The sequence below is a fragment of the Oncorhynchus keta genome, unplaced genomic scaffold (genome assembly GCF_023373465.1).
Source record: "Oncorhynchus keta strain PuntledgeMale-10-30-2019 unplaced genomic scaffold, Oket_V2 Un_contig_2724_pilon_pilon, whole genome shotgun sequence".
Classification (NCBI taxonomy): Eukaryota; Metazoa; Chordata; class Actinopteri; order Salmoniformes; family Salmonidae; genus Oncorhynchus; species Oncorhynchus keta.
The window spans coordinates 27,446-169,406 of NW_026285414.1; the positions used below are offsets into that span (position 1 = coordinate 27,446).

The 141,961-nt window shown below is 45.6% G+C and overlaps 3 protein-coding genes and 1 long non-coding RNA gene across 8 annotated transcripts; 3 read left to right on the top strand and 1 right to left on the bottom strand.

Annotated features, from left to right (window-relative positions):
• Nucleotides 1-16,525: 16,525 nt before the first annotated feature.
• LOC127922820 (reduced folate transporter-like) lies at nucleotides 16,526-24,107 on the top strand. Its single transcript, XM_052506688.1, is given in 8 exon segments — nucleotides 16,526-17,005; nucleotides 19,392-19,800; nucleotides 19,803-19,904; nucleotides 19,937-20,164; nucleotides 20,167-20,190; nucleotides 21,090-21,282; nucleotides 21,461-21,602; nucleotides 21,717-24,107. Coding segments are annotated over 8 exon segments (1,329 nt in total). The 5' UTR covers nucleotides 16,526-16,978; the 3' UTR covers nucleotides 21,921-24,107.
• A 4,607-nt stretch (nucleotides 24,108-28,714) lies between these two features.
• LOC127922822 (uncharacterized) lies at nucleotides 28,715-32,209 on the top strand. The gene is made up of 4 exons (XR_008112464.1): nucleotides 28,715-28,823; nucleotides 29,318-29,457; nucleotides 29,608-29,700; nucleotides 32,065-32,209. It is a non-coding gene; the product is annotated as an uncharacterized LOC127922822 (long non-coding RNA).
• LOC118378615 (collagen alpha-1(XVIII) chain-like) lies at nucleotides 28,825-120,903 on the bottom strand. Of its 5 annotated transcripts, none has more exons than XM_052506694.1 (42): nucleotides 120,610-120,903; nucleotides 47,533-48,080; nucleotides 45,600-45,680; nucleotides 45,404-45,457; nucleotides 45,191-45,266; nucleotides 44,498-44,554; nucleotides 43,786-43,937; nucleotides 43,604-43,621; nucleotides 43,291-43,497; nucleotides 41,557-41,583; nucleotides 41,302-41,364; nucleotides 41,118-41,201; nucleotides 40,959-41,012; nucleotides 40,719-40,853; nucleotides 40,523-40,579; nucleotides 38,763-38,807; nucleotides 37,702-37,824; nucleotides 37,453-37,524; nucleotides 37,337-37,363; nucleotides 37,139-37,237; nucleotides 36,984-37,019; nucleotides 36,461-36,544; nucleotides 36,336-36,365; nucleotides 36,203-36,238; nucleotides 35,785-35,844; nucleotides 35,613-35,690; nucleotides 35,459-35,494; nucleotides 34,109-34,162; nucleotides 33,801-33,869; nucleotides 33,567-33,632; nucleotides 33,395-33,422; nucleotides 33,231-33,284; nucleotides 33,096-33,130; nucleotides 32,858-32,980; nucleotides 32,564-32,723; nucleotides 32,369-32,433; nucleotides 32,099-32,227; nucleotides 31,958-31,990; nucleotides 31,247-31,825; nucleotides 30,923-31,120; nucleotides 30,689-30,804; nucleotides 28,825-30,502 (listed from the first exon to the last, which is right to left on the bottom strand). In XM_052506694.1, exons 1-42 carry the CDS (start codon nucleotides 120,719-120,721, stop codon nucleotides 30,289-30,291), a joined length of 4,374 nt encoding a protein of 1,457 aa, XP_052362654.1. In that variant the 5' UTR covers nucleotides 120,722-120,903; the 3' UTR covers nucleotides 28,825-30,288. The 5 variants fall into 5 exon arrangements, with proteins under 5 accessions (XP_052362654.1, XP_052362651.1, XP_052362650.1 ...); XM_052506691.1 differs by lacking the exon at nucleotides 120,610-120,903 and adding an exon at nucleotides 64,156-65,718 and having other exon boundaries at nucleotides 47,533-48,077; XM_052506690.1 differs by lacking the exon at nucleotides 120,610-120,903 and adding an exon at nucleotides 64,156-65,718.
• A 10,995-nt stretch (nucleotides 120,904-131,898) lies between these two features.
• On the top strand, nucleotides 131,899-137,797 carry LOC127922821 (myosin light chain kinase, smooth muscle-like; the record flags this gene model as incomplete). Its single annotated transcript, XM_052506689.1, has 2 exons — nucleotides 131,899-132,472; nucleotides 136,196-137,797. A coding segment is annotated over exon 2 (1,483 nt), but the record flags the coding sequence as incomplete, so codon positions are not given.
• Between the last annotated feature and the right edge of the window lie 4,164 nt (nucleotides 137,798-141,961).

Here is a 141,961-nt window from a genome sequence, read left to right on the forward strand (position 1 = left end):
CCTGAACAAAATATATAACGAAAAAACACAAAATACAATGACTATAGGCGTGACAGGGGTTTGTGGTAATAGCCAATATACCACGACTAAGACCAGCCCTTAACCGTGATATATTAGTTATATACCACACCCCCTTGGGTGTAATTGTTTAAATAACATATCCTATACAGTACAAGTTACACTAATCAAATCAAATGACCACATTGATGGAAAATCCATCCATGGTTAGAATTAGTGATGATATCAGACATGTGGGTTATACGGTTTAGTGCTATGTGATGACATCAGACATGAAGGTCAGGACAGAGACTATAACCAGCCAAAGTACCGCAGCACCATGGATACAGGACAGGGTTATAACCAGCCAGAGTACTGCATCACCATGGATACAGGACAGAGATTATGACCAGCCAAAGTACCGCACCACCATGGATACAGGACAGAGATTATAACCAGCCAGAGTACTGCAGCACCATGGATACAGGACAGAGATTATAACCAGCCAGAGTACTGCACCACCATGGATATAGGACAGAGATTATAACCAGCCAAAGTACCGCACCACCATCGATACAGAACAGGGATTATAACCAGCCAGAGTACTGCACCACCATGGATACAGGACAGAGATTATAACCAGCCAGAGTACTGCACCACCATGGATACAGGACAGAGATTATAACCAGCCAGAGTACTGCACCACCGTGGATACAGGACAGAGATTATAACCAGCCAGAGTACTGCAGCACCATGGATACAGGACAGAGATTATAACCAGCCAGAGTACTGCACCACCATGGATATAGGACAGAGATTATAACCAGCCAAAGTACCGCACCACCATCGATACAGAACAGGGATTATAACCAGCCAGAGTACTGCACCACCATGGATATAGGACAGAGATTATAACCAGCCAGAGTACTTCATCACCATGGATACAGGACAGAGATTATAACCAGCCAGAGTACTGCACCACCATGGATATAGGACAGAGATTATAACCAGCCAGAGTACTGCACCAACATGGATATAAAACAGAGATTATAACCAGCCAAAGTACCGCAGCACCATCGATAAAGAACAGGGGTTATAACCAGCCAGAGTACTGCGCCACCATGGATATAGGACAGAGATTATAACCAGCCAGAGTACTGCATCACCATGGATACAGGACAGAGATTATAACCAGCCAGAGTACTGCACCACCATGGATATAAAACAGAGATTATAACCAGCCAAAGTACTGCACCACCATGGATATAAAACAGAGATTATAACCAGCCAAAGTACCGCAGCACCATCGATAAAGAACAGGGGTTATAACCAGCCAGAGTACTGCGCCACCATGGATATAGGACAGAGATTATAACCAGCCAGAGTACTGCATCACCATGGATACAGGACAGAGATTATAACCAGCCAAAGTACCGCAGCACCATCGATACAGGACAGGATTATAACCAGCAAAGTACTGCATCACATGGATATAGGACAGAGATTATGACCAGGAGTACTGCACCACCAAAGGACAGAGATTATAACCAGCCAAAGTACCGCAGCACCATCGATACAGGACAGGGATTATAACCAGCCAAAGTACTGCATCACCATGGATATAGGACAGAGATTATGACCAGCCAGAGTACTGCGCCACCATGGATATACAGGACAGAGATTATAACCAGCCAGAGTACTGCACCACCATGGATATAGGACAGAGATTATAACCAGCCAAAGTACCGCAGCACCATCGATACAGGACAGAGATTATAACCAGCCAGAGTACTGCACCACCATGGATATAGGACAGAGATTACAAACACAGAGAACTGCACCACCATGGATTAGGATGAGATTATAAATCCAGCCAGAGTACTGCATCACAATGGATATAGGACAGAGATTATAACCAGCCAGAGTACTGCACCACCATGGATATAGGACAGAGATTATAAACAGCCAGAGTACTGCACCACCATGGATATAGGACAGAGATTATAACCAGACAGAATACTGCACCACCATGGATATAGGACAGAGATTATAAACAGCCAGAGTACTGAACCACCATGGACATAGGACAGAGATTATAAACAGCCAGAGTACTGCACCACCATGGATACAGGACAGAGATTATAACCAGCCAGAGTACTGCACCACCGTGGATACAGGACAGAGATTATAACCAGCCAGAGTACTGCAGCACCATGGATACAGGACAGAGATTATAACCAGCCAGAGTACTGCACCACCATGGATATAGGACAGAGATTATAACCAGCCAAAGTACCGCACCACCATCGATACAGAACAGGGATTATAACCAGCCAGAGTACTGCACCACCACATGGATATAGGACAGAGATTATAACCAGCAGTACTTCATCACCATGGATACAGGACAGAGATTATAACCAGCCAGAGTACTGCACCACCATGGATATAGGACAGAGAGCCAGAGTACTGCATCACCATGGATACAGGACAGAGATTATAACCAGCCAGAGTACTGCACCACCATGGATATAAAACAGAGATTATAACCAGCCAAAGTACCGCAGCACCATCGGATAAAGAACAGGGGTTATAACCAGCCAGAGTACTGCGCCACCATGGATATAGGACAGAGATTATAACCAGCCAGAGTACTGCATCACCATGGATACAGGACAGAGATTATAACCAGCCAGAGTACTGCACCACCATGGATATAAAACAGAGATTATAACCAGCCAAAGTACCGCAGCACCATCGATAAAGAACAGGGGTTATAACCAGCCAGAGTACTGCGCCACCATGGATATAGGACAGAGATTATAACCAGCCAGAGTACTGCATCACCATGGATACAGGACAGAGATTATAACCAGCCAAAGTACCGCAGCACCATCGATACAGGACAGGGATTATAACCAGCCAAAGTACTGCATCACCATGGATATAGGACAGAGATTATAGTACTGCACCACCATGGATACAGGACAGAGATTATAACCAGCCAAAGTACCGCAGCACCCGATACAGGACAGGGATTATAACCAGCCAAAGTACTGCATCACCATGGATATAGGACAGAGATTATGACCAGCCAGAGTACTGTACCACCATGGATACAGGACAGAGATTATAACCAGCCAGAGTACTGCACCACCATGGATATAGGACAGAGATTATAACCAGCCAAAGTACCGCAGCACCATCGATACAGGACAGAGATTATAACCAGCCAGAGTACTGCACCACCATGGATATAGGACAGAGATTACAAACAGCCAGAGAACTGCACCACCATGGATATAGGACAGAGATTATAACCAGCCAGAGTACTGCATCACAATGGATATAGGACAGAGATTATAACCAGCCAGAGTACTGCACCACCATGGATATAGGACAGAGATTATAAACAGCCAGAGTACTGCACCACCATGGATATAGGACAGAGATTATAACCAGACAGAATACTGCACCACCATGGATATAGGACAGAGATTATAAACAGCCAGAGTACTGAACCACCATGGACATAGGACAGAGATTATAAACAGCCAGAGTACTGCACCACCATGGATATAGGACAGAGAATATAACCAGCCAGAGTACTGCACCACCATGGACATAGGACAGAGATTATAAACAGCCAGAGTACTGCACCACCATGGATATAGGACAGAGATTATAACCAGCCAGAGTACTGCATCACCATGGAGGACAGAGATTATAACCAGCCAGAGTACTGCACCACCATGGATATAGGACAGAGATTATAAACAGCCAGAGTACTTCACCACCATGGATATAGGACAGAGATTATAACCAGCCAGAGTACTGCACCACCATGGATAAAGGACAGAGATTATAACCAGCCAGAGTACTGCACCACCATGGATACAGGACAGCATGACAGAGATTATAACCAGCCAGAGTACTGCACCACCATGGATAAAGGACAGAGATTATAAACCAGCCAGAGTACTGCACCACCATGGATATAGGACAGAGATTATAACCAGCCAGAGTACTGCACCACCATGGATACAGGACAGAGATTATAACCAGCCAGAGTACTGCACCACCATGGATACAGGACAGAGACTATAACCAGACAGATTACTGCCACCATGGATAAAGGACAGAGATTATAACCAGCCAGAGTACTGAACCACCACCATGGATACCAGTACTGACAGCATGACAGAGATTATAACCAGCCAGAGTACTGCACCACCATGGATAAAGGACAGAGATTATAACCAGCCAGAGTACTGCACCACCATGGATATAGGACAGAGATTATAACCAGCCAGAGTACTGCACCACCATGGATATAACAGAGAGCCAGAGACTTATAACCAGCCAGAGTACTGTGGAGTGCAGCTAGTGGAGGCACTAGTGGTAGTCTGTATTATCTGTCTCTTCCATTAAGGATGCAGAGGGCACAGTAGAGAGAGGGGACTTTGTCTCCCTTTGTGTTTAGATGGATAAAGCTACATGTACCATGCCTCTAGGGGTCTCTCTCTGTGTTCTATCTCTCCTTTCCCTCCTCTCTCTCTCTTTCTCCTCCTCTCTTTGACTGTCTTCTCGTAGGCTATCTGAAGCATACATCACTTGTTTTGAGATGATTAATGACTGTGCACATTTTGCTGGTAGTTGAGGGAGATCTGTGTGTGTGTATGTGTGCCTGTTTATACCTGCGCTGTTGATCCTGGGGTCAATAGAAACACTTTGTCTAATACTGCCGACACATAGTGATATAAATTGAACTTGACCCCGTCAAAGGCTGAACTGGCACCGGACATCTCACCCACATGTACAGAGGGAGGTGGCATGTTCTCAGCCGTGTGGTCTTCAATCTCATAGCTTGGTGACCGGGACGACTATATACAAACACTGTAGAATACATCACAGAAGGGCCCAAGTAAGAGGCTTCTAATCATACTGTACGTATCACCATTCACCACCCACAGTGAGCACTTAAAGCTTGGAGACTGGGACACATGTTTATCCCTGACAAGTAGGTTACAGACCACACACACAGGCACCAAATGCACAAGAAATGACACACAAATGCCTGCACTTGCACACTCCTGCACTGACTGGCTGTAAGCCAAAGCTGCCAGTTGTGGTGACAAAGGACACAAGATACCCAGGGTGGCCTTAGCCACTGTGTGTGTGTGTGTGTGTGTGTGTGTGTGTGTGTGTGTGTGTGTGTTTGTTTGTGTGTGTGTGTGTGTGTGTGTGTGTGTGCGTGCGTGCGTGCGTGCGTGCGTGCGTGCGTGCGTGCGTGCGTGTGTGTGTGTGTGTGTGTGTGTGTTGACAGTGGCACATCAAGCATTACAGAGGCTAGAGGCAAAAAGAAAAGTCACCAGACCCTCAGAGATGGCCCTTTGCACCCTGGCACTACACATTAAACTCTGCAGCAGCTTGGGTGGAGGCGGGTGTAGGCCTATGGACTGCACTGGGCGTCTTTAGTTAGCATAGACGTAATGTGCTTTTAATAGAAAATAAAATAAAGAGGCGAGGGTAGGGCAGGGCAGGGCAAGGAGGGAGGGCAGGGGAGGGGTAGGGAGGGACTTACCACAGACAAGCTGGACCACTGGGATCAGGACATGGGCAGTGGTGTGTTTGGAGGAGGGGAGCTAGGTGGCTGACAGACAAGTTCAGATCATCAGCTCCAGCGGGACCAGCATCAACCCATTTCTAGAGAGAGGAGGAAAACACAAGAACCATTAAGAATACACATTTCAAACTGTTACCATTTTTTTTTTATTACAGAAAATGTGAATATTCATGACTGAAACGCAGTACTGTAAAATAGAGCATACGGTAAATAAATAATTTCAGCCCACATGAAAAAATGCTTCAGTTTACAAAGAGAGTACTACAGTACTTACTATATAATTTTGTAGTAAACTGTAGTATACTGTAGAATACTATACCACACACTGAAGTATGCCTCGATCATGTGTAGTATTACTATATCATGTTGTAGTACATCGTAGAATACTATAGTAAATACTACAGTATACTATATTCAACAAAATCACTACAGTAAATACTACAGTAACTACAGTACCACATTTGCATACAGTATAACCTGCCCATTCCTCCCCATGTCTCAATTTGTGCCAACCATAAGTAAGAAGCCAACCAACATTTTTTTTCTTGAGGCCCCTCAACGGCCGATTTTATTCCTTGAGGCCCCTATAATTTTTGCACAACAAACCAAGTTAGACAGGCCCAATGGGCTGTAAGCTGGACCAGCCCATCTGGCATTTGCCAGAAATGCCAGATGGTCAGTCCGCCCCTGGCTAAAAGGCAGAACAAACACCATATGTGGACCTACACCATTAGTGTATGCATAAATGGCTTTCATCATTAGTAAACTCAACAAAAACTCAAATTAGTAGCATTCGCTTATGCTGCAAATAACAGCCTACTTATATTGTGTGTGTGTGTGTGTGTGTGTGTGTGTGTGTGTGTGTGTGTGTGTGTGTGTGTGTGTGTGTGTGTGTGTGTGTGTGTGTGTGTGTGTGTGTGTGTGTGTGTGTGTGTGTGTGTGTGTGTTGATTATCAGCCTAATGGGTAATGTCAGAAGATCATGCTGTTCTTACCAAAGAGGGGTCCAGGAAATCTCCTTGCTGTTCTCCTCCATGTCATGGGACCCTGTCTTATCCCACATTCCAGAATAACATGTAAAGATTCCACGTCTCCACTTCAAATCCACCCGGAGACTAGAGAAAGAGTCAAACATTTGCAGGCAGGGGTTAAATGTAGTTTGATTGAACATGGACTATCTCAATCAACCGCTTTCCATTATTATTTCTGATTTCCCCTATTGGACCCCCTGTTGCCGCTGAAACACTTTAGATAGAATTAACCACAATATAGATGATGAAGTTGTCTCCAGATCTTGATTAGAAAAGTCGGCTAGACAGTGGGAGGTCAGCGGATGTCATCAACATCAATGGCACATAACGCAATGATAACCTGCCACTCTGAGGGTGGTTTAGGCAAGTCGTGTGTGTTCAATGTGCTTGGCCTGCCAAAGGAAAGGAGTCATTTTTACCACTGTGGCTGCTGTTTCAACAGGATAACAGTGCCTCTGTTGGTCGCTGTGTTCAAATACAACTCACTGTTGGACTGAGGACAGAAATGCTCTGAATGCAATATGCTATTACATCAGAACGCTTCTTAGCAAAGCCTACCACGATGAATCAGACTGTTTCATATTTTATGACCTCTAAAAGGAAGTCCTGTGCTGTTCGTCTTCTGCCCCTTCTCACTTTCACCACCTTAAAGGGGCAATCTGCAGTTGCTAAAGTTGAAGTCGGAGGTTTACATACACTTCGGTTGGAGTCATTAAAAACTTGTTTTTCATCCACTCACCAACGTTTTTGTTAATGAACTGTAGTTTTGGCAAGTCGCTTAGGACATCTACTTTGTGCATGACACAACTAATCTTTCCAACAATTGTTTACAGACGGATTATTTAATTTATAATTCACTGTATCACAATTCCAGTGGGTCAGACGTTCACATACACTAAATTGACTGTGCCTTAAACAGCTTGGAAAAGTCCAGAAAATAATGTCATGGCATTAGAAGCTTCTGATAGGCTAATTGACATCATTTGAGTCAATTGAAGTGTACCTGTGGATGTATTTCAAGGACTACCTTCTAACTCAGTGCCTCTTTGCTTGACATCATGGGAAAATCAAAAGAAATCAGCCAAGAAAAAAATTGTAGACCTCACAATTCTGGTTCATCCTTGGGAGAAATTTCCAAACGACTGAAGGTACCACGTTCATCTGTACAAACAATAGTACACAAGTATAAACACCATGGGACCACGCAGCCGTCATACCGCTCAGGAAGGAGACGCATTCTGTCTCCTAAAGATGAACGTACTTTGGTGCAAAAGTGCAAATCAATCCCAGAACAACAGCAAAGGACCTTGTGAAGATGCTGGAGGAAACAGGTACAAAAGTATCTATATCTACAGTAAAACGAGTCCTATATCTACATAACCTGAAAGGTCGCTCAGCAAGGAAGAAGCCACTTCTCCAAAACCGCCATCAAAAAGCCAGACCAAGGTTTGCAACTACACATGGGGATCGTACTTTTTTGGAGAAATGTCCTCTGGTCTCATGAAACAAAAATAGATCTGTTTGGTCATAATGACCATCATTATGCTTGGAGGAAAAAGGGGGATGCTTGCAAGCAGAAGAACACCATCCCAACCGTGAAGCAAGGGGGTGGAAGCATCATGTTGTGGGGGTGCTTTGGAGCAGGAGGGACTGGTGCACTTCACAAAATAGATGGCATCATGAGGAAAGACAATTATGTGGATATATTGAAGCAACATCTCAAGCGTCAGTCAAGGAGTTAAGCTTGGTCGCAAATGGGTCTTCCAAATGGACAATGACCCCAAGCATACTTCCAAAGTTGTGGCAAAATGGCTTAAGGACAACAAAGTCATGGTATTGGAGTGGCCTTCACAAAACCCTGACCTCAATCCTATAGAAAATGAGTGGGCAGAACTGAAAAGCGTGTGCCAGCAAGGAGGCCTACAAACCTGACTCAGTTACACCAGCTCTGTCAGGAGGAATGGGCCAAATTCACCCAACTTATTGTGGGAAGCTAGTTGAAGGCTGCCTGACACGTTTGACCCAAGTTAAACTATTTAAAGGCAATGCTACCAAATACTAATTGAGTGTTCTGACCCACTGGGAATGTGATGAAAGAAATAAAAGCTGAAATAAATCATTCTCTCTACTATTATTCTGACATTTCATATTCTTAAAATAAAGTGGTGATCCTAACTGACCTTTTACTAGGATTAAATGTCAGAAATTGTGTGAAACTGAGTTTAAATGTATTTGGCTAAGGTGTATGTAAACTTCTGACTTCAACTGTACATTTTTGGACATATGGACGTATGATATGTACCCATTGATTCTTGAATAACATAACTTATAGATTCCTTATGAGCTTAGTTCAACTACCGTACTACATCAAAACCACAAAATATAAACTTCTTTTACTCCAATGTTTGTAAACATTGTACTTGTAAACAAACAGTGCATGCTTAAAACTATAATGTTGATATCTTGGTTGGTCGATCCTTGCATCTATATCTCTGTCTATGAATTTGAAAGTGGAAACATTATCATTATCAAATAATTATCATTATTTCAACTGTGGATTGCCCCTTTAAAGTAATCATCTACCTCTTTATTTCATCCCTCCATTTTCTCCCTCTTTCAACCTCTTGCTGAGAGAAATATCCCTGCTCTCTAATTGTACGTTGCTTTTACATCAACACCGTGAAGGCCACTAGTAAGAGTATATTAGTGATGATAATAACCATGTTGGTTTAAGTAATGAAATTATGGCTGTTAGTATGTGTAACTTTACCCTGTGAACCATACAGTCATAAGGGCTGCAGTATAACTTGACACTGTTTAACCTCCAGGGCTTTCTGACAACAACCGTCACAAGGGCTGCGGTATCAACCAAAATGCGATGCTTTGAAATGAGACTGAGTTCCATAAGACTAAATAGTGTGTATAACATGATTTCCATTTCAGTCTGAGGCGAATGCCCTGTTCCGGTCTACTCAACTAATTCTAGAATACAGGCAGAAATACAACAGCTCAAAGAGAGTACTGAGATGTCTGCCTTCGTCTCTGATCCTATTCTACATCTATAGGTGTGTATAGTTAATATGTACTGTCGCTAACCTGGAAGTGCAGATGGTTTGCACAAGGTTGTTTCAACAACAACTTTGCCGTGTGCGTGTCAACTGAGACGGCCAGACAATCCATTCTCTCCAGAAATGCTTGTGTACCAAACAGGGACAGACAATGCTTGCATAGACACATGACAAAACAGCATCACCGATTGGATGAAGACAAATTATATTTTACACATCCTCGTCCCCTGAGTATTCTGTGCTTCGTACTCATCTTTACCCCTCTCCCTTCCCAAAGAGGAGCGATCAGGGAGAGGGCTCGGCTTACTGTAAGAAGCTTCAGTGACAATCATCAGTTGCTCTTTCAACTCCGTGTGCTGCACCTGCAGACGATTAGGAGGAAATGTGTCTAAAGGAAACAGTGAGCCGTCTATAATCCTCCTGTCAACATCATAAAACTGACTAATGGTTGTCAAACCAGGTTATGGAGGGAAGGAGGGAGAGAGAGGGAGAGAGAGAGAGAGAGAGAGAGAGAGAGAGAGAGAGAGAGAGAGAGAGAGAGAGAGAGAGAGAGAGAGAGAGAGAAGAAAAAAAGAGAGAGATCGAGAGATGAGAAGAGAGAGAAAGAGAGAGAAGGACAAACAGAGAGAGATTGTTTTCTCCGAGACAGAAATATCTCTATTTCCCAGGCCATAACTCTCCTCTGTGTGGCCAGTGAACAGAGAGAGGACTCAGGTTTCTCTCTCAGGCCTGAGTATCACTTACACTACATCCTGTCATGAGTTATGGTGCAAATGGGTGCAGGAGGAATAGAATAGAATACAACCTGATGAGCCTATTGAACACAGAGGTGTGGTAATGAGAAGCTATCATCCCTAACGTCCAACAATGGGTAAGTAAAGTCCTTCCTTCCTTATTGTTGACAGGACAATACACATTTACACTAGAAGGTGCTAGCACGCACACACACAACCATTATTATTATATTATATTATATTATTATTATTATTATTATTATTATTATTATTATTATTATTATTATTATTATTATATTACACAACCACACACACAACCACTTACACGTCAGATCTGTCAAAATGTCCTCCAATTTCCATACGGCTGCGTTTTCTGTTCCATTTGGGGCCCTGAGTTCTATAAGCCATCATCATCAGTTTTCCTCCTTACACCTGATAAAAACAGCTCATGTCAGCTCCTTGTTGTAGAACCATATGGGAGTAAATGGAACTGCCAAAACCCTGAGGCATGTACACAGCAGGTATGTTTCAGAGCTGCAGTACTATGGAAGCATAGAGCAGATACTGAACATAGATTACAACATGATACGCCTCCACTGCAAACACCTGCACACTTTAGAGTTATTATGACATTTGAACTACTCTTACGATTTCAATGAAAGTCACATTATTGAGCTGCATTTCCCACACTCGTTAAAAACATGAATCCATCCTATTGAGAGGTTGACAATGGAACAATAAGACACAGTACTGCCTGAATGGCAGGTTCTGGATCTTGAATGTCTTTGAACTCTGCTGTCCTACTGTACAGACAGAGGGTTACTGAGAAGTCAAGGATACAACGTCCGCATCCTTGTGTTCTTACTCCAAACAACAGTCGTTGGATTGTTAACAAAGACGTGTGAAGCTTGTAAGGGGAAAAATGTCAACATTTATTTGTCTCTGTTTGTTTCTAGTACAAGTAGCTATGCATCTAATAAAACAAGATGCCATGAGAATATTTGTACAATCACCACCAGTGATGTTTGAAATTAGTCAAGATGACCCCAACAAACCGGTATCACATGCAGGTCACAGTAGTTACAATGTACTGGTTCTAACTGGCTAGTAAAAGCACAGTCGTATGTATACAGAACAATATTTATTTGAGGGACTACATCAACACACTCAGCCCTCCCCTCCTAACTAGATTCAAAACAGGAAGTCAACCAGACAGCCAGCAGAGCACATCCTGTCCATCCTCAGTACCAGTCAGCATGCCTTCCTCTAAACCCTGTTTACAGAAGGGAATGCAGTGAGGCCATGGCTTTGATTCAATTTAGCAGGTAATTACACTATCTGGTAAGGCAATTATCCTGTGTGCAACATAATTCCATTTGCAGCTAATGGTGCTCCCCACAACCTCCACAGTACAGGGGACAATGCATTTCTAAGAGGGAAGTAGGGATACTGTTTTGTACCTACTGTTGGAGCATCTGTGGGCTAATTAGGTCAAAGCCTATGAAAACAACAGCCTAAAAGAACAACAAAACACGAGTCAGCCTGGTACAAACAACCACCACTGCACCCGAGCATAAATTTACTTTTTATTTTAAACTTTCAAATGAGGTGAGACTGCCATGCCCAGAGAGCAGGATACCCATGTTTCAAAGACCAAAATAGAGGTGAGAGATAATGGACCTCTTTTAGACTGAGCTTAGTCTGGGTAGATGAAATCCATGTGGCCTTGCTGGCTGATTTTAATCCCCTGCTTCTTTCTCTCCCTCCCTGCCTCCCTCTGAGCAGACTCACCAGAGCCATGGGCTACATGGAGGAACAAGGGCCAGGCAAGCAGGCGTCTTTGAACAGCAGCCAAGGAGGAAAAAGGGAAGAGAGCTTCTCAGGATCACTGGGCTGTATGCAATGCCAACTGTCTTGAATATCTATGACCTGGGATTGATTAAAACTGCAATATGGTGTAAACTTATCCAGGGTCGTAATTCATCAGACGTCGGAAATTAGAGGAAGCTAGATAAAGTCCCGTTCTGAATAGGAAAGAGTGGTGCTTACCTTGACCTGGGAGAGGGAGGGATGGATGGACAGATGAGGAGAGTCACAGGGATGGAGAGTAGAGGGTCCAGGCAGGGAAGGGGTCTGGGTAGGTCCCAATGGGGTAGTCCAGGAGAGGGAACGAGAGAGGAGTAGAGAGGAGAGGAAGGACAGGGAATAGGGAGACAGGGAGGTGAAACGTAAACGCTACTCTCTCCCTTTCTCTCTCTCACACACACACCCAAACACACACTCACACAGCCTACAGAAAGGTACTAACACAAGCAGTTACTCCCAGGATGGGAGAGAGTGTCTTACCCATCCACAGACACTCAAAAACAGAGAACAAGAGTAAGACCCGGCCCACTCTCTCCTACTGGCCCAATGAGAGGCAGCTGTAAAACTGCACAACCCAATGAGAGACGTTGAAGGCAGGGCCAATAAGTGCAATGACTCATCTGACCAATCAGAGAAATTGCCTTTGGACTCTTAGAAACCCCCTCTCTCTTAATGACAGATTTTGGAAGGTGCACTTAGCCTGTGTGAGTGATTTAAGACCCTGACCTGGGACATATTAGAGTGATTAGATTATGATGCACCTAAACCAGTGTGATAACACAATAGGCAGCATTCTTCCCTACACCACTAGCTGAGATCCAGTCAGGTGCTGTACTGCATGCTACAGTCATTCTCATGTACGGCTACCCTCTTAAAGGAGGTTATGCATGACATGTTGCATTATTTCTGAAAACAGAACACACACAGTCGTGCACACACAGACACACACACAGGAATGCATGCATACACACGTACAGAGTTGATTGTTAAAGAGGGAGGAGAGGTGGAACCTCTGATTCAGCAGTATTTCAGCCCTCTAATAAAACACAGCTGACAGGCTGTGCTGTAGAGGATGTTCCTCCTCTATACTGGACAGGAGATGGCTATAAAAGATTCATAGAAAATGGGAGGGAACGATGGGCACAGAGGGAAATATAGGCAGGGTTTACCAGCTGCGATGAAATGAGTGTGGGTCACTGTGGATAATATACAGGATATTGCCACAGTCAAAACCAAGGTAACAGGAAAATGTTGTGGAAATGATGTCCTAAGACTTATTTCCCTCTCTGTCCGATTCCTTATAACCACTGATCTGAAAGAGATGGATAGTTCCTGGTTGAAAGCACAGAATACATTCATGGGTGAAAGTGATACAGCAGAATGGCCGCCACCGTATGCATGCATGCTATCCTTTCACATCAGGGTCTGGTTCTCAAAGGAGGTGACACAGAAGGAAGAGCTTCCTCTGGGAAACAGCACCAGACGCAGACAGGTCTTGGATGGATCCAGAATTTGCAGTGAGGCCTTCCTCACAGCGATGGCTGTGATGTCCATGAAATCAAGGCACACTGTTAGACTGCCTTGGGATAACTGCATGACAACCAAATCCCCAGATATGTGTTTATGGGTTCTGTAGAGGGCACAGAAGATATCTCATGACTCTCTAAATCACATAACATTTAAAGTGCTGTGACAATGGACTGATTCTCTCCATGTAGCCTGGGCAGTTTATTTTTTTTTTTAAACCAACCACATGATAATCAAATTGGTCATGCCATACTTTGAGAACTATTTATACAAGTAGTAAATATGTTATAAATACCCTAACAAATCCCACAAAAGAACCCAGTTTGAAAAATAAGTAGGCAAATGCACAATAGGTTTTATGTGACATGCGCACTGGATAGTCAGTCACCACTCCATTGCTGTGCCCTCATTTATAGCACCAAGGTCAAACTCAGATTGCAAATGTTTGCTGAAGTTTGTTTATGATATTGCAGGCGTTTTCAAGCATATTCATACTGCTAGACGTATTCCACATGTGTATATAAAAGATCACACGTGACGCGAAAATAAAGTTGACAAACATTCGCATACGTTTTCTCCTCATACCATAACAACGTTACTTTATTCAGTTACATTGTAACGCCGACATGTAGCCTACTCTCCAAATATTTAATATGGACGTTAACACTAAGGGGATTCGTTTATCTAGCCAGGTTAACCCGATGGAGGAGTTTGTATCGGGTGAAGGTGACTGCATTCGTTTTGGAACAGGGCGGCCTGACGGGCGTGAGCCGGTTCTAAACAAACGTGAAGTAATTAAGCAATTGGAGTGATACATCGGATTAGTGATGAGTCGGATTCTGTGCAAAAAGTGATTGCGATAAAAACGCTTTATTTGCCTTCCCAATGAAAACTAGTTTGAACATACAAACATTTATTTTTATGGAAAAGAGATGTTGTATGTTTCGGGACGATTGGCCGAGGGGGGCAGATTGCTGTTTGATTTGAGACGGGCGCTCCTCCTTCCCTCCCCGCTTTCCCCCGATGACATGATGCGCCATTGCTTGGTTCAACCCGGACCAGGAAAATAGAACTCCCTGATTTCACAGCGCGCGACAGTGAGGTCCAATGATTATCGATGGGGCAATGTTCAGTTGCGTGCTCAGTAGAATGCTCTATGTTTTGTGTAGGGTGTTTGTCTTTATTCATTAAATGTTCATGTGATATTATGTCCTAATATATTGGAATACAGTATGTAGCCTATTTGCCATTGATATTGAAACTAGTGAGTGTTGAGTGTTATACTAATGTTAATTGATTAAATACATATTAAGGTGCATTTAGGAGTATCTCCGTTCAACCGATAGAAACTACAGCCCCCATAGTTCCTTGCAAAATCTCACAGACTCAGTTGCTCTGAAATGCATTAAACTGGACAACAGCGCGCATACGAGTTCAGTCGGGGAAGAATTTAGAGAGGTAGGTTTTACCTACTTTCCTCGTCAATGTATAAAGTTGTATGTACATTGTTTAAAACTCAATTATGTGTCAACTTCAGCTAGCTAACAAGTTCACCAATGTTCCCTGCAAAATATAATATTAACTCGCATGATGTAGCTAATATTAGCTAGATAATGTCAGCTACTGTAGACAGTTAACGTTAGCTAAATTGTCTAGGCTAGTTGATGGTAGCTGTAGCGAGCTCTCTGACATTGTTCACTAGCAAAGGGTTTATCAAAATAAGCTCAGCTACCTCTTCCAGACAAGCTTAGCTACCTTTAACTAACGTTAGGTATTCCAGACTGGAATCTGGTTAGCTAACGTAACTAGTTAGCTAACATTGAATATGGATCGTGCCAGCCGTGCGTGCAGAACTTGCACCCCTGTTTTAGTGAATACTTTTAAAAGTAACTATGTCTGGTCTCACATGCATTGCATTACGTGCATTGCAATTACAAAGCTATTTAACTATGGTAAACTGAAATGCAATAGCTGGTCAAGAGGTAGACGTTACAAAAGTCGTTCGTTGTGAATCTATTTTTGGAGTGTGTGTCAACCCCAAGTTAGTAAATCAGTCCAACAGAGAACAACAAAATTATAATACACTGACTGCACCCAAATAATACTCGTGACCTGACAGCTCAGATCTGTTTGGGTTGTTGTGTACCATGGTTATAATACGTGTGATTTGATGTCCCTGGAAAGGGGCGGCAGCGTAGCCTAGTGGTTAGAGCGTTGGACTAGTAAGCCGAGCGTTGGACTAGTAACCGGAAGGTTGCAAGTTCAAATCCCCGAGCTGACAAGGTGACAAAATCTGTCGTTCTGCCCCTGAACAGGCAGTTAACCCACTGGGCCATCATTGAAAATAAGAATTTGTTCTTAACTGGCTTGCCTGGTTAAATAAAGGTAAAATAAAAAACAGCTTTGTACATAGGGAGTTAGGTTAAGCACCATCCCACAAATTAATTAAGAATATAGCATAAACAAACTTTGAATGACTATTTGCAAACATTCTTGTATTTTTCAGGTTCGCAATGACCAATCATTGTTAATCCATGGAATGGAGCAAAGGTTGACATTATCTCATGCGCAGCACGTTGTGCATGTGGACATGCTGTATTATTGGTATGAAAATAGCTGCAGGTAGGACTTTACGCCATGTTCGTCATTGTGAAGGTTTCCCTCTCACCCCTCTGTAATGTGTAACACTGGATCCTCTGTGGAAGGGAATAGTTCTAACAGGAATCTCTACTTGCTTAGAACATCTGAATTGGTGGTTTAGGCCATACTCTCTGGTTTCTATGAAAATTCCTATAGCAAGCCTCTTCACTATAGCAATACCACTTAGTCATTTGATACAGTCAGAGGTAGACTTGGGACCCCAGTGTCCACTGTCAGGCCTCTACCATGGTGAACAAAGACGCTATGGTGAGTGGGGACAGGGCTGTGGAGGAAGAGGCTGAACTTGACCTGAAGGAGACCTCCCCTGGAGAGCCTGACCCTGAGATGGCTCTTCCCCACCTGAGGACCCCTCAGACGGCCAGACCAAGACCGCACGGACCTGGGAGTTGTCGGTGGTGTTCCTGTGTTTCTATGGGTTTATGGTGCAGCTGAAGCCTGGGAGCCCTTTATAACACCAAACCTGCTCAGCATGGAGAAGAACTTCACCAGGGAACAGGTCAGTGATGCAGTCATCCCCCTATAACAGATTGGAATGTTGGTGTGGTGTGTTTTGCATGAGTGTGTAGTGTGTGTGCAACTATTCGTGTGTCTGTCTTAAGTTAACCACCGTTTTTAAGGGTGGGTAGATGTGTAGGAGTTAGGGCTGCACGATGAGGGCAAATAATCGAGTTGAGAAATGTTTTTTTCTTGCCAAATGTTGCGATTTGATGTTAAAGATCAAAATACTTGGGTGAACTGTTGGAATCCTAGAAATGGATTAACTTATATTACAAAGTAGGGCTGGGAAATTGCCAGGGACCTCACAATACAATATTATCACTAGCAGAATAGCATGCGAACTTACAGTGAATCTCAACAGCAAGGGACACTGCTCACCATGTCTGGGGGGGAAGCAGCCGCAGAGGAGAAAAATGGTGGAAACTATTAAAAGCCCATTACACGAAATAAAATATTGCATGCAATATGGATCTCTTGTGATATGGATATTGCACGTCAATATTTTGATTAAGATGTGAATTAAATCATTTTGGAGCACTATTTTTATTTTTTTTTTTTTTATTTAATTTATTTAACCAGGTAGGCTAGTTGAGAACAAGTTCTCATTTTGCAACTGCGACCTGGCCAAGATAAAGCCAAAGTGTGAACAGACAACACAGAGTTACACATGGAGTAAACAATTAGCAAGTCAATAACACAGTAGAAAAAATGGGCAGTCTATATACAAGTGTGCAAAAGGCATGAGGAGGTAGGCGAATAATACAATTTTGCAGATTAACACTGGAGTGATAAATGATCAGATGGGCATGTACAGGTAGAGATATTGGTGTGCAAAGAGCAGAAAAGTAAATAAATAAAAACAGTATAAAAACAGTATGGGAATGAGGTAGGCGAAAATATGAGCTATTTACCTATAGACTATGTACAACTGCAGCGATGGTTAGCTGCTCGGATATGATGTTTGAAGTTGGTGAGGGAGATAAAATTCTCCAACTTGGATTTTTTGCAATTCGTTCCAGTCACAGGCTGCAGAGTACTGGAACGAAAGGCGGCCAAATGAGGTGTTGGCTTTAGGGATGATCAGTGAGATACACCTGCTGGAGCGCGTGCTACGGATGGGTGTTGCCATCGTGACCAGTGAACTGAGATAAGGCGGAGCTTATATCTCTTAGCGATATGGACTTGCAAATGACCTGGAGCAGTGGGTCTCTTGCGAATATGTAGTGAGGGCCAGCCGATATGGATCTCTTGCGAGTGGTGGGTAGTATAAGGTGCTTTAGTGACAAAAGATCTCGGATGGCACTGTGATAGACTGCATCAGTTTGCTGAGTAGAGTGTTGGAAGCCATTTTGTAGATGACTCGCGGATAGTCGGATCGGTAGGATATCAGTTTTACTAGGGTAAGCTATGGCAGCGTGAGTTAGTATTTTGTTGCGGAATAGAAAGCCGACTCTGATTTGATTTAGTAGGAAGGATCGAGAAACTTATCTTCACTCTTGCTTAGTAAACAAATATTTGTTAGTCGTGTCAACTATTGCTATCGGTCTTCTACTGAATAAAAAAACATTTTTCTTATTTAACCTTTATTTAACTGACTTGCCTAGTTAAATAAGGTTAAATGTACAAAGAAAATGATATATATATTTAAAGGGCAGGGCATGTCAGTTCAACCTGAGGCCCAATTGATTTTGAGGGATATGAAAGACAATGTCCTGCGCTGGAGGCTATAGCCTTGTATGACAAGTAGAACGACAACCCTGATATAAGCTATATCAGCTGACACGTGTTCCATCTGAATTTATACTAGGAGCTTAAACTACAACCGCTCAATCCTAAAATAATTGAACCAGTGTTCCTTAGTCATGGAACCCACTGGACTGTAATAAGGCTATCACAGTGTGAGTGCAGTAACCCCTCCTCAGTATGGTCAGAGTTCACATTCCTACAAATTAGGGCAGTCTCTTTTTCTGATTGGTTACTGTAGGCTTGTCTGGCTCAGTATCAACTCATGAACCTAATGGCCTGAAGTCTGCAGACTCATTGGAAGGTGTCCTTGCCTACAATGTAGCATTAGTTCAAATGAAGGGGATCAGTGAAGGTTTTTGCTCCCCTCATTTCCTGTAGACGGGGATTAACGTTGTTGCGTTGGCAAAGGTGTCAGCACAGCGACAAGGTTATTCTGAACAGCATATGAGGTATGTGCATTTGTCAGTGTTCGAGGACTCTCAGGAAACTAGCCTAAATATGCAATTTGAGAACACCTGCCGGCACATTTATAGAGCCTTCAGCTACAACAACTTTTTACAAGGAGAATTGGATTCCACGGAGTCCTCTGTCTCTTCTATGTGGTCTCCCCTCTTATACCCGCCATTCTCTTCCTCCAGGTGACCAATGAGATCAACCCGATCCTGTCCTACTCCTACATGGCGGTGCTGGTGCCAGTCTTCCTCCTGACAGACGTCTTGCGTTACAAGCCCGTCCTGGTCCTCTCCAGTCTCAGCCATGTGGCCATCTGGCTCCTCCTCCTCCTGGGCTCCTCCCTCTTAGAGATGCAGTTCATGGAGTTCTTCTACGGCATCACCATGGCAGCACGCGTGGCTTACTCCTCCTATATCTTCTCCCTGGTCACCCCAGAGCTCTACCAACGTGTGGCCAGCTACTCGCGCTCTTGTGTCCTCATGGGGGTGTTTGCCAGTTCGGTGCTGGGCCAGGTGCTGATATCTGTGGGAAGGCTCTCCTTCGCCACGCTCAGTGCTGTCTCCTTGGCCTTGGTGTCCTTCGGCCTGGTGCTCTCCGCTGCCTGCCCTGGCCCAAAAGGTCCTTGTTCTTCAACAGGGCCCACCATGCTGCCCAGAGGAACCTCCAGGAGCAGGCTGCCGCACAGTCGGAGCTGGCCAGGATGAAGCAGGGGGCGAGCGGGCTTGGGTTCAGGTGACACCCTCCCTGGCCCCTCTCAGCTCTGGTTCCTCCTGGAGGGACTCTGTGTTTATTCAGATGCTGAAGGAGCTGAGGAACGTGCCGCGGAGACCCAGCCTGAGACTGTGGAGCCTGTGGTGGGTGTTCAACTCCGCTGGCTACTACCTGGTGCTGTTGTACATCCATGTCCTGTGGAACAAGGTGTACCCCGCCACGGAGAACAAACACGTCTACAACGGAGGGTGGAGGCTGTCTCCACACTACTGGGTGAGGGATCCATTTCCCTAGGTTTTAGTCTGGGTACAAAGGCCCTCCAAAGCCAGGTATACAAGTGTTTTAATGACCAATATGTAGCATTCACCTGGGTCTTTACTGTCTGACAGGGTTGGAGCCTGTGTTCTCAAGTCAATGATTCCTACAAAATATTAACACCCCTACAGCAGTTGGCAGAGGTAGTAGTGAGAGCACCATGGTAACATGCTTCAAGGTACATATTTTCTCAGTCAATGTCAGGTCAATAAGTTTGTCTTAGACCAGGGTTTCCCATCTCAGTTCTCAGTACCCCCAACACACGTTGTTGTAGCCCCAGGCTAACTCGCCTGATTCAATAGTTGACAAGTAGAATCAGGTGTGCTTGTCTGGGGCCACAACAAAAATGTGCACTGTTGGGGGACTGGAGTTGGGAAACACTGTTTTAGACTGACCCCTCTCCAATGATTTAATTATGACTGAAATTACATGACCTAAACAGCTGACAAGGACAGGAGACATACAAAGCCCATCAATCTAGGAAGAGGAATTCCCATGAAGCAGAATGTGGTGAGACAACAGAAGACTAACAGTCACTTTCTGTTGAAAGGTGGTGGAAGATGACAATGTTTTAGATGTTGATCACACGGCGAGATGACGTCAGACAATGTGCTGCTCCCCATAGTCATTTAGTAGAAGTATTTTATTGATGCATGATAATAACATAAAGGTTTACTGAACCAGCAATCCCCTCTGTTTGCCTTGATATGATAATGTCAAACTGTGACCCTGAGTCACACACACACACACACAGCATTTATTAAATGAAGTTCCCCCAAGCCTTAATCACCTACTCAGTCATTAATTTAGTCAGCTTATCTTCTTCGGCTAACTCCACCTCGTTAACTCTGTCCCAGGTGCGATCACGTCGTTTGCAGCGGGCTTCGTGAAGATCCGCTGGAACGTGTGGTCTGAGCTGGTGATCGGCGTCATCACGGCTCTACAGGCTGGCCTGCTGCTCCTCATGGGGACCACCAGCAACATCTGGGTCTGCTATGTGGCCTACTCCCTCTTCAAGGGTTTCTACCAGTTCCTCGTGCCCATCGCCATGTACGTTTCCTTAGATCTACTTTTATTTAACGTTGTTGTATACATATAATGGGATTTTGGGGATTTTCATGTTCAGACGTGTACAGTGTATGAATGCATTGTCAAATAGAACTGTCACGTCTTTCTTACTTTAGGCTGTACATTTCATTTGCTGACTATCCTGTTGTGGTGTTTGTAGTTTCCAGATCGCCTCCTCGCTCACCAAGGAGCTGTGTGCCCTGGTGTTTGGGGTCAACACTTTCCTGGCGACCGTTCTGAAGTCCATCATCACCCTCATCGTCTCTGACAAGAAGGGTCTGGGACTAAACGTGCACTCCCAGGTCAGTCACACACACTCTGATTACAACCACGCTCAGACAACTTCCTGCAAGATGACGTCACCCATATGGGAACACCATATGTTTTCTAATGAGTGCTGTTCTGTTCTCCAATAGTTCCTGGTCTACTTCTTCTACTTTGCCTTGCTGACGGTTATCTACCTGGGCTGTGCTGCCTGGGTCATCATTCGCCACTACAGGAACCAATCGGCAGGAGGTGGAGGGGACACCGACCAGGCCACGCCCACTGAACTATGTCCCGTACCATCAAACCCCTCGGAGGCGGAACCTCTGTCCAATGGGAACAACGTGAAGGTCTGAAAGGGATATTCCGGAATGTTGGCAGTGAAGCCCTTTATCTACTTCCCCAGAGTCAGATTAACTCGTGGAGACCATTTTTATGTATCTGCATGCCAAATTTCTAACTACCGTTAGCGTAATGACGGGAAGTCTATCGGAACAGCTAGCATGCAAGTTGTTCATGTAGACTTCCTGTCATTGCGCTAGCTAACGCTAGTTGTCATTGGATCGCGAAACTACCTCTAACTTCCTTCATACTGGATGCAGAGACATACAAATGGTATCCATGAGTTCATCTGACTGTGTGGAAGTTGATAAAGGGTCTCCTTGCCAAAATCCTCAACTATCCCTTGAACATTGTGTCATCTTTACATCAACACCTAAACCCCCTACACTGACTTTGAGTGGTCTAAACGGTCTGGGAATCTCTCGCTACGGTTTCCACACGACTGCACAAGGACAGATGAGACTTAGAGGTGAGTCGAGACCTCATGACACTTCGTTGGATGTGTTGGGGGAGTGTAGTTTACCAGTATTAGTGAACAGTCACTGTTCTCAGCCCTTAGTGCCTTATCCGTTATATCCAACGTGTATTCAGTTCACCAAAAGGGTGTTATTATGGAATACATTTTTTTTCTCAATGTTTTTAAAGAATTACAGGCAGGGCCCACCTACATTACTACAAGATAATAAAAAGCTCACTCGATCGAGCCTAATGGTCTTGTAAGCAGCGGTGGAAAAAGTACCAACTTGTCATACTTGATTAAAAGTAAAGATGCCTTCATAGAAATGACTCAAGTAAAAGTCTAAAAGTATTTGGTTTTAAATAAACTTAAGTAGTATAAAGTAAGAGTATAAATGATTTCAAATGACTTATTAAGCAAACCAGTTGGCACAATTGCATGTTTTCTTCATCAGTAGCCAGGGGGACACTCTAACACTGAGACATCATTTGTGTTTAGTGAGTCCGCCAGATCAGAGGCAGTAGGGATGACCAGGGTTGTTTTCTTGATAAGTGTGTGAATTTGACCGTTGTTCTGTCCTGCTAAGCATTCAAACTGTAACGAGTACTTTTGGGTGTCAGGGAAAATGTATGGAGTAAAATGTACATGATTTTCTTTAGGAATGTAGTGGCGTAAAATTTGTCAAAAATATAAATAGTAAAGTACAGATACTTCTTAAGTAGTACTTAACTATTTTTAAGTACTTTACACCACTGCTTGTAAGTAGCAATACATGACATTGTATGTGGTACAAATCACATTGTGGGAGCACCTCTAAGAGAATGAATTAGGCTGTTTGGGAAGGTTTGCATCCTAAGCAACCTGCCTCAACATTGTTTCGAAGTACAATAGACCAGCATATAGCTACTGTAGTAGGTACATTTAAGGAATTTTCTTTTTCGGCGTTAGATCAATCCCTACTTCTCACTCAAACAGTGTTTTGTTTTTAATAGTCAGAGTTTGGGCCTCGTTGTCAGCCTAATGTTCTCAGAGAGACTGTTGACATGTACTATGTAGTGGCTGCTTTTCTCTTCTCATCCCAGAAACATCCCAAATGGTGTTATCCACGGGGGGATGTTCAGAGTTTTCCAAATACAGGGTAATCATATGTTCCCTGATGTTAAAGCATGTTTGTTTTCGTAACTCTGACTGAGAAAATAATCATCTCAATTAGAGGGGACCAATAGGAAGTGATCTACAGAAACAGTCTAACGAATTCTACTGGACTACTTCTTCTACTGATGGAACAGTAGCCTGTTATATTCAGCTAATGATTCACTGTTTTTCGATCATTAGGAATTCTCGACAATTGCTGCAATTGTATTGATTAGCGAAAACCATATTTTTGAATCTGTGTGTCTATTGTTAGATGTACAGAAGTCCTCCAGTGAGAGAGGTGTGCCTCACAGGACCATGATTACTATGTGATCACATTAGCATTGCTTTAGATTAAGTAGACACGTGACAGGATGCGTTTTTGGGCTGCTGAATCTTCCTAAAGATTTTATTTGAAGAGTGAAAAGATTTTCTAAATGAAGCCCTTTGTGTGTATGTTCACTACACTCCCATTGTCTTAGGTTTAATCAGCGATTGCTTGTGAACAAAGCAGATGCCAATTGTTTTAGGGCTTTCAAACTAACCATATCAGTGGACTTTTATTTTTTAAATTTCACCTTTATTTAACCAGGTAGGCCAGTTGAGAACAAGTTATTTAACCAGTGAGTAATTCAATGCACCTTGTTCAGGAAGTGTTTTAAGTTATGTTTTTTACGGGAGGTGGGGTAAGTTAAGCCATTTTTACGTTCAGCATCACTTACGTTCAAGGTATCTACTTTGTAGTTTATCCCTGGAAATAATCCAAATATATTTTTGAAAACATAGGTTGTTGGCCAGGCCCTGTTACCTCATATCCCAGAAATCAATGCCTTGCATTAGAAATGCTACTGAATGAAAAAACACCTTTTAAAAATTTATCTATCTTTATTTGCCATTGGTTCATACTTTTACCCTTTTTAACACAGGCAAACACTTTGTACATTTAGATTATATTAGCACACACCACATACAATAATGCACTTGCATTATGCTGATGAAAAATAATCTTAAAATGCAAACATTTGGATTATATTAGATACACAGATACAATGAAATTTCATGCTATATAGAATAATTAATGATCTACTTTGCTTTAGATAAAATCATTATATAACAGAAAATATTTGACTTGCTGAAAATCTTTTTTTTTTACTTAACTTTTTCCAAATGGTTTCTTCCTTCAGACTCCATGAAATGATGACCTCTTCCTAGATATTTGTTCAAATTATAACATTTTGTGTATAGTTTCCTAGAAACAAGGGTGGCTCAATTTACCTCTTTGGCTCAACTTACCCTACTCTCCCCTATTTTTGTTGAAATGTTTTCATGCAGATTTGTCTTTTCTCCCCCAGCAGTGCTAATCATACGTTCATTGTCATCTTTTCTAATAGGAAGCCCACGTGAATGTGAATGTGTAAACTGGAGTATAGTTGTTATGAACTACTGCAAATGAGTTTTGAGGATTTAGCAATGAGCTGGCAGACATTTATTCTGCATGTTATTTTGGAATGAGCTATTTTGTATTGTTTTGATGCAGGGGTTCTCAAATGTTTTTGCTTCGTGACCCACCAATTGAGCTGTCTTTTGAGTCTCCACCCACCATAAGGGTTAAGTGGTAAAAAAAAAACACACACAGACCAAAGCATAAATATGATCTTGGCAATGGACACAATATTTTGCTGTTTCAAAGCTAATCCCCTGCAATTTCACATCCTGCCATGGAGCTGAAATAAAACATTTGCAATTTTAAAACCCTTTTCCTGCAATTCTATGCATTTTGCCATGGAGCTGAGATTTTGTTTGCTTTTAAGCAAATTTCATACAATTCTATGCATTTTGACATGGCTGGTGTTTTTATGCACAAACATAACATCAGTGGGGGCCTGATTGTCTAGCTTTTATTTTGTTGATTGTAAATTCTCAAAGATTATAGGCTATTATTGAAAAATATATAGGTCCGTTCTCTTTTCTGCATCCCATCCCAGTTTGGGAACTACTGTTTTAATGGAACAATTTATTTATCTGTGTGCGTAAGAGTAAAATGGTGTTTTCTTAAATGTTTGTCACTGAGGAAATAAAATGCAAAATGAAGTTGAAAAATGTAAATATCTTTTAGGCCTATATGTTTATTCTTTGGAATCTGACAACTCGAGGAACTCATATCTGGTGTACCCTTTACATTCTGAACGTGTTTATACCATACTCAAAGTACGCCCATAAATGCAGATTATACCTACCCATTTTTTAAAATGGAAGTTTCCTTCAATTGAATTGCTGTGCATAGGAAGTGGTTTGCTGAATTCCCCTCCCCTTGAGTAATCTTAGGACCATCTTACTACAAAACTGAGAAATCATGTCAGAATATAGACTATAGTAGTTGAGTGTCTATTAATTACATGTAGGGTGGATAAAAGATGTGTGTGTGAACAATACAAGCATATAACTTGAACTACAATTGCACTATTCTCTGAACTTTGCACTATTCTCGAATTGATTTAAAAGGTCATATCTCAAGGTAGGTTTCAGCCCATAGTGATGAGGTTGTAGAGTATACAATGATTTTTACATGGTCATATGGCCTCATAAACAAAGGTATGAGATTAATTGCACCTTATGGTCTATATGCCGTGCAGTATACTAGCCAACGAGTTCAGTATAGGATAAGATTTGTAACGTTAACTGTCAGAATTGTTCATTTTTATTATTGTCACACTGACTTCAATCAATGCTGAAAATATACACTTTGGGTGAATGACTGTGAACCTATTTTGTTGCTGTAAAAAAAAAAAGATTTATGTCAACATTTTATTTTTGATTTACAAATAAATCAGTTTGGAAAAACAATGTAGCGTTTGTTTGCAATAAACATTGATGACATTGAGAGAGATGGCACAGTACATGTCACCTCAGGAAACTCCTCACCAGGGTCATACACCGGTTCATTCAGTGAGCTGCAATGCTTTGGTCTTTGGATTAAAAGCCTTATTTAATTTCCATCACAGTGCTTAGACATGAAAAACACTTAAGAGCACTTTTGAGGATTTTGAAAACGCAAAAGGACATTGCAAAACAAAAACATAGTAGTTAGATTTTTGATACAAAATGTCATGATTCTTGGCCCAGACTCATCTCTTCCTCTGTCATTACATAGATCCATGGAGTACATTACTGAAAAGTGTGAATGTTAAAACTTAACAAAATGTCAACAAAATGTTACATAGATCCGTACATTACTGAAAATAAATACTAACAAAATGTCATGATTTTGTTATCAAAACATTTGAAATATCCTGCAAAATAAATACTCCATTTGTTATCAAAACATTTTAAATATCCTGTTCCCTTATGTCCGCTAGCAAAATAAAACCATCCAACATTTATGACAATGTTATAGATAGTACTTCAAAAACTGGTTATATGTACTGATTACAACAAAATGTAAAGTGAATCAAAAATTACAACATTGGATAATAATCATTTAATGTACAATACTGCAACAATTAGCTTGTTGGAATCATAGAGAACAGAATTAGTGTCCTGTTTGGTCTGTGGTGTGGTTTGATTCTAGGGCAAACTGTTAAAAGGCTATAGACTTTCTACAGTGCAGGTATTATGCTTTTGAGGGTAAGACCACAAAAAAATAAATGTACGTTGTGATAGTCTGTCCTCTAACCCACAATGAACATGGCTTTCTGAAGTGGACAGTGAAAGGAGAAGTGGAATGAATACAAACTCTACTGAAAACCACAGTGTTGAGGTGTTTACAGAACAGTGATTTAGACGTATGTGCAGGGGGTCGGGGTGGGCTGTTTGGTCAGCTGCGATCAGTGTATAAAGGGGGGTGGATTGGGGTATAGGGGGGGTCCATCTCTTAGCCTGGTTGTCGCTGTTCTTGATCAACCCCATATTATGGACATGTGGTCCTATTTGGCCAGCTGACTGAGTGTATTGGAGAAGGGGAATGTAGCTGTTATATACAAAGCACCAGGTGTGTGTGTGTGTGTGTGTGTGTGTGTGTGTGTGTGTGTGTGTGTGTGTGTGTATCAGTGGAGGCTCCATCCTCAGTGAATCTTCAGCAAACTGGATGTGAAATTTCATAAAAATGTTTTTGTCACTAAACATTAGAAACATTCAAGTTATACATTTTAGATAAAACTATACTAAATATATTCAGTTATGTCACCAAATAATAGATTAAAATACACTGTTTTGCAAGGGTCTACAGTAACTTCAAAAGCACTGTCTGGGGTAGCACCATGGTGTAGCCAGAGGACAGCTAGCTTCCATCCTCCTCTGACTTCAATACAAAACCTAGGAGGCTCGTAGTCCTCACCCCCTTCCGTAGACATACATGGTAATTATGACCACCTCCAGAGGAAGTCCTCCAACCGATCAAAGCTTTTAGGATCAGAGAACAAACATAGTGTGTTGTATTGGGATTGTGCCACAGAGCATTATGGGGATTCTATGTGTTGAGAAATTTGGTGACATTGTCAAATAGAGATTAAGAGTGAACAGTGATAGTTGAGCAGTTTTTTGGTAAAACTATTTTATTCAATCAAATTTGATTAAAATTTTTTCAAATGACAGTAGAAGATGGTATTGTAAATTGTTTTCTTGGTTTTAAAAAAAAATATGTAATTACCTGTCCAGCTAGATCAACTTTTGATTGAACATGTTTTAAAGTTAGCCTCGTTAACTTCAGTAGCTAGCTATCTACCAGCATTTTGGGGGATTTTATTTAATCCAATTGTGCGGAGACAAGTGTATTTGCAAGAAAAAAATTTCATTCTCAATTGATTTAACATACACGGAAAAGGGAGCTAACTATCTCTGCCTGAGATCTTCATGAAACTGATGAAAAGGTGAGGGCGTTCAATACCAACTGGTATCAAAAGTAAAGTTGGTAACAGGGAGCCTTTCATCAAGCTGCCTGTATTGCTGGCCTTGCCTGCTTTAGGGAAAGTCTGAGCCTTGGTCAAAAGGTGGGTACAGTGACCTGAAGAACATCGATCGTTCAGCTAAAGGGCAAAACAAAAGCAGGGATCATATAAATGCCGACATCACATTCAAGCTTCTGGGAAAAAGCTGCATCGATAGAGGACAAGACGAGAGGTAAAATTCCCGCCAACAAGGGCAACTAGAAAGAGCTTGCAGATGTAATGGCACGTTACGATGCTTTACTTGCTGAACATGTCAAACTTTCGACTCTTTTCTAGGATGTCGAAAACAATTCAGAATGATTTGATAGCTTCATCGCATCATCCATAAACATTTCGATTAAAGAGAGAGGTTGACACAGCGCATTTTTTTCGCGTGCGCTCAAGTAAGCTTTCCTCTTTCCTCCGGTATTTATTTAGCAAAGATGATAACACAATCACTCCGGACAGACACAAGCAAAAACTCATGACATAAATGTTGCAGCAGCCTAGGCTACACCTAAACGTTAGAAATCGGACATGCTGTATGGGATGAAAACACGACTATATTTCAGTATGATCAACTGTAGGCTCCTAATAAGAGAAGCTGCATACAGCCTATGCACTCTGTCCGTCTGGTCAGGATAAACTGATTGGTAACATTAAGTATTTATAGTCCATTTGTGTGTCAGGAGAAAATGTGATCAAATGTAGTTTATATTCAAAACTGGGCTGGCTAGGCTTATTAACTGGAATTAATCAATCAACATAATAGCGATGATAGATGTGAGTAAATGTTTTATAAGGCCTACAGTTGCATAACATGCATAAAGCGAGCTCAGCCCAGTTGTCTATTTGTCTGGGTAGAGGAAATCCCTGTATCTGCTATTTGTATTTCCAGGGAAGTCCCCTCCTTGTTCCCTGATTAAGAGGTGATGATCACTCCACTACCATTGTCAACTATCTCCTGACATGAACTGAATCCATGTCTCATGTTCCCGCTCATCCACTGGCACATTGAATGTTTCCTCTCCAAGCTCTGTAAGTCCCCCTATCAATGTTCTCTCATTACTGTATGTAGAGTCAATCACATTATTACACATCAATGATTTTACTCTTTGCTTAGACTAACTCATTCTGAGCTCTTTTGTCTAACTGTGTCGCGTGTTGTGTTATTGTTTGTCTTTCTAGGCAAATCCTGTCCTGCACTGGTCAAGCCTCTGAACACCTCAACTCACGCCTCATACCCTCATTCAATCACTGCTGTGGTCCCTTTCCAACACTGTAAGTAGCCCTCATTCCCATTCCCCATAATAGTGTACTAAAATTGTCTTTATTAAATGATTTAGGTTAAAATAATTTGTATTTGACGATTGTTGAAACACACTTTGTTGTCTCCGTGCGTTCCGCGCCTATACCCTGGGTCTACCATCCTCCTCATTTTTTAAGTCACCAGCCTCCACTGGTAATTACATTTTTTTTTTAGGCCTCTTGGATTGGCTGATGTGTTTGTGTGTTTTTCATTGGGCTTATCTCTTGATCTGGCTGTAGTGTGTGTGTGCGTTTGGTCGGTCAGTCCTATCTCTTGATCTGGCTGTAGTGTGTGTGTACGTTTGGTCGGTCAGTCCTATCTCTTGATCTGGCTGTAGTGTGTGTGTACGTTTGGTCGGTCAGTCCTATCTCTTGATCTGGCTGTAGTGTGTGTGTACGTTTGGTCGGTCAGTCCTATCTCTTGATCTGGCTGTAGTGTGTGTGTACGTTTGGTCGGTCAGTCCTATCTCTTGATCTGGCTGTAGTGTGTGTGTACGTTTGGTCGGTCAGTCCTATCTCTTGATCTGGCTGTAGTGTGTGTGTGCGTTTGGTCAGTCAGTCCTATCTCTTGAACTGTCCGATGTAGCTGTTCTCGATGCAGAGCACGGCGAAGGAGCTGTGACAGCTGCTGGTTCTCTGTTGGAGGAGCTGGCCCCCCTGTAGAGAGGAGGCCATGCCCGTCAGCGCACGCTCCCCTATACGCCACGTCTCACAGTAGTTATCCACCTGGCCGTGCCCCCTGCTGGTGGAACCGTGCCATATCATCTTGTCTGGCCTGGGTGAGTCGAGGGAATAAGGGAGAGAACGAGATGAAGGGATGAATCATCATATTTTTGCTTCCATTCACTTTCTCAGCTGTTAACTTTACATAACTTATCAATGCCTCCTCATGGGTGTTGTAAAAAGAGAGGTTTTGATATTTTGTGTATAGTGAGTGATATGTAGAAGTGTAGTTTATCACCATGTGCCGTCTGTGAAAATGTCTTTGCCATCGAAGGAGTAGATGGGTACGTTGTCCTTTACTCTGCCCTCTGAGTCACTGAAGATGGCCTCCCAACTGTCAAACAGGACCTCGTCCTATAGAGGGGACAGACAAATGGTTAGGGACGGTTGCTGCCAATTACTTAAATGATATGGAATGATACTGGGATTCTGAATGAAGCTGAAAATGCATCTCAGTCTTAGCCGACTGTACCTTTAGGTTGACGATGGGCATGCGGTCTCTGTCTGACTTGCGGACGATGCTGTAAAGGTCCTGGAGCTTGGAGGAGAGGAAAGCCCGGAAGGTTCCCTTCAGCCCGATGGCCCGAGCCTGGTTGAAACACAGGAAGTCTGCCCCTCTGATACCCCGCATGTTACCCCCCTGGGGGGCGTTCAGGGCGACCAGGTGAATCTGCAGAAGGAAAGAAGAAGAAAAGTCTTTAAAAACGTGCTTCCCATCACATCCACGATCAGAAGTATTTCAGCAGTGGCATGGTTTTAGGTTACATTTATGCCATTTAAATCACTGGCTACTCACGCTTGGTCCTGACGTGTGTTGGTGGCTGGGGGTCTCAGGAGGTCTGGGTCTGCGTTGTGGGGTTACAGGGTAGCGGGTGTCTGAGTAAACCGGGTTCTGTGGGACAGGGGCTGGCTGGGGCTGGACAGGGTCAGGGTTGTGCTGGTGGTCTGTATAACTGGGGTACCGTGGATCAGTGTGTGAGGGGTATCTAGGGTCTGAATGTGAGGGGTAACGTGGATCCGGCTGGGCTGGGTAGCGTGGATCCGTCTGGGCTGGGTAGCGTGGATCCGGCTGGGCTGGGTAGCGTGGATCAGGCTGGGCTGGGTAGCCTGGATCAGGCTGGGCTGGGTAGCGTGGATCCGGCTGGGCTGGGTAGCGTGGATCAAGCTGGGCTGGGTAGCGTGGATCAGGCTGGGCTGGGTAACGTGGATCCGGGTGAGTCGAGTAACGTGGGTCAGGGTGAACAGGGTGTTGTCCCTCAGGCTGTGGCTGGTGGGGGTCTAGCTGTCTGGGGGGTTGCTCTGTGGCAGTGTTCGAGGGATGGTCTGGCTGGTAGTAGACCACTGGAGGAGGGTCAACAGCTGCTACCTCATTACCCTTCAGATGGATACAGGCAGAGAAATCATGTCAATAAGATTCACTAATGTGATTAATAACTTCATTAAGTGATTCCTTCACTGTCAAAATAGTTTGTCAGCATTTCTCAAGTGCACATTTCCAACGACTTACCTGGGCAGGGGGTAAAGCTATGTGTGGTCCAAGCTGAAAGGTAAAACTTCCAAGTTAATCATGTAAACATTAACAAAGGATGAAGGTGTTGTATTTTATAAATATAGTGGCTTGCATCCATTACACCGGTAAACACTGCACCTGGATTTGCCGGAAGCCATCTCGTACTCTGATGTAAAAGTCTGTTTGGTCGACCAGATACACCAACGTCCCCTCTGCCTGTCGTCTGGCTGTGGCTGTCATCGTGTCATATGACCTCAGCACCATCACCTGTTCAAACGTGGACGACAAGGAGCTAAATGATGCCACATCCTGGAAGTGGTGTATATATCATCACAGTGAGGCCCTGTCCAGAAACAGGCCCTAACCTCCTAGACCCTACACTAGGAATGGAGGGGTTAACAGACTCACCCCAGAGGAGTGTCCATCAGTTCCAGGTGGGCCAGGAGGGCCCGGAGGTCCAGGGATGCTGATGGCTGAGATGTAAAAAGATCACATTCATTGAAGCTGTTAACCAAGGAGCTACTGTACTTCATGTCACCAGAAAGTTGTGTTCCTGCCTATGTACTCTATGTATGAGTGTGTGTGCGAGAGAGTACGCCTCACTCTGTGTTGGCCTGTAGGCTCCAGGTGAGGAGGATGATCCTGAAGGTCCGGGGGGCCCCGGTGGGCCTGGGTTCCCTTGCCTGCCTTCGTACTCTCTTCCTGGGTTACCTGGAGGGCCCTGGGGCCCTGAAGGACCGATGATGGACTCTCCCTTTGGCCCCTGGAGATCGATAGATCTTGCTCATTAAAACTTTCTAATTAAATTCCATTGTACATGTCTTTTGATGCAAGGCACTGATTAAACGTGGAGAATGCAGTAAAATAAAATGGCTGTTGTTCAGTGGTTATTCTTACCGGAAGTCCTGGAGGTCCAGGTTGACCACCCTGTCCACCGTAACCGCCACCATAATATCCTCCGGCTGGCTCGCCCTTCTCCCCCTTCATCCCCGAGTCTCCTCTCTCTCCCTTCATCTCCCTCTGCAGGGACACGCACACACATACACACACACCACGTCATTTGACCTCACGTCAAACACATACAGACGCATGGCGGGTTGTGAGTGAAGAGCTCCTTTGTCGTAACGTCACTTACCTTGAAGGTGTAGATGTCAAAGTTGGACGTGAGACCTAGAGTGGAGACGATAGAACGTGAGTTCAATCAGCTCAATCTCGTGTGTTAGTACACCTAAGGCCAGCGAAGGTAAATAACTAGCTGGTTTTACTGTACCTGGTACCCCGGGTATTCCTGGTACTCCACGATCACCTTTGTCTCCTTTGGAGTCTGATGGGTGGAGGAAAAAGGCCAACATGTAAGCCAACACATGACATCGTTTTACATGTAATGTTCTATGTCATGGTGTGGGACTGGCCAATGAGAATAAGTTGATTTACCAGGATATAACCGTGATACATCATCCCTCTGAGTGTGAAACAGAACAAAGGGGAGAAGAGTTACACTACTGTACCTTGGAAAGAGACCCTATCAAACCTGACTGACTACAGCATATAACTCACAACACCAACGTCTGGGAAAGATACAATACTGGATCAGACATCTACTCACATTGAACCTGTCCAGAGGTACTGCTGGCCCGGGGGGTCCGGGTGGGCCAGGTGGTCCTGGAGGACCCTAAAAACATGGATCAATCTGGGTTAAACTGATGCCCTGTCTGGGTCATGACGGTCTAATCATACCACTGCTTTTATGAATGATTTGACATGCTGACCTCTGGGTTGCATCCTAACAGTCTTTCATGTATGAATCCCATCAATCACCAACCAGCGGTGTCATACTTACTCCATATCCTCCAGTCCCTCCCGCTGAATCCCCCCTCTCTCCTTTGACACCATTCAACCCAGGACGGCCCTGTAACCAACACACTGGTTCACATTCAGCAGCAGTCCATCACCATGTTAATACTGAATGGGAAATAGCACACTTGGCTTCTTTCTAAGTCACACTTCAGTGCCATTTAGCAGACACTTTTATTCAAAGCCACTTGGGTGGTCCCAGGAATCGTACTCACTGCCATTGCAAGCGCCATGCTCTACCAACTGAGCTACAGAGGACCACCACTTGGCTAATTGCTGAACAGAGATACTTACCGGTCTACCTGGCATGCCTATATCTCCCTTTAGACCAGCTGGACCATAGGGACCCTATAGAGACAGAGAACAATATAAATCTACCAGCTGGACCCTATAGAGACAGAGAACAATATAAATCTACCAGCTGGACCCTATAGTGACAGAACAATATACATTTACCAGCTGGACCCTATAGAGACAGAGAACAATATAAATCTACCAGCTGGTCCCTATAGAGACAGAGAACAATATAAATCTACCAGCTGGACCCTATAGAGACAGAGAACAATATAAATCTACCAGCTGGACCCTATAGTGACAGAACAATATACATTTACCAGCTGGACCCTATAGAGACAGAGAACAATATAAATCTACCAGCTGGACCCTATAGAGACAGAACAATATAAATCTACCAGCTGGACCCTATAGAGACAGAACAATATAAATCTACCAGCTGGACCCTATAGAGACAGAACAATATAAATCCACCAGCTGGACCCTATAGAGACAGAGAACAATATAAATCTACCAGCTGGAAGAGACAGAACAATATCTACCAGCTGGACAGACAGAACAATATAAATCTACCAGCTGGACCCTATAGAGACAGAACAATATAAATCTACCAGCTGGACCCTATAGTGACAGAACAATATAAATCTACCAGCTGGACCCTATAGTGACAGAACAATATAAATCTACCAGCTGGACCCTATAGTGACAGAACAATATAAATCTACCAGCTGGACCCTATAGTGACAGAACAATATAAATCTACCAGCTGGACCCTATAGTGACAGAACAATATAAATCTACCAGCTGGACCCTATAGTGACAGAACAATATAAATCTACCAGCTGGACCTATAGAGACAGAACAATATAAATCTACCAGCTGGACCTATAGAGACAGAACAATATAAATCTATAGACCTATAGTGACAGAACAATATAAATCTACCAGCTGGACCCTATAGAGACAGAACAATATAAATCTACCAGCTGGACCCTATAGAGACAGAACAATATAAATCTACCAGCTGGACCCTATAGAGACAGAACAATATAAATCTACCAGCTGGACCCTATAGTGACAGAACAATATAAATCTACCAGCTGGACCCTATAGAGACAGAACAATATAAATCTACCAGCTGGACCCTATAGTGACAGAACAATATAAATCTACCAGCTGGACCCTATAGATACAGAACAATATAAATCTACCAGCTGGACCCTATAGAGACAGAACAATATAAATCTACCAGCTGGACCCTACAGAAACAGAGAACTATATACAGTACATCCATGGTTATCGATGGCTAATCAGAAACAAAGCATGTCACTGTTAAAGGAGAGTACTTACAGGAGGTCCCTCAGGTCCCGGGAGTCCCTTCTCTCCCTGCACACACAGAGGTCAAAGGGTATCAATGTTGCATGGCACATATAAAAGTGATGGACAAGAATAATAACATACAGTATTTCTACCAACTATAAATCTTGTGTGTGTTTTTTCTCACCGGTTGAGACCCCAGCCCTCCCAGGTACAGGGGTCTTCCATCAGGCCCCATGATAATACCAGGTTCTCCTTTCTCCCCCTGGACAGGACACAGGGTGGAGACATGTCAATACTTCATGCAATTTTCCCTGTACTGTACAGAAAACAAGATATGAATTAAGTTATTACCAGACCTTAGCTGCGTATCCTGGCTGTCCAGGCTCTCCTGTATCTCCCTTTGGTCCCATAGGCCCCTACAGAAGAAGTTGTGATCAGTATAAATAACAACCTTGTGTGTGTATATTTTTAAAAGAGAGTTCCATTAACATGTTTTAGGCAGTTTTCAATATACAACTAGTAGGCCGTACAGCATTGTTTAAAAAAAAAAATTATATTAGGGAGCACTATTAAGGTGTTTCAACTGTGAAATATATATTTTTTGAAATGTTCCATTATCATGTTATAAAATAGTTTTTGCCGCAATCTCCACCATACATCTAGAACAACACGGTCCGTTTGGTGCGTTTCAACTGTGATACATCTTTAGAAACAGTCAAAGTAAGTGTCTCCACTCCACTGTGGGTTCATTGGCAGTGTGATACTGATACATACTGGGAATCCTGCCCGGCCGGGAAGACCTGGTCCTCCCTGGAGAAAAGGAAATAAGGGTTAGAGTGACTTTCTAAAACATTATAAAACTGCATGTAGAGTAGCATAGTGACTGTCTGCTGAGTCAAATTCTCACCTGTCCTTGATTCCCAAGAACTTCATCAAACTACAACAAGACAGAGACAGGTAGGTCAGTTGTGTCACTGAAACATCACTATGATCCAGCGCAGACAAGACCGTACAGTACACAGCCACACTCACGCTGCCTGAGGTTTGGTAGATCTGTCCCGGTGGGCCAGGGGCTCCCGGAGGTCCAGGGGGCCCCCCTTCACGTCCTGGCTCACCCTACAACACCACACACACAACAACATGAGAGCCGTGGGACACTACCGTTCAAAAGTTTGGGGTCACTTAGAAAAGTCTTTGTTTTTGAAAGAAAATGCAAATGTTTTGTCCATTTAAAATAACATCAAATTGATCAGAAATACAGTGTAAACATTGTTAATTTTGTAAATGACTTGAAGCTGGAAACGGCAGATTTTTTATGTAATATCTACATAGGCGTACAGAGGCCCATTATCAGCAACCATCACTCCTGTTTTCCAATGGCACGTTGTGTTAGCTAATCCAAGTGTATCATTTTAAAAGGCGACATGATCATTAGAAAACCCTTTTGCAATTATGTTAGCACAGCTGAAAACTGTTGTTCTGATTAAAGAAGCAATAAAATAACATTTTAAAAAATCAACCACCAAAATATGGTAATCGGGAGTAGGTAACTCACCCTTTCTCCTCTGTCTCCCCTCTCCCCTTTGTCTCCCTGTGTATACACAAGAAACAAAACAGAATAGGTTAGTGCACTTTGTGTGGGTTACTCTAAAGCCTAAGTAACGTTCTAATAGAGTCTGGGGAGGTGGCTGAGGGATAATGATCTTCTACCAATTGTCCTGGGAATCCGTCCATCCCTGGTGTTCCATCCCGTCCTCTTGCTCCCTCGCTCCCCTTCTCTCCCGAAAGCCCAGGCAAACCAGATCTTCCCTGTATGATGACAGGAATACAGTAAGCATAGCTATATAACAAAGATATGGCCTCCAATCAAACTTAGCAATATATTGAAAGGGATTTCCTGGTTCTTACCGGAAGGCCAGCGATTCCGGGCGGACCCTGAAACACAATGGATATGTGACTATGTATTAGTTGACATGATCGTAAAGGCAATCCAAATGATGAGTGGATGGCAATGTATAGATCACCTGTGGTCCTGGAATCCCTATCACTCCAGCAACACCATTGACCCCCGTCACTCCGGAACCCTCCCCGTCACCCTACACAGAGAGGACACAGATACAGTTCAAAAAAGACAATTCCACAAAAATATGTCGGCAAATATACAGTATGTAGTCAATTTGGTAATAATTTGTATGAAGGGAGATTTGGGGTGGGAGGTTAAGCTGTAGTTGATGTAGTCTGGGTGGGTGGCAGGAGTTGTGTACAGTACTCACATAACGCACGGGGTAGGAAGGTCCGGGTGGTCCTGGAGGCCCAATCGGTCCCATGGGCCCAGGAAGCCCAGCCAAGCCCCCCTGCCCTGCCTGACCAGGCACTCCAGGGTCACCCTGAGAACCCTGGTGGTTAGGAGCGAAGAGGTGAGAGACCGAGAGAGAGAGATTGTAAAGGTGTGTGTGTGCATGTGTGTGTGTAAAAATCAGCAGTCCATTTACATGTAGACTTAACAGACAAATAAAGAAGCATTCCACAAAATTGGACACACATTTAAGCTGAATTATTACTATAAAAAGCAATGTAAATCAATATTCAAAATAATAAAAAACAATTATCAAAAACAATGACTGCATATAGTTTAGTTCCAATATTAAACATCCAGACTGATGGTAAAATATCTTAACATCTTAAATAGCATGTCGTTGCTTATGTCAGAAGTCAAACAAGCAAATGTTATATTTGTCCTATAATGAAACACACTGGGAATTAGAGTTTTTCTCAGTGAGTTGATTCCCCCATGTGATGAATGCAGTCGAAACCAAGGAACCAATAGCAGGAGACCCAGTAGTTCCTGTGACCCACCACCTTCACTAAAGATACTGGTCAAAAAGTTGGAGGAGAAGGCAGACAAAGAGTTTTGCTAGAGGAAGACAAGGATAAGGGAGAAGATCTGTATCCTGAGAAAATCCTCACACCCTCACCAACATCATGTTTAGACTATCGATCTCTAGGAGAAGTCCCACCACTAACATCATGTTTAGACTATCGATCTCTAGGAGAAGTCCCACCACTAACATCATGTTTAGACTATCGATCTCTAGGAGAAGTCCCACCACTAACATCATGTTTAGACTATCGATCTCTAGGAGAAGTCCCACCACTAACATCATGTTTAGACTATCGATCTCTAGGAGAAGTCCCACCACTAACATCATGTTTAGACTATCGATCTCTAGGAGAAGTCCCACACCCAGCAGCACCAAAGAAACAAGGTCAAAGTGAAAATAGCTATATATTTAGATTTAGAGGTGGGATAGTATGGGTGTATTTCAGAGCTCACCCTCTCTCCACTGGGCCCTGGAAGACCTAGATCACCAGCTTCTCCCTGCGGATGAGAGGGAGAGAGAGATAAAGAGACAATCATCTCAAAAGGATCCCTATACAAAGGTCCAGTTCTGTGCTGTATACAGTGATATATAAACTCGGCAAAAGAAAAAACGCCCCTTTTTCAGGACCCTGTCTTTCAAAGATCATTTTTAAAATCCAGATAACTTCACAGATCTTCATTGTAAAGGGTTTAAACACTGTTTCCCATGCTTGTTCAATGAACCATAAACAATTAATGAACATGCACCTGTGGAACAGCTCCCTGCTCATCTGCGTGAACATGCCTTAGGCATGCTGCAAGGAGGCATGAGGACTGTAGATGTGGCCAGGGCAATATATTGCAATGTCCGTACTGTTGAGACGCTTAAGACAATGCTACAGGGAGACAGGATGGACAGCTGATCATCCTCGCAGTGGCAGACCACGTATAACAACACCTGCACAGGATCGGTACATCCAAACATCATACTTGCGGGACAAGTACAGGATGGCAACAACAACTGCCCGAGTTACACCAGGAATGCACAATCCCTCCATCGGTGCTCAGACTGTCCGCAATAGGCTGAGAGAGGCTGGACTGAGGGCTTGTAGGCCTGTTGTAAGGCAGGTCCTCACCAGACATCACCGACAACAATGTCGCCTATGGGCACAAACCCATCATCGCTGGACCAGACAGGACTGGCAAAAAGTGCTCTTCACTGACGAGTCGCGGTTTTGTCTCACCAGGGGTGCTGGTCGGATTTGCTTTTATCGTCGAAGGATTGAGCGTTACACCAAGGCCTATACTCTGGAGAGGGATTGATTTGGAGGTGGAGAGTCCATCATGGTCTGGGGAGGTGTGTCACAGCAACATCATGGTCCTTCTGTAGCACAGTTGGTAGAGCATGGCGCTTGTAACGCCAGGGTAGTGGGTTCGATTCCCGGGACCACCCATACGTAGAATGTATGCACACATACACACACACACATAAGTCGCTTTGGATAAAAGCTTTGGATAAAAGCGTCTGCTAAATGGCATATATTATTATTATATTATTATATATTATCGGACTGAGCTTGTTGTCATTGCAGGCAATCTCAACGCTGTGCATTACAGGGAAGACATCCTCCTCCCTCATGTGGTACCCTTCCTGCAGGCTCATTCTGACATGACCCTGCAGCATGACAATGCCACCAGCCATACTGCTCGTTCTGTGCATGATTTCCTGCAAGACAGGAATGTCAGTGTTCTGCCTTGGCCAGTGAAGAGCCCGGATCTCAATCCCATTAAGCACGTCTGGGACTTGTTGGATAGGAGGGTGAGGGCTAGGGCCATTCCCCCCAGAAATGTCCGGGAACTTGCAGGTACCTTGGAGGAAGAGTGGGGTAACATCTCACAGCAAGAACGGGCAAATCTGGTGCAGTCCAAAAGGAGGAGATGCACTGCAGTACTTAATGCAGCTGGTGGCCACACCAGATACTGACTGTTACTTTTGATTTTGACCCCCCCCTTTGTTCAGGGACACATTATTCAATTTCTGTTAGCCACATGTCTGTGGAACTTGTTCAGTTTATGTTTCAGTTGTGGAATCTTGTTATGTTCATACAAATATTTACACATGTTAAGTTTGCTGAAAATAAATGCAGTTGACAGTGAGAGGACGTTTCTTTTTCTGCTGAGTTTCGTATGATCAGTTCAGCTGAAATAATATAAGTCTCCTCGCTGTCTCATACCTTCTCTCCGCTACTGGATCCTGGGGTTCCAGGTCTGCCAGGTGGACCAGTGGGCCCCTGAAAAACACAGCATGATATCAATACATAATGGTCAAAAAATCAAGACATTCATTTCAATGCTGTAGTTGTGCTGTCTACAGTTAACTAGGCACAAAACATATTGTCACGTCAGATATAGTAGCGAGAGGGTCCTCACTGGTAGGCCACGGGCCCCGTCCTGTCCGGGAGGTCCAGGGGGCCCGAAAGAGCCTGACCCATGGGAGCTGACACCACCGGCTGAGGGGCCAGGGGGGCCTGGAGGTCCGGGGGGGCCTGGTAGACCACGGAGAGTCTAAAGAAACAGTCAACATAACAGTCTTGGGTTTCACAATATACATTTGGTGAAAAGTCATTTTTCTGGGCCAAACTCAACATCTCTGCATCAGCTAAAACATACCTGTATTTTCTCCAAATCTGGGAATCCTCCTGAGCCTTCCACATCCACAAATGTCTAGGGACAAATGAAGAAACATTAACAGGGGTATATTTGTATATTCATGTCTGATCCACATGAATTAATGGGCTGAATGGCCTGTTGCTGTAGTGGTTTACTCACAGCGCGATCAGCTATCCCTGGGCCTGGGGGTCCAGGTGGCCCTGGAGGACCCCTGGGTCCTGGGTGACCATCACCACGATCCCCCTGGAGAGGTCACAGGGCACACACTCAGTATTTAACCTTTGGGCACCTCCAATAATATTCAAATACTCATGCTCTTAAATAAATGGCTTCTGGCCTTTACCTTTTGTCCTTTGACCCCTGAGTCTCCTTGTGTTCCTGGGAACCCTCTGTCTCCGGCAGGTCCCTGAGTTGTGGTGGGACAGAGAGAGAAGACACAGCTTAGTGAGGCTGACACTGTCTGACCACTGCTACTGACCACCACCGCTTATCAATAATGACATCTGACTACCACTGTATTTCTCCTCACACAATTAACAATGAATAAAAACCCATGACATGAGATCAATGGGATAAAACATCAGAAAGTGACACTCACTAATTTGCCATCCTCTCCTGGATCCCCCTGGGGAATGAAATAGATATGGTATGGTTTGTTTCAGTCAATTCAAAGAAAATGTACAAGTACTGAGACTAAATAAAGGGAGAATGCTCTACACAGAATACAGTGTCTATGGAAAGTATTCAGACCCCTTAACTTTTTTCACATTTTCTTACGTTACAGCCTTATTCAAACATTTATTAAATAAATAAAAAATAAATCAACAATCTACACACAATACCCCACCCATAATGACAAAGCGAAAACAGGTTTTTAGAAATGTTTGCAAAACCCCACCAGAAATACCTTATTTACATAAGTATTCAAACCCTTTGCTATGAGACTCGAAATTAAGCTCAGGTGCATCCTGTTTCCATGGATCATCCTTGAGATGTTTCTACAACTTGATTGGAGTCCACCTGTGGTAAATTAAATTGATTGGACATGATTTGGAAAGTAACACACCTGTCTATTTAAAGGTACTACAGTTGACATTGCATGTCAGAGCCAAAACCAAGCCATGAGGTCGAAGGAATTGTCCGTGGAGCTCCGAGACAGGATTGTGTCAAAGCACAGATCTGGGTAAGGGTACCAAAACATTTCTGCAGCATTGAAGGTCTCCAAGAACACAGTGACCTCCATCATTCTTAAATTGAAGCAGTTTGGAACCACCAAGACTCTTCCTAAAGCTGGCCGCCTGGCCAAACTGAGCAATCGGGGGGAGAAGGGCCTTGGTCTGGGAGGTGACCAAGAACCCGATGGTCACTCAGACAGAGCTCTAGAGTTCCTCTGTGGAGATGGGAGAACCTTCGAGAAGGACAACAATCTCTGCAGCACTCCAACAATCAGGCCTTTATGGAAGAGTGGCCAGACGGAAGCCACTCCTCAGTAAAAAGTACATGACAGCCCACTTTGAGTTTGCCAAAAGGCACCTAAAGATTCGCAGACCATGAGAAACAAGATTATCTGGTCTGATGAAACCAAGACTAAACTTTTTGGCCTGGATGCCAAGCGTCACGTCTGGAGGAAACCTGGCACCATCCCTACGGTGAAGCATGGTGGTGGCAGCTTCATGCTGTGGGGATCTTTTTCAGCGGCAGGGATGGATCGAGGCAAAGATGAATGAGCAACGTACAGAGAGATAGTTGATGAAAACCAGCTCCAGAGAGCTCAGACTGGGGCAAAGGTTCCCCTTCCAACAGGACAACGACCCTAAGCACACAGCCAAGACAACGCAGGAGTGGCTTCGGGACAAGCCTCAATGTCTATGAGTGGCCCAGACAGAGCCCAGACTTGAACCCGATCTAACATCTCTGGAGAGACGTGAAAATAGCTTTGCAGCAACGCTCCCTATCCAACCTAACAGAGCTTGCAAGGATCTGCAGAGAAAAATGGGAGAAACTCCCCAAATACAGCTGTGTCAAGATTGTAGCGTCATACCCAAGAAGACTCGAGGCTGTAATTGCTGGCAAACGTGCTTCAACAGAGTACTAAGTAAAGGGTCTGAATACTTATGTAAATGTGATATTTCAGTTGTTTATTTTTAATACATGTGCAAAAATGTCGAAAAACCTGTTTTTGCTTTGTCATTATGGGGTATTGTTTGTAGATGGATGAGGGGACAAAACGATTTCATCCATTTTAGAATAAGGCTGTAACGTAACAATGTGTGGAAAAAGTCAAGGAGTCTGAATACTTTCACTGTATGTCAGAAGGTATGGTACAACTCACTGCCTCTCCCTCTGGTCCCTGGGGTCCTGCTGGTCCTTTGGCTCCTGGGGGCCCCATCGGTCCCATTGGCCCCACCACTGGCTGCACCACAGAGCCATCCCCTAGCCTCACAACCTGGGCAGCTGGCCCCCCAGGGCCAGGAGGGCCAGGGGGACCAGGTACACCACGGTCCCCCTTGGAGCCTGGGTAACCAAACCCAGAACTGCCCTGTGGGAAGAAAACAATCAACTACCTATTTAATCTGATCACTTCAATGACTAGCTAAGATGAAGTCAAATAAAAAGAAGCTGGGAAGGACAAAGTCAAAACATACCTTCAAGCCTTTGTCTCCCTGAAAGGAAAAGGAGACAAAGACAAGTTGTAAGTAATGTTGGAACTATTACGTGTCTCAGAGGCATGTATGTGGTCTGTCTGAATCAGATGTAATCAGCTATGGGGGTCATCAGTTATAGGGTGTGTATAACACACAGTACTGTGCCAGGCAGCATGCAGTACCTTTTCTCCGCGTTCTCCACCTGATGAAGAGCCAGCGGAAGAAGCAGAGCTGGAGAAAGACCCCGATTCCCCCTTTGGCCCGGCGGGACCTCTGTCCCCTGGACTGCCCTTCTCCCCTCTGTCCCCCTTCACTCCGTTAGAACCACTAGGGCCTGACGACACACAGAGAGACACAGAGAGAGGGAGAGCTGGGTGTTAGAATAGACGTCAGAAGTAACATCGTGGTCATCATCGGCATGAATGTTGCTGTCATCGTCACTTTCACTAGCATCCTCTATCCTCAGTTAGCATCCTACTACCTTTGTCCTCCCCTTCCACAGAGTTTCATGCCAACCTGTTCCACAGAGTTCCATGCCAAACTATTCCACAGAGTTCCATGCCAATATATTCTACAGTTTCATGCCAACCTGTTCCACAGAGTTCCATGCCAAACTATTCCACAGAGTTCCATGCCAATATATTCTACAGTTTCATGCCAACCTACTCCACAGAGTTCCATGCAGACAGGACATGCTGAGGAGGGCATGATGAGATCTCATCAACCTAGTCCAGTGCAGATTCCCTGAACTCTGACATGGAGTGGTAAGGGTATACTGTCCTGAAACCAGGGACTGGTTGTCAGGGAACTCCACTGGACCTCATTGGAGAGTGTTTATGATATAGCCCGACAGACAGACGGACGGACAGACAGACAACGTTTCCAGTGACCTACCTGGTTGACCTCCTGACCCTGGTCTGGACTCTACTGAGGTCTGATGATTCCTGTCACCTACAGTCAATAAACACAAACACACTTACCTGCATGCCTAGTTCGTACACTAGAAAACACTAACAATTATCAACATTCCCCTGGTGGGTAGGAGAGTTGGGCCAGTAACCCGAAAGGTTGCTGGATCGAATCCCCGAGCTGACAAGTTAAAAATATACCGTTCTGCCCCTGAGCAAGGTAGTTAATCCAGGCACCGATGACGTGGATGTCGACTAAGGCAGCCCCCCCCCCCCTCAGAAGGGTTAAATGGGGAAGATACATTTCAGTTGAATACATTCAGTTGTACAACTGACTAGGTAACCCCCATTCCTTTTCCTTTCCAATCAGCCACTCTTGAAGGAAAATTAAAGGTAATGTCTACCTTCTCCACTAGAAGGTGCTAGTGTGCTCTATATCCCAGCATACTGTATGTAACGAGCAACAAGGTTCTCAAGTAGTGTGGTATTACACTAGGTACATATTTCCATGACAGATAGTTTCACAGTTTTTACATCAACAGTTTTTGTTAGCACTGCAGTTACTCTAAATATAGCTTGGTTGGTTCACTATTATATGCGTATTTTCAATAAACCTAAGTAATATTTTAGAGGATAACTTCACAGATGATGTCATAATTATTCAACTCAGCCCACTGACCTGTCTCTGAGAGCCTGTCGCTCACTGATGATGTCAGAGGGGGCTCTGGCACTGGTCGGAGAGATGGAGGTGTGGTCTGACAGGAGGGAAGAGAGGAAGGTTAGACAGGACAGTCAGACCCTGATCCAATAGTTTCACAGTAAATCCTTCCTTCTATTTCCACATCACAGAATAGATTAACAGGACAACATAGGATAAAGAAGATTCCTTTACAGTTTTGCCGGTCTCTCTTCTGTCCCCATCCCCACTGCCAAAGTCACCTGAGGCCTGAGAGAGAGACAGAGAAAGAGAGAGAGAGAGACAGCAAGACAAACAGAGACAAGTCAAGGCATTTGAGAAAATGTTAGTTGACATGAATCATATCATATTCCTTCTCAACTGTGTCTGGTTCTACAGTCTAATCACTCACAGCGTCTGAGTCATCATCATCTTCACAGAGTAGCTCAGCTGCTCGAGGGTTACCCACCACGTTCAGCTCAGCGATCGCGCCCTGCACAACACGCACAGACACAGACAAACACACTGATGGCTGTGAGAAAGGAGATACTGTACAGCCATTGGGGCAGTAAGAATTTAATGATTCTAGTCAGGATCTAAGCCATTAATATACAATCAAATGTAAAGAGGATGTTTCTGACTGACCGTGGCCTTACTAACTCAGAACAGACAGAGTCTTGCTGAAACAACAGACATGGTTCTAAATCTCTCCCAGGGGCCTGATAGAGTTAGACTATGAGAATGACAGGGTTCTAAATCTCTCCCAGGGGCCTGATAGAGTTAGACTATGAGAATGACAGGGTTCTAAATCTCTCCCAGGGGCCTGATAGAGTTAGACTATGAGAATGACAGGGTTCTAAATCTCTCCCAGGGGCCTGATAGAGTTAGACTATGAGAATGACAGGGTTCTAAATCTCTCCCAGGGGCCTGATAGAGTTAGACTATGAGAATGACAGGGTTCTAAATCTCTCCCAGGGGCCTGATAGAGTTAGACTATGAGAATGACAGGGTTCTAAATCTCTCCCAGGGGCCTGATAGAGTTACACTATGAGAATGACAGGGTTCTAAATCTCTCCCAGGGGCCTGATAGAGTTAGACTATGAGAATGACAGGGTTCTAAATCTCTCCCAGGGGCCTGATGAGTTAGACTATGAGAATGACAGGGTTCTAAATCTCTCCCAGGGGCCTGAATGACATGACATGGTTTCTAAATCTCTCCCAGGGGCCTGATAGAGTTAGACTATGAGAATGACAGGGTTCTAAATCTCTCCCATGGGCCTGATAGAGTTACACTATGAGAATGACAGGGTTCTAAATCTCTCCCAGGGGCCTGATAGAGTTAGACTATGAGAATGACAGGGTTCTAAATCTCTCCCAGGGGCCTGATAGAGTTAGACTATGAGAATGACAGGGTTCTAAATCTCTCCCAGGGGCCTGATAGAGTTAGACTATGAGAATGACAGGGTTCTAAATCTCTCCCAGGGGCCTGATAGAGTTAGACTATGAGAATGACAGGGTTCTAAATCTCTCCCAGGGGCCTGATAGAGTTAGACTATGAGAATGACATGATTCTAAATCTCTCCCATGGGCCTGATAGAGTTAGACTATGAGAATGACAGGGTTCTAAATCTCTCCCAGGGGCCTGATAGAGTTAGACTATGAGAATGACAGGGTTCTAAATCTCTCCCAGGGGCCTGATAGAGTTAGACTATGAGAATGCACATTTCAACACACTGTCTGTTAAAAACAGCAGGTGTGAGTGAAATGAAATCTAAACCCTCACATTGGGGGTAAATCCCTCACTAATCGCTCCCTCAGGAATCTCAGTCAGGTATGTGTCACTGGCAACAGGAAAGCCAGACAGCCAGTCGCATCTCACTAACACAGCACTACTAACCCCTCCTCCCTCTAGTAAATCTATTAGCTGACCTGTCCTGTCATCTGGCCTTTGACCCCCTCAGCATAGTCACTGACCCGTCTAACCACATGTGATGGTCACATGGGGTTTGACACCAGAGCGAGGGTTGAGGGTGGGGGTGCAGAACGACAGAGACTTTAGGGGAAGAGTTATACCAATGTTTTACATGAGGGAACAATAAAGATATTTTACATGAGGGAACAATAAAGATGTTTTATATTAGGGATCAATAAAGATATTTTACAAGAGGGAACCATGAAGATGTTTTACATGAGGGAACAATAAAGATGTTTTATATTAGGGAACAATAAAGATATTTTACAAGAGGGAACAATAAAGATGTTTTACATGAGAGAACAATAAAGTTAGAGGTAAATATGTGTGGTCAGGTCAGCATTAGAGGTGTGGTTGGCGATCCATACTGTACCTCGAACCTGTCAGGGTCCGCGCCTCCCGCCTGACCCACGAAGATGCCCGCCCCGCTGTCCAGCTCCATGTCATCCGGCGAGCGCTCCAACTTCACCGTCTTCCCAGAGGCGTCGCACCCCATGAAGAAGGTCACCTGGTCGTTGAACACGGACAGAGAGAACTTGGTCCAGGAGACTAGGTCCAGGGAGGGCACGGTGAAACTAGCGGCCAGGTACGAGGCCTCAGAGTCTGGCTCTGTGTAGTAGAACAGAATCTTCTGATTCCTGCCGTCAGCGTCCGGGGCACTCAGCTTCACCCCCACGTACATGAACTTCTGGGAGGCGTCTGTGATGGAGAAGAGGACCCCGGGGCTGGAGGGGAGGATTTGGAAGACCAGGGAGAAGTCTCTGTAGAAGGGGTTGGGGAGGTGGGCCAGGGCCGGCTGTCCCGCAGCAGTCAGCCCGTCCTGCCCTCCGAAGTAGTAGACGGGTTTCCCCCCTGGACCGGCCTGGGAATCATCAGGAGGCAGGTCTCCGATCAGCTGCAGTAGAGTCACACCACTCTCTGCTGAAGGGGAGGAGACAGGACAGGAGGTGAGGTTACACACACGAAGCCAGCACTTACAGTACAGGAGTCCCATTGGCACAGTCCAGAAACAAAGCACTAGCCCTAACTTAGGTCCCAGGGCACTGTGTAGATCTGAAAACATTGGATAGCAGTATAATAAAAACGTCACCTTGCATTCTGATTTGTCCAATTCTTTCAGATCTAGTCTACATGAAGTGCCCAGGGCTTCTTTCAGATCTAGTCTACATGAAGTGCCCAGGGCTTCTTTCAGATCTAGTCTACATGAAGTGCCCAGGGCTTCTTTCAGATCTAGCCTACATGAAGTGCCCAGGGCTTCTTTCAGATCTAGTCTTCATGAAGTGCCCAGGGCTTCTTTCAGATCTAGTCTACATGAAGTGCCCAGGGCTTCTTTCAGATCTAGTCTACATGAAGTGCCCAGGGCTTATTTTAGATCTAGTCTACATGAAGTGCCCAGGGCTTATTTCAGATCAAGCCTACATGAAGTGCCCAGGGCTTCTTTCAGATCTAGTCTACATGAAGTGCCCAGGGCTTCTTTCAGATCTAGTCTACATGAAGTGCCCAGGGCTTCTTTCAGATCAAGCCTACATGAAGTGCCCAGGGCTTCTTTCAGATCTAGTCTACATGAAGTGCCCAGGGCTTCTTTCAGATCTAGTCTACATGAAGTGCCCAGGGCTTCGGGACTTTGAGTTGTTTCTGGACCAGTCCTTTTTTTCAGCTCCTGTTTACGCTAATCACTTAACAACTGGTTTAGGATCAGCTATACACTCCAAAAAGGGTTCTTTGGCTGTCCCCATAAGATAACCCTTTTGGGTTCCATGTAAAACCCTCTGTGAAAAGGGTTTAATATGGAACCCAAAAGGGTTTTTACCCGGAACCAAAAGGGTTCTACCCAGCATTGCAAAGGGAGGGTATATTACTGGAAACTTTAAAAGTTTACCAGTAAATTACCAGAATGTTGGTATCTTTCAAGGATTTTATTTAATCTATCACAAGACATCTAGTGTCCCTTTTGGGTACTTCAGATTATCACAAGCGTCTGTAATTATCTCTGGCGCTCTGTGTGACCTTAACATGTAACATACAGTATATTAAATAAGATGATTTTCAAATAAAACATTGAATATAAAACCTGCAAAACATTATCCAAAATATAAACCATCAACTTAGTGAATATCATTGGTGTTTAATATGAGGGTTTCAGCATGAAATATATATAAAAAATTGTTTTACACACTTTTATTTATTTTACTATGAATTTGTTGACAATGTTTCAGTGTCAAACTGGTGGCAGTTGTGAAAAAAGTCAATAGTTGTACGAGTTGCAGAGTTTCATTATTTAGGCTATTTTCTCTTGAACCAGATGGTCTGTATACTAGAAACCTGTGGCCAATGTGGACACAGATATTTAAAAACATAATCCTATATACTAGAAACCTGTGGCCAATTTGGACACAGATATTTTAAAACATAATCCTATATACTAGAAACCTGTGGCCAATTTGGACACAGATATTTTAAAACATAATCCTATATACTAGAAACCTGTGGCCAATGTGGACACAGATATTTTAAAACATAACACAGAAATATTTGGACACAGATATTTTAAAACATAATCCTATATACTAGAAACCTGTGGCCAATTTGGACACAGATATTTTAAAACATAATCCTATATACTAGAAACCTGTGGCCAATGTGGACACAGATATTTAAAAACATAATCCTATATACTAGAAACCTGTGGCCAATTTGGACACAGATATTTAAAAACATAATCCTATATACTAGAAACCTGTGGCCAATTTGGACACAGATATTTTAAAACATAATCCTATATACTAGAAACCTGTGGCCAATATGGACACAGATATTTAAAAACATAATCCTAGATACTGTATCATTTTGTAAAAGTTATTCAAGTATAAATTACCAAAGTTATGATAGATTGCCATATATTTTCTGTTACCAAAAATGACGATGAAGATTCCGGTAACTTCGGTAAACTACTGGTAGCTTTGCACCCCTAGTTCTACCTGGAATCAAAAAGGGTTCTACTATGGGGACAGCCGAATAATCATTTTAGCTTCTAGACTGTTCCTTTTTTTCACAGCCTGTACCATCTTCCTTTACCATACCCCCAAATTTAACCCTCAGCTAAACAGCCAAACTGATCCTGAGTCAGTTGTTAAGGGCATAGAGTAAGCATACACAGAGTACTTTATCATTGACATGAAGTTACCGAAGGGTACAAGGGCACAGTGCAATAGCAGATTAGAAAGCATCATGCCTTGATTGGTGTGCTGTGCTTCACCAAGTGACTTAGCCAGGATGAGTGCCTCAGGCCATACACATACATGTGCAGTGAAGTTAACAACAAAGCCACTGGGCAAAAACTGGTTGAATCAACGTTATTTCCACAACATTTCAACAAAAAAATTATATATGATGATGTTGAAACAAAGTGGAAAACGGATTGGATTTGAAAAAAGTAAAAGTAATCCAAGGCAATTTAATATTTTTTTCACCCAACATTTAACTAAAATCCAATGACGTGGTGAAATGTTTTGAATTTCACGTTGAATTCACGTTGCCTGACAACCCAACCAAATGTAAATCAACTGACCTAACGAAAGGTCAGCAAAATGTCAGCAAAGGTCTGTTGCAGAGTGAAATGACAAACCTCAGGCCACGTGGACCAACCCCAGTAGACTCAATAGGGCTTCAGACTCAATATGGTTTTAGACTCAATAGGGTTTCAGACTCAATAGGGTTTCAGAGTCAATAGGGCTTCAGAGTCAATAGGGCTTCAGACTCAATATGGTTTTAGACTGAATAGGGTTTCAGACTCAATAGGGTTTCAGACTCAATAGGGCTTCAGACTCAATAGGGCTTCAGAGTCAATAGGGTTTCAGACTCAGTAGGGCTTCAGAGTCAATTGGGCTTCAGACTTTATTAGTTAATGGTTCAACCTCACCTAGGACAGGTCAAAACGGTTCACGGGTCTACAGTATGCGGTCAATGATGAACCCTTCTATGTTTCTATGATGGGCGATAGCAGATCTCGTGACAGCTCACATTATCTTTCAAGTGCAGCAGTAAGTCTGATTGACCAAGGTAGGTAGTAGATGTCAAATAAAAGCAAAAATAAGGCTTTATGGAGAGAGTTTCAAATGAACTTGGGCTGTTTTAGCATGGAAAAACATCTGAATGTAATCCAATTCCCATGGACTCAAATAGCCTAGAGGGAAATGAGGATATTTCATGAGACTAACCATCACATTCACATGAAATAGCACCTCTAGGGAACTAAACACTGGACAGACAGACATCCTCTCATGGGTGAACTGTCAGAGTAGATTTATGACAGATGTTTACAGAAAAGCCCACACTGTACAATGTGAATGTCACACGAACCAGAGATACTTGAGATTTCCTATCCCTCCAGTGATGTAAACTTAAACAGGGGAAGTGAACTCCGTAACACAAGTCATTAAGTCTCAGAGGATCTAGACTGAACCATGAGGAGTTATTCCAATAGCTAATGGTGTATCCTAAAGGGGATCTAACTTCTCAATGGCCAAAAGTGGCATTCATAAGTATGTGCAATATCATATCATACTTACGCAATAAGGCACGAGGGGGTGTGGTATATGGGCAATATACCACTGATACGGGCTGTTCTTATGCACGATGCAACGTGGAGTGCCTGGATACAGCCATTAGCCGTGGTATATTTGCCATATAACACAAACCCCTGAGGTGAATTATTGCTATTATAAACTGGTTACCAACTTAATTAAAACAGTAACACCTATGGTATAGGGTCTGATATACCACGGTTGTCGGCCAATCAGCATTCAGGACTCGAACCACCCAGTTTATAATGAAGATTATACAACGGGTGGGTCTAAATCCTGAATGCTAATTGGTTAAAATCTCATTTCAGCCAGTGTCTATTTCTACAAGTTACCACGGGCTAAATCTATGAATGCCCTTTCAGGTGGTTGAGTAAGCCTACATTTTAAAATGCATCATGTCTCATATTAGTATCATACTTCCAGTTGTGACTTGTGTGAATGTAATTTATTGGACTTTTGGATAGTACTTGGGTGCAGCCCTTGGACAACAACCAATACACAAGGACTATCGTACTACATCCTAAAATGAATTGGAACATTTGGAGACTCAATACTTTTTGGACTAATCTCAAACATGTGTTTCCACACACTAACACAGCAACACCACTTACTCTGTACAGCCTGTACTCACTCCCACACCATTTTGCTAAGCCAGCTAGGGTCTCACTGGACACTGTTGTTATGCTATCTACATTCTAAACCTGCACGTCAACCGAAGCTTAGCTGAAGATCCTGTGGGAATTCAGCCAATTAGTGGGAGGCAGAGAGGGCGAGGGGGAGGAAGCTTCTCATCGGATGAACCTGCTATTGGTCCATCTGACAGGGCGCTAGGGCATTCACAGCTGTGGCCCGGTTAGCCCAACACTAACCCAACACTACCGCAGACACTAACCCAACACTACCGCAGACACTAACCCAACACTACCACAGATACTAATACAACACTACCGCAGACACTAACACAACACTACCGCAGACACTAACACAACACTACCACAGATACTACATACAACACTACCGCAGACACTAACACAACACTACCGCAGACACTAACACAACACTACCACAGATACTAACCCAACACTACCGCAGACACTAACCCAACACTACCGCAGACACTAACCCAACACTACCGCAGACACTAACCCAACACTACCGCAGACACTAACCCAACACTACCACAGATACTAATACAACACTACCGCAGACACTAACACAACACTACCGCAGACACTAACACAACACTACCACAGATACTAACCCAACACTACCGCAGACACTAACACAACACTACCGCAGACACTAACCCAACACTACCGCAGACACTAACCCAACACTACCGCAGACACTAACACAACACTACCACAGATACTAACCCAACACTACCGCAGACACTAACACAACACTACCGCAGACACTAACCCAACACTACCGCAGACACTAACCCAACACTACCGCAGACACTAACACAACACTACCACAGATACTAACCCAACACTACCGCAGACACTAACACAACACTACCGCAGACACTAACCCAACACTACCGCAGACACTAACCCAACACTACCGCAGACACTAACCCAACACTACCGCAGACACTAACCCAACACTACCACAGACACTAACCCAACACTACCGCAGACACTAACCCAACACTACCGCAGACACTAACCCAACACTACCGCAGACACTAACCCAACACTACCACAGATACTAACCCAACACTACCGCAGACACTAACACAACACTACCGCAGACACTAACCCAACACTACCGCAGACACTAACCAACACTACCGCAGACACTAACCCAACACTACCGCAGACACTAACCCGACACTACCGCAGACACTAACCCAACACTACCGCAGACACTAACCCGACACTACCACAGACACTAACCCGGCACTACCGCAGACACTAACCCAACACTACCGCAGACACTAACCCAACACTACCGCAGACACTAACCCGACACTACCGCAGACACTAACCCGACACTACCGCAGACACTAACCCGGCACTACCACAGATACTAACCCAACACTACCGCAGACACTAACCCAACACTACCGCAGACACTAACCCGGCACTACCGCAGACACTAACCCGACACTACCGCAGACACTAATCCGACACTACCGCAGACACTAACCCAACACTACCGCAGACACTAACCCAACACTACCGCAGACACTAACCCAACACTACCGCAGACACTAACCCAACACTGCCGCAGACACTAACCCAACACTACCGCAGACACTAACCCGACACTACCGCAGACACTAACCCGGCACTACCACAGATACTAATCCAACACTACCGCAGACACTAACCCGGCACTACCGCAGACACTAACCCGACACTACCGCAGACACTAACCCGACACTACCGTAGACACTAACCAACACCACCGCAGACTCTAACCCAACACTACCGCAGACACTAACCCGACACTACCGCAGACACTAACCCGACACTACCGCAGACACTACCGCAGACACTAACCCGACAATACCGTAGACACTAACCAACACTACCGCAGACACTAACCCGACACTACCACAGACACTAACACAGCACTACCGCAGACACTAACCCAACACTACCACAGACACTAACGCAACACTACCGCAGACACTAACCCGACACTACCGCAGACACTAACCCAACACTACCACAGACACTAACGCAACACTACCGCAGACACTAACCCGACACTACCGCAGACACTAACCCAACACTATTACAGACACTAACGCAACACTACCGCAGACACTAACCCAACACTACCACAGACACTAACGCAACACTACTGCAGACACTAACCCAACACTACCGCAGACACTAACCCGACACTACCGCAGACACTAACCCAACACTACCGCAGACACTAACCCGACACTACCACAGACACTAACCCGGCACTACCGCAGACACTAACCCAACACTACCGCAGACACTAACCCGACACTACCGCAGACACTAACCCGACACTACCGCAGACACTAACCCGACACTACCGCAGACACTAACCCGGCACTACCACAGATACTAACCCAACACTACCGCAGACACTAACCCAACACTACCGCAGACACTAACCCGGCACTACCGCAGACACTAACCCGACACTACCGCAGACACTAATCCGACACTACCGCAGACACTAACCCAACACTACCGCAGACACTAACCCAACACTACCGCAGACACTAACCCAACACTACCGCAGACACTAACCCAACACTACCGCAGACACTAACCCAACACTACCGCAGACACTAACCCGACACTACCGCAGACACTAACCCGGCACTACCACAGATACTAACCCAACACTACGGCAGACACTAACCCAACACTACCGCAGACACTAACCCAACACTACCGCAGACACTAACCCAACACTACCGCAGACACTAACCCAACACCACCGCAGACACTAACCCGACACTACCGCAGACACTAACCCGCACTACCGCAGACACTAACCCGACACTACCGCAGACACTAACCCAACACTACCCGACACTAACCCAACACTACCGCAGACACTAACCCAACACTACCGCAGACACTAACCCAACACTACCGCAGACACTAACCCAACACTACCGCAGACACTAACCCGACACTACCGCAGACACTAACCCGGCACTACCGCAGACACTAACCCGACACTACCGCAGACACTAACCCAACACTACCGCAGACACTAACCAACACACCGCAGACACTAACCCAACACTACCGCAGACACTAACCCAACACTACCACAGACACTAACCAACACCACCGCAGACTCTAACCCAACACTACCGCAGACACTAACCCGACACTACCGCAGACACTAACCCGACACTACCGCAGACACTACCGCAGACACTAACCCGACAATACCGTAGACACTAACCAACACTACCGCAGACACTAACCCGACACTACCACAGACACTAACACAGCACTACCGCAGACACTAACCCAACACTACCACAGACACTAACCCAACACTATTACAGACACTAACGCAACACTACCGCAGACACTAACCCAACACTACCACAGACACTAACGCAACACTACTGCAGACACTAACCCAACACTACCGCAGACACTAACCCAACACTACCACAGACACTAACGCAACACTACCGCAGACACTAACCCGACACTACCGCAGACACTAACCCGACACTACCGCAGACACTAACGCAACACTACCGCAGACACTAACCCAACACTACCGCAGACACTAACCCAACACTACCGCAGACACTAACCCAACACTACCACAGACACTAATGCAACACTACCGCAGACACTAAACCAACACTACCGCAGACACTAACCAACACTACCGCAGACACTAACCCAACACTACTGCAGACACTAACCCAATACTACCACAGACACTAATGCAACACTACCGCAGACACTAACCCGACACTACCGCATACACTAACTCAACACTAACCCGAGTCACAAAAGAGCCTCAGGGAGTAACTGCTTTCTGTCTACCGATAATTACAATGAATGATAATGACAACACTACCACAGACACTAACCCAACACTACTGCAGACACTAACCCAACACTACCACAGACACTAATGCAACACTACCGCAGACACTAACCCGACACTAACCCGACACTACCGTAGACACTAACCAACACTACCGCAGACACTAACCCAACACTACCACAGACACTAACGCAACACTACCGCAGACACTAACCCGACACTACCGCAGACACTAACCCAACACTACCACAGACACTAACGCAACTCTACCGCAACCACTAACCAACACACAGGGAGTAACTGCTTTCTGTCTACCGATAATTACAATGAATGATAATGAAAAAGTTAGATAAGAGAGGCAGAACAAAAGAGGAATATGGAATGTATCCACTATAGCTGTCAGAAAGTACAGCCATGTTTTTTATTTTATTTATTTTACCTTTATTTAACCAGGCAAGTCAGTTAAGAACATATTCTTATTTTCAATGACGGCCTGGGAACAGTGGGTTAACTGCCTGTTCAGGGGCAGAACGACAGATTTGTACCTTGTCAGCTCGGGGGTTTGAACTCGCAACCTTACGGTTACTAGTCCAACGCTCTAACCACTAGGCTACGCTGCCGCCCCATGACTACCAACATGGATGTCATAACAGAGAATCCATCGACTCACACACTTGTACTGCACTATACAAAATCAACTGGGACTGAGTTGCACTGCATTGATTGGGGATTCCCATGCAGGCAGATGTCGTGTTGACAGAGGAGAACGTGGGAACACCACCGCCACATCCCAGGATCACATTTCATTTCAGTCATTTAGCAGCTGAGCCACATGGGACCAGGGTGGCTGGCCAGGCAGGCAGCTTCCCCTCCCTGTTCCCAATCTGACATGATTCCATGATTCTCCACACTGGTCTGATCCTTCACGCTATCCTGGCAACGCTCAGAGACGTTCCACAGCACTGCAGTAGTAGGGAACCTAACAGCTTTCCAAGGATTCCCAGTCAGACATAGATTAAGGGAATATCCTGTTGATTACGTACTACAGATGTCCCATCCCAATAGGGAATATATTCCCACCTCCCCCAGATTGGAAAATCCATGGCCTACAGTGCACATTTTAAATGTGCAACAAATTCTGAAAACCTCTTCTTGCTTTGTCATTATGGAGTATTGTGTGTAGATTGATGAGGATAATAAACAATTTAATCAATTTGGTCTGAATACTGAATGCACTGTATGTCTGTGAGCTGAGCTTATTCACCTGATAGTCACCTGATCTCTGTATGTCACCTGCTATATCATGAACTTCCATATTTGGAATAACTTGGCAGCATCATTTTGTGAAGTGAGTGGCCTAAACAATGCATGCACTGACCATAGAATGTCATGCACAAACTAAAGAACCCAAAACAAAAACTAGGATGTGTGTGTGTGTGTGTGTGTGTGTGTGTGTGTGTGTGTGTGTGTGTGTGTGTACAATAAGCTTTGTTAAGTACAGTACCCAGCGTCTGGGCCCAGAGCCCAGCACAACAGGCCTGCCAGTCTAAACATGCTGAAGTGGCTCGGGACGAGGGCTAACGACTGGCTCTCAGACCATGACTAATCATTTAATATGTCCAGGAGGAGGGTTTGCATGCAACGCATACATTGAGAAAACTAGTTGGAGCTTGTGTGTGGTGGGTGGTTTCTGTGAGGCACAAAATGGCTGCCATGTTGTATCACCCAGGTAGGTGCTAGTGGATGAGGGTGAGTTACGGTATGAAGTACTTTTAGACATGATGGAAAGCACTATACGAATACAATCTAGAAAAACTGTGAGAAATCTTGAAGCTACAAAAACCCTGCTTGCCAATGAATACATACACCAACCTGCAGTCATTCATATCCATAACAATACATTACACTGAGAATGAATCACTCCTCCTTGGTGAATAAAAGAAACAGTTACATTCATGTCAGTGTTGAAATTTGATATATTTAGCTGTATATACAGTGCATTCAGAAAGTATTCAGACCCCTTGACTTTTTCAACATTTTGTTACGTTACAGACTTATTCTAAAATGGATTTTTTAAAATGTTTCCCTCATCAATCTACACACAATAACCCATAATGATTTAGCAAAAAAAAGGTCTAGACATTTTAGCAAATGTATTAAAAGCATGTATTAAAAACAAAATATTACATTTACATAAGTATCCATACCTTTTACTCGATTACAGCCTCAAGTCTTCTTGGGTATGACTCTACAAGCATGGTACACCTGTATTTTGGGAGATTCCCATTTTATCTTAAGATCCTCTCAAGCTCTGTCAGATTGTATGGAGAGGGTTGCTGCACCCCTATTTTCAGGCCTCTCCAGAAATGTTCGATTTGTTTCAAGTCCGGGCTGTGGCTGGGCCACTCAAGGACATTCTGAGACTCTTCCCGAAAACACTTCTGCGTTGTCTTGGCTGTGTGCTTAGGATCGTTGTCCTTCTGGAAGGTGAACCTTCACTCCAGTCTGAGGTCCTGAGAACTCTGTACTTTGCTCCGTTCATCTTTCTCTCGGCCCTGACTAGTCTCCCAGTCCCTGCCACTGAAAAATATCCCCACAGCATGATGCTGCTACCACCACGCTTCACCGTATGGATGGTGCCAGGTTTCCTCCAGACATGACGCTTGGCATTCAGGCCAAATAGTTCAATCTTGGTTTCATAAGACCAGAGAATCTTGTTTCTCATGGTCTGAGAGTCTTTAGGTACATTTTGGCAAACTCCAAGCGGGCTGTCATGCGTTTTACAGAGGAATGGCTTCCGTCTGGCCACTCTACCATAAAGGCCTGATTGGTGGAGTGCTGCAGAGATGGTTGCACTGTCAACTGTGGGACCTTATATAGGCAGGTGTGTGCCATTCCAAATCATGTACAATCAACTTAATTTACCACAAGTGAACTCCAATCAAGTTGTAGAAACATCTCAAGGATGATCAATTGAAATAGGATGCACCTGAGCTCAATTTCGACTGTCATAGCAGAGGGTCTGAATACTTACGTAAATAAGGTGATTTTTGCAACAACAACAAATCAAAGCGCATTGTCATTATGGGGTAATATGTGTAGATTGATGAGGAGAAAAAACGATTTAATCCATTTTAGAATAAGTCTGTAATGTGACAAAATGTGGAAAAAGTCAAGGGGCATGTATACTTTTCGTATGTACTGTATAACGTTATTTTATCCCCTCACCTCTCTATCCTATCTTCATCCTCTCCTCTTCACTTCTGTTATCCTAGCAAAGAGCTCCCTCTTAGCCAAGAGGGCATACATAAAATGTCCCGCAACCCAAACATTGACTAAACTACAGTCCAGTTACCAAGTAGACAGTCCAGTACAGTCTAGTTACCTTATGTCTGAGTTTCACTCTGTTTTAAATAAACTTAGGTATGTCACAGTGAACAATAAAAAAGTTAACAGAGCACTACTTCGTTGTAAAAGGTTTCATTGCCTCGAGACCGTGCTGAAGAAATGGTGCTGTTTTCTTCGTCTGAAAACTGTAATAAGTAATTGCTTGGGAAAATGAGAAGGCCTAACTAACTGTGTGCAAAGAGCAACAGAAAACTATTTTCCTAATTCAATGATGCATCAGAGAGACCCAGAGGCCGAACATCAAACAACTGTTTGTTTAAACCCCCAGGTTCCAAGATGACAGTGCCAAAACTACTGTACGGACATAAGAATGTACTTTAATTACAGTAATGTAAGTAGCAGGGGGCCTCCCGAGAGGCGCAGTGGACTAAGGCACTGCATCGCAGTGCTAGCTGTGCCACTAGAGATCCTGGTTCGAGTCCAGGCTCTGTCTTAGCCGGCCGAGACCGGGAGACCCATGGGGTGGCCCAGTGTTGTCCGGGTTAGGGGAGGGTTTGGCCAGCAGGGATGTCCTTGTTCCATCGTGCTCTAGCGACTCCTGTGGCGGGCCGGGCACAGTGCACGCTGACTCGGTCGCCAGGTGCACAGTGTTTCCTCCGACACATTGGTACGGCTGTCTTCGGGGTTAAGCGGGCATTGTGTCAAGAAGCAACCCTTGGCAGGGTTGTGTTTCAGAAGACGCACGGCTCCTGACCTTCGCCTTTCCCGAGTCCGTACGGGAGTTGCAGCAATGGGACAAGACTGTAACTACCAATTGGATACCACGGAATTGGGGAGAAAAAGGGGTAAAAAAATAAATTAAATAAATGTAAGTAGCCAAAAATGAAACCATCATCATTGTTTATTGGTGCTAACTTGCAATGCTTGTTACAGTTGGTGACGAGCCCATCAAAGACCATTGGAACAGGCTGTAATGTGAAACACTGATCTTACTGTACCAGAAACAGACAGATGTCAGCTGGTGTTTGAGATATAGAGTATCTAACTCCACTTTCCATCCTCTCCAAGGACCCCCCTGTTAGAAAGTCTGAATGGTCCAACCTCTCCAGCTGTGACACATCCCAGAGGACCAGACCAACTGACCTGGAGAGCTACAGAAAGGGGGAGCAGTGCCAGAACTGAAAGCCCATCAGTTAACACTTCAGAGTGAGGCAACACAGCTGTGACATCTATGGCATTTCTACTGTTCCCAGGTCAGCCCTTAATCCATATTTGGCCAAACCCCGGCTATGGTCAGTTAAAAATGATTGATAATGGAACAGGAAACAAGAAAGCAGAGCACTCCACAAAGATGACATCACTAAATCCAACCTTGTACATTGGCTCAATTGGCTGAATGTCAAAAAAGCCCCATTCTGCTATTCAAGCTAATGGTTGGATTGGTCACACATAACATAACATAACATTTGGTGCCACAGCAGCTAGGTTTTCTCTGGTAAGGGCCCATCTTTACGAGATTTTGCCCATATTTGGAGTCTTCTGGGAATTCAACTGTCTGAGTGATTTGAGTTGGTATACTGTAGAGCAATAGTTTTGCTACCTACATACCTATAAAACCCATTTACATAACAGATATTACAAAAATCAAGACTTGTTTATTAAGAAACATGATCCACTGCATGATAACATCAATGCGGGCAACCCCACCTCTTTAAGGAATACCTAGGATAGGATAAAGTAATCCTTCTCACCCCCCTTAAAAGATTTAGATGCACTATTGTAAAGTGGCTGTTCCACTGGATGTCATAAGGTGAATGCACCAATTTGTAAGTCGCTCTGGATAAGAGCGTCTGCTAAATGACTTAAATGTAAATGTAAATGTAAGCATGCTATACCACCCATTGTTTCCCAGTGAACCAATGTGAACCTTCACATGTAATGAACTGGTAAATCCCCGACACAAATGACTCACTCTTTCTCTTTGTTTTTCTCTTTACTCTTCTTCACATGGATGACTGGACATTTCATTGACTCATTTCGACCGTTACTGAAAGACTGTGTAAAAATGTGGGTGAGACCCATGACCCCTCGTGGAGATTCAGTGCCCCGGTCTGGCCCGAATCAGACAGCTCCTTGTTGGAAGGGGGCACGCAAAGACACCCTCACCCTTTCTCCCAAACCAGAGAGCACAATCGCCACACTCTTCCCCAGAGCAGATCATTGTCCATGAATCTACCACCCCCAGCCACGCACCCCATACTGTCCATAACAGCACCAGTGTGGATGAGATGAAACCATTGTTCAGACTGCAGTGGTCTGCTCTGCTGAGAATGCATCATCCACTCCTCCTAGAAACATTCTACATTCCAGTCCTCATGCTCACTGATTTCAGACATTGATTGAGTCCCAGAAATACTTGAATGCAGTATGGAGGCTGTGTAATATAAAGATGGCAATGAAAGGAAGCTGGTGAATCTCGATAAGGGTCGGATTGATTGTCGCCCACCAAGCCGAATTCCATTGGTACAGATAGTGGCCTGAAAATGCTTTGTAGATTGACAGAGACAAGATGGTTGACCCTCTTCAGCCAGATAGTTGAGTCAAATCTTAAGATGGCTATTTGTAATAGTTTGTTTCCATCCTTCTACCTAAAGGTCCATCATCAGCCGACCCATCAACCCATGTATCCCTTCATCCATCTCCACCTCTCATGCTGATAGGACACACTTAGTGAACTCAGTAAAACAGGATACTGGAATAGGAAAAAGGCACAACAGTGGTAGAGAGGCCTAAGGGACAGTCCCCATAAAACAGACTAACGTCAACTCCACAATAAAACAGGGACTTTCCATTTAAACTCCCATCTCAAATGACAAGTGAACTCAAGTAAACAAAGGAAAGAGTGCACTGTGTGTGTGTGTGTGTGTGTGGTGTGTGTGTGCATCTGAGTGTGTGTGTGTGTGTGTGTGTGTGTGTGTGTGTGTGTGTGTGTGTGTGTGTGTGTGTGTGTGTGTGTGTGATGTGTGTGTGCATCTGAGTGTGTGTGTGTGTGTGTGCGCACATCTGAGTGTGTATGTGTGTGCGCATCTGAGTGTGTGTGTGTGTGTGTGTGCGCATCTGAGTGTGTGTGTGTATCTGTGTGTGTGTGTGTGTGTGTGTGTGTGTGTGTGTGTGTGTGTGTGTGTGTGTGTGTGTGTGTGTGTGTGTGTGTGTGTGTGTGTGTGTGTGTGTGTGTGTGTGTGTGTGTGTGTGTGTGTGTGTGTGTGTGTGTGTGTTTGATTCAGTGTGTATGTACAAGTCTAGGAATGCATCCCAGAAGAGAACGACATGCTGACAAGCGCGGTGCTGTTCCACAGCTTTGCTTGGCAAACAGAAGCACCAAGTAAATCACAAATGAACTTGTTCTGAAGTAATTTATCTTGTTGGGCAAAAACACGACAAGTGCAATCTATGATGAAATGAGTACAGCCAATATAAGGAAACAGTCTTTCTATCATGTCTCATATTGACCTATTCTGTCATGTATTACAACTAGGAAAACAGTGACATATATATATATACTAGTACACTGCTATGCATTTCTTTTAAATGAGCCTTCCAAAAATAGTGGCTTTACAGCCTAACCCCTATTTTATTGCACTATGGTTTATGATAACATTTCAACTTTATCTAAACTCCTACCCTACTTGGTAAAAGTAAAGTTAACACGGACAATGAAAAACATTTTCAATAACATGCTAAGAAACCTGAGCACTTACAAATCCCCACGGGAAAACAGCTGTGTGATAAATATGGCTTGATGCGTTTTATGTCCTGTGACTCTGAACTCAGACAATCAATTCTCCCATGCATACTCAGCAGGGAATGATTTATTGAGCTGCCATAGCCTGCCGAGCTAAAGCCCAGGTAGAGCTTAGAAGTCTTCCTGTCCCTTTGTGTGGCAGAACCCTGGAGAACAGATTCTAAACAGTGTGCATTTTCCACTTCTCCATATGCTACTTTACTGCATCACATGAATCACAAGTCCAACCTACAGTACGAGCATATCTGAATACTCATAAATGCTGCATTGGGAAGAATGCAGGAAATGTATTTTCCATTGTCGGAAAACAACATGCTGTGGCATGATTTTGTCTTAAGCTTTGTGTATATTTCATGGGTTGTCTCCACTCTATGCAGACAAAACATTATTATTAACGTTAACATTCATACACAACATGCAAATGGTCCCAGGTTGGTGGTCTATAGTGCCGGTCAGTCATGCTTGTGTTCATGTCACACTTCTGAGCACGTGCAGTGGAGTAAGATTGACCCCAAAACAAGGTACAATCATCAGCAGTCCCTGACTGAAAGTCCCCACCGCCGCCAAGCATTTTGAAGTCGCTCAAATGTGAGGATAACGCGTGTCTATGCTACTTCACAAAGGTGTGTTAATCACACGTGCACATGCACACACACACACACACCTGTCATGACCAGACAACCGGATTCAAAATGTATCTCCAAACAGGATACATTCTAACCCGCGGTTTTACCTTTCCGATTACTAACTGACACGCATGGCGGACACCGCAACCCCGCCTCCTGATCCCTGTCGGGCAGCAAATTACACTCTACAGGAAGTCGCCCGTCATCCAGGGCTGGCCAGCAGCTGTCTTGCAGGACTTGGCAGAAGCTGCAGCAGGGCAGAAGGGGAACCTTGTCGAGCACCTGGCCAGGCAGCGGGCACCTGGGCACGAGGAGGAGGCAGAGGAACCATTCGGCTCCATGGTGGCACCCCGCCTTGGCCAGCCACGCCCACTCTCTCAGGGCCACGCCAACCTCCTCCACAGAGGTGTGGTTCAGGAAGTTGGGCAGCGAGAAATACTTTGACCCCCTTGATATGCAGATTGGCCAATCAGAGGGCACAAGGTGGCAGGTTCCATTGTGGTCATGAGAAGAGATGTCAGAGAGGTTGGTCTTTGGTTCGCCCTGTTTCACCCCCTCAACCCCTGTGAGGTCATCCTCCACCACCCCTGTTAGGTTAGTGGGGAGAACCAAGCTTTCCCTTTCTCCAAGCCCTGACCCCGAACCCGAGCCGGTCCCTGAACCTACACCAGACTCAACCCCCGATCCAAACCCAGACCCTACACCAGATGCTGAACCAGACCCTGATCCTGAACCCATCTGAGACCCAGATCCTTCCTTAGACCCAGATCCTTCCCCAGACCCAGATCCTTCCTTATACCCAGACCCAGATCCTTCCTTAGACCCAGATCCTTCCCCAGACCCAGATCCTTCCTTAGCCCCAGACCCTTCCCCAGACCCAGATCCTTCCTTATACCCAGACCCATATCCTTCCTTATACCCAGACCCAGATCCTTCCTTAGACCCAGATCCTTCCCCAGACCCAGATCCTTCCTTAGCCCCAGACCCTTCCCCAGACCCAGATCCTTCCTTATACCCAGACCCAGATCCTTCCTTATACCCAGACCCAGATCCTTCCTTAGACCCAGATCCTTCCCCAGACCCAGATCCTTCCTTAGCCCCAGACCCTTCCCCAGACACAGACTCCTCCTTATTAGCCATCTGTGTGGTAGGGCTCGCCACTCCTCTGTCAGTCCAAGTGGTTGGGGTCGCGTCCCACGTCTGCACAAACTTACGGATCCCATCAGCCACGTTGATGATTTCTGCCCCAACCCCTGCCAGGTTCTCCTCACCTCTCTTGAGCTGTCCTCCTGCCTTTCCCAGTGGCGGAGCCTTCGTTGGGGCTTGGGTAGTAGGATCAAGGTCCTTGTTCCAGAACCAAGCATCCAGACGACCTGCGCTGAGAGCCAGGAGGAGGCCCAACCACAACGTCATCTTAGACATCCCGCTCCTTCAACCCACCGTCGCCTAGAACCTCCTAGTCTGAGAGTATAGATTCCACAACAAACACTGGATCACACAAGCACGGAGTTCTGTCTGTGTTCTTACTGTTCCTCCACCTACTAGCCGGCTAGTCAACAGTCACTTAAGCCCCCTCTGTCCATAAGGCACACTGTTAGCATGCACACACACACCGACCCTCCCTCTAGCACAGCTCACTGTTTCACTCCTTGCACCGGCCCAGTGCAGAATCATCACACACACACACAGGGAAATCCACATGAGGAGGAGGGGTTACTGTGCTGGAGAGGGGCTTCATTGGCAAATATGAATTTCTCCCTCACATTCTGGCCCCTCCCTCCTGTTGCTAGGTTGATGAGTGGGTCCCCTCAGACACACAGTCCTCAATGAAGAGAACATGCATACTGACACACACACACAGACAGAAGACACACCACACCACACATATACTCTCTCCCTAGAAGGAAAATATCTGGGTTGTTTGATAGGGAACACTAAACAGTCTCTGCTGACTGGTTGATATTCAAATGAAGCAGTTCAATCAATGTTTCCAAAATAAAATAAAAATAGTCCACAGCTCCAAGAATAATGTTGTGATTACTCCTCATTGTCTACGGAACACTACTCCAGTCAGAAAGTGTATTACAGTTCATTAACTATCAATCAAGTTAGCAGTATTGTGAGAAGAGCTTTCTTGAGGTAGGTTTGACTCATAGAACTCTAATACTCCCCCTGGGCTGAAAAGGGACTGAAGGGAGAGAGAGAGACAGAGACAGAGAGAGAGGGAGGGAGACCCATTCACTGGGTTCATATAGCCACCACTACCATTATAAATGTGAATAGGTTGGTGAACTCCATCATCTACTCACAGCTCTTGTAAAAATATATGACATAACTGGCCATACCTTTGAGGTCATTCATTATTTTACAGCTGTGTGAATGAGTGAGTGAGTGAGTGAGTGAGTGAGTGAGTGAGTGAGTGAGTGAGTGAGTGAGTGAGTGAGTGAGTGAGTGAGTGAGTGAGTGAGTGAGAGAGAGAGAGAGTGACCGACCGACCGAGACAGACAGAGCGAGGGATGAAGAAAACGAGGGAGAACAGCTGAGAGTGGAGACGTTCAGGAGGAGCGTATCTGATTCAATAGTTTTTAAGCTCTCGGCCCCCAGGGGCCAAACGGCCATTACATAGCCTCATCTGAGGAAAACTTCCAGTAATTGCCCCGCTCCATGGTTCCCACAGCCTGGCTCAGTCCTGGGTGCCCCTGATGCCCAGTTACCCCGTCACCCCCGTTCCTGTCCGCCTTCACTATCCAGCTGTTGCACATTCCTGACACAGACAGACCTCCCACAGCTCTGCTACCCCTCCTAAACCCCTAATGCACCCCTAATGCACCCCAACCACATGACTGATGGACTCCTAGAGAAGCACTGATATCTCATTCTGCTGGAAAAGTTACACAGAAACACACACACTTGTCTCTCTCGCCGTTCCGCATGAGCATATGCATGTGATTACTGTAGGTTGCTATGGTTCAGTTGGACTGGTTTGAACTGGTGTGATGATAACTGTAGGTTGTTATGGTTCAGTTGGACTGGTTTGAACTGGTGTGATGATAACTGTAGGTTGTTATGGTTCAGTTGGACGGGTTTGAACTGGTGTGATGATAACTGTAGGTTGTTATGGTTCAGTTGGACTGGTTTAAACTGGTGTGATGATAACTGTAGGTTGTTATGGTTCAGTTGGACGGGTTTGAACTGGTGTGATGATAACTGTAGGTTGTTATGGTTCAGTTGGACTGGTTTAAACTGGTGTGATGATAACTGTAGGTTGTTATGGTTCAGTTGGACTGGTTTAAACTGGTGTGATGATAACTGTAGGTTGTTATGGTTCAGTTGGACTGGTTTGAACTGGTGTGATGATAACTGTAGGTTGTTATGGTTCAGTTGAACTGGTTTGAACTGGTGTGATGATAACTGTAGGTTGTTATGGTTCAGTTGGACTGGTTTAAAATGGTGTGATTAGGTTGTTATGGTTCACTGGTTTGAACTGGTGTGATGATAACTGTTGTTTGGTTCAACTGGTTTGTGTGTAATGATAACTGTAGGTTGTTATGGTTCAGTTGGACTGGTTTAAACTGGTGTGATGATAACTGTAGGTTGTTATGGTTCAGTTGGACTGGTTTGAACTGGTGTAATGATAACTATAGGTTGTTATGGTTCAGTTGAACTGGTTTAAACTGGTGTGATGATAACTGTAGGTTGTTATGGTTCAGTTGGACTGGTTTGAACTGGTGTGATGATAACTGTAGGTTGTTATGGTTCAGTTGGACTGGTTTGAACTGGTGTGATGATAACTGTAGGTTGTTATGGTTCAGTTGTTTGAACTGGTTTGAACTGGACTGGTTTGAATGATAACTGTAGGTTGTTATGGTTCAGTTGGACTGGTTTGAACTGGTGTGATAACTGTAGGTTGTTATGGTTCAGTTGGACTGGTTTGAACTGGTGTGATGATAACTGTAGGTTGTTATGGTTGGACTGGTTTGAAGTAATGATAACTGGTTGTTATGGTTCAACTGGTTTGAACTGGTGTGATGATAACTGTAGGTTGTTATGGTTCAGTTGGACTGGTTTGAACTGGTGTAATGATAACTGTAGGTTGTTATGGTTCAGTTGGACTGGTTTAAACTGGTGTGATGATAACTGTAGGTTGTTATGGTTCAGTTGGACTGGTTTGAACTGGTGTAATGATAACAGTTGGTTCAGTTGAACTGGTTTAAACTGGTGTGATGATAACTGTAGGTTGTTATGGTTCAGTTGGACTGGTTTGAACTGGTGTGATGATAACTGTAGGTTGTTATGGTTCAGTTGGACTGGTTTGAACTGGTGTGATAACTGTAGGTTGTTATGGTTCAGTTGGACTGGTTTGAACTGGTGTGATAACTGTAGGTTGTTATGGTTCAGTTGGACTGGTTTGAACTGGTGTAATGATAACTGTAGGTTGTTATGGTTCAGTTGGACTGGTTTGAACTGGTGTGATAACTGTAGGTTGTTATGGTTCAGTTGGACTGGTTTAAACTGGTGTGATGATAACTGTAGGTTGTTATGGTTCAGTTGGACTGGTTTGAACTGGTGTGATAACAGTAGGTTGTTATGGTTCAGTTGGACTGGTTTGAACTGGTGTGATAACTGTAGGTTGTTATGGTTCAGCTGGACTGGTTTGAAATGGTAATAAAATGGATGTTCTTCTGGCTTGCCAGTGTGACATGGGCCTCTATCCACCAGTCTTGGGTTTTCACACTGTTCATTTCCAAAAATAAGTTGATTTATTGGCTCAAAAGTAAGCCCAGAGAAGTTTCTCAATCTGATAGGCATAATACAATCATTCTGTTCTATTCCACTTACCAGTAAACCACATTCACATTGTACAATAGCATTTACAAAATCCAGCTTCATTCATAGCTAAGATGGACACCAAAGTTGTCTCTCTATCTCCACCCTCCCTCCTCTCACTACCCCTCTCCCTACCTCCCCTCCCCCTCACTCCCTCCTCTCCCTAACTTCACTCTCTCCCTCTCTCCTCTCCCTCCCTCTATGAGTTGACATGGTGTCCAGGTAACCCTCTCCTCTCAGGGTAAATCATCCATGGAACGGAGGAGTGAATACCTTTCTTATGAAGGCACAGCAGCTAAAATAGCTGGATGCTACTCAACAACCTGCTCACAACAACCTGCTTATTTTGCCAATTGGACTGGGTGGAGTGGCAATCTACTGCAGAGATAGCCTGCAGAGTTCGGTCATACTATCCAGGTCTGTGCCCAAACAATTCGAGCTTCTACTTCTAAAAATCCACCTTTCCAGAAACAAGTCTCTCACTGTTGCTGCTTGCTATAGACCACCTTCTGCCCCCAGCTGTGCCCTGGACACCATATGTGAATTGATTGCCCCCATCTATCTTCAGAGCTCGTACTGCTAGGTGACCTAAACTGGGACATGCTTAACACCCCGGCCATCCTACAATCTAAGCTTAATGCCCTCAATCTCACACAAGTTACCAATGAACTTACCGGGTACAACCCCAAATCCATAAACACGGGCACCCTCATAGATATCATCCTAACCAACTTGCCCTCTAAATACACCTCTGCTGTCTTCAACCAAGACCTCAGCGATCACTGCCTCATTGCCTGCATCTGTAATGGTCTGTGGTCAAACGACCACCCCTCATCACTGTCAAATGCTCCCTAAAACACTTCAGCGAGCAGGCCTTTCTAATCGACCTGGCCCGGGTATCCTGGAAGGATATTGACCTCATCCCGTCAGTAGATGATGCCTGGCTATTCTTTAAAGGTGCCTTCCCCACCATCTTAAATAAGCATGCCCCATTTAATTTTTTAAAACCAGGAACAGCTATAGCCCTTGGTTCACTCCAGACCTGACTGCCCTTGACACAGCACAAAAACTGCATTAGCATCAAAAAGCCCCCGTGATATGCAACATTTCAGGGAAGTTAGGAACCAATATACACAAGCAGTTAGGAAAGCTAAGGCTAGCTTTTTCAAACAGAAATTTGCATCCTGTAGCACAAACTCAAAAAAGTTCTGGGACACTGTAAAGTCCATGGAGAATAAGAGCACCTCCTCTCAGCTGCCCACTGCACTGAGGCTAGGAAACACTGTCACCCCCGATAAATCCACGATAATTGAGAATTTCAATAAGCATTTTTCTACGGCTGGCCATGCATTCCACCTGGCTACCCCTACCCCGGTCAACTGCCCTGCACCCCCCACAGCAACTTGCCCAAGCCTTCCCCATTTCACCTTCACCCAAATCCAGATGGCTGATGTTCTGAAAGAGCTGCAAAATCTGGACCCCTACAAATCAGCCGGGCTAGACCCTCTCTTTCTAAAATTATATGCCAAAACTGTTGCAACCCCTATTACTAGCCTGTTCAACCTCTCTTCGTATCATCTGATATCCACAAATATTGGAAAGCTGCCATGGTCATCCCCCTCTTCAATGGGGGAGACACTCTAGACCCAAACTGCTACAGACCTATATCTATCCTACCCTGCCTTTCTAAGATCTTTGAAAGCCAAGTTAACAAACAGATCACCGCTCATTTTGAATCCCACCGTACCTTCTCCACTATGCAATCTGGCTTCTGAGCTGGTCATGGGTGCACCTCAGCCACGCTCAAGGTTCTAAACGATAACATAACTGCCATCGATAAGAGACAATACTGTGCAGCCATATTCATCGACCTGGCTTTCGACTCTGTCAAACACCACATTCTTATCGGCAGACTCAACAGCCTTGGTTTCTCAAATAACTGCCTCGCATGGTTCACCAACTACTTCTCTGATAGAGTTCAGTGTGTCAAATCGGAGGGTCTGTTGTCTGGACCTCTGTCAGTCTCTATGGTGGTGCCACAGGGTTCAATTCTCAGGCCGACTCTCTTCTCTGTATACATGAATGATGTCGTTCTTGCTGCTGGTGAGTCTCTGATCCACCTCTACGCAGACAACACCATTCGGTATACTTCTGGCCTTTCTTTGGACACTGTGCTAACTAACCTGCAGACGAGCTTCAATGCCTTTGCTAGGTAAAGATCTCAGATCTCAGATCTCAGATCACTGTTCACCATAGCAGCACCCACCCACAGCACGCGCTGCAGCAGAAATATTTCACTGGTCACCCCCAAATCCAATTCCTCCTTTGGCCGCCTTTCCTTCCAGTTCTCTGCTGCCAATGACTGGAATGAACTTCAAAAATCAATCACTGAAGCTGTAGACTCTTATCTCCCTCACTAACTTCAAGCACCAGCTGTCAAAGCAGCTCACAGATCATTGCACCTGAACATAGCCCATCTTGTAAATAGCTCATCCAACTACCTGATCCCCATACTGTATTTATTTATTTATTTTGCTCCTTTGCACCCCAGTATCTCTACTTGCACATTCATCTTCTGCACATCTCCATGTATCACTCCAGTGTTTAATTGCTATATCGTAATTACCTCGCCACTATCGCCTATTTTATTGCCTTACCTCCCTTATCTTACCTCATTTGCACACACTGTATATATACGTTTTTTCTTCTACTATATTATTGACTGTATGTTTGTTTATTCCATGTGTAACTCTGTGTTGTTTTATGTGTCAAACTGCTTTGCTTTATCTTGGCCAGGTCGCAGTTTTAAACTAAAACTTGTTCTCAACTAGCCTACCTGGTTAAATAAAGGTGAAATAAAATAAAATAAAACAGTCCAAACATCTTCCATGACATTCAGCTTTATTTTGTATCTAGAGCACAGATAGAAGGGTAAACTACATCATAAACATTGCTGCACCCTTAGAATTGTTTTTGCTATCTAGAACCTAAAAGGTTTCTTCAGCTGTCCCCATAGGAGAGCCCTTGGAATAATCATTTTTTGTTCCAGGTAGAACCCTTTTGGGTTCCATGTAGGGCCCTTTCCACTGAGGGTTCTACATGGAACCCAAAAGGGTTCTAAGTGGAACCAAAACGTTTTTTTCTCTAGAACCAAAAAGGGTTTTCCTACGAGGACAGCCGAAGAACCCTTTTAGAACCTTTTTTTTCTAAGAGTGTAGCACTGGACAACAGAAACTATTCTTGTTTGGTTGTGCTTTGCTGCTTGTTCATTGGTACCTGCAAGTACTCTATACCCAGTCTACAGTAGATTAAAACCCCACCCTTTACATAGAGAGCAGAGAGACACGTGCTCCTAATGAAGATCTATAGTCAATGTATCAATATGACTTTATGAGCATTCCACAACCTCCCACAGACATTCTCCATACCCTCCCTTCAGTTCCCTCCCTGTCTGTGCTATTCTCTGACCTGATGGTTCAAACCCATTTCATCTACGTTAGTCAACCAAGCATGCTGCCCTGGACTGGGGTATCAGAAGGGTAAATAAACAAACTGGAGGATCATGGTTCAGCGACTACGAGTAGAGAGAGGTGATGCGTAGAAGCAGCTGGGAGACCACTACACCGTTTGACGGGTTAGGCACACATGCATATGTAACTCTCTCACTCACTCTCACTCTCACACACACACACACACACACACACACACACACACACACACACACACACACACACACACACACACACACACACACACACACACACACACACACACACACACACACACACACACACACACACGCTGAGTATTCTTATAGTAACGTGTGAATGCATAAGAGTATTCCTATAGTCACGTGTGAATGCATATGCGTAGAAGGAGGGAAATGGTCCAGTCAGGACTATGTGAGTGTTTGTACTGTGTGAATAGTGAAACTGGCCAAAACACAACAAAGGGAGAGACCATTTCCGGAGACCTTCTCCCTTACCTCACCTCGCTCATCAACTCATCCCTGACCGCTGGCTACGTCCCTTCCGTCTTCAAGAGAGCGAGAGTTGCACCCCTTCTGAAAAAACCTACACTCGATCCCTCCGATGTCAACAACTACAGACCAGTATCCCTTCTTTCTTTTCTCTCCAAAACTCTTGAACGTGCCGTCCTTGGCCAGCTCTCCCGCTATCTCTCTCAGAATGACCTTCTTGATCCAAATCAGTCAGGTTTCAAGACTAGTCATTCAACTGAGACTGCTCTTCTCTGTATCACGGAGGCGCTCCGCACTGCTAAAGCTAACTCTCTCTCCTCTGCTCTCATCCTTCTAGACCTATCGGCTGCCTTCGATACTGTGAACCATCAGATCCTCCTCTCCACCCTCTCCGAGTTGGGCATCTCCGGCGCGGCCCACGCTTGGATTGCGTCCTACCTGATAGGTCGCTCCTACCAGGTGGCGTGGCGAGAATCTGTCTCCTCACCACGCGCTCTCACCACTGGTGTCGCCCAGGGCTCTGTTCTAGGCCCTCTCCTATTCTCGCTATACACCAAGTCACTTGGCTCTGTCATAACCTCACATGGTCTCTCCTATCATTGCTATGCAGACGACACACAATTAATCTTCTCCTTTCCCCCTTCTGATGACCAGGTGGCGAATCGCATCTCTGCATGTCTGGCAGACATATCAGTGTGGATGACGGATCACCACCTCAAGCTGAACCTCGGCAAGACGGAGCTGCTCTTCCTCCCGGGAAGGACTGCCCGTTCCATGATCTCGCCATCACGGTTGACAACTCCATTGTGTCCTCCTCCCAGAGCGCTAAGAACCTTGGCGTGATCCTGGACAACACCCTGTCGTTCTCAACTAACATCAAGGTGGTGGCCCGTTCCTGTAGGTTCATGCTCTACAACATCCGCAGAGTACGACCCTGCCTCACACAGGAAGCGGCGCAGGTCCTAATCCAGGCACTTGTCATCTCCCGTCTGGATTACTGCAACTCGCTGTTGGCTGGGCTCCCTGCCTGTGCCATTAAACCCCTACAACTCATCCAGAACGCCGCAGCCCGTCTGGTGTTCAACCTTCCCAAGTTCTCTCACGTCACCCCGCTCCTCTGCTCTCTCCACTGGCTTCCAGTTGAAGCTCGCATCCGCTACAAGACCATGGTGCTTGCCTACGGAGCTGTGAGGGGAACGGCACCTCAGTACCTCCAGGCTCTGATCAGGCCCTACACCCAAACAAGGGCACTGCGTTCATCCACCTCTGGCCTGCTCGCCTCCCTACCACTGAGGAAGTACAGTTCCCGCTCAGCCCAGTCAAAACTGTTCGCTGTTCTGGCCCCCAATGGTGGAACAAACTCCCTCACGACGCCAGGACAGCGGAGTCAATCACCACCTTCCGGAGACACCTGAAACCCCACCTCTTTAAGGAATACCTAGGATAGGATAAGTAATCCTTCTCACCCCCCCTCCCCCTAAAAGATTTAGATGCACTATTGTAAAGTGGCTGTTCCACTGGATGTCATAAGGTGAATGCACCAATTTGTAAGTTGCTCTGGATAAGAGCGTCTGCTAAATGACTTAAATGTAATGTAATGTAAATGGTTAAAGAACGGTTACTGCGTAGCTCGGGGTCTACATGGTTAAAGAACGGTTACTGCCTTGCTTGGAGGTCTACATGTTTAAAGAACTGGCACTGCCTTGCTCGGGGATCTACATGGTTAAAGAACTGACACTGCCTAGCTAGGGGGTCTACATGGTTAAAGAACTGACACTGCCTAGCTTGGTGGTCTACATGGTTAAAGAACTGACACTGCCTAGCTTGGTGGTCTACATGGTTAAAGAACTGACACTGCCTAGCGAGGGGTCAACATAGTAAAATAACTGACACTGCCTAGCTAGGAGGTCTACATGGTTAAAGAACTGACACTGCCTAGCTAGGTGGTCTACATGGTTAAAGAACTGACACTGCCTAGCTATTTGGTCTACATGGTTAAAGAACTGACACTGCCTAGCTAGGTGGTCTACATGGTTAAAGAACTGACACTGCCTAGTTAGGGGGTCTACATGGTTAAAGAACTGACACTGCCTAGCGAGGGGTCAACATAGTAAAAGAACTGACACTGCCTAGCTATTTGGTCTACATGGTTAAAGAACTGACACTGCCTAGCTAGGTGGTCTACATGGTTAAAGAACTGACACTGCCTAGCGAGGGGTCAACATAGTAAAATAACTGACACTGCCTAGCTATTTGGTCTACATGGTTAAAGAACTGACACTGCCTAGCGAGGGGTCAACATGGTAAAAGAACTGACACTGCCGAACTAGGGGTCTACGTGGTTAAAGAACTGACACTGCCTCGTTAGGTGTCTTCATGGTTAAAGAACGGTTACTGCCTCGTTAGGAGGTCTACATGGAGAAAGAATTGACACTGCCAAGCTAGGAGTTCTACATGGTTAAAGAATGGTTACTGCGTAGCTCGGGGTCTACATGGTTAAATAACTGACACTGCCTAGCTAGGTGGTCTACATGGTTAAAGAACTGACACTGCCTAGCTTGGTGGTCTACATGGTTAAAGAACTGACACTGCCGAGATAGTTGGTCTACATGGTTAAAGTACTGACACTGCCTAACTAGGGGGTCTACTTGGTTAAAGAACTGACACTGCCTAGCTGGGTGTCTACATGGTTAAAGTACTGACACTGCCTCGCTAGGTTGTCTACATGGAGAAAGAATTGACACTGCCTAGCTAGGAGGTCTACATGGTTAAAGAACTGGCACTGCCAAGCTCGGGGATCTACATGGTTAAATAACTGACACTGCCTCGCTCGGGGGTCTACATGGTTAAAGAACTGACACTGCCTTGCTAGGAGGTCTACATGGTTAAAGAACTGGCACTGCCTAGGTAGGAGGTCTACATGGTTAAAGAACTGACACTGCCTAGATAGGTGGACTACATGGTTAAAGAACTGACACTGCGGAGCTAGGGGTCTACATGGTTAAAGAACTGACACTGTCTAGTTAGGGAGTCTGCATGGGGAAAGAACTGACACTGCCCAACTACATGGTTAAAGAATGGTTACTGCCTAGCTAGGAGGTCTACATGGTTAAAGAACGGTTACTGCCTAGGTAGGAGGTCTACATGGTTAAAGAACGGTTACTGCCTCGCTTGGAGGTCTACATGGTTAAAGAACTGACACTGCCTAGCTAGGGGGTCTACATGGTTAAAGAACTGACACTGCCTAGCTAGGGGGTCTACATGGTTAAAGAACTGACACTGCCTAGCTCGGGGGTCTACATGGTTAAAGAACTGACACTGCCTAGCTAGGGGGTCTACATGGTTAAAGAACTGACACTGCCTAGCTAGGGGGTCTACATGGTTAAAGAACGGTTACTGCCTCGCTTGGAGGTCTACATGGTTAAAGAACTGACACTGCCTAGCTAGGTGGTCTACATGGTTAAAGAACTGACACTGCCTAGCTTGGTGGTCTACATGGTTAAAGAACTGACACTGCCGAGATAGGTGGTCTACATGGTTAAAGTACTGACACTGCCTAACTAGGGGGTCTACTTGGTTAAAGAACTGACACTGCCTAGCTAGGGGGTCTACATGGTTAAAGTACTGACACTGCCTAGCTAGGAGGTCTACATGGTTAAAGAACTGGCACTGCCAAGCTCGGGGATCTACATGGTTAAATAACTGACACTGCCTCGCTCGGGGGTCTACATGGTTAAAGAACTGGCACTGCCAAGCTCGGGGATCTACATGGTTAAATAACTGACACTGCCTCGCTCGGGGTCTACATGGTTAAAGAACTGACACTCCCTTGCTAGGAGGTCTACATGGTTAAAGAACTGACACTGCCTAGCTAGGGGGTCTACATGGTTAAAGAACGGTTACTGCCTCGCTTGGAGGTCTACATGGTTAAAGAACTGACACTGCCTAGCTAGGTGGTCTACATGGTTAAAGAACTGACACTGCCTAGCTTGGTGGTCTACATGGTTAAAGAACTGACACTGCCGAGATAGGTGGTCTACATGGTTAAAGTACTGACACTGCCTAACTAGGGGGTCTACTTGGTTAAAGAACTGACACTGCCTAGCTAGGGGGTCTACATGGTTAAAGTACTGACACTGCCTCGCTAGGGTGTCTACATGGAGAAAGAATTGACACTGCCTAGCTAGGGAGTGTACATGGTTAAATTACTGACACTGCCTAGCTAGGAGGTCTACATGGTTAAAGAACTGGCACTGCCTAGCTAGGAGGTCTACATGGTTAAATAACTGACACTGCCTCGCTCGGGGATCTACATGGTTAAAGAACTGGCACTGCCTAGCTAGGAGGTCTACATGGTTAAATAACTGACACTGCCTCGCTCGGGGATCTACATGGTTAAATAACTGACACTGCCTCGCTCGGGGGTCTACATGGTTAAAGAACTGGCATTGCCAAGCTCGGGGATCTACATGGTTAAATAACTGACACTGCCTCGCTCGGGGGTCTACATGGTTAAAGAACTGACACTGCCTAGCTAGGTGGTCTACATGTTTAAGAACTGACACTGCCGAGATAGGTGGTCTACATGGTTAAAGAACTGACACTGCCTCGCTCGGGGGTCTACATGGTTAAAGAACTGGCACTGCCAAGCTCGGGGATCTACATGGTTAAATAACTGACACTGCCTCGCTCGGGGGTCTACATGGTTAAAGAACTGACACTCCCTTGCTAGGAGGTCTACATGGTTAAAGAACTGGCACTGCCTAGGTAGGAGGTCTACATTAAAGAACTGACACTGCCTAGCTAGGAGGTCTACATGGTTAAAGAACTGACACTGCCTAGCTAGGAGGTCTACATGGTTAAAGAACTGACACTGCCTAGCTAGGAGGTCTACATGGTTAAAGAACTGACACTGCCTAGCTAGGTGGTCTACATGGTTAAAGAACTGACACTGCCTAGCTAGGAGGTCTACATGGTTAAAGAACTGACACTGCCCAACTAGGGGTCTAAATGGTTAAAATACTGACACTGCCTAACAATGGGGTCTACATGGTTAATGAACTGACACTGCCTAGCTAGGGGTCTAAATGGTTAAAGAACTGACACTGCCTAGCTAGGGGTCTAAATGGTTAAAGAACTGACACTGCCTAGCTAGGTGGTCTACATGGTTAAAGAACTGACACTGCCTAGCTAGGGGTCTAAATGGTTAAAGAACTTACACTGCCTAGCTAGGTGGTCTACATGGTTAAAGAACTGACACTGCCTAGCTTGGGGTCTACATGGTTAAAGAACTGACAGTGCCTAGCTAGGGGGTCTACATGGTTAAAGAACTGACACTGCCTCGCTCGGGGTCTACATGGTTAAAGAACTGACACTGCCTAGCTTGGGGTCTATATGGTTAAAGAACTGACAGTGCCTAGCTAGGGGTCTACATGGTTAAAGAACTGACACTGCCTAGCTCGGAGTCTACATGGTTAAAGAACTGACACTGCCTAGCTAGGGGTCTACATGGTTAAATAACTGACACTGCCTAGCTCGGAGTCTACATGGTTAAAGAACTGACACTGCCTAGCTAGGGGGTCTACATGGTTAAAGAACGGTTACTGCCTCGGTAGGAGGTCTACATGGTTAAATAATGGTTACTGCCTAGCTAGGAGGTCTACATGGTTAAAGAATGGTTACTGCCTAGGTAGGAGGTCTACATGGTTAAAGAACGGTTACTGCCTCGCTTGGAGGTCTACATGGTTAAAGAACTGACACTGCCTAGCTAGGGGGTCTACATGGTTAAAGAACTGACACTGTCTAGCTCGGGGGTCTACATGATTAAAGAACTGACACTGCCTAGCTAGGGGGTCTACATGGTTAAAGAACTGACACTGCCTAGCTAGGGGGTCTACATGGTTAAAGAACGGTTACTGCCTCGCTTGGAGGTCTACATGGTTAAAGAACTGACACTGCCTAGCTAGGTGGTCTACATGGTTAAAGAACTGACACTGCCTAGCTCACTGGGGGTCTACATGGTTAAAGAACTGACACTCCCTTGCTAGGGAGGTCTACATGGTTAAAGAACTGGCACTGCCTAGGTAGGAGGTCTACATTAAAGAACTGACACTGCCTAGCTAGGAGGTCTACATGGTTAAAGAACTGACACTGCCTAGCTAGGGGAGGTCTACATGGTTAAAGAACTGACACTGCCTAGCTAGGAGGTCTACATGGTTAAAGAACTGACACTGCCTAGCTAGGTGGTCTACATGGTTAAAGAACTGACACTGCCTAGCTAGGAGGTCTACATGGTTAAAGAACTGACACTGCCCAACTAGGGGTCTAAATGGTTAAAATACTGACACTGCCTAACAATGGGGTCTACATGGTTAATGAACTGACACTGCCTAGCTAGGGGTCTAAATGGTTAAAGAACTGACACTGCCTAGCTAGGGGTCTAAATGGTTAAAGAACTGACACTGCCTAGCTAGGTGGTCTACATGGTTAAAGAACTGACACTGCCTAGCTAGGGGTCTAAATGGTTAAAGAACTTACACTGCCTAGCTAGGTGGTCTACATGGTTAAAGAACTGACACTGCCTAGCTTGGGGTCTACATGGTTAAAGAACTGACAGTGCCTAGCTAGGGGGTCTACATGGTTAAAGAACTGACACTGCCTCGCTCGGGGTCTACATGGTTAAAGAACTGACACTGCCTAGCTTGGGGTCTATATGGTTAAAGAACTGACAGTGCCTAGCTAGGGGTCTACATGGTTAAAGAACTGACACTGCCTAGCTCGGAGTCTACATGGTTAAAGAACTGACACTGCCTAGGTTAAAGAACTGACACTGCCTAGGGGGTCTACATGGTTAAATAACTGACACTGCCTAGCTCGGAGTCTACATGGTTAAAGAACTGACACTGCCTAGCTAGGGGGTCTACATGGTTAAAGAACGGTTACTGCCTCGGTAGGAGGTCTACATGGTTAAATGATGGTTACTGCCTAGCTAGGAGGTCTACATGGTTAAAGAATGGTTACTGCCTAGGTAGGAGGTCTACATGGTTAAAGAACGGTTACTGCCTCGCTTGGAGGTCTACATGGTTAAAGAATGGTTACTGCCTAGGTAGGAGGTCTACATGGTTAAAGAACGGTTACTGCCTCGCTTGGAGGTCTACATGGTTAAAGAACTGACACTGCCTAGCTAGGGGGTCTACATGGTTAAAGAACTGACACTGTCTAGCTCGGGGGTCTACATGATTAAAGAACTGACACTGCCTAGCTAGGGGGTCTACATGGTTAAAGAACTGACACTGCCTAGCTAGGGGGTCTACATGGTTAAAGAACGGTTACTGCCTCGCTTGGAGGTCTACATGGTTAAAGAACTGACACTGCCTAGCTAGGTGGTCTACATGGTTAAAGAACTGACACTGCCTAGCTCGGGGGTCTACATGGTTAAAGAACTGACACTCCCTTGCTAGGAGGTCTACATGGTTAAAGAACTGGCACTGCCTAGGTAGGAGGTCTACATTAAAGAACTGACACTGCCTAGCTAGGAGGTCTACATGGTTAAAGAACTGACACTGCCTAGCTAGGAGGTCTACATGGTTAAAGAACTGACACTGCCTAGCTAGGAGGTCTACATGGTTAAAGAACTGACACTGCCTAGCTAGGTGGTCTACATGGTTAAAGAACTGACACTGCCTAGCTAGGAGGTCTACATGGTTAAAGAACTGACACTGCCCAACTAGGGGTCTAAATGGTTAAAATACTGACACTGCCTAACAATGGGGTCTACATGGTTAATGAACTGACACTGCCTAGCTAGGGGTCTAAATGGTTAAAGAACTGACACTGCCTAGCTAGGGGTCTAAATGGTTAAAGAACTGACACTGCCTAGCTAGGTGGTCTACATGGTTAAAGAACTGACACTGCCTAGCTAGGGGTCTAAATGGTTAAAGAACTTACACTGCCTAGCTAGGTGGTCTACATGGTTAAAGAACTGACACTGCCTAGCTTGGGGTCTACATGGTTAAAGAACTGACAGTGCCTAGCTAGGGGGTCTACATGGTTAAAGAACTGACACTGCCTCGCTCGGGGGTCTACATGGTTAAAGAACTGACACTGCCTAGCTTGGGGTCTATATGGTTAAAGAACTGACAGTGCCTAGCTAGGGGGTCTACATGGTTAAAGAACTGACACTGCCTAGCTCGGAGTCTACATGGTTAAAGAACTGACACTGCCTAGCTAGGGGGTCTACATGGTTAAATAACTGACACTGCCTAGCTCGGAGTCTACATGGTTAAAGAACTGACACTGCCTAGCTAGGGGGTCTACATGGTTAAAGAACGGTTACTGCCTCGGTAGGAGGTCTACATGGTTAAATGATGGTTACTGCCTAGCTAGGAGGTCTACATGGTTAAAGAATGGTTACTGCCTAGGTAGGAGGTCTACATGGTTAAAGAACGGTTACTGCCTCGCTTGGAGGTCTACATGGTTAAAGAACTGACACTGCCTAGCTAGGGGGTCTACATGGTTAAAGAACTGACACTGTCTAGCTCGGGGGTCTACATGATTAAAGAACTGACACTGCCTAGCTAGGGGGTCTACATGGTTAAAGAACTGACACTGCCTAGCTAGGGGGTCTACATGGTTAAAGAACGGTTACTGCCTCGCTTGGAGGTCTACATGGTTAAAGAACTGACACTGCCTAGCTAGGTGGTCTACATGGTTAAAGAACTGACACTGCCTAGCTTGGTGGTCTACATGGTTAAAGAACTGACACTGCCGAGATAGGTGGTCTACATGGTTAAAGTACTGACACTGCCTAACTAGGGGGTCTACTTGGTTAAAGAACTGACACTGCCTAGCTAGGGGGTCTACATGGTTAAAGTACTGACACTGCATCGCTAGGGTGTCTATATGGAGAAAGAATTGACACTGCCTAGCTAGGGAGTGTACATGGTTAAATTACTGACACTGCCTAGCTAGGAGGTCTACATGGTTAAAGAACTGGCACTGCCTAGCTAGCAGGTCTACATGGTTAAATAACTGACACTGCCTCGCTCGGGGATCTACATGGTTAAATAACTGACACTGCCTCGCTCGGGGGTCTACATGGTTAAAGAACTGGCACTGCCAAGCTCGGGGATCTACATGGTTAAATAACTGACACTGCCTCGCTCGGGGGTCTACATGGTTAAAGAACTGACACTGCCTAGCTAGGGGGTCTACATGGTTAAAGAACTGACACTGTCTAGCTCGGGGGTCTACATGATTAAAGAACTGACACTGCCTAGCTAGGGGGTCTACATGGTTAAAGAACTGACACTGCCTAGCTAGGGGGTCTACATGGTTAAAGAACGGTTACTGCCTCGCTTGGAGGTCTACATGGTTAAAGAACTGACACTGCCTAGCTAGGTGGTCTACATGGTTAAAGAACTGACACTGCCTAGCTTGGTGGTCTACATGGTTAAAGAACTGACACTGCCGAGATAGGTGGTCTACATGGTTAAAGTACTGACACTGCCTAACTAGGGGGTCTACTTGGTTAAAGAACTGACACTGCCTAGCTAGGGGGTCTACATGGTTAAAGTACTGACACTGCCTCGCTAGGGTGTCTACATGGAGAAAGAATTGACACTGCCTAGCTAGGGAGTGTACATGGTTAAATAACTGACACTGCCTCGCTCGGGGGTCTACATGGTTAAAGAACTGGCATTGCCAAGCTCGGGGATCTACATGGTTAAATAACTGACACTGCCTCGCTCGGGGGTCTACATGGTTAAAGAACTGACACTGCCTAGCTAGGTGGTCTACATGTTTAAGAACTGACACTGCCGAGATAGGTGGTCTACATGGTTAAAGAACTGACACTGCCTAGCGAGGGGGTCTACATGGTTAAAGAACTGACACTGCCTAGCTAGGGGGTCTACATGGTTAAAGAACTGACACTGCCTAGCTAGGTGGTCTACATGGTTAAAGAACTGGCACTGCCTAGGTAGGAGGTCTACATGGTTAAAGAACTGACACTGCCTAGCTAGGAGGTCTAAATGGTTAAAGAACTGACACTGCCTAGCTAGGTGGTCTACATGGTTAAAGAACTGACACTGCCGAGATAGGTGGTCTACATGGTTAAAGAACTGACACTGCCTAGCGAGGGGGTCTACATGGTTAAAGAACTAACACTGCCTAGCTAGGGGGTCTACATGGTTAAAGAACTGACACTGCCTAGCTAGGTGGTCTACATGGTTAAAGAACTGGCACTGCCTAGGTAGGAGGTCTACATGGTTAAAGAACTGACACTGCCTAGCTAGGAGGTCTAAATGGTTAAAGAACTGACACTGCCTAGCTAGGTGGTCTACATGGTTAAAGAACTGACACTGCCGAGATAGGGGGTCTACATGGTTAAATAACTGACACTCCCTAGCTAGGGGGTCTACATGGTTAAAGTACTGACACTGCCTAACTAGGTGGTCTACATGGTTAAAGAACTGACACTGCCGAGCTAGGGGTCTACATGGTTAAAGAACTGACACTGTCTAGTTAGGGGGTCTACATGGTTAAAGAACTGACACTGCCTAGCTAGGGGGTCTACATGGTTAAAGAACTGACACTGCCTAGCTAGGAGGTCTACATGGTTAAAGAACTGACACTGCCGAGATAGGGGGTCTACATGGTTAAAGAACTGACACTGCCTAGCTAGGAGGTCTACATGGTTAAAGAACTGACACTGCCTAGCTAGGAGGTCTACATGGTTAAAGAACTGACACTGCCGAGCTAGGGGTCTACATGGTTAAAGAACTGACACTGTCTAGTTAGGGAGTCTACATGGTTAAAGAACTGACACTGCCGAGCTAGGGGTCTACATGGTTAAAGAACTGACACTGTCTAGTTAGGGGGTCTACATGGTTAAAGAACTGACACTGCCTAGTTAGGTGTCTACATGGTTAAAGAACTGACACTGCCTAGGTAGGAGGTCTACATGGGGAAATAACTGACACTGCCCAACTTGGGGTCTAAATGGTTAAAATACTGACACTGCCTAACAAGGGGGTCTACATGGTTAAAGAACTGACACTGTCTAGTTAGGGAGTCTACATGGTTAAAGAACTGACACTGCCTAGCTTGGGGTCTACATGGTTAAAGAACTGACTCTGCCTAGCTTGGAGTCTACAAGGTTAAAGAACTGACACTGCCTCGCTCGGGGGTCTACATGGTTAAAGAACTGACACTGCCTAGCTAGGGGGTCTACATGTTTAAATAACTGACACTGCCTAGCTCGGAGTCTACATGGTTAAAGAACTGACACTGCCTAGCTAGGGGGTCTACATGGTTAAATAACTGACACTGCCTAGCTCGGAGTCTACATGGTTAAAGAACTGACACTGCCTAGCTAGGGGGTCTACATGGTTAAAGAACGGTTACTGCCTCGGTAGGAGGTCTACATGGTTAAAGAATGGTTACTGCCTAGCTAGGAGGTCTACATGGTTAAAGAACGGTTACTGCCTAGGTAGGAGGTCTACATGGTTAAAGAACGGTTACTGCCTCGCTTGGAGGTCTACATGGTTAAAGAACTGACACTGCCTAGCTAGGGGGTCTACATGGTTAAAGAACTGACACTGCCTAGCTAGGGGGTCTACATGGTTAAAGAACTGACACTGCCTAGCTCGGGGGTCTACATAATTAAAGAACTGACACTGCCTAGCTAGGGGGTCTACATGGTTAAAGAACTGACACTGCCTAGCTAGGGGGTCTACATGGTTAAAGAACGGTTACTGCCTCGCTTGGAGGTCTACATGGTTAAAGAACTGACACTGCCTTGCTAGGAGGTCTACATGGTTAAAGAATGGTTACTGCCTAGCTCGGGGTCTACATGGTTAAAGAACGGTTACTGCCTGGCTAGGGGGTCTACATGGTTAAAGAACGGTTACTGCCTGGCTAGGGGGTCTACATGGTTAAAGAACGGTTACTGCCTGGCTAGGGGGTCTACATGGTTAAAGAACGGTTACTGCCTGGCTAGGGGGTCTACATGGTTAAAGAACGGTTACTGCCTGGCTCGGAGGTCTACATGGTTAAAGAACGGTTACTGCCTGGCTAGGGGGTCTACATGGTTAAAGAACGGTTACTGCCTGGCTAGGGGGTCTACATGGTTAAAGAACGGTTACTGCCTGGCTCGGAGGTCTACATGGTTAAAGAACTGACACTGACACTGACAGATCTGAACTATTTGTGTGTAATTGAGGCAAACTAGCCAAGTGAAGTATTAATGAAAGTATTCAGCTTATCACAAAAAGATCTAAGACTAATTTACCTTCATTAACATGGGAAAACCATGGATTGCCAATATACTATATATTAAAGGGTTTTTCCTGGATAAAAAAGGGACTTAGGTGGTGGGCGTGGCAATGGGCCTGGGAAAGAACATTTTAGAGGCCTCTATCTTGCCAGGCGAAAATACATTTAGCTGTTTTAAGAGTAATTTCCTGCAAATCTACACATTTTGCCATGGAGCTGAGAGAAGAAAATGCTGTTTAAAAGCTCATTTCCTTCAAGCACATGCGCAAGCCCACACGCACACAACCTCCAGTCCTTGGCAAACAGTACTAGAGGACTGTAGAGATCTGCCAAATAATTAGTTAAGGTTTATGGAAGGGGATTTACAGTGAGAGCATGCCAGGACCCTACATTGTCAAATAACCCTATCACAGCTGTATGGACACACAACACTCTCTAACACCCCAGCCATCCAGAGCCTCACACAGACAGTTCAGCACGCCCCAGCCATCCATAGCCTCACACAGACAGTTCAGTACACCCCAGCAATCCAGAGCCTCACACAGACAGTTCAGCACGCCCCAGCCATCCATAGCCTCACACAGACAGTTCAGCACGCCCCAGCCATCCAGAGCCTCACACAGACAGTTCAGCACGCCCCAGCCATCCAGAGCCTCACACAGACAGCTCAGCACGCTACTTTGTTCTTTATTTATATTCCACCCTTACTCTAACAGAGAACACATTATCATTTACAACAGCACCTCACAAAATGAGATTGGCAATGGGACAATAAATAGCAGATTAAATTGATTGATTCATAGCACATGAATTGTCCATGTACTTCAGTGGAGGCTACTGAGGGGAGGACGGCTCATAATAATGGCTGGAGTGAAGTGAATGGAATGTTATCCAAAACATGTGTTTGATACCATTCCATTCACTCCATTTCAACCATTACTATGAGCTGTCCTCCCCTCAGCAGCCTCCACTGTTGTACTTGTGGGTTCCGGCTATGAGAAGTTGATTTACTGTAAAGAGCTTACAATAAACACAGCGACCAGTAGAAGGAAGCATCGAAGAGGGAACCATTGCATTTAGGCACCATCATTATGTAGTATGGGAATCTGAGTGCAAATAAATTAACGAAAATGCATGAAATGCTGCCATCTACTGTTGCGTGGACTACACAAACTCCACTGAGGTGAGGAAAAAAGCTAATTAAGAAGGTTCACTTTTTGCATTAGCTGTGTCTGGTGTTTGTGTTATTTCACTCATGGGTTCAACTAATAGTAACTTATATCTGTCTAGGACTTTCTGATTTGTGAAGACTGAAGGGATGGGGGCTAGGCAGTATGGACTGAAATGGAACTGGGCCATGGTCTACTTGCAGAGTGCCCTGATGGACATGCTAAAGTGATGAAGAGAAAAATAGAGGACCTTCTTCAGACATTATATTGGCAGTAATGTGACAGAAACTATCTGTCACTGCCCCCCTCGAACACAATGCCCTCCCCCCCCGAACACAATGCCCTCCCCCCGAACACAACCGTCTGTGGTTGTGTTTGGAGGAGGGGTTTGCTAGGTTGAACCCACAGTGGGATTTCAAGGTGGGATTTTGTCAGAGAGCGAAGCAGGGAATGTATTCAGAGAAGAGGGCGTATATTCAGAGAAGAGGGCGTATATTCAGAGAAGAGGGCGTATATTCAGAGAAGAGGGCGTATATTCAGAGAAGAGGGCGTATATTCAGAGAAGAGGGCGTATATTCAGAGAAGAGGGCGTATATTCAGAGAAGAGGGCGTATATTCAGAGAAGAGGGCGTATATTCAGAGAAGAGGGCGTATATTCAGAGAAGATATTCAGAGAAGAGGGCGTATATTCAGAGAAGAGGGCGTATATTCAGAGAAGAGGGCGTATATTCAGAGAAGAGGGCGTATATTCAGAGAAGAGGGCGTATATTCAGAGAAGAGGGCGTATATTCAGAGAAGAGGGCGTATATTCAGAGAAGAGGGCGTATATTCAGAGAAGAGGGCGTATATTCAGAGAAGAGGGCGTATATTCAGAGAAGAGGGCGTGTATTCAGAGAAGAGGGCGTATATTCAGAGAAGAGGGCGTATATTCAGAGAAGAGGGCGTATATTCAGAGAAGAGGGCGTATATTCAGAGAAGAGGGCGTATATTCAGAGAAGAGGGCGTATATTCAGAGAAGAGGGCGTATATTCAGAGAAGAGGGCGTATATTCAGAGAAGAGGGCGTATATTCAGAGAAGAGGGCGTATATTCAGAGAAGAGGGCGTATATTCAGAGAAGAGGGCGTATATTCAGAGAAGAGGGCGTGAAACTGAAAGACACTGTCTTTTTTATCAATGCCTGATTCATTAGAGAAGACAGGAGATGAGAGGAGAGGAGGACAGGAGAGGAGAGAAGTATCTTAATTGGAATACATGGGGACCTTGGTTTCAGGCAACAGCAGAAAGGAATCTGTCGAGATCTGTAAATATATTGTATGATAAAAAACAACCGTCTATAGATATTCCATATTTAGCTTATCTACTGTCATCGACCACAAATATATTGACTTTCCCCAACTCAGTAGAAGAGACACAAGAAAAAAAGTTGAGTAGTCCCAATACTTTGATATTCTGCTCAGGATAATGGGGGACTACTGTGCCTATAGATTTTGGCACAAACGACCTGGCTCAAAAACATGGTAGTGGCATCATGACTTCAATAACTGTTAGAACAGTGGTCAGAAGAACACAACAAAAAGCACAGGCCTTGTCAGCTTAAGATGTTGAAAAACATGTATGGATCTGATTATATAAAGTGATCTATAACAGCGCTTTGGTCCGCAATACTTTATGCTAGAAACAACTTGTAAAATACGTGACTCTGATGCATATGGAGATGTCATTGTTTTGTTTCTTTGACATTCACAACTTTCTACTGCCAGGGAGATAACAATGTACTTTGCTTGAGAAGTACTCGAATTCTGTCACTATCAATTGAGTTTGAGTTTATTTTATTTCTACAGGGACAGTGCACATTAATCAACGTTTCAGTAAAAGTGCTGGATTTAGCCAGCCGGCTAATTTTCAACCGCAGTCCCAATTGATTAAGCTATTCACTTTCTGTACAATAGAAGATGTTTAAACCCAGACAGCTATTAGGGACACACTTGTGACCTTCTCTCAGTGGGTTAAGCCACAGAAGAAGAGTAGCCAGCAGTTAAAGCTTACATTTTTCTCCGTCTGAGGTGGAAAGGCAGGCCTAACTTTTTAAAGTACCATGCTCAGATTCCTAATGATGTCTCAGATTTAATTATTTGCTAATCGGGACAGTTATGTTGATTTGGCATTGGAGAAATGTGATAAGATGAACACATATGCCTATCTCTCTGTCCATTCCTAATCTGTAATTTCAGTAATGTGTGTGGTATTAAAAAAGATTCTGCAAATATGTCAAATGACATAGAATTGCATGAAATGTTTATAAAAGGGATTTTTTTTATCAGACCTGCAAATACTGTGATAGATTCATGCAATGCTTTTACTATAAAGGAGAACTTTACTCTACTCTAAACTTTACTCTACTCAGTCCATGGTGGTCTGTGAACCCACAAACGTCTGTGCCCTATAAACAAATCCTGCGTTGCCTTATAGGCCTAATGCTTACAGGACAAAGAACAGTTTCTAGAACGGGATATCTAAAGGCTCTGGTGTGTCCAAGAAGTGACAGTAAACGGTAGGCATGTTCTCTGCTATCCACTGTTTTCATTATTATTTGGGGTATAGGGGAGAGGTCACTTGTTTTTGTTTTTTAGGTCAAATATATTTTGCTGAAGAGAAGGCATTTCTATTCATTTCCATTTCAGAGAAGTCAGATTTAAATAATATTCACTCCCTAAGCACGGAAGAAGGATATTGGGTGTTGGTTGCACCATTACAAGCTTTCATGTCTCCTTTCTGCTGTCTGTAATTTCCCACTCTTTTAATTAGTCTACAATCAGGTTGTTTCAAGGAAACACTGGGAAAATTGTGTTAGTTTAAGACATGACTAAAACACTGTTTCTTGTCTACAATTATGAGTGCATTTTGTAAACACACACAGCCAAAGAGCAAGTGGAGCTTAATAAATGACTACCTACAGTATCTATGACGAGAGTATGTTGAATGGTGTAACTTTATAATACCAGGGCCACACCTGTAGCTGACAACAACATGAAGTACAGCAGGCCACGTGAATAGGACAAAAAACTATTATTCTCTCTGAGGGACGCTGTGATTCTTATATTTCCGTTGACCTACTGAAATATGAAATATGAGACCAAAACAAAGCATCTAAGGCCTCTTTTATACATATGTATTGAGTTAAACTTCATAATACCTCTCTCCTCCATTGCCTATAGGCCAGTGTTTCCCAACTCCAGTCCTCCAGTACCCCCAACAACATACATTTTTGTTGTAGCCCCCAGACAAGCAGATCTGATTCATCTCATTGAGGGCCTGATGATTAGTTGACTAGTTGAATCAGGGGTGCTTGTCTGGGGCTACAACACACATGTGTGCTGTTGGTGGTACTGGAGGGCTGTAGATGGGAAACCCTGCTATAGGCTACTGTTCATCTGGCAGACACTGCTGTCTTTAGTGTGAGACTCTAGGGGGATGTAACATCAAAGTCAAGTGGAAAGACCAAGACCCACGGGCCATAGAGCTGCAGCTCAATACTGCGATCACATTCCTCCGGAGATGGGCCTTTTCCCTTGCAGCATGTGTCACAACACATCAATTCACACTAAGTTCCCAGTAACAGACTTCTAGCCTGGTCTCAGCTCTGTTTGTTCTGTCTTGCCAACAACGACCATTGGTGTTGGCAAATGGCAAGAAAGCACAAACAGATCTGGGACCAGGTTAAAGAAACAACCATCGGATTTAAGCAAGACAGCTCAAACAGATCTTGGACCAGGGTAAAGACTTCAGGATCAGGGAGAGAAATGATGAGATGACAGAGACAGACAGAGAGGTGACAGGCGGGCCAGGCATACTGTGATGCTGGTCACAGGGATCAGACACATTTTGGAATAACTGTACTCTGACACAGCTAACATGACACAGTTGACTCACTGGGCGTTTCACCACAGATGTTTAATAAGTGATGGTTTGAGGTGGATTGGACTGGATGACGAGAATCTTACAAGCAAACAAGGGGCCAAAAGGTTCCAAACCAACCCTGTAGTTTCGATCTAAGAAAATATCTTGGTTCAATACATCGTATATACCATCCAGGGGAGAACGACTGCCCCCTCTCATTAAAGCCACAGAAGTTCAAGGCTGACCGCGGTACTGCAGACATTTTTAGCAGAAAACAGGATCCCCAATTATAGTGAATGGAAAAATGGCGATCTTTGTGGTCAATCTTTGTGAAAATAAAAACGTGTTTTGAAGACAACCATGTTAGGGTAGTAGTGGTTAACTAGACCCCTGGGGTAACTGCCCCCCCCAAGATTCACACAAAGACCACAAGATGTCACCAAATTATTTTCCCAACACTTTCCTTGGTTGTCACTGTTCTTGCTGAAGAAAAAATGTCCTCTGTGTCATCACAACTTTTGGAGATAATTCAACAAAAAGTTGATCAAATTTCAAAATGCTTTTAAATATATAAATAGGAAAGCCTTAAAATAAATAATCCACTTGTTTAGAGAGAAAATCATTGATAATGTTTTAGTAAAGTAGTAATATGTTGTAGGGGGTACCCGTACTAGGGGGTAACTTCCCCCTGAGCGCTAGTTACCCCTTTATGGTTTGGAACCTGTCATTTAGACAATGAGTAGCCCAGTTGGTGCTAGTTTATGCTAACTTGTAAATGCTAGCCAGCTAGCTAGTAGTTAGCATAAGCTGCTAGGAGTACTAGCTAGCAAACTTACTACCAGATCGTCTGAGGGAAAGTACATAAAAAAATATAGCGTAACTTAATTTCAGTTGTAAATGTTTCCATTAGTGACTGATAGCTTTACAGTTAATGCAACTTTATAGTCTTTTAGCTATTTTACACAGCATTTTATGTCATATAACTAGATAGCTATCTACATTTTTAAGAGAGAGCTTTTCAATTGACATCTCTCCCCCTGTTTTCAGTCACAGGTGGGGACCGGATTAGGTGTGAGCAGTGCAGGAGGTGGGCTCATGAGTTGTGCTCCAATTTTACTGGAGATAGCTTTGTTTGTGACCTACAGGTACAAATTAGAATCATGCAATAGCAGAGCATTGCATCACTGTTACACTGAGTTAATTAGTTGTTATTAAATGTTATATTCCAATGTTATTTAATGTTATTATTTATATTACATTCCAATATATTCCAATTAATTTTTTATGAATTAAAATCAACGATTGAAAACCTTTTGCTCCTGAATGCAAATTTAAAGACTGCTAGGATTAAAATCATGCATTATTCAAATCATATTTAGTGCAGTTGTACATCATGGATTGTTTGGAAAAGGAACAACAAAGAAAATGAATGTGCAGGTGAGTTAAAAAGAGGGACTTTACATCAAATCTCCTCATAGTGCAGATATTAATGGTGACATGTGCAATACCATTTCCCCCCCATATTTTATTTACATCGTTAAAATAAGACAACTAGACATAGCTTTGAAGTATTACTTACCAAATCATTTCTAAAATAAAACAATTTTAAATTGATTTTAACACACCTGTGTGAAACCCTATGCCATAATCGGCCAGTTACCCCGGCAAAAAAACGTCCCTTTTCTAAAAACAACATTTCATGAAATAACTAAAAGTGTAAACTGTAGCCAATTATTTCCCTTTATAGTTTATTCACCTAAGCATGACCTGGATACATTCCATTTTCTTTCTCAAACGTTGCTTTTTTGTGTTAGCAATTAGACATTGTTCTTGGGGGGGGCTAGCTACCCCCTAGTACCCTAATAATAGTTACTTCTAATGCACCAGGTGGATGTCATAGAAACAATTATTTAAAAATCGCACACAGAAGAAGTTATAGGGATAATTTAGTTGCTAATGGCAGCCTGCCGTACCCCAGTCGGCCTTCACATTGAGTTACTCAATGAGAGGGGCAGCACTGAGCTAGCCTGCAACGTCACTTCCTAGAGTAGCTCAAACTGCACGATATGCCTACATGAGAAGCCATTTTAACTGACTTAATTTAGCTTTAATTCACTATTGAGTCTTCACATAGGAATGAATGGTGTCACGTGATCAATGGCTTTGTCCATTCATACATAGTCATGGGTACCATAACAATTAATCTGACATTCTGTTTTTAAACTGCATATAAACAGTATTACATTGTTTTAAACTAATCTGCAGTTTCTCACCCCAAAAAAATTCCACTCCAATGACTAATCCCTAGGGAGTAAATCTAAGCCCCACCCTCTACCCTTTAGGCTCATGGCGACAAATAGCCGTGTGAATCTAGCACTTGTATTTTAAATGGACAATGGCCCCACAGTCGGCTAGGATCCAGTTAGTTGTTCAGGTTGGAGTTAAATTGGGCACCATGCCATCTGGCCACCATGTGGGAAGTGAATGAGAGCGTCCTCTTCCATTCCCCATTCCACCAGGCCTGATGAGACGTAGAGTACCCACAACACAATAGATCCTCCAGTGGAAAAGTTAGACACTCGGCTGTCTTATCTGAGTTCCTTTCCCACTATGCTGAATACAGACATCTCAGACAATTGTCTTGTTCTGTGTTGATCAAACGCTTTAGAAACCGGCTTTCCATGACCAGTGAGTCACTCACTCAACACATAGAGGTTTCTCTGATACAGTGACTGACTAGCAAAGAAGAGAATTCAGGGTAAATGCCTTCTATGTTTTGAGAGGCTGCTTGACACAGCAAGATATGTGCAGTGGTGTGTGAACTACCTGTTAACCATGAAATAGTCTGTTCACCATTCAATGAAGTATACATACAAGTGAATCCTGATGTTTATTATTAAGCCCCCTACTGCCTTCAGAACAGACTCAATTCGACGGAGCATGAACTATACAAGGTGTCGACGGAGCATGGACTATACAAGGTGTCGACGGAGCATGAACTATACAAGGTGTCGACGGAGCATGGTCTATACAAGGTGTCGACGGAGCATGGACTATACAAGGTGTCGACGGAGCATGGACTATACAAGGTGTCGACGGAGCATGGACTATACAAGGTGTCGACGGAGCATGGACTATACAAGGTGTCGACGGAGCATGGACTATACAAGGTGTCGACGGAGCATGGACTATACAAGGTGTCGACGGAGCATGGACTATACAAGGTGTCGACGGAGCATGGACTATACAAGGTGTCGACGGAGCATGGACTATACAAGGTGTCGACGGAGCATGGACTATACAAGGTGTCGACGGAGCATGGACTATACAAGGTGTCGACGGAGCATGGACTATACAAGGTGTCGACGGAGCATGGACTATACAAGGTGTCGACGGAGCATGGTCTATACAAGGTGTCGACGGAGCATGGTCTATACAAGGTGTCGACGGAGCATGGACTCTACAAGGTGTCGACGGAGCATGGTCTATACAAGGTGTCGACGGAGCATGGTCTATACAAGGTGTCGACGGAGCATGGACTATACAAGGTGTCGACGGAGCATGGACTCTACAAGGTGTCGACGGAGCATGGACTATATATACATTCACTATATATTTTACCTCTTGGGGATGTTATTCGAAAACATAATGTAAACTTTCACTGCTATGCGGATGACACACAGCTGTACATTTCAATGAAACATGGTGAAGCCCCAAAATTGCCCTCGCTAGAAGCATGTGTTTCAGACATAAGGAAGTGGATGGCTGCAAACTTTCTACTATTAAACTCGGACAAAACAGAGATGCTTGTTCTAGGTCCCAAGAAACAAAGAGATCTTCTGTTGAATCTGACAATTAATCTTAATGGTTGTACAGTCGTCTCAAATAAAACTGTGAAGGACCTCGGCGTTACTCTGGACCCTGATCTCTCTTTTGAAGAACATATCAAGACCCTTTCGAGGACAGCTTTTTTCCATCTACGTAACATTGCAAAAATCAGAAACTTTCTGTCCAAAAATTATGCAGAAAAATTAATCCATGCTTTTGTCACTTCTAGGTTAGACTACTGCAATGCTCTATTTTCCGGCTACCCGGATAAAGCACTAAATAAACTTCAGTTAGTGCTAAATACGGCTGCTAGAATCCTGACTAGAACCAAAAAATTTGATCATATTACTCCAGTGCTAGCCTCTCTACACTGGCTTCCTGTCAAAGCAAGGGCTGATTTCAAGGTTTTACTGCTAACCTACAAAGCATTACATGGGCTTGCTCCTACCTACCTCTCTGATTTGGTCCTGCCGTACATACCTACACGTACGCTACGGTCACAAGACGCAGGCCTCCTAATTGTCCCTAGAATTTCTAAGCAAACAGCTGGAGGCAGGGCTTTCTCCTATAGAGCTCCATTTTTATGGAACGGTCTGCCTACCCATGTCAGAGACGCAAACTCGGTCTCAACCTTTAAGTCTTTACTGAAGACTCATCTCTTCAGTGGGTCATATGATTGAGTGTAGTCTGGCCCAGGAGTGGGAAGGTGAACGGAAAGGCTCTGGAGCAACGAACCGCCCTTGCTGTCTCTGCCTGGCCGGTTCCCCTCTTTCCACTGGGATTCTCTGCCTCTAACCCTGTTACGGGGCTGAGTCACTGGCTTGCTGGGGCTCTCTCGTGCCGTCCCTGGGGGGTGCGTCACCTGGGTGGGTTGATTCACTGTTGTGGTCGGCCTGTCTGGGTTGCCCCCCTTGGGTTGTACCGTGGCGGAGATCTTTGTGGGCTATACTCGGCCTTGTCTCAGGATGGTAAGTTGGTGGTTGAAGATATCCCTCTAGTGGTGTGGGGGCTGTGCTTTGGCAAAGTGGGTGGGGTTATATCCTTCCTGTTTGGCCCTGTCCGGGGGTGTCCTCGGATGGGGCCACAGTGTCTCCTGACCCCTCCTGTCTCAGCCTCCAGTATTTATGCTGCAGTAGTTTATGTGTCGGGGGGCTAGGGTCAGTTTGTTATATCTGGAGTACTTCTCCTGTCCTATTCGGTGTCCTGTGTGAATCTAAGTGTGCGTTCTCTAATTCTCTCCTTCTCTCTTTCTTTCTCTCTCTCGGAGGACCTGAGCCCTAGGACCATGCCCCAGGACTACCTGACATGATGACTCCTTGCTGTCCCCAGTCCACCTGGCCATGCTGCTGCTCCAGTTTCAACTGGCCTGGGCCCTAGGACCATGTCCCAGGACTACCTGACATGAGGACTCCTTGCTGTCCCCAGTCCATCTGGCCATGCTCCTGCTCCAGTTTCAACTGTTCTGCCTTACTATTATTCAACCATGCTGGTCATTTATGAACATCTTGGCCACGTTCTGTTATAATCTCCACCCGGCACAGCCAGAAGAGGACTGGCCACCCCACATATGCTCTCTCTAATTCTCTCTTTCTTTCTCTCTCTCGGAGGACCTGAGCCCTAGGACCGTGCCCCAGGACTACCTGACATGATGGCTCCTTGCTGTCCCCAGTCAACCTGACTGTGCTGCTGCTCCAGTTTCAACTGTTCTGCCTTATTATTATTCGACCATGCTGGTCATTTATGAACATTTGAACATCTTGGTCATGTTCTGTTATAATCTCTACCCGGCACAGCCAGAAGAGGACTGGCCACCCCACATAGCCCGGTTCCTCTCTAGGTTTCTTCCTAGGTTTTGGCCTTTCTATGGAGTTTTTCCTAGCCACCGTGCTTTTACACCTGCATTGTTTGCTGTTTGGGGTTTTAGGCTGGGTTTCTGTACAGCATTTTGAGATATCAGCTGATGTACGAAGGGCTATATAAATACATTTGATTTGATTTGATTTGATTTAATATACAAGGTGTCGACGGAGCATGGACTCTACAAGGTGTCGACGGAGCATCGTCTATACAAGGTGTCGACGGAGCATGGTCTATACAAGGTGTCGACGGAGCATGGACTATACAAGGTGTCGACGGAGCATGGTCTATACAAGGTGTCGACGGAGCATGGACTATACAAGGTGTCGACGGAGCATGGACTATACAAGGTGTCGACGGAGCATGGACTATACAAGGTGTCGACGGAGCATGGTCTATACAAGGTGTCGACGGAGCATGGTCTATACAAGGTGTCGACGGAGCATGGTCTATACAAGGTGTCGACGGAGCATGGACTCTACAAGGTGTCGACGGAGCATGGACTATATAAGGTGTCGACGGAGCATGGTCTATACAAGGTGTCGACGGAGCATGGTCTATACAAGGTGTCGACGGAGCATGGACTCTACAAGGTGTCGACGGAGCATGGACTATACAAGGTGTCGACGGAGCATGGTCTATACAAGGTGTCGACGGAGCATGGTCTATACAAGGTGTCGACGGAGCATGGACTCTACAAGGTGTCGACGGAGCATGGACTATACAAGGTGTCGACGGAGCATGGACTATACAAGGTGTCGACGGAGCATGGACTATACAAGGTGTTGACGGAGCATGGTCTATACAAGGTGTCGACGGAGCATGGTCTATACAAGGTGTCGACGGAGCATGGTCTATACAAGGTGTCGACGGAGCATGGTCTACACAAGGTGTCGACGGAGCATGGTCTATACAAGGTGTCGACGGAGCATGGTCTACACAAGGTGTCGACGGAGCATGGACTATATAAGGTGTCGACGGAGCATGGACTATACAAGGTGTCGACGGAGCATGGACTCTACAAGGTGTCGACGGAGCATGGACTATATAAGGTGTCGACGGAGCATGGTCTATACAAGGTGTCGACGGAGCATGAACTATACAAGGTGTCGACGGAGCATGGACTATACAAGGTGTCGACGGAGCATGGACTCTACAAGGTGTCGACGGAGCATGGACTATATAAGGTGTCGACGGAGCATGGTCTATACAAGGTGTTGACGGAGCATGAACTATACAAGGTGTCGACGGAGCATGGACTCTACAAGGTGTCGACGGAGCATGGTCTATACAAGGTGTCGACGGAGCATGGACTATATAAGGTGTCGACGGAGCATGGTCTATACAAGGTGTCGACGGAGCATGGACTCTACAAGGTGTCGACGGAGCATGGACTATATAAGGTGTCGACGGAGCATGGTCTATACAAGGTGTCGACGGAGCATGAACTATACAAGGTGTCGACGGAGCATGGACTATACAAGGTGTCGACGGAGCATGGTCTATACAAGGTGTTGACGGAGCATGAACTATACAAGGTGTCGACGGAGCATGGACTCTACAAGGTGTCGACGGAGCATGGTCTATACAAGGTGTCGACGGAGCATGGACTATACAAGGTGTCGACGGAGCATGGTCTATACAAGGTGTCGACGGAGCATGGTCTATACAAGGTGTCGACGGAGCATGGTCTATACAAGGTGTCGACGGAGCATGGTCTATACAAGGTGTCGACGGAGCATGGTCTATACAAGGTGTCGACGGAGCATGGACTCTACAAGGTGTCGACGGAGCATGGTCTATACAAGGTGTCGACGGAGCATGGTCTATACAAGGTGTCGACGGAGCATGGACTATACAAGGTGTCGACGGAGCATGGACTCTACAAGGTGTCGACGGAGCATAGACTATACAAGGTGTCGACGGAGCATGGACTCTACAAGGTGTCGACGGAGCATCGTCTATACAAGGTGTCGACGGAGCATGGTCTATACAAGGTGTCGACGGAGCATGGTCTATACAAGGTGTCGACGGAGCATGGACTCCACAAGGTGTCGACGGAGCATGGACTATATAAGGTGTCGACGGAGCATGGTCTATACAAGGTGTCGACGGAGCATGGACTATACAAGGTGTCGACGGAGCATGGACTATACAAGGTGTCGACGGAGCATGGTCTATACAAGGTGTCGACGGAGCATGGTCTATACAAGGTGTCGACGGAGCATGGTCTATACAAGGTGTCGACGGAGCATGGTCTACACAAGGTGTCGACGGAGCATGGTCTATACAAGGTGTCGACGGAGCATGGTCTACACAAGGTGTCGACGGAGCATGGACTATATAAGGGGTCGACGGAGCATGGACTATACAAGGTGTCGACGGAGCATGGACTCTACAAGGTGTCGACGGAGCATGGACTATATAAGGTGTCGACGGAGCATGGTCTATACAAGGTGTCGACGGAGCATGAACTATACAAGGTGTCGACGGAGCATGGACTATACAAGGTGTCGACGGAGCATGGACTCTACAAGGTGTCGACGGAGCATGGTCTATACAAGGTGTCGACGGAGCATGGTCTATACAAGGTGTTGACGGAGCATGAACTATACAAGGTGTCGACGGAGCATGGACTCTACAAGGTGTCGACGGAGCATGGTCTATACAAGGTGTCGACGGAGCATGGACTATATAAGGTGTCGACGGAGCATGGTCTATACAAGGTGTCGACGGAGCATGGACTCTACAAGGTGTCGACGGAGCATGGACTATATAAGGTGTCGACGGAGCATGGTCTATACAAGGTGTCGACGGAGCATGAACTATACAAGGTGTCGACGGAGCATGGACTATACAAGGTGTCGACGGAGCATGGTCTATACAAGGTGTTGACGGAGCATGAACTATACAAGGTGTCGACGGAGCATGGACTCTACAAGGTGTCGACGGAGCATGGTCTATACAAGGTGTCGACGGAGCATGGACTATACAAGGTGTCGACGGAGCATGGTCTATACAAGGTGTCGACGGAGCATGGTCTATACAAGGTGTCGACGGAGCATGGTCTATACAAGGTGTCGACGGAGCATGGACTATACAAGGTGTCGACGGAGCATGGACTATACAAGGTGTCGACGGAGCATGGACTCTACAAGGTGTGGACGGAGCATGGTCTATACAAGGTGTCGACGGAGCATGGTCTATACAAGGTGTCGACGGAGCATGGTCTATACAAGGTGTCGACGGAGCATGGACTCTACAAGGTGTCGACGGAGCATGGTCTATACAAGGTGTCGACGGAGCATGGTCTATACAAGGTGTCGACGGAGCATGGACTATACAAGGTGTCGACGGAGCATGGACTCTACAAGGTGTCGACGGAGCATGGACTATACAAGGTGTCGACGGAGCATGGACTCTACAAGGTGTCGACGGAGCATGGTCTATACAAGGTGTCGACGGAGCATGGTCTATACAAGGTGTCGACGGAGCATGGTCTATACAAGGTGTCGACGGAGCATGGACTCTACAAGGTGTCGACGGAGCATGGACTATACAAGGTGTCGACGGAGCATGGTCTATACAAGGTGTTGACGGAGCATGAACTATACAAGGTGTCGACGGAGCATGGACTCTACAAGGTGTCGACGGAGCATGGTCTATACAAGGTGTCGACGGAGCATGGACTATACAAGGTGTCGACGGAGCATGGTCTATACAAGGTGTCGACGGAGCATGGTCTATACAAGGTGTCGACGGAGCATGGTCTATACAAGGTGTCGACGGAGCATGGACTATACAAGGTGTCGACGGAGCATGGACTATACAAGGTGTCGACGGAGCATGGACTCTACAAGGTGTCGACGGAGCATGGTCTACAAGGTGTGGACGGAGCATGGATACAAGGTGTCGACGGAGCATGGTCTATACAAGGTGTCGACGGAGCATGGTCTATACAAGGTGTCGACGGAGCATGGACTCTACAAGGTGTCGACGGAGCATGGTCTATACAAGGTGTCGACGGAGCATGGTCTATACAAGGTGTCGACGGAGCATGGACTATACAAGGTGTCGACGGAGCATGGACTATACAAGGTGTCGACGGAGCATGGACTATACAAGGTGTCGACGGAGCATGGACTATACAAGGTGTCGACGGAGCATGGTCTATACAAGGTGTCTATACAAGGTGTCGACGGAGCATGGACTATACAAGGTGTCGACGGAGCATGGACTCTACAAGGTGTCGAAGGAGCATGGTCTATACAAGGTGTCGACGGAGCATGGTCTATACAAGGTGTCGACGGAGCATGGTCTATACAAGGTGTCGACGGAGCATGGACTCTACAAGGTGTCGACGGAGCATGGACTATACAAGGTGTCGACGGAGCATGGACTATACAAGGTGTCGACGGAGCATGGACTATACAAGGTGTCGACGGAGCATGGTCTATACAAGGTGTCGACGGAGCATGGACTATACAAGGTGTCGACGGAGCATGGTCTATACAAGGTGTCGACGGAGCATGGTCTATACAAGGTGTCGACGGAGCATGGACTATACAAGGTGTCGACGGAGCATGGTCTATACAAGGTGTCGACGGAGCATGGTCTATACAAGGTGTCGACGGAGCATGGTCTATACAAGGTGTCGACGGAGCATGGACTCTACAAGGTGTCGACGGAGCATGGTCTATACAAGGTGTCGACGGAGCATGGACTATACAAGGTGTCGACGGAGCATGGACGATACAAGGTGTCGACGGAGCATGAACTATACAAGGTGTCGACGGAGCATGGACTATACAAGGTGTCGACGGAGCATGGTCTATACAAGGTGTCGACGGAGCATGGTCTATACAAGGTGTCGACGGAGCATGAACTATACAAGGTGTCGACGGAGCATGGTCTATACAAGGTGTTGACGGAGCATGGTCTATACATGGTGTCGACGGAGCATGGACTCTATAAGGTGTCGACGGAGCATGGACTCTACAAGGTGTCGACGGAGCATGGTCTATACAAGGTGTTGACGGAGCATGGTCTATACAAGGTGTCGACGGAGCATGGAGTCTACAAGGTGTCGACGGAGCATGGTCTATACAAGGTGTCGACGGAGCATGGTCTATACAAGGTGTCGACGGAGCATGGACTATACAAGGTGTCGACGGAGCATGGACTATACAAGGTGTCGACGGAGCATGGACTATACAAGGTGTCGACGGAGCATGGTCTATACAAGGTGTCGACGGAGCATGGACTATACAAGGTGTCGACGGAGCATGGACTATACAAGGTGTCGACGGAGCATGGACTATACAAGGTGTCGACGGAGCATGGACTATACAAGGTGTCGACGGAGCATGGTCTATACAAGGTGTCGCCGGAGCATGGACTCTACAAGGTGTCGACGGAGCATGAACTATACAAGGTGTCGACGGAGCATGAACTATACAAGGTGTCGACGGAGCATGGACTATACAAGGTGTCGACGGAGCATGAACTATACAAGGTGTCGACGGAGCATGGTCTATACAAGGTGTCGACGGAGCATGGACTATACAAGGTGTCGACGGAGCATGGACTCTACAAGGTGTCGACGGAGCATGGACTATACAAGGTGTCGACGGAGCATGGTCTATACAAGGTGTCGCCGGAGCATGGACTCTACAAGGTGTCGACGGAGCATGAACTATACAAGGTGTCGACGGAGCATGGACTCTACAAGGTGTCGACGGAGCATGGTCTATACAAGGTGTCGACGGAGCATGGTCTATACAAGGTGTCGACGGAGCATGAACTATACAAGGTGTCGACGGAGCATGGTCTATACAAGGTGTCGACGGAGCATGGTCTACACAAGGTGTCGAAAGCGTTCCACTGGGGTGCTGGCCCATGTTGACTCCAACACTTCCCACAGTTGTGTTAAGTTGGCTGGATGCCCTTTGGGTGGTGTACCATTCTTGATACACAGGAAACCTTTGAGCATAAAAAAAACAGAAGCGCTGCAGTTCTTGACTCACTCAAACCGGTGTGCCTGGCACCTACTACCATACCCCGTTCAGAGGCACTTAAATCTGTTGTCTTGCCCATTTACCCTTTAAACAGCACACATGCACAATCCATGTCTCAATTGTCTCAAGGCTTAAAAATCATTCTTTAATCTGTCTCCTCCCCTTCATCTACACTGATTGAAGTGGATTTAACAAGTGACATCAATAAGGGATCATAGCTTTCACCTGGATTCACCTGGTCAGTCTATGTCATGGAAAGACCAGGTGTTCCTAATGTTTCATACACTCAGTGTATCATTACATGTTTTCTTAATGGTTTCCATGACAATAAAGCTATGTTAATAGGGCCATGTCGTGAGGAGCAGGGGAGGTGATGCAAGCCCCAGCCTGTGGTCTCCCCTGTCCCCACCATCACCCCTAGCACCACCTCAAAGCAGCCTGCCCAGTCTGACTCTGCAGATGGGAAAACATTGCATTCCGTATCATCAAACAGGACCTATTCTGTTCAAAGACCAATTTAGATGGGTGAGCTGATATAAACACAAAGAAAGGTGGAAGAGGGTATGAAAACATCCTCTTCTCCCTGTTAGATCATCCATGTATGTCACTATTACACTATTATTACACTTCCTGTGGATCTCCAAAGCATCCTCGGATTGTCGTTGACGTTTTCCCTAACTGCTGGTCCGTGGTCAGATATTTGTTATTAACCAAATGGCTTCCTGTTAAGACTTGTGGTGGGGTAATCAGATCCCATATCTGTGGTTAGGGGCAGCCTCTACTACCTCATTTAGAGTGACATAAAAGTTAAAAGTCTAGATGGGTTTGGTCAACTAGGCTACACAAGGGTAAAGTAGTAATTATAGTTAAGAGTGGGACAAAACACAGGTATTAACATGCTATGAGCTGTCTACAGAAACACTTAGGAACAAAGAGGAACGGGACTACTTCCCTGGACAGGAAGTGCTTTGAGAGACTAGTCAAGGATCATATCACTTCCACCCTACCTGACACCCTAGACCCACTCCAATTTGCTTACCGCCCAAATAGGTTCACAGACAACGCAATTGCAATCACACTGCACACTGCCCTAACCCATCTGGACAAGAGGAATACCTATGTAAGAATGCTGTTCATCGATTACAGCTCAGAATTTAACACCACAGTAACCTCCAAACTCGTCATTAAGCTCGAGACCCTAGGTCTCGACCCCGCCCTGTGCCACTGGGTCCTGGACTTTCTGACGGGCCGCCCCCAGGTGGTGAGGGTAGGAAACAACATCTCCACCCCGCTGATACTCAACACTGGAGCCCCACAAGGGTGTGTTCTCAGCCCTCTCCTGTACTCCCTGTTCACCCATGACTGCGTAGCCATGCACTCCTCCAACTCAATCATCAAGTTTGCAGACGACACTACAGTGGTAGGCTTGATTACCAACAACGACGAGATGGCCTAAAGGGAGGAGGTGAGGGCTCTCGGAGTGTGGTGTCAGGAAAACAACCTCTCACTCAACGTCAAAAAAACAAAGGAGATGATCGTGGACTACAGGAAACAGCAGAGGGAGCACCCTCCTATCCTATCCAGGACACCTATACCATCCGATGTCACAGGAAGTCCGATGTCACAAGGTCGTCAAGGACAACAACCACCCGAGCCACTGCCTGTTCACCCCGCTATCATCCAGAAGGCGAGGTCAGTACAGATGCATCAAAGCTGGGACCGAGAGACTGAAAAACAGCTTCTATCTCAAGGCCATCAGACTGCTAAACAGCCATCATCAACATTGAGTGGCTGCTGCCAACATACTGACTCAAATCTCTAGCCACTTGAATAATTAAAAATTGGATGTAATAAATGTATCACTAGTCACTTAAACAATGCCACTTTATATCATGTTTACATACCCTACTGTCACGTTCTGACCTTTATTTCCTTGTTTTTGTATTTATTTAGTATGGTCAGGGTGTGAGTTGGGTGGGCAGTCTATGTTTGTTTTTCTAGGTTTTGGGTATTTCTATGTTTCGGCCTAGTATGGTTCTCAATCAGAGGCAGGTGTCATTAGTTGTCTCTGATTGAGAATCATACTTAGGTAGCCTGGGTTTCACTGTGTGTTTGTGGGTGATTGTTCCTGTCTCTGTGTTTGCACCAGATAGGACTGTTTAGGTTTTCGCACATTTATTGTTTCGTTAGTTATTTCATGTCTAGTTCCTTTATTAAAGAACATGAATAACCACCACGCTGCATTTTGGTCCGCTTCTCCTTCACCACAGGAAAACCCTTACAGAATCACCCACCAAAACAGGACCAAGCGGCGTGGTAACGGGCAACAGCAACAGCGGCGCAAAGAGGAATGGACATGGGACGATGTATTGGACGGCAAGGGTTGCTACACCTGGGAGGAGAGCAGAGGCAGCCGGAGAGAGGAGCCGGCGATATGAGGTGCTCCCGCCTGTCCAGCGCTGCCAGAGCCTTCCTCCTCTCCAGCGCAGCCAGAGTCTCCCGCCTGTTCGGCGCAACCAGAGCTCCCGCCCCTCAGTTCAGAGGCGCAAGAGCCCCTCATTCCAGAGGCGCCAGAGCTCCTTAGTCCAGCGCTGCCAGAGCCTTCCTCTCCAGCGTTGCTGGAGCTTCCCGTCTGCCCAGCGCCATCTGAGCTACCCGTCTCTCCAGCGTCGCCGGAGCCTCCCGTCTGCCCAGCGCCGCTTGAGCCACCCGTCTGCCCAGCGCCGCCAGTGCCGCCGGTCTGCCAGGAGCCGCCAGTGCCGCCAGTCTGCCAGAAGCCGCCAGTGCCGCCAGTCAGCCAGAGGCCACCAGTGCTGCCAGTCAGCCAGGGGCCGCCAGTGCCGCCGGTCAGCCAGGGGCCGCCAGTCAGCCCAGAGGCGCCAGAGCCCCTCAGCCCAGAGGCGCCCCTTTGTCCCGAGCAGCTGCACCTCTGTCCCGAGCAGCTGCCCCTCTGTCACTACTTCCCTGAACAGGACAGAGGTGTTACTACTTCCCTGGACAGAACAGAGGTGTTACTACTTCCCTGGACAGAACAGAGGTGTTACTACTTCCCTGGACAGAGCAGAGGTCTTACTCCTTCCCTGGACAGAGCAGAGGTCTTACTCCTTCCCTGGACAGAGCAGAGGTCTAACTACTTCCCTGGACAGAGCAGAGGTGTTACTACTTCCCTGGACATAACAGAGGTGTTACTACTTCCCTGGACACGGTAGAGGTGTTACTACTTCCCTGGACAGGACAGAGGTGTTACTACTCCCCTGGACAGAACAGAGGTGTTACGACTTCCCTGGACAGGACAGAGGTGTTACTACTTCCCTGGACAGAACAGAGGTGTTACTACTTCCTTGGACAGGACAGAGGTGTTACTACTCCCCTGGACAGAACAGAGGTGTTACTACTTCCCTGGACAGGACAGAGGTGTTACTACTTCCCTGGACAGAGCAGAGGTGTTACTACTTCCCTGGACAGAGCAGAGGTCTTACTACTTCCCTGGACAGAGCAGAGGTCTTACTCCTTCCCTGGACAGGTTAGAGGTGTTACTACCTTCCTGGACAGAGCATAGGTCTTACTACTTCCCTGGACAGAGCAGAGGTGTTACTACTTCCCTGGACAGAGCAGAGTTCTTACTACTTCGCTGGACAGGGCAGAGGTGATACTACTTCCCTGGATAGGACAGAGGTGTTACTACTTCCCTGGACAGAACAGAGGTGGTACTACTTCACTGGACAGAACAGAGGTGTTACTACTTCCCTGGACAGAGCAGAGGTCTAACTACTTCCCTGGACAGAGCAGAGGTGTTACTACTTCCCTGGACAGGACAGAGGTGTTAATACTTCCCTGGACAGAACAGAGGTGTTACTACTTCCCTGGACAGAGCAGAGGTCTTACTCCTTCCCTGGACAGAGCAGAGGTGTTACTACTTCCCTGGACAGGACAGAGGTGTTACTACTTCCCTGGACAGGACAGAGGTGTTACTGGACAGGACAGAGGTGTTCCTCCCTGGACAGGACAGAGGTGTTACTACTTCCCTGGACAGAGGTGTTACACTTCCCTGGACAGGACAGAGGTGTTACTACTTCCCTGGACAGGACAGAGGTGTTACTACTTCCCTGGACAGAACAGAGGTGTTACTACTTCCTGGACAGGACAGAGGTGTTACTACTTCCCTGGACAGAACAGAGGTGTTACTACTTCCCTGGACAGAGCAGAGGTCTTCCCTCCAGAGGTGTTTACTTCCTGGACAGACAGAGGTGTTACTACTTCCCTGGACAGAGCAGAGGTGTTACTACTTCCCTAGGTGTTACCTTCCCTGGACAGGCAGAGGTGTTACTACTTTCCTGGACAGAGCAGAGGTGTTACTACTTCCCTGGACAGAGCAGAGGTGTTACTACTTCCCTGGACAGGACAGAGGTGTTACTACTTCCCTGGACAGAGCAGAGGTGTTACTACTTCCCTGGACAGGACAGAGGTGTTACTACTTCACTGACAGACAGAACAGAGGTGTTACTACTTCCCTGGACAGGACAGAGGTGTTACTACTTCCTGGACTGGTTACTACTTCCCTGGACAGACAGAGGTGTTACTACTTCCCTGGACAGAACAGAGGTGGTACTACTTCCCTGGACAGAACAGAGGTGTTACTACTTCCCTGGACAGAACAGAGGTGTTACTACTTCCCTGGACAGGACAGAGGTGTTACTACTTCCCTGGACATAACAGAGGTGTTACTACTTCCCTGGACACGGTAGAGGTGTTACTACTTCCCTGGACAGAACAGAGGTCTTACTACTTCCCTGGACAGAACAGAGGTGTTACTACTCCCCTGGACAGAACAGAGGTGTTACTACTTCCCTGGACAGGACAGAGGTGTTACTACTTCCCTGGACATAACAGAGGTGTTACTACTTCCCTGGACACGGTAGAGGTGTTACTACTTCCCTGGACAGAACAGAGGTGTTACTGCTTCCCTGGACAGGACAGAGGTGTTACTCCTTCCCTGGACAGGTTAGAGGTGTTACTACTTTCCTGGACAGGACAGAGGTGTTACTACTTCCCTGGACAGAACAGAGGTGTTACTACTTCCCTGGACAGAACAGAGGTGACAGAACAGAGGGTTACTACTTCCCTGGACAGGACAGAGGTGTTACTACTTCCCTGGACAGAACAGAGGTGTTACTACTTCCCTGGACAGAACAGAGGTGTTACTACTTCCCTGGACAGAGCAGAGGTCTTACTACTTCCCTGGACAGAGCAGAGGTGTTACTACTTCCCTGGACAGAACAGAGGTGTTACTACTTCCTGGACAGACTGGACTGGACAGGGCAGAGGGTCTTACTACTTACTACTTCCTGGACAGGACAGAGGTGTTACTACTTCCCTGGACAGGACAGAGGTGTTACTACTTCCCTGGACAGGACAGAGGTGTTACTACTTGGACAGGACCCTGGACAGAACAGAGGTGTTACTACTTCCCTGGACAGGACAGAGGTGTTACTACTTCCCTGGACAGAACAGAGGTGTTACTACTTCCCTGGACAGAACAGAGTGTTACTACTTCCCTGGACAGAACAGAGGTGTTACTACTTCCCTGGGACATACTACCTGGACAGAACAGAGGTGTTACTACTTCCTGGACAGGACAGAGGTGTTACTACTTCCCTGGACATAACAGAGGTGTTACTACTTCCCTGGACAGACTTCTACTTACCCTGGACAGAACAGAGGTCTTACTACTTCCCTGGACAGAACAGAGGTGTTACTACTCCCCTGGACAGAACAGAGGTGTTACTACTTCCCTGGACAGGACAGAGGTGTTACTACTTCCCTGGACATAACAGAGGTGTTACTACTTCCCTGGACACGGTAGAGGTGTTACTACTTCCCTGGACAGAACAGAGGTCTTACTACTTCCCTGGACAGAACAGAGGTGTTACTACTCCCCTGGACAGAACAGAGGTGTTACTACTTCCCTGGACAGGACAGAGGTGTTACTACTTCCCTGGACATAACAGAGGTGTTACTACTTCCCTGGACACGGTAGAGGTGTTACTACTTCCCTGGACAGAACAGAGGTGTTACTGCTTCCCTGGACAGGACAGAGGTGTTACTCCTTCCCTGGACAGGTTAGAGGTGTTACTACTTTCCTGGACAGAGCAGAAGTGTTACTACTTCCCTGGACATAACAGAGGTGTTACTACTTCCCTGGACACGGTAGAGGTGTTACTACTTCCCTGGACAGAACAGAGGTGATACTACTTCCCTGGACAGGACAGAGGTGTTACTACTTCCCTGGACAGAACAGAGGTGTTACTACTTCACTGGACAGAACAGAGGTGTTACTACTTCCCTGGACAGAGCAGAGGTCTAACTACTTCCCTGGACAGAGCAGAGGTGTTACTACTTCCCTGGACACTAACTGGACATAACAGAGGTGTTACTACTTCCCTGGACACGGTAGAGGTGTTACTACTTCCCTGGACAGGACAGAGGTGTTACTACTCCCCTGGACAGAACAGAGGTGTTACGACTTCCCTGGACAGGACAGAGGTGTTACTACTTCCCTGGACAGGACAGAGGTCTTACTACTTCCCTGGACAGAACAGAGGTGTTACTACTTCCCTGGACAGGACAGAGGTGTTACTACTTCCCTGGACAGAACAGAGGTGTTACTACTTCCCTGGACAGGACAGAGGTGTTAATACTTCCCTGGACAGAACAGAGGTGTTACTACTTCCCTGGACAGAGCAGAGGTCTTACTCCTTCCCTGGACAGAGCAGAGGTCTTACTCCTTCCCTGGACAGGTTAGAGGTGTTACTACTTTCCTGGACAGAGCAGAAGTGTTACTACTTCCCTGGACAGAGCAGAGGTGTTACTACTTCCCTGGACAGGACAGAGGTGTTACTACTTCCCTGGACAGAGCAGAGGTGTTACTACTTCCCTGGACAGGACAGAGGTGTTACTACTTCACTGGACAGAACAGAGGTGTTACTACTTCCCTGGACAGGACAGAGGTGTTACTACTTCCCTGGACATAACAGAGGTGTTACTACTTCCCTGGACAGAGCAGAGGTGTTACTACTTCCCTGGACAGAACAGAGGTCTTACTACTTCCCTGGACAGAACAGAGGTGTTACTACTCCCCTGGACAGAACAGAGGTGTTACTACTTCCCTGGACAGGACAGAGGTGTTACTACTTCCCTGGACATAACAGAGGTGTTACTACTTCCCTGGACACGGTAGAGGTGTTACTACTTCCCTGGACAGAACAGAGGTCTTACTACTTCCCTGGACAGAACAGAGGTATTACTACTTCCCTGGACAGAACAGAGGTGTTACTACTTCCCTGGACAGGACAGAGGTGTTACTACTTCCCTGGACATAACAGAGGTGTTACTACTTCCCTGGACACGGCAGAGGTGTTACTACTTCCCTGGACAGAACAGAGGTGTTACTACTTCCCTGGACAGGACAGAGGTGTTACTACTTCCCTGGACAGGACAGAGGTGTTACTACTTCCCTGGACATAACAGAGGTGTTACTACTTCCCTGGACACGGTAGATGTGTTACTACTTCCCTGGACAGAACAGAGGTGTTACTACTTCCCTGGACAGGACAGAGGTGTTACTACTCCCCTGGACAGAACAGAGGTGTTACGACTTCCCTGGACAGGACAGAGGTGTTACTACTTCCCTGGACAGAGCAGAGGTCTTACTACTTCCCTGGACAGAGCAGAGTTCTTACTTCTTCCCTGGACAGAGCAGAGGTCTTACTTCTTCCCTGGACAGGGCAGAGGTGTTACTACTCCCCTGGACAGGGCAGAGGTCTTACTACTTCCCTGGACAGGACAGAGGTGTTACTACTTCCCTGGACAGGACAAGGTGTTACTACTTCCCTGGACAGGACAGAGGTGTTACTACTTCCCTGGACAGAACAGAGGTGTTACTACTTCCCTGGACAGGACAGAGGTGTTACTACTTCCCTGGACATAACAGAGGTGTTACTACTTCCCTGGACACGGTAGAGGTGTTACTACTTCCCTGGACAGAACAGAGGTGTTACTACTTCCCTGGACAGAGCAGAGGTCTAACTACTTCCCTGGACAGAGCAGAGGTGTTACTACTTCCCTGGACATAACAGAGGTGTTACTACTTCCCTGGACACGGTAGAGGTCTTACTCCTTCCCTGGACAGAGCAGAAGTGTTACTACTTCCCTGGACAGAGCAGAGGTGTTACTACTTCCCTGGACAGGACAGAGGTGTTACTACTTCCCTGGACAGAGCAGAGGTGTTACTACTTCCCTGGACAGGACAGAGGTGTTACTACTTCACTGGACAGAACAGAGGTGTTACTACTTCCCTGGACAGGACAGAGGTGTTACTACTTCCCTGGACATAACAGAGGTGTTACTACTTCCCTGGACAGAGCAGAGGTGTTACTACTTCCCTGGACAGAACAGAGGTCTTACTACTTCCCTGGACAGAACAGAGGTGTTACTACTCCCCTGGACAGAACAGAGGTGTTACTACTTCCCTGGACAGGACAGAGGTGTTACTACTTCCCTGGACATAACAGAGGTGTTACTACTTCCCTGGACACGGTAGAGGTGTTACTACTTCCCTGGACAGAACAGAGGTCTTACTACTTCCCTGGACAGAACAGAGGTATTACTACTCCCCTGGACAGAACAGAGGTGTTACTACTTCCCTGGACAGGACAGAGGTGTTACTACTTACCTGGACAGGACAGAGGTGTTACTACTTCCCTGGACAGGACAGAGGTCTTACTACTTCCCTGGACAGAACAGAGGTGTTACTACTTCCCTGGACGGGACAGAGGTGTTACTACTCCCCTGGACAGAACAGAGGTGTTACTACTTCCCTGGACAGGACAGAGGTGTTAATACTTCCCTGGACAGAACAGAGGTGTTACTACTTCCCTGGACAGAGCAGAGGTCTTACTCCTTCCCTGGACAGAGCAGAGGTCTTACTCCTTCCCTGGACAGGTTAGAGGTGTTACTACTTTCCTGGACAGAGGAGAAGTGTTACTACTTCCCTGGACAGAGCAGAGGTGTTACTACTTCCCTGGACAGGACAGAGGTGTTACTACTTCCCTGGACAGAGCAGAGGTGTTACTACTTCCCTGGACAGGACAGAGGTGTTACTACTTCACTGGACAGAACAGAGGTGTTACTACTTCCCTGGACAGGACAGAGGTGTTACTACTTCCCTGGACATAACAGAGGTGTTACTACTTCCCTGGACAGAGCAGAGGTGTTACTACTTCCCTGGACAGAACTGAGGTCTTACTACTTCCCTGGACAGAACAGAGGTGTTACTACTCCCCTGGACAGAACAGAGGTGTTACTACTTCCCTGGACAGGACAGAGGTGTTACTACTTCCCTGGACATAACAGAGGTGTTACTACTTCCCTGGACACGGTAGAGGTGTTACTACTTCCCTGGACAGAACAGATGTCTTACTACTTCCCTGGACAGAACAGAGGTGTTACTACTCCCCTGGACAGAACAGAGGTGTTACTACTTCCCTGGACAGGACAGAGGTGTTACTACTTCCCTGGACATAACAGAGGTGTTACTACTTCCCTGGACACGGTAGAGGTGTTACTACTTCCCTGGACAGAACAGAGGTGTTACTGCTTCCCTGGACAGGACAGAGGTGTTACTACTTCCCTGGACAGGACAGAGGTGTTACTACTTCCCTGGACATAACAGAGGTGTTACTACTTCCCTGGACACGGTAGAGGTGTTACTACTTCCCTGGACAGAACAGAGGTGATACTACTTCCCTGGACAGGACAGAGGTGTTACTACTTCCCTGGACAGAACAGAGGTGTTACTACTTCACTGGACAGAACAGAGGTGTTACTACTTCCCTGGACAGAGCAGAGGTCTAACTACTTCCCTGGACAGAGCAGAGGTGTTACTACTTCCCTGGACATAACAGAGGTGTTACTACTTCCCTGGACACGGTAGAGGTGTTACTACTTCCCTGGAAGGGACAGAGGTGTTACTACTCACCTGGACAGAACAGAGGTGTTACGACTTCCCTGGACAGGACAGAGGTGTTACTACTTCCCTGGACAGGACAGAGGTCTTACTACTTCCCTGGACAGAACAGAGGTGTTACTACTTCCCTGGACGGGACAGAGGTGTTACTACTCCCCTGGACAGAACAGAGGTGTTACTACTTCCCTGGACAGGACAGAGGTGTTAATACTTCCCTGGACAGAACAGAGGTGTTACTACTTCCCTGGACAGAGCAGAGGTCTTACTCCTTCCCTGGACAGAGCAGAGGTCTTACTCCTTCCCTGGACAGGTTAGAGGTGTTACTACTTTCCTGGACAGAGCAGAAGTGTTACTACTTCCCTGGACAGAGCAGAGGTGTTACTACTTCCCTGGACAGGACAGAGGTGTTACTACTTCCCTGGACAGAGCAGAGGTGTTACTACTTCCCTGGACAGGACAGAGGTGTTACTACTTCACTGGACAGAACAGAGGTGTTACTACTTCCCTGGACAGGACAGAGGTGTTACTACTTCCCTGGACATAACAGAGGTGTTACTACTTCCCTGGACAGAGCAGAGGTGTTACTACTTCCCTGGACAGAACAGAGGTCTTACTACTTCCCTGGACAGAACAGAGGTGTTACTACTCCCCTGGACAGAACAGAGGTGTTACTACTTCCCTGGACAGGACAGAGGTGTTACTACTTCCCTGGACATAACAGAGGTGTTACTACTTCCCTGGACACGGTAGAGGTGTTACTACTTCCCTGGACAGAACAGAGGTCTTACTACTTCCCTGGACAGAACAGAGGTATTACTACTCCCCTGGACAGAACAGAGGTGTTACTACTTCCCTGGACAGGACAGAGGTGTTACTACTTCCCTGGACATAACAGAGGTGTTACTACTTCCCTGGACATGGTAGAGGTGTTACTACTTCCCTGGAGAGAACAGAGGTGTTACTGCTTCCCTGGACAGGACAGAGGTGTTACTACTTCCCTGGACAGGACAGAGGTGTTACTACTTCCCTGGACATAACAGAGGTGTTACTACTTCCCTGGACACGGTAGAGGTGTTACTACTTCCCTGGACAGAACAGAGGTGTTACTACTTCCCTGGACAGGACAGAGGTGTTACTACTCCCTCCAGAGGTGGACTTCCCTGGACAGGACAGAGGTGTTACTACTTCCCTGGACAGAACAGAGGTGTTACTACTTCCCTGGACAGGACAGAGGTGTTACTACTTCCCTGGACAGGGTAGAGGTGTTACTACTTCCCTGGACAGGACAGAGGTGTTACTTCTTCCCTGGACAGGACAGAGGTGTTACTACTTACCTGGACAGGACAGAGGTGTTACTACTTCCCTGGACAGGACAGAGGTGTTACTACTTCCCTGGACAGAGCATAGGTGTTACTACTTCCCTGGACAAAGCAGAGGTGTGGTTCAGGATTTGACCTGTTTATCCCAAATTGCAATACAGTCTCCTTTCTGGTTCTTTTCATCATGACCACTAAGAGCAACAAGTCTACCAAGACGCTTCCACCAATGTTGTCCTAACAACATGTCCACCATGACACTTCCACCAATGTTATCCTAACAACATGTCCACCATGACTCTTCCACCAATGTTGTCCTAACAACATATCCACCATGACACTTCCACCAATGTTGTCCTAACAACATGTCCACCATGACTCTACCACCAATGTTGTCCTAACAACATGTCCACCATGACTCTTCCACCAATGTTGTCCGAACAACATGTCCACCATGACTCTACCACCAATGTTGTCCTAACAACATGTCCACCATGACTCTTCCACCAATGTTGTCCTAACAACATGTCCACCATGACTCTTCCACCAATGTTGTCCGAACAACATGTCCACCATGACTCTACCACCAATGTTGTCCTAACAACATGTCCACCATGACTCTACCACCAATGTTGTCCTAACAACATGTCCACCATGACTCTACCACCAATGTTGTCCTAACAACATGTCCACCATGACTCTTGAACCTGAGCCCTGCCCAACACAAATGTCCTGTCCCCCTGTCCCTTTTATTGAACCTGAGCCCTGCCCAACACAAATGTCCTGTCCTCCTGTCCCTCTTATTGAACCTGAGCTGTGCCCAACACCAATGTCCTGTCCTCCTGTCCCTCTTATTGAACCTGAGCCCTGCCCAACACCAGAGTCATTTGATGAGTCAGACAGTGACAGGTAAAGCTAGTTGATTTGTCAGCTCCCTTTCATTTGCCCCTCGTCACACCCAACTCAAGACACAACTCACCAAAGTGTCACTATATTGTAACGGCGTTCTTCGTTTGTGGAAAGAGAGTCGGACCGAAATGCAGCGTAGTGGTTACTCATGACTTTAATAGAAAAAGTGACACATGAAATAACGATACAAAATACAAAACAACAAACGGAACGTGAAACCTAATTACAGCCTATCTGGTGAAACGACACAGAGATAGGAACAATCACCCACGACATACAAAGCGAAACCAGGCTACCTAAATACGGTTCCCAATCAGAGACAACGAGAATCACCTGACTCTGATTGAGAACCGCCTCAGGCAGCCAAGCCTATACAACACCCCTAATCAGCCGCGATCCCAAATACTACAAACCCCAATACGAAAATACAATAACATAAACCCATGTCACACCCTGGCCTGACCAAATATATAACGAAAACACAAAACTGACAACTCCCTGCAGACTGGCAGCTCAGGCTGCTCCATGCAGACTGACAGCTCAGGCTGCTCCGAACAGGCAGGAGGCTCCGGCAGCCCTGTAGAGGAGGAAGGCTCTGATAGCGCTGAACAGGCGGGAGACTCCGACAGCACAGGAGGGAAGGAAGGCTCTGATAGCGCTGAACAGACAGGAGACTACGGTAGCGCAGGAGAGGAGAAAGGCTCCGACAGCGCTGGAGAGGCGGGAGACTCCGACAGCGCAGGAGGGAAGGAAGGTTCTGGCTGTGCTGAACAGGCGAGGCGAACAGAATGCCTGGTGCGTGGTGCTGGAACTGGTGCTACAGGATCGAGGACACGCACAGGAAGCCTGGTGCGGGGAGCTGCTACCGGAGGACTGGTGTGTGGAGGTGGCTCTGGATAGACCGGACCGTGCAGGCGCACTGGAGCTCTTGAGCACCGAACCTGCCCAAGCTTACCTGGCTCGATGCCCACTCTAGCCCGGCCAATACGAAGGGCTGGTATGTGCCGCACCGGGCTATGCACCCGCACTGGAAACACTGTGCGCTCCATAGCATAACACGGTGCCTGCCCGGTCTCTCTAGCCCACCGGTAAGCACAGGGAGTTTGCGCAGGTCTCCTACCTGGCATAGCCATACTCCCATTAAGCCCCCCCCCCAATAATTTTTTTGGGGCTGCTTTTCGGGCTTCCAACCGCGTCGCCGTGCTGCCTCCTCATGCCAGCGCCTCTCCGCTTTAGCCGCCTCTATTTCCTCCTTGGGGCGGCGATATTCACCAGGCTGAGCCCAGGGTCCTTTTCCGTCCAGTTCTTCCTCCCATGTCCAATTCTCCAAGTGGTGCAGCCTCTCCCACTGCAACTGCTCTTCACGATTAACAGGGAGAGTAGGCTCAGGTCTGACTCCTGACTCAGTCACTCTCTCTCTGAGCCCTCCTCCAATAAATATTTGGGGGTTACTTTCGGTTTTCGCTCTGCGCCGCCGTGTTTTTCTTTTCGACTCCATTCACCTATAGCCCTCTTCGATGTCCTCCTTTTTCTGCTCCTGCTGTCGATGCCTGTAACCACGCCACTCGGTCCGTGTGTGGTGGGTGATTCTGTAACGGCGTTCTTCGTTTGTGGAAAGAGAGTCGGACCGAAATGCAGCGTAGTGGTTACTCATGACTTTAATAGAAAAAGTGACACATGAAATAACGATACAAAATACAAAACAACAAACGGAACGTGAAACCTAATTACAGCCTATCTGGTGAAACGACACAGAGATAGGAACAATCACCCACGACATACAAAGCGAAACCAGGCTACCTAAATACAGTTCCCAATCAGAGACAACGAGAATCACCTGACTCTGATTGAGAACCGCCTCAGGCAGCCAAGCCTATACAACACCCCTAATCAGCCGCGATCCCAAATACTACAAACCCCAATACGAAAATACAATAACATAAACCCATGTCACACCCTGGCCTGACCAACTAATATAACGAAAACACAAAATACAATGACCAAGGCGTGACATATATGGCAGTACAGTAGCTATCTACAGACTAGAACTACCATCCTGTCTCTAGTTCAGAAATATATGGCAGTACAGTAGCTATCTACAGATTTGAACTACCTTCCTGTCTCTAGTTCAGAAATATATGGCAGTACAGTAGCTGTCTACAGACTAGAACTACCATCCTGTCTCTAGTTCAGAACTGAAGCAGACATGTTTTCCAGCCAAACCCCAGAGGGGTAGATTCTTTATCATAGTTTAAGCACAGCTTATAGGTCTGCACAGTATAATGAGCAATGCAATTTTCAGGTTGAAGGGACGTCTTTCAAACATCCAACGTCACATTCCAAGCCACTGCCTGGGCCTAGAGCCCAGCCGAACTAGCCTGCAGAAAGACCTCAGAAGTATGATCGTACATTGTTTGATAGTTTGGTAACAGTTATGTGAAATCTATTTGACTACATTAGCAGAAATAAAATGTGCATGTTACTTAGACATTCATCATATAATCTTCCCCCAATATGTGTTATTAATATAGTTCCACAAGACCCAACCATCCATCAGTCAACGTACACCAAACATAATGCTGCTATGGTGTTAAACACTGGTATGATTATGACTGAGTTTGGGACCTCATGTTCATACAGGTTGTTGGAACAGCTGTGGATCCAGGAAAGGATCCAGATATTCTGGAGCCCTATGAAACAACAGAGTTGATCATTTAATTACAGCATGAGACAGAAGCTACCCTACAATACATCAGCGTCCCCCTGCCTTTCCACTCAGAAACATCCTGTAAGGAAGGAGATCACAGCTCCAATACAACCAATCATTTCCAAGACACCTACTGTAACATGGCACATCTATTCTATGTGGAAATGTGGGAATATTGCTAAAAAGAATGTTAATGGAATTTCTGAAAACCCTGATGATATGAATTGTCTGTAAGCCCATACAAAAAACACAGCGTTCCAACAGAGTTGACCTCTATGTGATTTAGCGGGGTTGAAGGACACTGTGTTCACTGCCACCCTGGCATGGTCAACAAGAGAAGGAAACAAAGACAGATGAAGTCAGGAGCCACGAGATGAACTGGCATCTGTTTCCCTGGAAAGACTAGCCTGGCCAACCCTCCACCCTCCCTGGAGAAGGGAAAGTCTGAGCACACCATCAATCACTAGCCTGGAGGAACACACAAACAATGCTGCACACGCACACACCACATTCACACATAGAGAAAGAGAGAGAGAGCAAGAGCGAGACAGACAGACAGACAGACAGACAGACAGACAGACAGACAGACAGACAGACAGACAGACAGACAGACAGACAGACAAAGAGAGAGAGAGAGAACTACAGACAATACACAAACCCTCTAATCCAAAAAGGCCTGTGGATCACTAATTCCAATTGGCTTTACTTAAACTCTTTAACATCATCCTCAGCTCAGGCATCTTCCCCAATATTTGGAACCAAGGACTGATAACCCCAATCCACAAAAGTGAAGACAAATTTAACTCCAATAACTACCATGGGATTATGTGTCAACAACAACCTTGGGAAAATCCTCTGCATTATCATCAACAACAGACTTGTGCATTTCCTCGGGGAAAGGAAATGTACATTTCCTCTACTGAGCAAACGTCAAATTGGCTTTTTACCAAATTACCATATGACATACCACGTATTCACCCTGCACATCCTAATTGATCCTAACAAATCAAAACATAGGCAAAGTCTTCTCATGCTTTGTTGACTTCAAAAAAGATTTGGACTCAATTTGGCATGAGGGTCTTCTATACATATTGATGGAAAGTGGTGTTGGGGGAAAAACATATGACATTATAAAATCCATGTACACAAAATTGGCACAAAACACACATTTCTTTCCACATGGCAGGGGGGTGAGACAGAGATGCAGCTTAAGCCCCACCCTCTTCAACATATATATATATATATATATATATATATATCAATGAATTGGCGAGGGCACTAGAACAGTCTGCAGCACCTGGCCTCTCCCAACTAGAATCTGAAGTGAAACATCTAATGCTGATGATCTGGTGATTCTGTCCCCAACCAAGGAGGGCCTACAGCAGCACCTAGATATTCTGCACAGATTCTGTCAGACCTGGGTCCTGACAGTAAATCTCAGTAAGACAAAAATAATGGTGTTACAAAAAAGGTCCAGTTGCCAGAACCACGAATACAAATTCCATCTAGACACCGTTGCCCGAGAGCACACAAAAAAACAGTACATAACTCAGCCTAAACATCAGCACCACAGGTAACATCCGCAAAGCTGTGAACGATCTGAGAGACAAGGCAAGAAGGGCCTTCTCTGCCATCAAAAGGAACATAAGATTTGACATACCAATTAGGATCTGTCAAAAAATACTTGAATCAGTTATAGAACCCATTGCCCTTTATGGTTGTGAGGTCTGGGGTCCGCTCACAAACCAAGAATTCATAAAATGGGACAAACACCAAATTGAGACTGCATGCAGAATTCTGCAAAAATATGCTCTGTGTACAACATAAAACACAAAATAATGAACGCAGAGCAGAATTAGGCCGATCCCCACTAATGATCAAAATCCAGAAAAGAGCTTTTGAATTCTACAACCACCTAAAATGAAGCGATTCCAAACCTTCCCTAACAAAGCCATCACCTACAGAGAGATGAACCTGGAGAAGAGTTCCCTAAGCAAGCTGGTCCTCTGTTCACAAACACAAACACACTCCACAGAGCCCCAGGTCAGCAACACAATTAGACCCAACCAAATCTTGAGAAAACAAAAAGATAATTACTTGACACATTGGAAAGAATTAACAAAAAACAGAGCAAACCAGAATGCTATTTTGCCCTAAACAGAGAATACCTGAACACTGTGACTGATGCAAAATTAAGGAAAGCTTTGACTATGTACAGATTCATTGAGCATAGCCTTGCTATTGAGAAAGGTCGCCGTAGGCAGACCTGGCTCTCAAAAGAGGATAGGCTATGTGCACACTGGCCACAAATTGAGGTGGAAACTGAGCTGCACTTCCTAACCTCCTGCCAAATGTATGACCATATTTCCCTCAGATTACACAGACCCACAAATAATTCAATTTTTTTTTAACCTATTGGGTGAGATACCACAGTGTGCCATCACAGCAGCAATATGTGTGACCTGTTGCCACAAGAAAAGGGCAACTAATGAAGAACAAACACCATTGTAAATACAACCCATATTTATGTTTATTTATTTTGCCTTTTTAACTATAACTATTTGCACATCATTACAACACTGTATATATACATAATATAACATTTGAAATGTCTTTATTATTTTGGAACTTGTGTGAGTATAATATTTACTGTTCACTTTTTATTGTTTATTTCACTTTTGTATATCCATTTCATTTGCTTTGACAATGTAAACATATGTTTCCCATGCCAATAAAGCCCCTTGAATTGAATTGAATCAGAGAGAGAGAGAGAGAGAGAGAGAGAGAGAGAGAGAGAGAGAGAGAGAGAGAGAGAGAGAGAGAGAGAGAGAGAGAGAGAAGAAAGAAAGAAAGAAAGAAAGAAAGAAAGAAAGAAAGAAAGAAAGAAAGAAAGAAAGAAAGAAAGAAAGAAAGAGAGAGAGAGAGAAAGTGGGAGAGAGAGTGAAAGTGACATTTGTAATGCCTTTATTCTTTTGGAACTTTTGTGAGTGAAATGCTTACTGTACATTTTCTATTTCACTTTTGTTTATTATCTATTTCACTTTCTGTGGCACTGTAAACATATGTTTCCCATGTCAATAAAGCCCCTTAAATTATAATAGCTGATTGAGGATTTCAGTGAAAACATTACAAAGATGAAAAGACTAATAAACGACAAGTCAATATTATGTCTAGCAGGTTAAAATACCACCACAAGCTCTGGCTTGTATAGTAGACGAACCTAATATTGTACTTTCTATTCCAATGCAACTATTGAATGTGCTATTGGCGTTGGTGTTGGATGATGATTGTCTTTGCGGTTTTAGCTGTTCATAGTTCCGGAACAAGCCTAGACATACATACAACCCCATTAGCACAACCACCACACTTCATTCCTCCCTTGAGTGATGGATCAAATATCACTATACCTGATTATGCCCAGAACAGTCCACAGCATAGGTGTCATAGAAACCGAAATGTTTTCCTTATGTGGTCTACAATGGGTATGCCATCAAGAGTAGCTGTAATAAACTAATGTTCAGTAGGGGTTCAAATCAAATCTATAATCTCCTATAACGCGGATGTCAAATGTTTTTATTCACAAGATGTAACATAGTAAGCTGTTATTTTATGTTGTAATACCAACTACAGATGCAATAGTATTCACTTCCAAAGATATTTAAGTCGCGTGCATTTAAAGTCTCAAAAGGCTTAAATTTTGCCTGTACATTTCGAAGAAATTGCAAAAATGTATCCGATATATATATTTATTTACCTGTCCTTTGAGTTTCTGTCCGTGTGACAACCAGCAGAAGTATGCAGGTATGCAGACCCAACGACCACCTGTCAACACAAGGCATGCTTTTCCGCTTATTTGTGCAAAACATTTCCACAAATCCTTTTGTTTGGTAAGCAAAAAGCTAAAATATTCATGCACATTTGGGCATCTCCGTCTCGGTCCTAGAACAGTGTCGTTGGAATTAATGGCAGGTACGCTACGCAGCCTTTGCACAGTTCCAAGGTGAGTTATCTGCCTGCGCACGGAACCTTGAGTACCGAAACAGAATTGACAGTATAATCTACAGTAAAACGTTAGTTCGCGGGCGCTATGGACAAACCCTCAATTTATCCACGGGATTTTCCCCTGGGTCCTAAGTGTCCTAATGTTTTGGTAGATTCATCCAAACCTCCGTGACTGACAGTTCCAATCTAATATGCATACTGTACACACTGACATTTGGCGCCTTTTATGACTTCATGATATCCACATACCTTTCAAAATCATGTAAACTAACCTAGGGCACAGTCAAACAATTATTTACACAATATGCAAGTTCTTCAATAAGCTTTCTGTACACCAAGACTCATTTGACTAAACCTAATCAAAGGCTGCAGGAAAACGGTATTATCAGCATTTAGTTGGCTTATACATGTCCCCATGTTGAGACATGATGGCATATAATACATGCCCCTAAACCCTGCATTCCACCCAGAGAGAAAGGACAAGCTGCTGAGCTGACACAGTGAGTGTGCAGTGTACAGTGTGCACCCACACTGTTAAAGACTTCATGTGGAAACCAATATTCTCTAATGAAGACATACAGTGCTTTCAGGAAGTTTTCAGACCCTTTTATTTTTTCAACATTTTGTTACAACCTTAACCTAAAATTGATGAAATAATACAAATTAATCAGGCCTCCATTGTAAAATAAGAATTTGTTCTTAACTGACTTGCCTAGTTAAATAAGGTTAAATAAAATAAAAATAAAATAAACATAATAACAAAGTGAACACAGGTTTTTAGAAATTTTAGCAAATTTATAAAAATTCAAAATTATAAGTATTCAGACCCTTTCCTATGAGACTCAGGTGCATCCGGTTTCCATTGATCATCATTGAGATGTTTCTACAACTTGATTAGAGTCCAGATGTGGTAAATTCAATTGATTGGACATGATTTGGAAGGGCACACACCTATCTATATATGGTCCCACAGTTGACAGCGCATGTCAGAGAGAAAAAAACAAGCCATGAGGTGGAAGGAATTGTCCGTAGAGCTCCGAGACAGGATTGTGTCAGATCTGGGGAAGGGTACCAAAACATTTCTGCAGTATTTAAGAACACAGTGGAACACAATGGCGTCCATCATTCTTAAATGGAAGAAGCTTGGAACCACCAAGACTCTGCCTAGAGCAGAACTGAACAATCGGGGGAGAAGGGCCTTGGTCAGGGAGGTGACCAAGAACCCTATGGTCACTCTGACAGAGATCTAGAGTTTCTCTGTGAAGATTGGAGAAGCTTCCAGAAGGACAACCATCTCTGCAGCACTCCACCAGTCAGGCCTTTATGATAGAGTGGCAGCCCACTTATGACAGCCCACTTGGAGTTTGCCAAAAAGCATCTAAAGGACTCTCAGACCATGAGAAACAAGATTCTCTGGTCTGATGAAACCAAGATTAAATTCTTTGGCCTAAAAGCCAAGCGTCATGTCTGGAGGAAACCTGGCACATTCCCTACGGTGAAGCATGGTGGTGGCAGCATCATGCTGTGGGGATGTTTTTCAGCGGCATGGACTGGGAGACTAGTCAGGATCAAGGGAAAGATGAACGGAGCAAAGTACAGAGCGATCCTTGATGAAAACCTGCTCCAGAGCGCTCAGGACCTCAGACTGGGGGCGAAGGTTCACCTTCCATCAGGGCAACAACCCTAAGCACACAGCCAAGACAACGCGGGAGTGCCTTCAGGACAAGTCTCAGAATGTCCTTGAGTGGCCCAGCAAGAGCCTGAACCCGATCAAACATCTCTGGAGAGACCTGAAAATTGCTGTGCAGCAACGCTCACCATCCAACCTGATAGAGCTTGAGAGGATCTGCAGAGAAGAATGGGAGAAACTCCCAAAATACAGGTGTGCCAAGCTTGTAGTGCCATACCCAATAAGACTCGAGGCTGTAATCACTGCCAAAGGTGCTTCAACAAAGACTTGAGGCTGTAATCGAGTAAAGGGTCTGAATACTTATGTAGATGTCGTATTTCTGGTTTTTATTTTTTATAAATTAGAAAACCTTTCTTCAAACCTGTCTTACTTTGTCATTATGGGGTATTGTGTGTAGATTGATGAGGGGGAAAACCTAACAAAATGTGGAAAAAGTCAAGAGGTCTGAATACTTTCTGAATGCACTGTATGGCCAGTTGAATTGCTTTTCAAGAGAGATTTCCCAATCCCTAAAGTGTGGTTCAAGCAAATTTAAACATGGTTCATGTTATGTCAACGGACATCATATGCCCATGTTATTAATTGTACAATATGTAGTTTGTATGCAGGTTGCGTAGTTCAGCCTTGCACTGCTAGCTACAGTACTCTATGTGTGGTGTGCTCAGATCTGCTGACCAATAGATCAGTGATGGCATTTCTTTGTCAGTAGAGGGCAATCCTACCCTTGGCTTGGCTTGAGCTACTAGAATAGAACATAACAGAATAGAGTAGAATATAATGGAAAATAATAGAATGGACTAGAATAGAATGGAAAAGAATAGAATGGAATGGAATATAATTAAATTGGATAGAATTTAATAGGATATAATAGGATTGAAGACAATAGAATAGGATAGAATAGAATGGAATAGAATACAATAGAAGGGAATAGAATAGAATGGAATAGTTGTCTTATCCCAAAGGGAATTGCAGGAAACAAGAAACATAACTGACAGCCATAATGACTCTCACTCTCCTCTCAGGAGGGTCAACACAGTCACGGTTGTTAACAAGTCAGGAATTGCGAAACGCAGCCAATTTTCCTCGCCTGTCATTTAGTTCAGTAAGCCAAGGAAACTCACACAAAATGACAAGGTCATCATGTAATCTTAGAGTGCTGCCAGAACATGCCTGACGTTTCTGAGAGGTGAACCATGTACAATGAGTTTTTAAATGACTAGTCTACTCCTGTGTTAGGTTAGATAGCTTGCACGTCTGAAACTCTGAATCTCCGGGTACCTAATTTCGACCTCAATCTTGTCCACACACGTAGACAGGCAGGTCCACTCGTCTTTCAGAGAGATTTCACCACGCTTCTCAGCTATGTAGCCTGGAGGTGTGTATCTAGGCGTTGTGTTTCTAGGGCCTTCACTTCAGAGCCAGACTCCATCCATCTTCCTCCACAACTTGGGCAGTCAAAGCACAGGAAGTGACATTTTCAAGGTGCCACTTAAACTGTGACTGCATATGAATGTTATTAGTATAACGTATAATATATATATATATATATTTTATCCAGTAGTATAAACATTCCAAACAGCCTACCAGACCGCTCGGAGGCATCCACATGGTCCTAAAGCACATCGTTGCCTCGTTTTGTATCACATTCCAATGATAAAACTGGGGGGGCATGTCCCCAGTGAAAGGCATTTTATTTTACAATCAAATAAGGGGGCTATATGCTTTGACTATGTTAACTCAATCAAGAACTACCAAATGAATTTTGAACAAGAGGCCAACAGAAAGGAAAACCTGAACAGGACATGTCTTTTATTTCAAACATTGCACAGATAAGGACAGCAGTTCTATAACTCTCTCACTGCAGGGAAGTGAGGAGACCAGACTCTGTGCTTCTGCCAGAAGTATAGCCATAGTATCTCTTTCTGACAAGTGTAGTTGGAATGAGGCTTCCAGTGGTGGAATAGTGTTTAGCACACATCTGTCCAACTCTGACTAGAAAAATAGTCATGATAAAACATTGAATTATAAAATAATATTTTGTTGTCATTTGCAAGCAAGAAAAGTTTAATCGTATCATATAGTTGTTTCGTGTCCGGTACGATTGTATCATTATTTAAGCGCCGCACATTTTGTGCAAAGGTGATACGTTGTGTAATTTCATCTCTGTCACGACTTCCGCCGAAGTTGGCTCCCCTGCCTGTTCGGGCGGTGCTCGGCGGTCGTCGTCACCGTCCTACTAGCCACTACCGATCCCTTTTTCGTTTGTCTATTGGTTTTATCTTGTTAGTTTCACCTGTGTGTATTTTAGTTTAATTAACGTCCCTATATGTAGTAGGTTGTCCCGCACTTGTTTTGTGCGGGATTGTTTTTGTATTCATGTCATTTGGTGTAGTGCTTGTGTTTTATTCTCCGGTCTATTTTTGATCCTGTGTTGGATTATTCACCCTGTGTGTTGAGTTGACGTGTTTTTTGTGCGCCGGAGAATAAACTGTCAAATATCTGAAACCTGCTCTCTGCGCCTGATTCCACCCACCTTGATAAAACGTGACAATCTCACCTATGAGAGTGAAGAGAAAATTCAGCAACTCTCGGAGAACACTGGAAGTTAATAAAATAGTTTCTTTGTTGTCAACCATAAAACCTATGGGTTTCGGCCCTAACCTTCATCAAGGTTTACTCTCTTTGGTTTTTACAGAAGAAAATGAAGGAGAGGTTTTTATATATTTCAAAATTGCCTCCGGTGAGTTCAGGGACCAGTCACAATGGGGATTGGTAATCACATCACGGGAGGCCATTTTTAAATATCTACAGGCCTCCTTCATGTCAATCAATCAATCAATTAAATGTATTCATGAAGCCCCTTTAACATCATCCGATGTCACAAAGTGCTATACAGAAACCCAGCCTAAAACCCCAAACGGCAAGCAATGCAGATGTAGAAGCACGGTGGCTAGGAAAAACTCCCTAGGAAGGCAGGAACCTAGGAAGAAACCTATAGAGGAATCAGGCTCTGAGGGGTGGCCAATCATCTTCTGGCTGTGCCGGGTGGAGATTATAACAGTACATGGCCAAGATGTTCAAACGTACATAGATGACCAGCAGGGTCAAATAATAATAATCACAGTGGTTGTAGAGGGTCCAACAGGTACCTCTGAAGTAAATGTCAGTTGGCTTTTCATTCAGAGTTAGCAGGTGCAGTAGAGAGAGAGTCAACAGCAGGACAAGGTAGCACGTCTGGTGAACAGGTCAGGGTTCCATTGCCGCAGGCAGAACAGTTGAAACTGGAGCAGCAGCACGACCAGGTGTACTGGGGACTGTTGTAAATGGGCCCAGTCACTCAACATACAAGCTGTAGTCAAACTGTTGTAATGGGCCCAGTCACTCAACATACAAGCTGTAGTCAAACTGTTGTAATGGGCCCAGTCACTCAACATACAAGCTGTAGTCAAACTGTTGTAATGGGCCAAGTCACTCAACATACAAGCTGTAGTCAAACTGTTGTAATGGGCCCAGTCACTCAACATACAAGCTGTAGTCAAACTGTTGTAATGGGCCCAGTCACTCAACATACAAGCTGTTGTCAAACTGTTGTAATGGGCCAAGTCACTCACCATACAAGCTGTAGTCAAACTGTTGTAATGGGCCCAGTCACTCAACATACAAGCTGTAGTCAAACTGTTGTAATGGGCCCAGTCACTCACCATACAAGCTGTAGTCAAACTGTTGTAATGGGCCCAGTCACTCACCATACAAGCTGTAGTCAAACTGTTGTAATGGGCCCAGTCACTCAACATACAAGCTGTAGTCAAACTGTTGTAATGGGCCCAGTCACTCACCATACAAGCTGTAGTCAAACTGTTGTAATGGGCCAAGTCACTCAACATACAAGCTGTAGTCAAACTGTTGTAATGGGCCCAGTCACTCAACATACAAGCTGTAGTCAAACTGTTGTAATGGGCCCAGTCACTCACCATACAAGCTGTAGTCAAACTGTTGTAATGGGCCCAGTCACTCAACATACAAGCTGTAGTCAAACTGTTGTAATGGGCCCAGTCACTCACCATACAAGCTGTAGTCAAACTGTTGTAATGGGCCCAGTCACTCACCATACAAGCTGTAGTCAAACTGTTGTAATGGGCCCAGTCACTCACCATACAAGCTGTAGTCAAACTGTTGTAATGGGCCCAGTCACTCACCATACAAGCTGTAGTCAAACTGTTGTAATGGGCCCAGTCACTCACCATACAAGCTGTAGTCAAACTGTTGTAATGGGCCCAGTCACTCACCATACAAGCTGTAGTCAAACTGTTGTAATGGGCCCAGTCACTCACCATACAAGCTGTAGTCAAACTGTTGTAATGGGCCCAGTCACTCACCATACAAGCTGTAGTCAAACTGTTGTAATGGGCCCAGTCACTCAACATACAAGCTGTAGTCAAACTGTTGTAATGGGCCCAGTCACTCAACATACAAGCTGTAGTCAAACTGTTGTAATGGGCCCAGTCACTCAACATACAAGCTGTAGTCAAACTGTTGTAATGGGCCCAGTCACTCAACATACAAGCTGTAGTCAAACTGTTGTAATGGGCCCAGTCACTCACCATACAAGCTGTAGTCAAACTGTTGTAATGGGCCCAGTCACTCAACATACAAGCTGTAGTCAAACTGTTGTAATGGGCCCAGTCACTCAACATACAAGCTGTAGTCAAACTGTTGTAATGGGCCCAGTCACTCACCATACAAGCTGTAGTCAAACTGTTGTAATGGGCCCAGTCACTCAACATACAAGCTGTAGTCAAACTGTTGTAATGGGCCCAGTCACTCAACATACAAGCTGTAGTCAAACTGTTGTAATGGGCCCAGTCACTCACCATACAAGCTGTAGTCAAACTGTTGTAATGGGCCCAGTCACTCAACATACAAGCTGTAGTCAAACTGTTGTAATGGGCCCAGTCACTCACCATACAAGCTGTAGTCAAACTGTTGTAATGGGCCCAGTCACTCAACATACAAGCTGTAGTCAAACTGTTGTAATGGGCCCAGTCACTCAACATACAAGCTGTAGTCAAACTGTTGTAATGGGCCAAGTCACTCAACATACAAGCTGTAGTCAAACTGTTGTAATGGGCCCAGTCACTCAACATACAAGCTGTAGTCAAACTGTTGTAATGGGCCCAGTCACTCAACATACAAGCTGTAGTCAAACTGTTGTAATGGGCCAAGTCACTCACCATACAAGCTGTAGTCAAACTGTTGTAATGGGCCCAGTCACTCAACATACAAGCTGTAGTCAAACTGTTGTAATGGGCCCAGTCACTCACCATACAAGCTGTAGTCAAACTGTTGTAATGGGCCCAGTCACTCACCATACAAGCTGTAGTCAAACTGTTGTAATGGGCCCAGTCACTCAACATACAAGCTGTAGTCAAACTGTTGTAATGGGCCCAGTCATTCACCATACAAGCTTAGTCAAACTGTTGTAATGGGCCAGTCACTCACCATACAAGCTGTAGTCAAACTGTTGTAATGGGCCCAGTCACTCAACATACAAGCTGTAGTCAAACTGTTGTAATGGGCCCAGTCACTCACCATACAAGCTGTAGTCAAACTGTTGTAATGGGCCCAGTCACTCAACATACAAGCTGTTGTCAAACTGTTGTAATGGGCCCAGTCACTCACCATACAAGCTGTAGTCAAACTGTTGTAATGGGCCAAGTCACTCACCATACAAGCTGTAGTCAAACTGTTGTAATGGGCCCAGTCACTCAACATACAAGCTGTAGTCAAACTGTTGTAATGGGCCCAGTCACTCAACATACAAGCTGTTGTCAAACTGTTGTAATGGGCCCAGTCACTCAACATACAAGCTGTTGTCAAACTGTTGTAATGGGCCCAGTCACTCACCATACAAGCTGTAGTCAAACTGTTGTAATGGGCCCAGTCACTCACCATACAAGCTGTAGTCAAACTGTTGTAATGGGCCCAGTCACTCAACATACAAGCTGTAGTCAAACTGTTGTAATGGGCCCAGTCACTCAACATACAAGCTGTTGTCAAACTGTTGTAATGGGCCCAGTCACTCAACATACAAGCTGTTGTCAAACTGTTGTAATGGGCCCAGTCACTCAACATACAAGCTGTTGTCAAACTGTTGTAATGGGCCCAGTCACTCACCATACAAGCTGTAGTCAAACTGTTGTAATGGGCCCAGTCACTCAACATACAAGCTGTAGTCAAACTGTTGTAATGGGCCCAGTCACTCAACATACAAGCTGTAGTCAAACTGTTGTAATGGGCCCAGTCACTCACCATACAAGCTGTAGTCAAACTGTTGTAATGGGCCCAGTCACTCAACATACAAGCTGTAGTCAAACTGTTGTAATGGGCCCAGTCACTCACCATACAAGCTGTAGTCAAACTGTTGTAATGGGCCCAGTCACTCAACATACAAGCTGTAGTCAAACTGTTGTAATGGGCCCAGTCACTCACCATACAAGCTGTAGTCAAACTGTTGTAATGGGCCCAGTCACTCACCATACAAGTCAAACTGTAGTCAAACTGCTGTAGTCAAACTGTTGTAATGGGCCCAGTCACTCACCATACAAGCTGTAGTCAAACTGTTGTAATGGGCCCAGTCATTCAACATACAAGCTGTAGTCAAACTGTTGTAATGGGCCCAGTCACTCAACATACAAGCTGTAGTCAAACTGTTGTAATGGGCCCAGTCACTCAACATACAAGCTGTTGTCAAACTGTTGTAATGGGCCCAGTCACTCAACATACAAGCTGTAGTCAAACTGTTGTAATGGGCCCAGTCACTCACCATACAAGCTGTAGTCAAACTGTTGTAATGGGCCCAGTCATTCAACATACAAGCTGTAGTCAAACTGTTGTAATGGGCCCAGTCACTCACCATACAAGCTGTAGTCAAACTGTTGTAATGGGCCCAGTCACTCAACATACAATCTGTAGTCAAACTGTTGTAATGGGCCCAGTCACTCACCAAACAAGATGTAGTCAAACTGTTGTAATGGGCCCAGTCACTCAACATACAAGCTGTAGTCAAACTGTTGTAATGGGCCCAGTCACTCAACATACAAGCTGTAGTCAAACTGTTGTAATGGGCCAAGTCACTCACCATACAAGCTGTAGTCAAACTGTTGTAATGGGCCCAGTCACTCACCATACAAGCTGTAGTCAAACTGTTGTAATGGGCCCAGTCACTCACCATACAAGCTGTAGTCAAACTGTTGTAATGGGCCCAGTCACTCACCATACAAGCTGTAGTCAAACTGTTGTAATGGGCCCAGTCACTCACCATACAAGCTGTAGTCAAACTGTTGTAATGGGCCCAGTCACTCACCATACAAGCTGTAGTCAAACTGTTGTAATGGGCCCAGTCACTCAACATACAAGCTGTTGTCAAACTGTTGTAATGGGCCCAGTCACTCAACATACAAGCTGTAGTCAAACTGTTGTAATGGGCCAAGTCACTCACCATACAAGCTGTAGTCAAACTGTTGTAATGGGCCAAGTCACTCACCATACAAGCTGTAGTCAAACTGTTGTAATGGGCCCAGTCACTCAACATACAAGCTGTAGTCAAACTGTTGTAATGGGCCCAGTCACTCAACATACAAGCTGTAGTCAAACTGTTGTAATGGGCCCAGTCACTCAACATACAAGCTGTAGTCAAACTGTTGTAATGGGCCCAGTCACTCAACATACAAGCTGTAGTCAAACTGTTGTAATGGGCCCAGTCACTCACCATACAAGCTGTAGTCAAACTGTTGTAATGGGCCCAGTCACTCACCAAACAAGATGTAGTCAAACTGTTGTAATGGGCCCAGTCTCTCACTATACAAGCATAGAGAGTTTGTAGTTGACCTTTTTTGGCATGAACGGGACAGAATAAAGGAAAGTCCCATGGTTGCTCCTATATAATTTGAACGTGTAAAACAAACAGGATTCTCCATACCATGTAGACTTTCATGGACCCATCCGTAGTGCAATAGAACCTATTTTACATGTCTGTGGTGGTACCATAGTACGTGTTGTGGTAGTTAAGCTGTAGCTACTTCAACAATTCAAAGTGCTTCAGTGACCTCAGTTTTATTTATTGTGTTTCCATGAAACAACACCAGCTGTATGTATTGTGTTTCTGTGAAACAGATGCCATGGCAGTCTCGAGTGGTGACTGGGGTGGTCACTCTGGTGGTGGTGAAGTTCTGATGTGCCAGATGGTAATGGGTTCTGACGAATAACACTATCCTACAAGCACCCTCTAATCTATGTCTGCTAACCCAGAGAGAGGCTCTGGGGCTGGGGAGGGGGCTGGTAATGGGGGCTGGGGGCTGGGGGCTGGGGGCTGGGGCTGACAGACACTGATATAGCAATGACTATATGTCTAGTTATTTATGTAGGCCTACATAGCTTTTCCTGCAGTCAAATGACCTAGTGGCCTCCTGGCTGGAATGTTTATCATATCTTTCATAATTTCATAATCAATAAACTCGTGTTTCTATGTATAAAAGTTTTGTTATATTTCAGTCTTCTGTGATGTGTATAAAGTGTAATAATGGGATGCAAAATGTAATACATTTCAACTCTATATCTGACATGGTGCAGGTGTCTTCTTGTTTTAAGCCCATAACCATGTGTGTGAGGTGTATACTTTTGTTTCAAAGCAGATTTGTTTAAGACTACCAAGAATCACTCTGTGTGACTTTGATTTTCACTGCAGTGAAAGGTTAAATGCTTCACAAATTGTTTATAAGCAGAGTTTGAGCTCAGCAATTATCAACTTCCCTTCCAGAATGTACATTTAAACATCATACATCGTCTGTGTTTACGGATGATGAGCTAGTGTGCTTGATGCCGGGAGTCACTGTCTTGGCAGGTGGGGTGTACTCTGTGGAGATCAAACAGAGGATCTCTAGGAAGCTGATTGATCAGTCACAGAGCAGTGCTGCTCAGTGCTTCTGTCTATCTTTAGCTCCTGTAGGGTCTGTGAATGGAGGGCCAAGACTTATCTGACTGGCTGTCATCAAAACCTGTGATATTTTTAGGGGCGGCTAGCAGCGGCAGGGCAGCAGCTGCACAAGCATTTAACGGTTATTCATCTCCCTCCCCCTTTCTCCCTTTCTCCCTTTCTCTCTCCATCTCTCTCTCTCCCTCTCCCTCTCCCTCTCCCTCTCTCTCTCTCTCTCTCTCTCTCTCTCTCTCTCTCTCTCTCTCTCTCTCTCTCTCTCTCTCTCTCTCTCTCTCTCTCTCTCTCTCTCTCTCTCTCTCTCTCTCTCTCTCTCTCTCTCTCTCTCTCTCTCTCTCTCTCTCTCTCTCTCTCTCTCTCTCCCTCTCTCTCTCTCTCCCTCTCTCTCTCTCTCTCTCCCTCTCTCCCTCTCCCTCTCTCCCTCTCTCCCTGACATTGACACACAGGGCGCCTTAGGACCGGGTGACGCAAACCAGCAGGCAGTCAGAGTGGATTGTGTGGTCCCTGTACTGGAGCTCCAGACCCCCACCAGTTCTAGAAGCCACAGCCACCCCACTGGATGGACAGATACAGCAACAGGACGCACCTTGAGAGCTGTGGATCTGTTTGATGCTGTTTGAAACAGAGGATTGCACTTGATCAAGACACTCATTTAGCTTTTATTCAGTCAGGACATGTTGAGAGACATTATTGTCTTAGTGAGAGAGCAGGACTGCAGCAGACCACTGAGAGCGGGAAACATATCCCTACCGGACAGAGCAGACGGCGGCCATTTTAAGGGACGCTATAAACCAGACTTACACCTGGGTCAAGTGTCATTCCAATCAAAGGGATCCAAGTCTTCTTGAACCCTGGGAGGAGATTCTGAAGAGTGGCTTTGATTTCTGGGCTATATTGTCAATGTGGAACAGAGGAAGTGTCACTCTAGAATCACTGGTAAGTTTTTTGATTATCATAGTTTGTACGATTGTATCATTATTTAAGCGACACGGATTGCGTATCATTTCACCTCACCTTTGAGAGGGAAGAGGAAATGCAGCAACTCTCGGAGAACACTGGAAGTCGATAAAAGAGCTTCTTTATCAACAGGATCTTTGCCCCCATGGTAACCAAATAGACAACTGGGTCAATGGCATGATCCAGTAGAATGTACTGTGTGACAGCCTTTTGGAGGGAATATACTGCAGTGCCTAGACACATTGGCTGCATTATCAAATGCCATGTGTTCACCTGTAAGAGAGAGAGAGTTATCTCTGTATTGGGAAATAGCCCCCGCATGCCAGAGATGAAACCTACAGCTGCTACAGACAAACTATAGAAACATCAACTGCACCACAATGCATTTGCAAGGCTATAGCTGACCCTGATATGGGGTTACTAGTATAGCAACAATGACAGCATGTATTAGGCATTTCTAGAGTTCCCTTTTCCTGATCCCAATCCCCGTGGGCATTCAGATTGTGACTGTCTCTCAGGTAAGGTAGCACATCAACAGTAATCCAAAAATCCCAGGAGGTATCATATTTTCCCTTTAGTGTAAAGTAACTCTTATGTTGGAGAGTAAAGGCGTACATACTGTATGTTACTGTGTGGATTTTCTGTTATCTGTTATCAAGTCCTCCAGGCATGGTCTTTATTTGGACAGACTACTTGAAATACTCCTCTGGCTGAGCTACAGCACCAGCTGGGATGGCTGTGGTCTGTTTGGTTCTGACTAAGACTCTACTTCACTGTCAATTCAAACCTCCACTTTACTCTCAGATACATTTTCATGTGTTGTTTTACTGGGTCAACACCACTAGACTGAGGAGAAAGCACTGTCTGTCATGCCCTGACCTTAGAGAGCCGTTTTATTTCTGTATTTGTTTAGGTCAGGGTGTGATTTGGGTGGGCATTCTATGTTTTCTATTTCTTTGTTTTTGGCCGAGTGTGGTTCCCAAACAGAGGCAGCTGTCTATCGTTGTCTCTGATTGGGAATCATATTTAGGCAGCCTTTTTCCCACCTAAGGTTGTAGGTAATTATTTATTTTCTGTTTGTGTGCGCCACTGTTGCGTCACGATCGGTTTCTGTTTATCTGTTTTTTTTGTGAAAGTTTCACTTCATAAAAGATGTGGAATTACATGAACGCTGCGCCTTGGCTCATTTATGACAGGGAGTTTGAAGACAGTGAACGTGACAGAATTACCCACCACAAAAAGACCAAGCAGCACGTGCCAACTTGGAGGACGAGCTGGACCAGGGAGGAGGTTATGGCAGGGGACAAGACCCGGTCATGGAAGCTTGAGAGGCAGCTCCCCAAAATAATCAGGGTTTAGACCTGAGAGTCAGGGTTTAGACCTGAGAGTCAGGGTTTAGACCTGAGAGTCAGGGTTTAGACCTGAGCCAACTCCCCGTGCTTACCGCGGGGACCATGTGACCGGTCAGGCACCGTGTATGCGGTGATGCGCACTGTGTCTCCAGTGAGCATTCACAGGCCGGTGCGCTCTGTGCCAGACCTCCAGTGCGCCTTCACGGCCCAGTGTATCCAGTGTCTGCTCCACGCACCAGGCTTCCAGTGCATCTCCCCAGTCTGGTGAGACCTGTTCCGGTTCCACGTACCAGGCCTCCAGTATGTCTCCCCAGTCTGGTAAGCCCTGTGGCAGCTCCACGCACCAGGCTTCCAGTACGTCTTCTCAGTCCGGTGAGACCTTTTCCGGCTCCACGTACAAAACCTCTAGTGATGATCCATGGCACGAAGCCTCCAGTGATGATCCATGGCCCGGAGCCTGTAGTGATGATCCATGGCATGAAGCCTCCAGTGATAATCCATGGCACGAAGCCTCCAGTGATGATCCATGGCATGGACCCTCCAATGATGATCCATGGCACGAAGCCTCCAGTGATAATCCATGGCATGAAGCCTCCAGTGATGATCCATGGCCTGCAGTGAAAATCGAGGGCACAGAGACTCCATCGACGGTCCCTAGCCTCCAGCGACTGTCCCCAGTCCAGAGCCTCCAGCGACGGTCCCCAGTCCGGAGCCTGTAGCGACGGTCCCCAGTCCGGAGCCTGTAGCGACGGTCCCCAGTCCGGAGCCTCCAGCGACGGTCCCCAGTCCGGAGCCTCCAGCGGCGGCTTGCAGTTCAGAGCCTCCAGTGACGGTCCCCAGTCCGGAGCCTGCAGCGACGGTCCCCAGTCCGGAGCCTGCAGCGACGGTTCCCAGTCCAGAGCCTCCAGTGACGGTCCCCAGTCCGGAGCCTCCAGCGACGGTCCCCAGTCCGGAGCCTCCAGCGGCGGCTTGCAGTTCAGAGCCTCCAGTGACGGTCCCCAGTCCGGAGCCTGCAGCGACGGTTCCCAGTCCAGAGCCTCCGGTGACGGTCCCCAGTCCGGAGCCTCCAGCGGCGGTCCCCAGTCTGGAGCCTGCAGCGACGGTTCCCAGTCCAGAGCCTCCAGCGGCGGCTTGCAGTTCAGAACCTCCAGTGACGGTTCCCAGTCCGGAGCCTGCAGCGACGGTTCCCAGTCCAGAGCCTCCAGTGACGGTCCCCAGTCCGGAGCCTCCAGTGACGGTCCCCAGTCCGGAGCCTCCAGCGACGGTCCCCAGTCCGGAGCCTCCAGCGACGGTCCCCAGTCCAGAGCCTCCAGCGGCGGCTTGCAGTTCAGAACCTCCAGCGACGGTCCCCAGTCCGGAAGCCTCCAGCGACGGTCCCCAGTCCAGAGCCTCCAGTGACGGTCCCCAGTCCGGAGCCTCCAGCGACGGTCCCCAGTCCAGAGCCTGTAGCGAGTCCGCAACTTTGGGGGCTGTACTGTCACGCCCTGACCTTAGAGAGAAGTTTTATTTCTCTATTTGGTTAGGTCAGGGTGTGATTTGGGTGGGGATTCTATGTTTTCTATTTCTTTGTTTTTGGCCAAGTGTGGTTCCCAATCAGAGGCTGCTGTCAATCGTTGTCTCTGATTGGGAATCATACTTAAGCAGCATTTTTCCCACTTAAGGTTGTGGGGTAATTATTTATTTTCTGTTTGTGTGCGCCACGGTTGCATCACTTTTGGTTTCTGTTTACCTGTTTTTTGTGAGAGTTTCACTTCATTAAAAGATGTGGAATTACATGCACGCTGTGCCTTGGCTCATCTATGACATGGAGTTTGAAGACAGTGAATGTGACACTGTCCTTCAGCTTGGGGCTGTATTCAATGTCCTTCTGTTATGACAAAGCAGTGAATACATTGTCCACTATATGCAGAACATTCAGAGTGAAAGGCTGTAGTACTTCTTCCAAGACAAAGCTGATGGGCTGTATATAAGGCATTATAAACTGGGTGGTTCAAGCCCTGAATGCTGATTGGTTGACAGCCGTGGTATATCAGACTATAAGGTCCACGGGTATGACAAAAGATTTATTTTTACTGCTCTAATTACGTTGGTAACCAGTTTATAATAGCAATAAGGCACCTCGGGGGTTTGTGATATATATGGCCAGTATACCACAGCTAAGGGCTGTGTCCAGGCACTCCGTGTTGCGTCGTGCGGAGGAACAGCCCTTAGCCGTGTTATATTAGCCATATACCACACCCCCTTGGGCCTTATTGCTAAATGATGTATAAAAGACATCACTAGATACTGTGTGAGAGTTATGTAGTAACTGTATTATTAATGTACTACGACTCATATCTTCTCTCTGCAGATTGATATGTGGTAGAGACGACCGTGTGACACAATCTACAAGAGACTTCTACTACGTACCCCATTTGTTTTGCCCATCAGAGTGAGAAGAAGGGACTGAGACAGACGCAGGAAGCCAACATGGACATATTCGGTGGTGCCCCCCGTGTACTGGGCTACTCGCGCCCCGTGGCGGCACAGTGTGGCACGGATGCCGTCCTGCAATGCAAGATCGGCGGCGACCCTCGTCCCGAAGTGGTCTGGGAGAAGAAGAATGTACAGATCCTGTCAGAGGGACGCTACAGGCTGTCGGAGGAGGGCCAGGCCTACTTCCTACACATCACTGGGGTCAGGCTGGAGGACGCAGGCCAGTATATCTGCAAGGCCAGTAACACCGTGGGTGAGACGTGTGCCCCTGCCACACTGAAGGTGGAGGGGAACAGTCAGGAGCGGGAAGGGGTACAGAAACAGACAGAGGTCAATGAGGTGCAGCAAACCAGGCTGGAGAATGGAGAGTTAGGGGGGCAACAGAATGGGGAGTTTAGAAGGAAACAGAACAAGGAGTATGGAGGGCAACAGAACCAGAATGGGGAATATAGACAGCAAGAGAACAGGGAGTATGGAGGGCAACAGAATGGAGAGATAGAGCAGAGGAAGGGAGAGGTAGACCAACAGAGCAGAAAGGTAGACCAACAGAGCGGAGCGGTAGACCAACAGAGCAGAAAGGTAGACCAACAGAGCAGAAAGGTAGACCAACAGAGCAGAAAGGTAGACCAACAGAGCGGAGCGGTAGACCAACAGAGCAGAAAGGTAGACCAACAGAGCGGAGCGGTAGACCAACAGAGTGGAGCGGTAGAGAAGGAAAATGGAGAGGAGAGTGAGCGGGAGAAAAAGAAGCAGCGCTATGAAGGGGAGCCCCTGCTGTCAGACGACAGACCTCACTTCCTCATCAAGCCCCTCTCCCTGAGGGTGGACCGGGGCGAGGACGCAGCCTTCTCCTGTAAGCTGTCGGGCAACCCTCTGCCCCAGGTGGTGTGGGAGAAGGATGGGAAGAAGCTGAGCGATATCTTCGAGAGCGCCCACTTCAACGTCAGCAGCCAGGACGGAGGCTGGTTCCAGCTGAAGATCTTCCGGACGCGGATGCCCGACGGGGGTGTCTACACCTGCAGAGCCCATAATAATCAAGGAGGGGTGCTGGCGGGCGCAGTGCTGCTTGTGGAGCTCGTCCCGGAACGGCAGGAGAGCGGGGCGTCCACGTCAAATGGGCACAGCAACGGGCAGACATCACCTCGTAGTATGAGGCACAGGATGGGAAGACACAGTTTGTCGAGACAGCCGGACGAGCCCAATCTGAACTCTGCCAATGTGAAGAAATTTGCGGTGTCGGAGGGGAAACATGCTAAGTTCCGCTGCTTCGTGACAGGGAAACCTAAGCCTGAGATCATCTGGAAGAAGGACGGAGCGCCCCTAGAGGCTGGGAGGCGTCACCTTCTGTTTGAGGACAGAGAGGGTTACTACACGCTCAAAGTGATGTACTGTAAACATCAGGACACAGGGCTGTACGTGTGTGCTGCGTCCAACGCTCTGGGACACACCCTCAGCTCTGTTTACCTGACTGTCAAAGGTAGGGCTTTAGCAGTGTTTCAGGACTTTTCTTTTCTTTCTTACAGATGTAGGATCTTTATATGAGCCAGTTTGCTACAGTAGGGAAATAATCCTGCAGCAACAGGACATGTGAATTATTATGTGGATTATAATTAATAGACATTTTTGTAGGGGATGACCCATTTTTCACAAGGAAAAATCAAGTCTTGAATTTCAAAGTGGAAATTACAAATTTCAGAAGCCTTTTTAAACCTCATACATTACAAGTTTTTAATTTCCTGCATTGCTGGAAAGTTCTCCTGCAACAGGATGGTCAAATTGGGGCGGCAGGTAGCCTAGTGGTTAGAGCTTTGGGCCAGTAACTGAAAGGTTGCTAGAGCGATTCCCTGAGCTGACAAGGTACAAATCTGTCGTTCTGCCCCTGAACAAGGCAGTTAACCCACTGATACAAGGCCGTCATTGTAAATAAGAATTTGTTCTTAACTGACTTGCCTAGTTAAATGAAGGTTAAAGAAATTAAGATCCTACATCTGTACCATCATTCTTTCCTTAATTAATTCCTTCGCCATGATGATCAACAATCAGGTTTGATTGAGACGATGAAAGCATGCTCTCACCTGCCTAATTTGATCATCATTTTGAAGGAATAACATTGTGGCAAACCCTCATACTAGTCAGGAACATACGTACTGTATGTTCCTGACTAGCATGAGTACGTACTGTATGTTCCTGACTAGCATGAGTACGTACTGTATGTTCCTGACTAGCATGAGTACATACTGTATGTTCCTGACTAGCATGAGTACGTACTGTATGTTCCTGACTAGCATGAGTACGTACTGTATGTTCCTCACTAGCATGAGTACGTACTGTATGTTCCTGACTAGCATGAGTACGTACTGTATGTTCCTGACTAGCATGAATACGTACTGTATGTTCCTGACTAGCATGAGTACATACTGTATGTTCCTGACTAGCATGAGTACGTACTGTATGTTCCTCACTAGCATGAGTACGTACTGTATGTTCCTGACTAGCATGAATACACGTACTGTATGTTCCTGACTAGCATGAGTACGTACTGTATGTTCCTGACTAGCATGAGTACGTACTGTATGTTCCTGACTAGCATGAGTACGTACTGTATGTTCCTGACTAGCATGAGTACGTACTGTATGTTCCTGACTAGCATGAGTACGTACTGTATGTTCCTGACTAGCATGAGTACATACTGTATGTTCCTGACTAGCATGAGTACGTACTGTATGTTCCTGACTAGCATGAGTACGTACTGTATGTTCCTCACTAGCATGAGTACGTACTGTATGTTCCTGACTAGCATGAATACGTACTGTATGTTCCTGACTAGCATGAGTACATACTGTATGTTCCTGACTAGCATGAGTACGTACTGTATGTTCCTCACTAGCATGAGTACGTACTGTATGTTCCTGACTAGCATGAATACACGTACTGTATGTTCCTGACTAGCATGAGTACGTACTGTATGTTCCTGACTAGCATGAGTACGTACTGTATGTTCCTGACTAGCATGAGTACGTACTGTATGTTCCTGACTAGCATGAGTACGTACTGTATGTTCCTGACTAGCATGAGTACATACTGTATGTTCCTGACTAGCATGAGTACGTACTGTATGTTCCTGACTAGCATGAGTACGTACTGTATGTTCCTCACTAGCATGAGTACGTACTGTATGTTCCTGACTAGCATGAATACGTACTGTATGTTCCTGACTAGCATGAGTACATACTGTATGTTCCTGACTAGCATGAGTACGTACTGTATGTTCCTCACTAGCATGAGTACGTACTGTATGTTCCTGACTAGCATGAATACACGTACTGTATGTTCCTGACTAGCATGAGTACGTACTGTATGTTCCTGACTAGCATGAGTACGTACTGTATGTTCCTGACTAGCATGAGTACGTACTGTATGTTCCTGACTAGCATGAGTACGTACTGTATGTTCCTGACTAGCATGAGTACATACTGTATGTTCCTGACTAGCATGAGTACGTACTGTATGTTCCTGACTAGCATGAGTATGTACTGTATGTTCCTGACTAGCATGAGTACGTACTGTATGTTCCTGACTAGCATGAGTACGTACTGTATGTTCCTCACTAGCATGAGTACGTACTGTATGTTCCTGACTAGCATGAGTACGTACTGTATGTTCCTCACTAGCATGAGTACGTACTGTATGTTCCTGACTAGCATGAGTACGTACTGTATGTTCCTGACTAGCATGAGTACGTACTGTATGTTCCTGACTAGCATGAGTACATACTGTATGTTCCTGACTAGCATGAGTACATACTGTATGTTCCTGACTAGCATGAGTACATACTGTATGTTCCTCACTAGCATGAGTACGTACTGTATGTTCCTGACTAGCATGAGTACGTACTGTATGTTCCTGACTAGCATGAGTACGTACTGTATGTTCCTGACTAGCATGAGTACATACTGTATGTTCCTGACTAGGATGAGTACGTACTGTATGTTCCTGACTAGCATGAGTACATACTGTATGTTCCTGACTAGCATTAGGGTTTGCCACAATGTTACTTACGTCATAGAAATGCCATAGAGTATGATTTAGATCTTCAGCTGTTACAACTAATTGCTCTGTAGAGAGTTCAGTAGATTGTGGACATGCATTGCTAAAAGATCTCAGTTGAGTCACCCTCATAATTGGTAATTGTTTAGTCATCATTATAGGATAATCCCTGGGTGATCCAGCCATAGCACAGCACACTAAGTCAGCTGGCTACGTAAATTAAATGATATCTGTCTCGTCTAGGCATCCACATCCCTAATCTACCAGGGAGCTATTGCCATAGAGTCTTGATAGGTGGAGATAAACACGGGTCTTTCTAACCCTACCTCCCTCTTCCTACCCTTACCTCCGCCTTAGTCTCTTCCCCTCTCCCCCTAGCTTCCCTTCTCCCCCTACCTCCCTACCTCCTGCACCCCCTGCCCACCCCAATGCCTCTGTGTGTTCCTACCTCCCACCTAGTCTCTTCCCCCTTAGCTTCCCTTCTCCCCCTACCTTCTGCACCCCCTGCCCACCCCAATGCCTCTGTGTGTCCCTACCTCCCCCTAGTCTCTTCCCCCTTAGCTTCCCTTCTCCTCCTACCTCCTGCACCCCATGCCCACCACAATTCCTCTGTGTCCCTACCTCACCCCAGTCTCTTTCCCCTAGCTTCTCTTCTTCCCCTCTCCCCCTAGCTTCCCTTCTTCCCTTCTCCCCCTAGCTTCCTTTCTCTCACGACGCCTGCATGTCTCCCCTGCCCACCCCACTGCCTCCGTGTGTCCCTACCTTCCCCAGTCTATTTCCCCTAGCTTCCCTTCTTCCCCTCTCCCCCTAGCTTCCCTTCTCTCCCTACCTCCTGCATGTCTCCCCTGCCCACCCCACTGCCTCTGTGTGTCCCTACCTCCCCCAGTCTCTTTCCCCTAGCTTCCCTTCTTCCCCTCTCCCCCTAGCTTCCCGTCTTCCCCTCTCCCCCTAGCTTCCCTTCTCTCCCTACCTCCTGCATGTCTCCCCTGCCCACCCCACTGCCTCTGTGTGTCCCTACCTCCCCCAGTCTCTTTCCCCTAGCTTCCCTTCTTCCCCTCTCCCCCTAGCTTCCCGTCTTCCCCTCTCCCCCTAGCTTCCCGTCTTCCCCTCTCCCCCTAGCTTCCCTTCTCTCCCTACCTCCTGCATGTCTCCCCTGCCCACCCCACTGCCTCCGCGTGTCCCTATATTTAGAGACTGAATCATGAGCTGAGGTATGTGTCCTGTATACAGATTTTCTACTGTGTTGTTAACCATGTTGACCATGGCCAAAGTCCACAGCAATGTCAATAGATTGGTAGAAATAACCCTAAAGTTTACTTGAAATGTAGCTGAAATTACTGTTTGTTGAAATCCTGCAGTCAATCATAGCATAAGTCATGAATTGTGCTCATGAAATGTGTTATACCTTGATCAAAACTCAACCAATGACTGGAATAACCTAACATGTGCATAAAGCACTGTAAAAACAACCTAAAATGTGCCTAAAGCACTGTAAAAACAACCTCAAATGTGCCTAAAACATTGTCAAAAAACAACCTAAAATGTGCATAAAACATTGTAAAAACAACCTAAAATGTATCTAAAGCACTGTAAA

What these genes read in the sequence shown, in the direction of transcription:
- LOC118378615 (XM_052506690.1), bottom strand. Translation starts at nt 65,470, where the DNA reads ATGTCTAAGATGACGTTGTGGTTGGGCCTCCTCCTGGCTCTCAGCGCA. An exon ending in ACGGGGCCCGTGGCCTACCA is followed by an intron (nt 40,580 to 40,718) that starts GTGAGGACCCTC and finishes TGTGTTTTTCAG; the next exon opens with GGGCCCACTGGTCCACCTGG. An exon ending in AGGAATACCCGGGGTACCAG is followed by an intron (nt 33,131 to 33,230) that starts GTACAGTAAAAC and finishes TCTCCACTCTAG; the next exon opens with GTCTCACGTCCAACTTTGAC.